The sequence below is a fragment of the Tyto alba genome, unplaced genomic scaffold (genome assembly GCF_018691265.1).
Source record: "Tyto alba isolate M040663 unplaced genomic scaffold, T.alba_DEE_v4.0 Super-Scaffold_18, whole genome shotgun sequence".
Taxonomy (NCBI): Eukaryota; Metazoa; Chordata; class Aves; order Strigiformes; family Tytonidae; genus Tyto; species Tyto alba.
In genome coordinates this window covers 10,800,323-10,939,003 of record NW_024881280.1, presented here as the reverse complement: position 1 = coordinate 10,939,003, position 138,681 = coordinate 10,800,323, and the positions used below count along the sequence as shown (strand labels likewise).

Below are 138,681 nucleotides of genomic sequence, written 5' to 3'. Positions count from 1 at the left end.
TGCTCCAGTGCATTAGGAAACAGACTTTAATTGCATAACCACATACTCTTTTTTTTCCTTCCCCAGGATCCCTGTCTTGCTCAGTATGTTGGAGTCACGATATGACTTGCTGATATACTGGGTTTGTTTTCTGTTAAGGAGAGCTGCCTGCAGAACGCTTGCTTTATATGTTTCAGGTATTGAAAGATGTCAAAGTACCAAGTGAAGGTTGCAGAAAGCGACAACATCAAATAGTTCAGGCAGAAGAATGCTGCTTTGGAGAACCGGACTCTCTTCTTGCCAGTGATATAGTAATTCATTGTATCAGTGAAGCTTTTTTCAACCTAACATTTCATAGCTGTCCAGTAATTTCAATTCCTCATTTGTTGGAGACTGACACCAGGGATTCGATTTATTGGTGTGCTGAGCCCTTGCTGCAAGTAAAGTTATGGCGGTCATGCTTTGTGTATTTTATAATTCCCTGCACTCTGAGAAGACAAGTTCTCTGAAATCTCTCTTGTTTTAAGCACCCAAAATAAGATTTTTGTAATCTCTGTGCCTCAAAGCTGTATCTCTAAAAGGGGGGTGTTAACAAGTCCCTTAAGCCTGAGTGGTATATTAAAATAAATGTAATAATCTCTGAAAAAATATGATGATGCTGGGGTGGTTAGTGTCACGAGGAAATTAATAATCCCCTCTTCAAAAAAGGATTTGCTTAACGTGCAAAAAATAAGCAAAAAAGATTGAACAGTGGAAGAAAACAAAGTACTGAACAGATGACCACTCTCCATCCTTAACACTGAATACAGAAGAAAGCTATGAGAACATGGCACTTGATAGTCTTTAATGATACAACTACATTAAAAATCAGAGCTAACATTCATTTTTCAATTTTCTCATTTCTGAGTGCTTGTCTCTGTTATGGAGGTAATATTCTGTGTAAAACACTTTTCCACTGGGTAATTCACATGTGTGCACACTGCAGATCCCTGTTCATTAGTTAGCTGCTACTTGTTAGCAGTTTCTACCTTTGCCAAACACATCTCTCTAGCGTTAGCCGCAGCAGAGTGTTTCCAAATATTATGATAGGTTGTCATTCTAAACCCAATATTTAAATATGCCTGTCATGAACAGTCCTCCTGGAGAGCAGAAATGCCAACAGAGGTAACAGCCACCCTTCTGGAGCATCTCTGACGCCCTGTCTCATTCTATTTTTGTGCAAATCATTTCTCTTCAGTTGCAAATGGAAACTCAACCTCCATTTCAATTATTCATGTTGTCCATCTTCCCTGCTGACTCTGCACCTCTCCTCAGCAAGTACATCTTCAGATGAGTGAGGGGCTGAAAAGCAGACTCTTGGATGGGAAATAATGGGGTGTGATGGCTTACAATAAACCTTCAGTTACATGGTGAGACTAGCTGAAGCACTGCTGGAAAGAATTCTTCATCTGGTAACATCTTCACCCTCTACTGCAGCATACAAGTCCAGGGCTTTTTCACTCGGCTTCTTCTCAAGGGAGAGTCCTAATGAGTACTGTGGTTCTGTCCTTGTTAGCAGGAGGTGTGGATTACAGATGGAGAGCTAATGAAAGCTATCAGGTAAAACGAGGAATTTATACACACTACTTTTAATGTCAAAGAAAGGCATCTTAAGCAGTGGATATTTATATATATAAAGTCCTTTTGTGTGTTTTAAAAATGCATAAAATACTTGGCTAGAAACTGGCACCTTTTCATGTCCTGGTGTTTGGACGTCATCTAGTGTCACCCTCCCCCCAGTGGAATTCTTTTTATGTATTTCTCTGATCAGAGCTAATGAGGAATCTCATCCTACTATGCCCTGCTCTGCTGAGCACTACACATCCATATACCAAAAGAGACTGCCCCTAATTTACAATATTCATTATCTCCAGTGGACGCAGAATTGGTAGCCCTGAGCACTCCAATCACATTATGGATACAGGGGGGACACTACCAAGGACTCCCTTTATAATCTCAAATAAACACAGCTAAATTGAGAGGACTACATCTACAAATGGAAGGAAAACCATCTCTGTGCACATCTCTAGCAGTCCACAGAGATAGAACAAATAAACTAGCTATATGCCATCAGGTGAAAAGTATTGTGCATATAGCCTCATCATTATACTCTGGGCAGTTTCCAAAACATATTCCAGGCTGCTGAACAAGGAGATCACCACAGCGCTTTGGATTCTGCCAACCTGCGTTTGACCTCGCAGATTAATAGTGAAAAGCTCCAAGTCCCATTTGGTGTTCTGGGCAAATCTAGTTCTGCAGAGAAGCACAAGGGACATTTAAATTCCTATGCTAATGCAAAATTGCTGGGCTTGAATTGGTTATGAAATGAGAAATTTGCTACTGGTTTTATAGTAAATAGGAACGGGGAAATGTTCTTTTAAATGCTTATCTTCTGCTTTGGGGAAAGACATCCAAAAATTAACAAACCAGTGATAGAAAATTATAAGCAATGAAAGGAAAATGCTGAAATCACAAAATTTTAAAGGGAGGGCAAGGGAAGGTTTGAGTGGGCTACTATGAGTTCATCCCCCTTATTTCATTTTAACATTTTTGCTGGTGAAGTTTCCTTCTTTCCACTCTGAAAACAACGACAATGTTACTAGTATCTTCAGATGGCACTACACATGCAGTGATTTACAGAATAGCTTCCAGTAGGCCTCAAAAGCCATCACTGAATCATGCTTTAGAAACCCATAAAATGGCCAAATTGCAAAATTCTGTTTTTTAAATCCTTAATCAGGCACTTTTGCTGACTACAAAATCTGCTAATTTCCCCTTTAGTTCAGTGCATCTGCCTGTACTTTTCCTTTTCCTGAGATGCTGTTTTCTGCACAGTTTTTATAAATACCGCTAATCACATGCATTGACTATAGAAAAAAATAGCCAGGCTTGTGTGCTCTTTTTTTCTCCTGGAAAAATGCCACAGGGAATATCTAACTAAAGTGGCTGCAGCGATGGCTGCAGCTGGTGCCCTCTTCGAAACTGGGTCCCTTCTCATTGCTCTCAGCTCTGGGCCTCAAAGAGTAGAGAAGCTGGGAAAAGGGGAGAAGAGTGGTGCTCCTGGCCTCCTCAGAGCATTTTAATACATCTCATAGTGCTTTGTTAGAGTCACCTGTTTGGAGGGATGGGGAAAAAAAGCTAAAACCTTGGTAACAGTCAAAGAGCTTCCTGAAAACAATTAATCTCCCAATAAACCCCAAAAGGCTATCTGTCAAGAAGTCAATAAAGATGAAATGTCAGGATGCCACATGGCTGCTAACAACTTCAGGAAGGGGAGCAAATGAGCTCCCAAGCAAAGCAGCACCAGCTATGCCACCTCGCGCGTGGTCACACATTAAAACCACACCGAAGCTCCGGGAGCTGGCTTTTGTGTTGCGGCAGGCACCTCTGACCTTAGCATCTCTGCTGCTGCACTGGCATCATCACTGCAAAACCCCACGACAGAGAAAGATGCAACAAATCCGGTCTGCAGGTGTTGGATCACCCAGAGGGGACTGGTGGGAGAAACAGAAGCTGCCCCGTGTCCCAAGAGCTGCGCGGGTCGGACACAGACCGATGTCCAAGAAGAGGCAGAAGATCGAGCTGTCGGGTAACCCCGGGGCACAGCCTCCATCCCGCATGGCTCTACTCATCTGTGTTTGTTTGCTGGACTGGGAGCCAACTGGTGTTTTATTTACACCCGGTTTCCAAAGGGCAGATCAGGGCTGTGGAGCAGAGCCCTGGCCCCGCTCGCTGCCGACGAGCAGGCGGTGAGTGACCCCTGACAGCCAAGGCTCGCCCGGGAGAAGGAAGGGGAGAAAAGCAAAGCAATTGCCTCCCCATGAATACTCTGTATTGCGCACTCCCAATAATCTAATAATCTCAATCCCCAGACAGCACTACAGAACTAGCATTTGTAGAATACCTTTTGGTAAGCCTTGAATGCCATCGTTTTACCGTGTTTTATAAACCCTATTATGGCTAAATTGTGAAGGCCTTGATTTTTGTGGCCTTCATGCTCAGTCAGGCACTTGGCTGATCTGAAAGAAGGTTTTAATAAAATAAAGAGTCTCTCCAGCCTGATGAACAAAATCAGGATTTGTTTTCCTCATTTATTGTATTTGCTATTAAAAAACAGGGCTTTGGTTTGGCAGTGAGCCCTGTGCTACCCAGTGGGAGGATGCAAAACGTGGACAGCCTGACCAGATCAGGAAGTGAAAAGAAATGCTTAATTTCAGTGTTTCAAGACTGGAGAGAGCTGCAAAATCCAGCAAGCAGCATTGGTGGCAGAACATGAATGAAACCCCTAAAAATCTCTGCTTGAACAACCCCAAGCCTTATAATGCTTAAAATAAAGGGGTTTATACCATTTCAGTAAATACTTTTCATATGTACTCTGTCCATTTAGTCACATAAGCTTTTTTTCCTGCATCTTCTGTCTACCTAAAACAGATTTCTTCACCTACTATGAAATCTTAGTGTGCTCTCTTCACCACTGTCTCAGGCACTTAATTGGCCAGGCAGGTCCTTGACTGGATCCCTTCTTCTCTGCTCTCCTTTCACATTATTTTCTACTGGTGTTGGCAGCTTGGCAACCCTAACACTTCTGCTTCCTTCCCATGAATATTACATGTTTCCTCCCAACAGGTCCTGACAAGAAAACATTCTGTCCATCCCAACTGTTATGTTCCTCCTTCATCTATGACTCCACACCATGCAATGTTGAAGGCAGACAAGCCACCCAAGCTTTGTCCCCAGGCTAGCTATCTCTGCATAGCCAGGGCTGCTCATCCCCTGGCCCAGAGAGAGAGAATGAACTAACACTAATGACTGAGCTAGCCTAAGGTGGGCAATTTTGCCCATTTGCCAGGCCTGTGAAAAATGAGCTATAGCAAAGTGTTCCTTCTCCGCCAGGTAATACTGAATTATCAAAGGTTATTTATGAGGTAATAGGACACTGTTTTGGGGAGAGGAAAGTTCCATTTTGGTAGAGGTGGCATGAATTTATGGGGCCTTTCAGCTCAACAGCCACACGGGGCTTCTTCCTGCTTAGTCTGCACAAGGTATTTTCAGAGAGGGGATTTACTCAATCACTGAAAATGAGTCTGAGAAGGTATGGGCTCCTCTTCCTTTACATTCAGAAGCTGTTGCAGAGATCATCACTATAGGCTTCACCTGGTTGCCCTATAGCCTCTAAGCTACAAGGTCCTGTCTGTGGTAGGAAACTACTAGTGAATCAGTGCTCAGTATGGGCTCTGGGAACTAATACAGGGGCATAAATCTGCTCAAATAGCTCTGGACTGAAATTTGCAGAGCAATCCCATTCTCAGAAGCATACATCCCTTCTCATGCAGGAGTAGCAAAATTCCTATCACAGGCTCCATTAAAAAATGATGGGTTTTCCTCCCCAAATACAGATTATCTCATCTTTGGCTGCAGTATGGTCCCAAAGAAGCAAGGTTCATCCTTTGGGTATCAGAACAGTATCAGCCCACCATGCTGGTGCTGCACTCTCCATCATCACAGACCAACATTAGTCTTGCTATGTTATTTCACAGAACTTAAAGAGGCTGTACTTGTGACCCTGCCCTCACAATGTACAGAGCTGGAAACAATCTAGCTTAGCAGAAGGACACTGTCCAGTACATTCTGCACATGAGAGAAAACTCCATCTGGGGATATTCTCTTAACCACATCAGCCAAGAGTAGTCCAGTAGTGAGTATTTTACACCAGACTTTGATGGGAAAAACTAGGTTAAATCAATTTAAGCTTACATCACAGAGATTCAGCATGTGCTCCAAATAAGTTGCAAACCTGCAGTGATATCAAAGCTTCTCCTGTTTAACCGAAAGCACCACAGCATCTCTCTGCTTTGCAGATCATACTGAAGCCAGCAGGTATGTGGCAACTTATGGAATGCACTGGGATAGTTGCACAACCAGCAAAGAACTAGTCAGGTTTTTCTATCAAGGCACTGGAGAGCGGAGCAAGGACACTTATGGAGTATCAAGCAAAAGATCTTACTTGATCATTCCTCCCTCTCCCAAGTGTTTTAAATATCCCCTTTGTTGAACAGGAAAAAAACAGAACAGGATGGCAGGAGATACACGAATAGAGCTGATCTACTGGAGTGAAGCCAAAACAGCAAAGCCAGGCATGTGTTTCTATAGTACTTAGCACAGTGGGGTTCCACTGGGACTCAGAAGCTATCACGATCCAGTGATAAATAATGATAATAGGAACATCAGGAGATTAATACAGACAAGCTATATGTCCTACAAATCTGTCAAAAATTAACATTTACCATCAGCAGTACAGCACATGACTGACCTTCATAGCTTGATTCAGTGCCATGAAGTGTAGACTGTTGTCTGAGGGAACAAAAGACAGGGCAGGGCAATGAGCACCCTCCATCAATTGGGTTGTTTCTCCAGGACAGGCTTCCCCAATATGGGACAAAGCAGCAGCAAAATGTTTCATTCACATATAGAGCATCGCACCTGTAAGATGTTGCATTTCTGCTCAGCAGAAAATGCCCTTATGTAGTCAGCCTGGGCTCCATACTGAACAAGGGCATCATGAGCCTTATCAAGCTATATGGTCTTGTTCACCCAGTCCCAAATTAGCCCTTGTTTAGTCTCTGCTGCTTTACCAAATCTCTCAATCATGTTATTTTTTTTTTTATCATTCCAAATTATAACAATATTTGGATTTAAGAAAGGTTGGGTTAAATGAGTTTCCTTGCCTTTGTAAATCCACTATCAGAGCTGTGGCAAAAGCAATATCCTTCAGGCTTAGGCTCCAGGTTGACTGGAGTATCTTTTCCATTCATATTATCTATCTATGCAACTCACTGCAGTTGTTCCTTCCTAAAAGGCAAAGGTGAGTGGAACATTTTATGGCTTATGACTTATTAGTGTTTGAGATGAAACCTTAGACTCCATTCTGGACAGAATAACCAATCATTTCAAACTATATCTCAGGTGAGTATCAAGGATACAGAAGCTGTAGCCTGAATTTTTGTATTGCTCATGGGTTTTCTATTTTCTCATTCACAGTGGCTTTTATGGCAGATCAAATGTCTCCTGTCTTTAAACATTTATAAAAGTTGACATGGAAAGATGAATTCATCACATATTTCTCTCTCTGTATAAGTCTCATTTGTTAAAATTCTTATGTCTACCTATGTATTATAATCATTATTTATCATGTTTATCAGTACATTTTACAATCTCTTTCAGTCTGTCTACAGGAAAAATAAAGACATATTAAATGTTGTAAATTCTTGGGTTTCACCACAAAGATCTCAGACCCTTCAGGTCTGAAGACTTTGACTTTCCCATTTGTGAATTCTATGTTTCTGAAGCCTGAGTGCCTTTCACTGCTGATGGAGTGGAAGAGACAATATACAGCATTTGTTTTCCAGATCATAACTATATCATCTCCCATAACAATTTTCAATGCAACAGCTTGTCTCAATGACATCCAGAATCTAGTTCTTTTTAGAAGCTGTGTTTCTCATTTCTGTAACCCTGAGACTTCAGTGCATCAAGCAGATAAACACTGGATTTATGAGTGCAAGGGTATGTCAGAATATTCCCTCTCAAAGAGAAGACAAAAATCATCAATGAAGCTACAAAGATGTTGCCACTTATTCAGTTTGCCTACAGAAATCAACCTTTTAATAAAATATTTGCTGTGATATAAAAGTGACCTTCTTGCTTTTAATCTATACAAGACTGTGTGTTATACAATGATCTGATTTGTAACTTGAGCATGACACTAAGTGATTATATAAATTCCTATATCCTTAATGCAGCTCAGATATCTCATTTGAGCACCCATCCTAATTTTCAAGCACTCTTAATGCACATAGAAAATATTTAGAAGCAAGTTTCTAAGTATTTTGTCCATGCCTGTCATTCCCTCACTCACTAGGAAAATGCTAAAAACACATCATACATTTATAAGGTGGCTTCATACACACACTGACATCAGCCCTAATCTCCAAACTCCTGTAAGGGATGCAGCTAAGAGGCTCCATCCCTGGATGTGATGGTGCAGGACATGTCAGAGGGACTGGGGCACTGGGAGAAGTGGGAGAGGCTCAGGGGAGAGAGATGGGGAGGTAATTCATCTGAGATGCACAAAGGTGTTGCTAAGAGTCGGACTTTAACCTCTGGCCCCTGTCACCTGTCCTGGATCACACTCCCAAAGGCTGATGCCCTAGTCTGCCACGGGGGTCAGCCTCTGAAGTCATCAGCTTTGAGAGATCTGTGCTGCTCATGAGTGTGTGGTCACCCTCTTTGCATTATCAGCTGATGGGTTTGTGGCAGTGTCTCCTGTTCTCATGGGTACCTATAGACAGAGGGCATCAACGAAAAACAATTTGAATAAACTGCGTGGCTTGCACAGAGCCCTTCACATTTGGTAATGCAAGATATGTATATGATGTACTGTAGGAAGAAGCCTTAAACACAAAGAAAAAAGAATAATCAATGAACTAAACCAAATACTAAATGGGTTAGCAAGTAAACAACATGAGGACAATTGCAACATGCCCCATTACTCCCAGTGGACTGGCCCAATTCCCACCATCCCCAAAGCTTCCCAATACAGAATGAGCAATCTTGCTAATAAGGTCAAACATAGCTTATTCTTCTAACTGCTCTGCATTTTTCAGTACCAGTATTTCTAAGCCTAGCACTTTGATGAGAACAGTCAAATAATTGTGCAACTCCATAAAGGAAGGCAACAGCCCAGTGAGAGATTTTTCTAGGCTGATCCTCGTGAGCAAACCATGCTTAATTGAAAACCAATGGACTCAAAATTAGATGAAATCTGGATACTGAAGTCAGTGGGTAGTTGATGGGGGATGCGATCAGAGAAGCAGAGAGGCATGGTCAATGAGTAATTTCATAAATTTCTATTAACACAGATATTTTAATTTTAGAGGAAAAGTGTCTATTTTCTTTCTGTACAGTCAGTGTAGATTTGGCTAATATAAATATGAGAATAATGAGGGCAAGAAAAGCCTGGTTACAGATGAATTCCTCATACACTGTACCCACCTGACCTCAGCATAAGAACATCATAGACAGCTGCAAAGTCTGGTATCTACTGTAGATCAGGCAGGTTTGCAGACAGGCTTTGAGAAAGTCTGTCCCATATGCCCATGTATTTCACTGGTACATGCACAGACTTCTGAATTTATGCAACAGGGATTTTGCAAGTCCACCTTTTGTAGAAGGGGTGTCTGATGGACTTTAGCTGGACCAGATCAAGCCTCTACAACTTTTTTTTCCTCTTTAGAAAATTAGTTTTGTCCTTAACCACCTTTCTTTACTGTGCCCATCTTATAAGTCTGGTTACACATTTGGGAATATACAGTATCTCCTTTTTTTATTTGTAGAGACCCACGCCTTTGGAATCTTGACTACAATCCACCTCTGGTATAATCTAGAAAACATTCAATGAATGTCACTTCACAGATTTGTCTGAAGAAAACAGTGAGTCAGGGCTCAGACAAATTCTGCTTGCTATTCCTGTCACAGGGATTACTAAAAAAAGGCTGGCCATTTTTAAAATTAATTTAGGATTAAATTGGCTTCTCCAGAGAACAGTTATCTGGATACCAAATGCAACCTGTAGAGCAATGACAGAAAAAAGGGTTTTGAACATTTTGGCTTTTTATGCCTTAACATGGATTTTTCACTGCCACCAACATTTAGCTTTGTTTCTTCACTCCTGCACTGCTGCGGTTTCTGTTTGTCCCTGCTCTAGAAACCCTAATTCGTACAGGTGTTCCAGCCACCAGCTCACCTTTCAAGAAGTTGCACCAGCTCCACCTACAAACATCCATTGCTTCTCACTGAAGTGCAAAGGTACTGTTTTTATTGTAGTGTTTTCCATTTTCTTCCTCATCCACAACAATCTTTTGGTTCATCTTTTCCTCTTTCCACTATGTCTCTGTTCTCTCATATTCTCACCACCTCTGATTTCAAAGCTCCCATTCAGCTCTTTCTCTGGAGTATCCATCTGATGCTCTCCAGACCACTGATTGTCCATTTTCATATCCCTGCTAAAAATATATTTTCCCCTTTCCCTAGCTAGTATTTAACTGCTCTCTGCCTTGAAACCACACAGTATTTTACAGAAACTTTGTATTGGAATAAAAAATTACTTCCAGCCTCCACATCCAACGTTAATCAGGACTATATCTCTGTTTCTAGTGAATAATGTATGTTGTATATACTAAACTTTTTAAATAAGACCTTATGAAGGAGGAAAGATCTTACTGATTTATCAAGACAGGAAGCTCATAGCTGCCATTCAAGTCAAAGGAATATCCAGCTTCAGATGCTCAGAGCAGCAATTTCCCATAGTTCTCTGACGAGATGTGCTTTATTTTTTAATGATTTTCATACTCTGATCCTCTAAGGCAAATGCAGGGTAGGGAAAGAGGATCATGAATATAGCTTGTGATGGCTCTCTTTTCGAGAAATTTGGAAACACTGTATTGAAATTACCTCTTTTTACCTGGTGTATTCTGATTAAATGTATTTCATATTGCCCTAACAGTCATGCAGAAAGTATTTCAAACTTTGTGTCATTTAACCTTATACCACCTGAGGGACACAACTTGTACAAGATACTTTCTCTGGGGCAAAACTGACCCATGTTACAGCTTGCCCGCATTTTATATGGCCTAATTTAGAAATACCCCAAATAGAGTTGCATGAGACTAATGCTGAAAATTATACTTTATAATGACAACTGTTAGTTTTAAGAACAAGTGTCTTTGGATTGTATTTCCATTGCTGCTGATTTAGCTAAGAAGACTCATTCCTGTGTATGTTAGTACACATACACATATACGTGTGCAGAACATGCATTTTCACATTCACCGAGGACATTTCATCAAAAGCCTTTATATCTTGCCTGTCAGTGATGTCTGAGAACCAAACCACCAGGCCAAGGAACATTTCACTGTTACACAAAATGCAGAAATTAATTAGGAAATCATAGAAAAGGCACAAGATGCCCAAGGCAAGAAGCAACAAGAAAAAAATCTCGAACCATTAGACAAAATTCAAATGCCAAAAGAGCAACCAGAATCTCCTCCACATGAGGAAGCTTTCCTTTCCTGAGCTGCCAGGACAGTCCTGCTCAGGGCTAAGAAATTACTGTAACAGCCGTGCACAGGCAAGTAGGGCCATAAAGACTGTTCTTTGGACTCTCCTCAGGGCAATCTTGTTAACATACGCTGTGCACAACAGCTTACAGGGAAAGAAATACCTTTTCGAAGAGGACAACAATACAACAGTGTGTTGCAGGAACCACTAAATAAATTTTCTGCAGTGAAATCCTCAGTGAGCTTCAATTAAATAGTAATAGTGCTAATCTCTATGTGTCCACACTTGGGACTTTACATTTGCAATATCACGTGGCCCCTCAAAATGAGTTTGAAAGCTTTCATAGATCAAGGTCCATTAGAATTTCTCTTCTCTTTGTGGGATGAAGCAATGATGCTTCCTCACTTAAGGTTCACTTAAGCTCCTGGTATGTGCAGAGCTATACGGCTACCACACCGTACTGGCCACCTTCCATCACTGCAGTGTCCTGGGAGATGAGGTCTGGCCTGGAAAGCTGCCTGGATGGGGAACAGAACCATTTTTGCAACAAAAGAAGAAAGCTGAGAACCTCACATGCAAACTGCAGGCCTGATGCTACCAGGATCACACACAGATGGTAAGCCTGTGACCATGCTGCCTGGGGCTTTGTGCTCACCAGACCTCACAAATTTGTTTCTAGCAAATCTGGGATTGCTTGTCCTCAGGAAAATCCCGCATGTTTCAGGATGATGAATGTTGGGGATACAGTAAGAAGCATTCCTCTTTCAGAGCTTTTCTCCCTTTTCTTGCTTTCCTGTGAGCAGATCACCCATACATGTGCTAAATGACCTTAAAGACCTCTGGTTTCCACTGCAGCTTTCACTCAAGTGGTTTCATTCAAGTACTTCTTTAGATACAAGAATCCCCGTGCTCAGAAACGGATCTGTCTCTAGGATGAAGTGAGCCATCTGCTTAACTGTGCACTGCAGCACCGTCAGCAGGCTAGGAGAGAGAGAAAAGCAAGCAAAATAACTATATCCAACTGGAAAAGCAAGTGCAAATGCATTTACACTGAAATTTGACCCAGGCCGTGCAGCTTACACTTCAAACTCAATAACAGCACAAGCGTATTAAAGGTCAGGAGCATAAAACACCTTCATCTCACCTCTCTTCCAAAGATAGCACAGCTAACTGAGCTGCAGGGCCTGCCAGTCTGCCGACAGAGTGGCTAAGTACTCTCTTAGGGGAGAGTAGCATTTACTGCATCATCAGCCACACCTCTTGAAATAGCCTGTTTCTCCTTGGAGGCCACTCATCTGTTCACCATCTATAACTTGTGGGGACTTTTGAGACCAGACAGGAAAACAGTAGAAACCTTCCCTTTGACATCAGCCCAGCCAGGTATGTCTAGCACAGCAAGAGCCTTCCCAGAAGCCAGAGTTTGGTACCCATCAGGAATGACAAAGCTGGTAGGCGTTGAATCTTCACCTTAGAAAAGGTTGCCTGATGACAGAAGACAATAAAAACGGATGCCATGTGTGAGACAATTCATGTAAGCCCTGGTTTTCAAAGACCTCGCCAAACTAGGAACTTTCTAGACAACTCTGCTTGTTGTGAGATCTTAACTCATTCACACGTCACTGGAACAGATATTAAAAAGGCAGCCGCTTCTCCAGCGGGTCTGCTTGCTCTGTAAAATTAGTGCTCACAGTTTTCCTCTTGCAGTTCAGCTGTAAGAAGGGTTGGGAATAGCTGTGCCTCGCACTCTCTGGCTGTCACACAAAGCAAGCAATTAGAAGCACAAGCGTCCCCATTTGCTCCCACGCTTCATTTTTAATCTCATAAACAGAGATTGAGCCACAAAACTGAGAGAGACACTTATTTTTTCAAGCTTAGGGGTGGTTAGATGCACATTTGATGTGTGTCTATATGTTACCATGGAAGAATTCAGCTGAATGACAGTGACAGCCATATGTGTGAGTTCAGCCCAGAGGTGCTGGTGTTAATTATGTAGGTAATGGGCAAGTAGTGATAAATATACACTTATCCTGGAGTGCAGTTGCCATCAGTGCTTGTTCCTGAAGGTGTAAGCACGACGTAAAGACTAGGTAGCAGTCCTAGTGTGGTCACATAAATTGAGCAGGCTTTACTGCTGGAGGTCACTCGATAGCATTTCTCCTCTGCGTGCCAGCAATTCAAGATTTATGGCAAGTCAGTGAATTTTAGGATTCTTTCAATGTTGTTGAGTAATTCAATTTCCAGTTACACTCTCATACTCTCTGTTTAGACTGAAATACAGGTAACTTACTCCACCGATCTGAACGGCAAGTATCACCTGGTCCACCTCTTGGAGTTAAGTGATCTTTACTAACCTTGAACAACTTGCCATTTACCTGGGCAGTAAGAGGATGCCGGACAGGAGCAGCCCCGCAGTAACTGCTTCTGTGCAGCCCCTTATTCCCCACCAATGCTGCACGATATGCAGTCTTTCGGCGTTGCAGTAATGCGTGTCTTCACCTTCACGAAGGGTCAGAGCAGGCACCCTGCCAGAGGTGGTGGAGCAGCCGATGCACAGCCACTCGAGCCCGCGCTGCGGTGGCGCAGTGCTACGCAGCTCTGCAGGGCTCCCTGGGGCGGTCGTAACCGGGAGGATGGAGCCAGGGTCTGCTTCCTCCCGGCCTCGGTGAAAGCATTGTTCTCAAGTCAGATCTAGGTCACTGCTAACTCAAAAACCTCACACCGTGCTCCTTCGCCTGGCATAGATGTGCCTTCAGAATTAGGACAGCCTTGGATGCTGGTAGATAAGATAGAGGGAAAATGAGGGCTGAAAGATAGAGGAGTGTCTACTTTGCAATTCTCAATATCCGTCTGATAAGCAAGATGCGGGTGGGGTTTTGTCCAAATACACTCTTTCCACACACAAGAGAGGAATCAACCTCACTGCTCTTCAGTCCAGCCTGAGTAAAGTGCAAGAGCTCTCCCAGAAGAGGGGGTCACTTGAGAGATTATAGCTGCAGCCTGCAGATGGGCTGTCAACACCTGATTTGAAGAATGTTTCTTTAAAAGCGTTTCTCTAACTTTGTTGACAGCACACCCTTCCAGTGCAACCAGCCTGCAAATCAGAATACTAATTTTTAATTAAAGTGCAAAAAGAAACACTGGGAATGATGATAAATGGTTTTGATTTGCACCCATCCTGGGTCCTTTAGCCACCATGGCTAAGCCTCTGATTTAGCAATTTGTTACCGTCTTTAAGAAAAAGAAAGAAAGAATCCAGTATGTTAAAAACAGAATTTGGAACAGTCATTTTAATTCTGAACAGCTCTTCTGGTTAACCATCTACCTCTTAATATTCTTTATCAGCAAACGTTCCTGTGACAAAGATGCTGCTCATATACATGCCCAAGGAATGACTAGTCACAGGGACACTCTTATTTGCCTGCAAATATTTCTGTTGACTGTTCTTCCTTGATTGTATACTATTCCTGGGAAATTCACTGTAGTCCTGATTAACCATTCTCAACCAGGCAATCAGCAGGCATCAAACAGCCCCGCAGGACCAACTGACCGATCACACAACCCAGAGCGAGGAAGAAAACACACGCACAATACTCTTTAAGTTAAGTGTGTTGCTTTTGATGAACACTTGTAAACAAAGGATCTCTTGTGCCAAAAGGAATTGCTGACTGCAAGAAATGATATGGAGAGATCAAAGGAATTTGTACCAAGTTTGCAACATTTTGTTGCATATGATTTTATTTCCTTTTCCTCTCTTCCTTGGATATAACTACGTAAGACAATCTCCCAAGCAAAGGATTTCAGAGGCTTCTCTGCTTTTGTTTTCCCAGGTCTTTCAGAAGCTCTGCCTCTTCTTTTCCCTGTACATGGACGAAAGTCTATGGTGCAGAGCCTTACATGCTTGGAAATAAATAATGGATGATTGACTAAGCTGGTGACAGACTGTAGCAGCAGGAGCTGTGTATGCTGGAAGTTCGCTGCAGCTTGGGAATTCTGCAGCTGAACGGAGGCAGTGAGGGATCTCCCGTTCACAAGGGCTTGACACCATTTTCCTCACAATCTGGTTTTGGCCCATTCAGAACGGGGTGAGGCTTGTGGTTCACCCCTACAAGTATTCATGAAGGACTTGATGAAACAATTCCCAGATGGCCAACAGTCCCATCAATGCCAGTGAATGCAAAGGAGAACTGGACTGAGGCCCTACAGGCTACGCTGCTTTCCAAATTGATATCTGGTTTTAAATGTATATAGACTTGAGTCCTCAGAGCGGCCCTTAAAGTTTCAATTTATAAAAATCTCACACAAAATCATAAATTCTGCAGCAAATTCACATCCAGCTAGAAGAATGGATCACCAGAGCCCAGGTGCCCAGCCTCCTTAGCTCTCCTCAGAAGCCTTTCCAGTTTCCTTACAGCACTGCCCTGAAATGGGAGAAATTTGTTTTACACCTACCTGTAAATTAATCATCTTATTAGGCAGACAGAAAAAATTGCAGCTAGAGGAAGGTCTGAAGATCTCACAGGTACATGGCCAGTATCTTTATCAATATTTACAGTTTCACCCAATAACACATCTCCCAACCACAAACAGGACCCCACAAAGGAAATTTTCTTCAGGTAAACTGTGAGTACATAATTATGATTTAGTGAGTCACACTTCCTAAAACACCCTACGAAGCATGTGACCACTGCATAATAATAATAATATTATTAATAATAATAAAAATAATAATAGAGCAATGCAAGTGTACGCTTTTGGAACGTGCTAAGGAAATCTCAGTGTGGAGGAGGAGAGATAGGCACACCCTGGCAGTTTTAGACACTCACAGTACCTAGGGGCATCCAGACAGACAGGCACACCCCATCTATTACAGAATGAGACAGATAAGCATGTTCTGCTTTTACGGAGAAAAAACCCCCCACCATTGGACAGAAGACAGGCATGACAGCTAATACTGACCATGACCTTAGCACCCCATATACAGATAACGACTGCAAACTAGCTTCATTTTATCTGAATGTATCCCTTATTTCATAGTCCAGTTTACCTATATAATATATAAACTTACTCTTTCTGATGCTTTCAGGTTCCTGTCAGGTTTTCAAGCTGGATATCTTGAAAGATGTTGACCATCTGCAAGGCTGTAGTGGGCCTCAGGCAGCTGAAATCTAGATCTGGACGTCATGTCATATGTTAAATGTGAGGTATCTCTCAAGTACAAATCTTGTCTGACTTGGATAGGCAATAGCTTCTCGTGTTCTCCCTCAAGCACCATGTTCCCCTTGAAAAAGAAACAAATAAAACTGGTTCCTTATAAGAATGGTCAATGTGGTGTCCCTATGACTGACGTTGTGATGTTTCCTAAATATTTTAGTGCAGCCAACACACTACTTAGCTACTCTCTAGGAGGAAGAAGCTGATGGACTAAATTGACCTTTGCCAGCCATCCTGCACAAATCTTACGGCAGCTTTAAATTCTCTGGCTGAGAGATCCAGCTCTCAGCTGAGGGATACTGTTTGGTACCAACAGAGTCTAAGATGGCCAACAACAGCAGTCGCTCAGACACTTCTGTTATCATCTATTTTGGGATCTACACAGTTGTGACATTCCTCTTCATATTCACCAGCAATCTGTCAGGAAGAGAGCTTGGGCATTTCTGGAAGAACTACAAGATGGAAGACTCATCTGGGCAACATTTGGGACTAAGCCACAGTTTGGTATGTTCGGTATAGTTCCTAATGAGAGGAGCAGCAAGATTTGTCAATATTTTGTGATCTTTTCTGACCGCATCTGCACCCATATTGGCAGCGACCACTGCCAGACTCTTCTGCAAGAAAACTCCAGTTTTGCATAGCTTGTTTCAGGCATCCATGGTTGTCCAGTAACCAAAGAAAGAAATCTCAGAGATTTCCTTAAGGCTAGTACGTGGAGGGGAGAGCAGGAAAAGTCACCTATGTCTCAGTGCCCCCTATACCACGTACGTCCATGGGCTCAGGCAAACTCTGAAAGAGGGCAGCAACACCAACTCCCAATGTCACTTTGCCATACCACCCTCCAAGAAACCAGTCCCTTCTTCGATTGCCTCTGCAGCTGCTCAGATCTGAGAAATTAAACCTCTGTAGCAATCTCCTTTCCCCTGGCAAAGTCAGTGTTCCAGCACAAGAGACGTACATTGTCCTTGTGAATTCTCCTGAATGACAATCAATAACAGAAAAAACAAAACCTCTGAAGTTATTTAAACTTACTTTGTGCAATATGACTTGCAGACATATTTGAAAATGACCCAGCAGGAATTTTCCTTCTTTAGGTTCCACACATCAGTTCCACTCCAGCTACTGTGATTAATACCCACCACCACCACACCCGCCCCCCATGATTTCCAGATTCTAGATCACGCATACTTTGAGCAAGATTTGTAACTTATCTTATTCTTGGCTTGAAGTACCTGAAAATGCTGAGCATGCATTTTCATAAACTAAGATTTCGTGAAGATGTGTCTGGTAGGGCACCTGGAAATCAAAGCACTTGAAATCGCGCCATCATTGCTGAATATCTTAGCTCTAATTTCTCTCATACAAGTATTTTCAAAAGTATACTTTTATCACAGGTATGATGTCATTTGCTTCTCCCTAAGGCTCTGGCTCTTGGAGTCAAGTGAGTAGATGTATGTCTGTACCATGCTGTGACCACAACCTCGGCAAGGTTCAGAAACCTAGCAGCAGCAGACTCACGTTACCAGTGCATAAAGCCCAACTTATTAGCCCTGCTAACAAGGAATTATCCAGGTACCGGTTCCTGACCTGCATTAATACCTTTACACGGCACTGCGCTGCACAGCTATCCCAGTTTGCCCAGCACTGCACCACCACATGCCATCGCTCTAGCCTGGATAGATCTCAAAGAGAAACTTAAGTCTCCATTTCAAAATGTCCTCCTGGTTGCAGAGGGAAGCTTGAACACATTGTACCACGGCTGCAGCTTTACCATGTAAAAGCTACATGGATAATGAAAATGAGCTTCCCAATATATTGTTGAGAAAAAAAAATCTCACTATATTTTCATCCATCCTCTCATTTTTAAGCATGAGGTACGACCTACAAAATACCTTGGCGCAACAATGCACCCAAAATACATCAAACTGCTCTAACACACAATGCAGACCCGGTGTTTGGCCTAACAAAGCAAAGTCTGGCGCCGAGAGCAATTCTTCTACTGTTTGTCCGCATGAGGAGAGCCACTCCCCACTGGTACCCCCAAACCAGGCAACGTTCCTGGCACCGGTGAGCATCGACCCATTTTCCAGCAGCACGTGGGGAAACCTGATTCAGGAAAATCAAAGTCCCCGAGCAGCCGGTGCCGGGGCAGCTGAAGGGGCTTTTGCTTTTGCTGCCCTGATGCAGAGGACACTGCAGGCTTGTTTGTTCGCCCGGCGCCACGGCGTACCCACACCACAGCACCTTGAGGGACCACGAGTGGGTGTAGGTGGTGGGTGGGCACTGGTGGGATCCGCGAGAGGCGAGGGGAAACTGGGGTGAGGAGGGGGTGGGATGCCCGGCCTGCGGGCAGGGACACAGAGCCCCAGGTGCCGGAGGGCACGGCACAGGGGGCCGGGGGGAGCCCCGCGGGGCAGCCCGGCTTGGGGAGCAGAGGGGTCGGGCACGCACTCGCCCCTTGCACTCCCACGCTTCAACCTCGCCCCCACCGCCCCACGCTGCGCGGCGCCGGGGGGGGGCGGGGGGGTCACGGCGGTGCGGGGCGTGGGTTGGCGGTGTCCGCGGGTGGGGGGGGGGAGGAGGAGGAGGAGGAGCGGCGGCCGCCGGAGGATGGGAGCGGGCGGCGGAGCCGGGTGAGCGGCGAGGGGGGGTGGGGGGGTGGCAAGGCCGGCAGCGGCGCGGCATCGCCCGCGTAGGGCGGCGCGGAAGGGCGGGCGGCGCCGCGGCCATGGAGAGGGCGAGCCCGGCGGCGGGGAAGCTGAACGCCGGCGGCCGCGGGGCGGGCGATGGGCACGGCCCGGCGGGGGGAGCCCAGCCGCGGGCGGCGGCGGCCGCCGCTTGCGGCGCGGAGCCGGGCGAGCTGATCGGGCGGGCGCTGGATTTCAAGAGCGAAGGGGCGCAGTGCTACAAGGACAAGAAATTCCGGGAGGCCATCGGCAAGTACCACCGCGCCTTGCTGGAGCTGAAGGCGCTGCTGCTGCTGCTGAGCCAGGAGCCGGCCGGGCAGCGCCCTCCCGCCGCCGCCGCCGCCGCCGCCGGGCTCAGCGAGGAGCAGCGGCAGGCGGTGGAGGCCATCGAGGTTGACTGCTACAACAGCCTGGCAGGTCAGTGGGGCGGCGGGGTCCCCCCGCCTCCGCCGCCGCGCACACACCTCCCTTCTTCCCCTCCGCGGAATAGCGCTGCCTCGCTCCTCGGCTCATTTCACACCCCACACCCCGCACCCCCCCCCCCCCCCCCCCTTCCGTTGTCTTCCATTTTTATTTCTGCTCTCCCGTTCGGCACGGCAGCGTTGCCGGTGCCCCGGGCAGCGCTGGGGAGGGGGCGCCGGGGACCCTCCCCGGGGCTGCCGCCGCCGCCGCCGCCCGGTAACCCCGGCGGCCTCTGCCCCCGCGAGACAGGCGACACGGCGGCGGCGCGTCCGTGGGATGCTCGGACCCGGCGAAACCGTGGCTCGCGAACCGGCCGAGCTCGCAGGCTGGGTTTTTCCCTCAGCCCGAGGTGTCCTTCAAGTCCCTTCGCCGCAGCTCCGGTTCTGGTGCCTGTAATTAACGGTATCGCAGAGGAGAGACTCCTTCCACCACGCTTGATGTAAGGAAGGGGAAGGGTTTGGAGGCTGCTGCAATAGCTCCAAATAGTACTAGATAGAAAAAGGATTTTTTTGGCCTCTTGGCAATGAAAGTTGAAAGCAGATACAGTCCTGGCTTTGCGCTGCCAGTCCCCGCTGTGGACAGTAGGCTTTTGACCATCACTCCCTTTGCTCCCTGCAATCTGTTTAGAAGTGCTGCAGGAAGATGGAGGGGAGGGCTGGGGGGGGGGGGGTTAACTACTTTGTAGTCTGATTCGGAAGTCCTTACAGAGACAGAACTCCTGTTGACTTCAAGGAGCTTTACTCAAGCAGGAACTGCGGGATCAGGGGTTATTTTTGGTCCCTAGCAGCACAGGGATTTTTTTCTTTCTAAGACTGAAAACATCTCTAAAACAAAAACTTGTGCCTAGGTATGTACAGGGAAGAAAGTGTTCATAACCTGGACAAGGTGCACAAAATGACAACAGCAATAAAGCTCTGCTGTTTTCCAGAAGGATGAAGGGTCACTCATTACCCTTTATATCCTTGGGGGGGAAAAGTGGCGAAAATCAGGACATTAGTGTGTCAGCTGTCACCATCACTTGGATTTGGGGTTTCTAGACAGAGTTGGTTAGCTTTCTTTCCTGTTGTCTAGTGCTAAAAAAGACACACAATAAAGCGAATAGTTTGAAACACCAAGCCAGCATCTTCTCTTGTCTTAAACCATGCCAATCTGTTACACTCAACATGCTTTTTGGGCTGTAATGGGGGCACAATTTAGCCCTCTTTCATCATATTTTCAAATACTCTCCCTTCAAAAGCCTGTTAAAATCGTATAGAGGGAGAGGCAGGTGAGATTCCAGAGCGATACCATAATTGCGTAGCTGTGATTGTGTGTCTCTCCAAATTTCTGTTCACAGGTTTATTAAAATCCATTGTATTTGGCAAGGATCGTTTAGATTGGCAGGGTTATACAAAGAGCCCAGAATACTATGAATAATATAGTTTGGCGAGTTCCTGGGCTCAGAAAAGTACTCGCAGGCAGTATCTCTGGTAGATAGAAATGAGACGTGGTAGGTAGAGGGTAGATATAGTGGGAGGGAGGGATGGGATTTGCTTCTGTGGCACTTTCTGCTGAGTATACAAGTTCCACTTGCTAGAATTGTGTCCGCTCCTGCTGACGGAGTTGTCCTTCGTAATGGTCATTGTCCAGCTCATTTACCATTTTGGGTTTGTGTGGGGAATTTTTTTCACAGTTGGTCGTGTCTAATCTTGTCAGCAGTGGCAATCGGACAGTGAGAGAAACGTGCTCCATCTTTAACCTAGATTTGAACAGATTTTTTCCTAAATTTAACCAGTGCGAACACAGGAGGAGATGAGTATAATTAACCCTGGAGTTGCAAGCAGTGCTTTTCCTGGGATAACCTCACAGCAGGTCAAGCTGTCATTTCGCACAGATGGTTGTCACATGTTTTCAGTAGATGGCACGCACAGAGCAGAGAACAGCATTTGTCTCGGAAATGCCTAGCTTTGTGTGTGTCTGCTGGGCTGTCTGCAAGCAATTTCAAATAAATGCCCTGCATGATGTTGGAGAGGGGACCATGCAGTTAACTGGAATTACAGTGTTGTTACTCCTAGCCCAGTCTCAGAGCTCCCATTCTAGGCAGGAGGATCTGTGACTTAGTGGGGGAAGGGGAAAGGGAAGGGGAAAGGGAAGGGGAAAGGGAAGGGGAAAGGGAAGGAACGGGGGGGAGTTTCCCCAGAACTGTCATAATAATTAGTATGCCTTTCTAATAGCAACTTCAGGAGGTGCAGCAGTGGGACTTTATTTTCTAAGTGTGGTGCAGCAGAAGCCACCAGGTTCTTTACACAGCAAGCTCTAGCAGAGGCACCCGTGCATACTGTTAAGAGTTGAAGTCAGTGTTGTTTGGCATGGGGAGGAGGGGAGATGGAGGGAGTTTTGCTTATGAGCACTGAAGGGGTTCCTAGAGCTGTTTTTTAAATAAATAAAACTGCATCACGCCGAGAGCATAACAGCAATAGATATTAGCTCTAGAGAAAGCGTTTTTTCACTTAGCTCTGATGTATACCCGATAGCATTAGCAGCTGTCATCAGACCATCCCTCTTATCAAGTTCTTTTAGCACCTCCGCTTACTCTCTAAGCTTAGCATTTAAGAAGCCCACCTTGCTTCTGCACTGTCATTTTTCATGTGGCCACCACACATCCACCTGTCAGAGCTGTTTTGCATCACAAATATAGATAAACACACACACAATTACTTGTTTAGATGCAGCATACCAGTCAGAGGAGAGCATCAACAACAGGTAGAGATGCACTCAGCCAAATAAGTAGGTGAGAAATATACACCCAAAGGGGATTTGGGGCAATCTCATGGGTGAAGGCTGGGGTGGGTTGTTTGGTTTTCATTTGTTTTGTTGTTGTTTTTTTTTTAATCTGACTTGATTACATGAGTAAGAACATGTGGGCAAACACTAAACTGTCGTCAGTGCCTGTGTTGCCTTGCAGAATGTAAATTTAGGCACAATCATGCACAAAAATTCTTGTTTAGCTCCACTGCTTTTGTAGAGCACTGTTCAAAGGGCAATTCTCACACCGTGAGGTGGGGTGGCCAGCTCTTGTATTTAATTAGATCCCCACAATATTTGGTGTGTTTTCTATGGTCCCCTGTTGTGGAACTGCGTGGCATCACCACAACCTGAACTATTTAGTCCATTTCAAAGGATTCCCAAATCTGTTTTTTAAATTATTGTGATTTTTTTTTTTTTTTTTTTAAATCAGCATAGGATTTTCACCACTTGCCATTGGCAGTGCTGCTGACATTTCTTTCACTAAGCTACTAGCTGGGTTTCAGTTTAAGCTCCAAGAGTTTTGCCTTAAAGGGACTCCCCCTCACATATGCAGAATCCAGTGCTGCCGTGTTCTTACACAGACCTGCCGATACCCCTTCATTTTACCACAAATCTCTCTGATAAATGTCACCAGAGGCAAGAGCAGCAGCATGGCCAAGGCTCCCAGAAATTGCTGGGGTAGGCAAAGAAAAAGCCTACCAGCAGCAGAGCGCCTTGCGGAATGAATGCGGGGCTGTAAGGCAAACAGGCCCTCCTTTATGACTCACTGACGGTCTCTGACCTTGAGGAAGTCACTTGACCCCTTTTTGCCTCTCTCAGCCCTACTGAAAAATAAAGAGCAGGGACCACAATCTCATCCTGATGGTGCACGCAGCTGAGTTTCCCCCAAGTCAGTAGTTTGTGTCTTCTGTTAAAAAAAAAGATGAATGTATGAAGATATGACTGTGGAAAAGCAAACTGGCCCAATAACCCTCAGGTCTTTGTTTCCTTTCCACTCCTACAACATCTTTGATATAGAAGAAGCTTAAACGCTTTATGTACTGCATGCAGGTAGGGATCGTTTACCTACTACAAATGCAATCATTACTCTCATTAAATGCAGTGATTATTTTATTTTAGGCGTTACTGCCTAAAAGTTTACAGGATCAAAAGGACTTATGTTTGCTCTGCATAGAGAAACAAGTCCTAGTTGTTCCAAAGCATCAAAATGCTAAGGATAAGCATAGTTTTAAGCTTTTCTGGTGAGGGAACATGGCAGTGCGATAAGCAAACCTTTGTTGATTTTCCTAAGCACACAGAAATGCTAGAGCTAATCCTGGCGGGAGAAACGGAACCAGGGAAAGAACTGGGGACAAGGAGTGGCACTGGGGGATCTGGGTTTCTAATCCTCCCTCTCTGCACTAACCAGTTGTATTATTTTCATCAGATCTTCCCATTCTTTGAACCTCAGTTTATCCATCTGTGTTTATGAACGCTTGGGAGTACTGCAAGGCTTTAATTACACGAATGTAAATTAAATGTAACATGTTTATATCCCCGTTCAGGTATGTTTAGTTTACTATAGGAGCCTTGGCAGGAGGGCACACGTACCTGCACAGAGTATTACAACACGTAGCCATCCAAGATACATCTCAACCTGGATAATGAGGTTTGGCCCCCTACACGATCAGAAACGTGCACTGGTACCATTCGTGACTATGCAAAGCTCATAGCAATAGTCCCACAAAAGATGGCACTTCCAGCGGCATAGGAACCTCCCAGCACCCTCAGGCTCTGAGCTGGGGTGTACTCCCAACTGTTACCAGTTGCACAGACTTTGGTGAGTGGTCCCGCTGAGAAATCCAAGTAAAAATACTTGTAATACTTAATCCAAGTAAAAATATAACTAAACATGAGAAAAGCTGGTAAAACTTGTCTCCACTGACCACCCACTAGGACTCCTCACAAGGAGTCTCTGCTAAAATCCCATCCCAGTATATAGCTGTTAACAAGTACAGACTCTACCAGGACACATGGTGCTGTGGGTGTTAAAGCAGCCTTGGATTGTTTCTTGATGTGAAGGGTTTTTTTTAATGTGCTGCATCAACAAGAAACACCCTCTGTAAGGATGCCATGCAGTGGGAAAGAGACAGCAGCAAACAGAGCCAGGTGTGGTCTGCACTTTCACAGATTGAGGGGGGAGTTTTCCAGTGCTCCTGGTTTAGATACCCCTACCCAGCCAGAGTGGGTTGAAATATCTTGTTTTACAGGCCTGACGTAATTACTGCTCCAGATAGGTGCAACTGCAGCAGAGAAGAAACACAGGTGACTATGTGTGGTTTTTTAGTGATAGACCCAAACCCTGACATGTATTTAAGAAAGAAGTGGGATTTGAAGTCATTGTTATTCATTATTCTTTAGAAATACCCAGTATTTACCTATTCCGTTTGATTTTGGAGAACAAAATTCTCCCTGTTCAGAGAGTTTCTTGTGTATTGAGAAGATGGGATGGAAATATATCCAGATGTCAGTGGGGTGGGAGGGAGGAAGAGGAAGGATGGCAAGCTGCCACCAAACTTGGTTTAAGTGGTACACGTCTGACAGCATCTCTCTTGCTGAAGCAGGAGACGCATTTTCCTCTGTATATGTCACTATTCTTCCCAAGCCTTTTCAAAACTTGAGGCTCTGGTGGGTTGGTTTTTTTTACAGCCACTTCTACCACATGTTTAATTCCCTTCACATGAGGAAAAGCCTGTCCCAGCTGATCTTGTCACCATTTGCCTGAAACAGTACCGAGAAGGTACAGATCCCCTGGCCAGACTGCCCAGAGGAGCTGCAGTCTTGGTGAGCTGAGATCCATCCAAGTCCAGCTACACTTTACTATGGGAGATGAAGCAGGAGATACCAAAAATAACAAAGCTTCTTCAAGAGCAGAGCAGTGCTTTATTTCTTTACCTAAAGAGTACTGGTTGTTCTCCACCTTGAGAACACCGGTATGTTTTTTGAAAGTTCAGTAGTAGCATATCCTGCCAGCTTTACTCCATCCTCTTCTGGAATGCTGTCCTAGAGTTTCTTCCAGCTAAAGTCCCACAATGAGTCACAGCCTCTTACACCTCCACAGGTTTCCATCAGTGCTGTGCTGAAGATGGCTCAGCTGAGTCGATAAAACCTATTGTCAAACTCAAAGCTGGTTCCCAGTCTATTGCTAAATGCACCCATGAGCTCCATGGTTAACTCCTTTTCTGAGTTGGGCCACCTCTGCATGGTTCAGCAGGTGGAGCATCCTTCTCTTCTTCCTCTGCACTTGGGCTCAGGCCCAGAAATTTCTAACCCAACTCCAGACCTGTTTCTCCAGCATTTCTCCTAAAACCACATATCCGTTCAGCAGCACAGCCCCAGTTCCTCAGTGTCCTCTGAGCAGTACAGTGGATGCTCCAAGAACTGAGGGACATCAGAAATTTTCACATTAGTATTTTAGGATGAGATCTAATGCACAGCTGATAAAGGAGCTGCTGTGAGGAAAGGGACAGTAGAAGTATAAATAAAAGGGGAGGTCTAAATGTTGCCAGGTCCCAGTTTCTCCTTGAAATTGTGCCATCTCACAGAAAATAACATACAAAAGACTATGAAACTGAGGAAATAAAATCTAAAAAGGGAGAAAATACATAATGAAGTTTTAAGAAGTTTACTCTCTATTTATTTTCTTCTTTTTTCTCTCACTTAATGGATAAGAAACTGATATAGAAGGAAGATAGTTGTTTATTAATCTTGTTATTGGCTTATTCAGGCAACCATACCCAGTGACTAATACTGAGGGTTAGAAATTATTTGAAAAAGAGTCAATATTAACTGTCATTAACTAGAAAGTTGTTACTAATGGCTGCTCAGGAATCTGCCTCCCTTTGTTCACTCCTGCACTGCATCTTGGATGGTAAACAGTAATCTTAGGACATTGATGGATGAATGCAGGTAAATCTTCTTGTGGTGGCATGGAGCATTACTGTTCTGTTCTCTTCAACAAAGGTGGTAGAGTCAGTGCAGTTTCTGGAAGCTTTGCTAGACTTGCTGAAGGTAACTTCAGCTGGGGCACAATCACTTGGGCGAGGCTGGGAGGTGGTAGCTGGACACCGTAGCTTGTCCTGTTACTAAAGGCTTGCCTAGGCAGCTGTGAATGGCAACCACTGAAGGTGGGGCTGGAGTAAACAAGTCCGTCTCAGTACAGCCATTCCGAGTTTAGCACACTGCTGGAAACAATATGAAGACAATTAATGGAAATGAATTAGGCACAGTCACGTTTTCTCTCTAAGATAACCCATGGCAGAAGCGACAGCTGGGAGCGACGATCCTTAGCTGTCAGCTCGACGTGCCAGAGCTCCTCTGTTACTGTCCATAGGCAATAGCTAATGTCATGATCTTTACTTCAAGATCCACGCCATTCTCCCCACTCTCCAAAATTCTTGACACACCAGTGCCTTGAGGCTCATAGGCTGGATAGCACCATCTGCTTCTCCTTGGCTTTGTCCTGTGTACCCAGTCCTCCCATCGTGTTTCTCAGCTCAGGAGTTGGGGCTGCTCATGCCCTCTGTGCCTTTACCCTTTGAATTCCTCTGCTAGCTCTTGCAGTTGCAATGCAGCTGTGTCAGACATTTTGACCTGCCAGACAGTTTTTTCCCTTCCTAGGCTTCTCTCATGTCTGTTCTGCCAGTGAGGTCCTCTCATCCCCCTTTGTTATCATACTCTGCCACACAGCACCTTGTTGCACCTGATTCCTTTGCACTGATTTTGCCTGTGGTATATTAGTGCAGGTTGGACCTTCTCTCCCTTCCTGGCTCTCCTCAAGGCCCATCTCTGCTGTGACACCTGCAGGAAGCCAGTCGGTTGGTGCTGGTTACCTATTTATATATAACAAGGAGGAGCACCTCTCTACAACATTGTGTACACGTGCAAGCATGTGACTATATTCTGTATCTTCACACCCTTTGTCTTTCACCTTGATAAAATCACCAACTCTTCTGATCAGGGTCATGCTTGTCCTGGGTAACCATGATTACAACTTCGCCCATCACAGCAGCACATACTCATCTTGAAAGCCTTAGGCTATGTAAGTCACCACCCCTGAACCATTCTGCAATGGCCTGCTAACAAGAATCAGGGGGAAAAAAGCAATCTCATGCTGTTTGTACCTCTAGCAGTTATGGATCTGTTTGCCAAAGAACCTGGAACCACCTGACAAGTCCTGTGTCCCAAGCTCCTGACATCTCAGTGCTGTTCACTCATACGTACCACCAACAAGACAGGAACTGCAACTCTGTACGTGTCCACAGGTGGAGAGAACAACCACCCCTACATTGCTGCACAAGCCTTTCAGGACGCAGGACACTACCGCATTTTTCCTTCTCCAATACATCCATGTTTGGCAGGTCAAATCTCTGCCCTACTAAAGCAAATACTTTTCTAGCCACTGCTCGGTATTCTCTTTCTGCCTTCAGTAGGAGCACTGCCCACTGCATTTACTTGCTGCCAGTTTAGGGGGCTGTCATGTAGATTGTTCTGCATCAATGGCAACGGCAACTACTTTCTTATCAGAGTGGCAGGCAGCAAAACTCTGCTAATCCAGCTGTCAATCTGGTTGCCGCCTGGGAGCTGCTGGGAAGGAGCAGCTGGGTCAGCCAGCAAAGAGCCACCAAACTAGTGTTCCTCAAATTTTGATTCCAAAGCTCTTGTGATGCCCTGATTACAACTGTCCATTTTCATGCCTCTAGTGTTACTCTGGCCTGGCCACATCAGGGACATCTAAACAGCTCATTTCCTTCTTGAGGAAACTCAAGTGAGGTATCTAGCTTGTTATCAGTCTCCTTATTCAGTAAAGCAGGATGGTTCCGGGCCTTCTTGGTAGAACGTAATCAGGCAGTGGTGGAAATTCACTACCAATCTGATGTGTCTGTAATGCTTAGCCTAACATGCAAAGACTGGTTTCAGATCAGTGTAGTTGGATGCTGCTTATCTTAGGTCTATTCCAACTTGAAAGACTTAACTCTTGACTCCAGGCAGCAGAGCTGTTTACTGCTACCTGAAGCAGATGGAGAGGAGAATACAAAGCAAGCAGTGGGGCATCCTTGCCATGCACATCCCCCAGTGCAGTGTATGGGAGAGGAAATTTACTTCTGGAAGCAAACTAAAAGCAGAGGAAGTGTCTGGGACTTGAAAATTTACGTCAGACCTTTAGTGCTTCATTTGGCTATTCCTGGGCTGATGTGACTAACAAACGTCTACCTCCAGTGTGCTGTGCTATCCCTACAGTCACCATCTAATGCACAAATTCACCCTGATACGAAAAAGCATCTTTGTAATATAAAGAATGATCTTTCAACCAACTGCAGGGAAGAAGCTGCAAGGATTCACATTCCTTAGCCCCACTCCTGCTCCCAGAGAGGGAGAGGGCAGAAAGATAATGTCTCACCCACACTTTCATAGAATAGATCCATGGAATGGCCATAGCCTCTACCAAACAGGACCTGCCTGGGGAAGTCATCACCCCACCCAGTTGGTCTTGCAGAAGCCAAACAGTGAGGGAAGGGGTCTGTTATGATGATCTGGAAAACCATCATAAGTCAGCCCTAGCCGTTGTTCTGCAGAGACACCTTTTTTCTTGTCTGGTGCTTCAAAAAGAATCAAATCAGAATCTCTGCCCTGTGCCTGTAGCAATGATTCTCTCATCAACCAGCATGGTACAAATTTAAGCCTCAACTCCTTTACTGACCATAATTTTAATACTAGCATAATTCAAATCCTAGATTGCTATCCTCTTAAATGCTTTGCAGTGATTAATTGCTTAAGACACAGTAGTGCATTTGTGTTGCAAGGAAACCAGAGCAGTATAAGATCCTCACCTATATTGGAAGTACAAAAAAAAAAAAGTATTAATTTTCCTTTATACATTCTTTAACTGCTGCGATGGAGCTCAAACTGAGGCAGCTCAGGAGCTTTGCTCATGGGGTGGGGGTGGTAAATTCAATTAATAGATTAATACAAAATAATTTTTAAAACCCAGGGCTGATTAACTTGGAGTACAGTGCCAGAAGGTATCATGGAGTTAAAGAACCTAATAAGGTTAGAAAAGAAGGCTTAGGCACATAACTAATCAGAACATTCACTGCTGTATTAGATAGGATAAAATCTGTAAAGCAAATATTACATTTTCATGCTTGAGAACCACTGCTAACTGGTTTGGATTTATGAATAAACTTCTCTTAGACTTTAATTTTCCTGTCCACAGCCATGTCACATAAATGACACAGTCATCCTGTGATCAGCTAGCATATTCACATCCTTTTCCTCTTTGGTTGTTTCCAGCTCACGAGCTCACAAATTCTAGCAAAAATTCTTAGTAGTCCCAAAGAGCACGGTCTTTAATTCTGTATCACCAACTTCCATCCCAAATAAACTTATTGCTGTGTACCAGGTCATGTAGTTCTTTTTATATCACATTGTGGTCCTCATCCCTTTTGACAATACCTTCCAATTTCACAGTCAGTAGGGCACTCCTACTTTTACATGGGGGTATTAACAAAACACTAAACAAGCTCAATTCTGAAATTAAGTCCTGAGGTATTCTACTAGTGATCAATATGCTTGTCAGCAGAACCCATTTCAGCCTCTGTAGCCACCACATAATTCTTATACTATATCTTCACCTTTCCTGTTGTAACCAGAAAGGCACAGTCAAGACAGAGAATTGGATTATTGGCCTGATTCTGTACAATGATCCCGGTGTTCCCGGTGCCTGAAAACAAGATCTCCTCTTGGGGTGGAAGTTACCCTCCATGTGCTCCAGATCAGACACCCACTCCTACCTTGTTCTTCCACTGCCAGCAACACTCTACACAGACATGGTTTATGAAGGGTTTGGGAACGATCCAAGATCTTTTCCTGAAGCACTTTGCAACAACTTATATTAAAGAGAAGACATCTTATTAGAGGATTGTCTTATGCTCCTGCACAGTTCAAACCCTGTTTTTTTCAAGTAAATAATATACTGAATCATTCCTCTGGTCTTTAGTTTATCTGTTTTCAATCTGATTTCCAAAGGAAATGAGTCATAAAGCACGTGTGTTTTCTGTGGTATGCCTGTCAGTCCCCCCTCGATAACTTTCAAACCTGTTGGCCAACTAGATATGATGGAGAGACAGAAGTCTTAATGATAGTAAGTTTATGTGGTATAAATGGAGGGCAGGGAAGAGTCAAGATCACTAGAGGCCCAACTACATAGAAGGGTGATGCTTAAGCTCACTTTGTGTTATCTGTCAAAGTTCAGCCAGGTAACACAGCCTGACACAGCCAGAGTTAGTTGGCTCTGTTGCTGAAAAAACGCTCTTGTCTAAGTTTTAGTGCATTTTTAAGGAAGATAAGGTTGAGAGCTTTGTTTTATACCTCTCTCTCTTCAGTTAGTTAGAAAACAGTTGACTTGGGCATCCTGTGCCTCTTTGATTCTGCCAGTTCTCCTCTCCATCCCTCCCACTGAGACCATAAAGGTTTCTCTCAGTTTCAAAACATCATTTAAATGGAAAGGCATTGGGCTACACTGGACCTGGATAAAGCACATGAATGGGTTATTATTTTGATGAAGGAAGTGTTCCTCCCCATTTGACTTTCCCATCTTGCTAGATGCGTTTTTTCAGCTAGGGAGAGTTCAAGGAAAAACCAAAAACATTTCAGTCCCTATCAATTATACATGGTATGAATACACAAGGAGGTGGCCCCAGAGACAGCCTGCTCGCCACCCCTTAGCAGCCTCTGCAATTGTCAGCTCTTCCACATGTCCTGGGAGGTGAACTGTGAGCCACCACAGGGCACAGCACACAGATGTCACGCAGCCACGTCACCCTGCCTTGCTTGTGGTACAGGATAAAGTGCTAGCTTTCATCCCAAATGGAACATGCTGCAGTAAGCCAGGCTTGAGGCAACTGTGGCATGCACAACTGTCAGTGACTTCACTGGAGAGCCTTCAAGCTGTTCCAGCTGCGTTTCACAGTACCGCTGTCAGTTGTTTGAACCACTATGAGCAAAGGATGCTTTACACTTTAGCAGAGAAGGCAGCTTGAAATCCGTCACTTCCTCCAAAGTGTTCCCCAACTTAGAGAAATTGCCTTCTCTCACATGGGTTTGGAGAAAAACACAAGCCACAAAAAAAACAAAACAAAACAAAACAAAAAAACCACAAACAAACAAAAAAAACAAAAACAAAAAACAACTAAAACCAAACCATCATTCCATTAAGACCTTAGTTTCACTGTTTAATATACTCTGGTAAGAATCACAAAATATTTGATAGCACTTGTTAGAGTTGGACTGCTGTTGAACTCCAGGCAATTACTAGATGGTTGTCACCATCTGATGTTGCTGATCTCCAATAAAATTCTATGTACTTTTCCCTTGTGAAAATGACTCAAGAGACCAGATTCCTCCAGTGGGTGTCAGTAGCAACAGGAGGCCAGAGGAGGAAAGGGTATGATGTAGAGAAGGTGCCACAGTGAGAGAGTAAAGCAACACAAGGTGAACAAAAGCAAACAGCAAGAAAGAGGCGGTGGAATAAACAGCAACTGGAACAGTAGATCTGAAGGCCAAACATATCTAAAGTCATATTGACTGGACTAAAGTACTAATTTTAAAAGATAAAGACAGGTTACAGATTACTAGATGAGTATAAAGTCAGAGGGGAAGAAACCTCCAGGGGATTTAACCTGGCAGATCAACAATAACAGCCTTGGCAAAAACAAACAGAAGGGACTTCCATCGCTTCTAACATGGCTGTAGGAGCAGCTAGTGTTTATGGATAATATAGACTCAAAATGATCTAGTAGTTAAAAGCTCTCTGAAGCTCTTGCTCTACCTGTGCTTTGCTAGGACTTTGCTCCTACCTCTCCTGGCTGGGAAAATCAAAGGCATGGAGATTAGCAGACGCAGTATGGAGATCATCTCCACCCTAAGGTCTTTATTTTGTTAGAAGAAAGATTTGCTGGTACACAGCTGGCGGCAGATTTTGACTTCAGAAAACAATTCTCATTTGCTTGACATCTAGTTTTTAACCACTTCTTTAATATTACCATAGCTAAGCATTTTCAGTAAGCCTCTGGTTTTGACCAGTAACTATAGGAACTATAGGTCAAAATACTCTTTCAAAACAGAATCTATGGGGATCACGTGAAAAGTTTGCTGAAATTCCTTGCTTCTCAAAGCTTGGCCCTTTGACGGAAAACTACAGTATTATATCACTGGATTTATGACAAAAAGGAAGAATAAATAACCACAAACTTGCCTTAAAGTAGCCTAAGAATAATTTTAAAATAATGAACACTTCTAAAGAACTGCACTCTTGATAATTGGAAAAGTCTGAAATATGGGAACATAAACACACAGCAAAGGCAGATATCATTCATGCCTGCTGTTACTTAAGTGCTCACATATTCACATGTCTGGCTAGGCTGTTGCTCTGTCATCCGCCAACAGGACCTTCTGATAGGAATTAGCACTGAATGGCAGCTGTCAAGGAAAACTGAGGACCATTCATGCTCTGAGTGTTACAGGACAATCAGTAACGGGACTGCAGAGCTGAACAGCAATTCAAGAGTCTTCTATCCATACCCATGCATGGTACAAGTGTACAAATAAGACATATCCCAGGCAATGTTTGCTTAAGCTGTTCTTAAACATTTGCAAAGCTAGGATCCTTCACAACTTCCCCAAGCAGTCTCTTTCAATGTTTCACTCTTCACTGCTAGAAAGTTCTTCCTAGCTGAAATGTAAGCCCTCTTCTTACTTCCCTTGTACAATAAGAACAGATTGTATCTTGATTATACCCTTCTTTGCATTACAGGTTGGGTTTGTTTGTTTTGTTTGGTTTTTTGTTTGTTTGGTTTTTTGTTTGTTTGTTTTTTAGTTTTTAAATATATGAACAGTGTTAGCCTGTCTTCCCTCACTGTCTTCTTTAATTCTTATATTCTGTCTTCTCTGGACCACTTGTTAGTGTCAGGGTCCTCCTGTGGATTACATCCACATTTTCTTTCAAGATTGGCATCCAGAATGAGACACCGTACTGTCACATGACTTGCAAACTGCTTCTTTTCATACATGCTGGTGTGCATTTTTCTTCATTAAGAGGATAGCCTTGTTGACTTTAGCTGGCGATCCACTTCACTCCCCAGATCCTTTTCAGGAGAACTGCTACCCAACCAACCGTTCCCCTGCTGTACTTACACAGTGGGGGTTTTCCTGCCTAACTGCAGGTCTTTTAACTTGCTCCTGTCAAATTGCATCCTATTTTTATCAGGACACCAGCAGTTTGTGGGGATCCTTTGGAATTCTGCTCCTGTCTTCCAGCCTACACTGGCTCCTCACATCATGATGTTAATCTGCAAATTGACTAGAGGCAGTCTGTCACTTAGGTCTTTATTGACAATACCGAATACCAGGGGCCTAGGACAGATCAGTGCAGCACCCTACTTCATATTGTCTTTCAATTTAACAGAGTTAAGTCTATTCATTCAGACCATGCTCCTTCAATTTGCTTAAGAAGATGTCACTAAAATTTGTAATTTGACTAGCGTAAAAGCCAAGATATGTAACATCTACTGTTTCTCCTTTATCTTCAAGATTGATAACCCTATGGCAAAATAAAGTTAAATTGATTTGCTCTGACAGCTCACATTAGCTGGTACTTATCTCCTTGTTACCAGCCCTGTGCACTCCAAGGGATGGCAATAGGCAGAGCCCTAGGGTGGGCTGCCAGCCAGAAAAAGCCTGACACACAGGCTCAGCAGTTCCTTTGAGAACTAGGTATCTCTTAATGTGCATAATGGTGGAAGCATCAGCATACTTCAGTCATTACTACTCTCTCTCTCTCTCCTAGAAAAGCTAATTGAAACAGTGAGGTCAGGATCTCTCTTCTGGAAGAGGTGTGAAGGACTTGGGAGCAACAGAGAACCGAAGGAGACCATTGGAAGGAAAGCATGGCCAAGAAGGAAGGATGGGGAGGAACAGTTCGTATCTGTCTACAAGTTGAGAGGCAGGCTGAGAAGAAGGGGAAGGCAGCTTGGAAGAGGTGGCTGTCTTGAGGCTCTCCAAACATTTGTAGATCCACACCTCATTTAGCATTAATCCCTCCCTATGGAGAGAGGCAACCTGTCATACAGTTTGAATTTTAATTTTCCACACATTTCCCTGCAAGCAGAAACATACGGGCATGTTTAGGCCTTTTTGGTACCTGGAGAGGAATAAATGAGAGCCACTGGCTGGAAACTTGTACGGTCATTCCGATATTCCCTTTTCATCCCATTAAGCTTGTCCAGGAACTAGGAGTCAGCTGATCAGATTATTGCCAGACATTATCAAGCTGTCTATAATTAGCTTTTTATTGGTGAGAAGCCAGAAAATCCTCTTTGTTTGCAAGCTTGGACTATAGAGAAAGAAGAGAAATATTTCATGGAAGAGATTGTTTGGAAACTGTAGACCCTAATTAGTGTCTCAGCCCAGTAGTGAAGGTCTTAATCAAATGTCTGAATAAAATCCTGAAGCAGTTACACCAAAGCATCAATCATATATTTTCTAGAGTAGAACCACAGCAAGAATATGCACCATGTTCCTGCAATGGAAACAGATTTTAAGCAAGCTGCTGGCTGCTGTGCTTAGGGCAAGATAATATCAGAAAGCAAAGTATTTGCAGAATTTAGTTGTGGTTATTTCTGGGAATGACAATGTCAGTTTTTGAAATACATGTTGAGTTTGTAGTGGTTGGAGTACCTAGCACTTACTAAGGAGTAATAATCCACATAGGCTGTTAAACTCGAGTTGCAGGGTCAAGAATAAGTACAGTAAAGAGGGAATGTCCACTTCAGGTTTAAGCAGTAATGGGTTTAGCTACTTCTCTGCTTTGCAACCAAACAAATCAATACAGGCTGTGGTTTTTTGTTGTTTGTTTTTTTTGTTTGTTTGGGGTTTTTTTGTTGTTGTTGTTTTTTTTTTCCCCTCCAGTCTAAGGGGTATAAAACAAAGGTTATTTGGATTCAGGCCCTTTTGCATGGGTATACAAGAGTGGTTCAGCCACATGACTTGCTATTAACTCTTGCATAGGACACCTGCTCCAGTCTCCAGGGTGTATTTGCAAGGGTTAGCTTTCAACATTGCAGGTTCATATCCCTTGGTGAGTATACCCAGGAGAGGAAAAGGTGATTCAGAGCAGGAATGCGGCTGTGGTTAAGTGATCTGCTAGAGGAGCTGCTACCATACACACTGAGGGAGACTAGTTTCCTCTGCTTGGGATTTCACAGCTATAAACGCTCCTCTTCATCCCCAGGCTGGCTGCACGGTGCCTCTATGTCCTTAGCACCTTGTCCCAAACCCTCCACTCCACTTCTCTCCCCAGACTTTGCCTCCTCAGTAGACCTCAACTCCCCACTCATACACCCCTTTCACCACCCCAACAGTTCTGGGCCTCAGTCCCCACACTCCACAGGGCTCTCAGCCCTGATCTCCTCCCCTTGCAAGCATCTGTGTCCCTGTCTTTCTGTCATAACCAAGACAGCCCCTCTCAGCTTGGTTTCCAGTTTCTGCTCTTCTTTCTTCCTGTGACCAGTGAGCCAATAAGAGAATTCTTTTGCCAAGTTTCCAAACCCCTGCTTTTTCCGAGATCAGATTGTGCCCAGGGTGGACTGAATATTCAGTGGATTTGGGTACCAAATTCTAAAGCATCTCTACAGAGTACTATACACAGTACTATACTGCTTTTATTTTCAGAAGGTTATCAGTTGGCCAGCTATAGATTACCCTAGGGGTAACAGAAGGCACCTGCTTGACATAAATGATATCTGCCAGATTTCAGTTTGCAAAGCCAAACCATGAGAGGGCATGAGACAAATTCAAAGAGACGATCACCAGAGATCTTTAACAAGGGAAAAATATGTTTCCCTAGCCTGTTTTTCAAAAATACCTGAACAGTCTTGGCTGACATTTTCCAAAAGGAGACATCAAAGGCAAACATCGCACATGGAATATTTTAGTCCAATACCTTACAAGACCAACAAAGTTATCAGCAGCTGACTCCAACAGTGGAAGGCACAAGGCACTCTTAAAAATAGGCAGTGCTACCAGCTTACCTAGGTGATAGCAAACTGCAGACAAGACAGGAGTTTGTGAAATATGAACTTGCAACCCAGGATATTCCTGTAGGGCAAGGGCATTTTCATCTCCCAGAACAACAGCAAGGGAATTCCTGTTATGACTAACACAGTGTGCTGAGCCCAAGGAACATGCCAGGGGGTAGGGATACACTAACATTGTTTGCACAGTAATTTGGCTCACTCTCTTAAGTGTTCTGTAACATGGATAGGTCTTAAGCCTTGCCTACAGTGGGAATTTAGCCACTGGTATAAACTGTGTCTGGAGGATTGTTCTGGCATGCAGATTTAGCCTTTGGTGAAAATTACCAGGTAGACAAGGCTCTTGATAATGTTGCTCAAAATCCCCATGTTAAAACCCGTACATCCTACTTCCAGACTTCGCTCCTCCAAAATTAGAAGCCTGTTTGGGCCAAACTGAGCTATTTGCATAACCTGCAGAGGTATTCACACAGAAGAGGTTTCTCTGGTAAGATGCTGACAGCACTTTCAGTTGAACTTCATTTTGAGGGCTCAGAGAACAGCTATAAAATTGAGGAAAGCTGAAAAACACAGCGTTTTTTAGTAAGAGTTGCTAGGCGTTTCTTTATGCACGCTGTTAAAGAGAAGATGGAGTGACTTGATCAGTCACAGAGTGCCAGTGCAACAAGAAAACACAAGCTTTTCAGGGTAGCAAAGGTGTGGCTAGTGATTGTATCAGTGGCTAGTAATTGCAACTAAGCAAAAAAAAAAAAAGCAGTATAAAAAAGTAGTAACATTTCTTAAACAATTAAAGTATTTAACCTTTTGGAGAAAAGGGCTGTCATGGATCCTTTCTCACTGGCACCTGTCAGACCTAGATATCTTCCTGAAAAACACTCTGGAATTCAAAATTAATTCAGGGTGCAATAAAGCAGAATCCAAACCCCTCAACTGCTGGGATTTTAGTTACAACCTCCCACCATTGCTAACCACAGCTACTGTTAAAGGTTACAGGTGTAGATGTATTTTGGCTCTACAGGTGCTTTAATCTTTGTTTTGCCTAACCTTGTGCTGAGCAGGGCCACACAAATTAACTCTAACGGTATGGTTATCTACTGGTACCAGATCTGTACTGCAGCGCATGACACTGGCTGGCATAGATTGAGTCCACAAATTAAAATTTAGAAATCTAGGCTTAACACTCCTTTTATGAAGAAAAACAGCCAAACTTCCCATTTTCTTGCTTAAACATCAACAGTCAGTTGGGAAGCGTGATGGATAGGGCTCCTCTATCAGAGCTAATAGCATTAACCTTCCCCCACTCCCCATGGCACATTTCAGCCAGTAGTTTCAATACGGCATATTTTACAGCAGACAGGGACTCTTCATCACCATGTGACACACATGGCTTTAAAAATTAGGAGTTACTTATTGCTTAAGCTGACACAATAAATCAGCTGCCAAATTGAGAATGATAGCTAAGTATGATGGATAGCCATCGCACACTGCAGGGAAGCAGGACACCCTACATTGAGCTGGAGAGATGTAGCCACCAGATGCTGTATTACAATGACAAGAAGGCATGCAAGGAATGAAACTATAGTTTGCATCTGCAAGTAAAGAGCATCCTTCTAATCACCAGAGAGCTACTAGAGATGGTGCTGTGCAGGATCAAGCCCATGCAGTTTCAAGAAAGCAGGAGGAGCTGGATAAAACTCTCGGTTTGGTCACTTTGCGGGAGCTCTACACCTCAGAAGGATTCACTGGAGGCCTATTATGAACCGAGAAGGAGGGTGATGAGGTGTTTGATGTGGTAAACAAACACTCCCAGACAGAGATGCACATGTCTGTTTAGGAAAACAACACGTTTTCAAAACAATTCTCCTCTGACTGAATTAGGTAGGAAGGACAAGGATTCCATGTCTCTTCCCTTTCTGAAAGCTGAATTACTAACAGCCTCAATATTTGCATTGAATCACAGTCCATTAAGATCATTTCAGTCCACCAAGAACTGAAAGCACGCACTTCTAAATATTTATAAGAGAGATACTCCCTGCAGGTTCATTTCCAACAGCCACTTCCAACGCTGGCTCTCCAAATGGCCAACTCTTCCAGCAGAACTGTTTCCTGCACATCCATCTGCTCGCTTTGTTCGGATAAACACGCGTCTTTCCCACTAGCCATGCGGTACTGACTTCCCTCTGCTGCGTGCATGGTTAGTGGGGATGCCCCGCAGGGTCTTTGCTGTGAGTGTGAGTCACAGAAAGAACCCAGCTGGGTATCTGGAAACCCATCTGAGTTTATGAATTAGCAGGATGTGGGAGACTTACTCTTTTCTTTAAACCAGTCCGTGAAGCAAGTCCAATACGGAATTACTGAGTTAATATACATGAATAGTCTGCCTGTCATTTCTCACAGAGTCATTTCTATGACTCTGACTGGAAATACCAAGTAGTAAATGAACAGTGTGACTGAAATCCACCCCCCCCAGTTGCTCTGAAAGGCAGTTTCACAGAACGTGAAAGGCTGGATCAGATTGGCAGTGTGCAAGAAAGCTACTGCCACTGCTGTACATGCTACTGGTCAGCATATAAACAAAGAAATCCTGTTTCCAGGGCTGTGAAGCCAGCAGTAAATTTGCACAGCCATCTTTTTAATAGCTTTGAAAAATAAAGGAAAACAAGGCACAGTCATTTCAAGCTCCATTAGAAACAAAGTGAGAAAAATCAGCACTTGACAAATAGAAAGGGGCAAATTCTGCATGAGGAAATGCTGCTAAGCTTTTAGAAACATATGTGTTTTTTAACTGGCAATCAAATAGCGAGTAAGCGGATGCCTTTGAAATGCCTATGCACTTTAATGGCAGGAGCTGTTAAAATATATTGAGAGTCTATCATTAAAGCAAATGGGACAAAGCTCTTCTTAGTAATTACTGCATCACTCAACCAAACGTACCAGCAGTGGGGCTAGTTCTGCAGTCCTTGCTCAACATATCTGTATCATCAGTTCCCTACTGGTAAAAGCCTGTTTATGATTGTTCCTAGTTAGCTATTTAAGCTTTAAAGGTGTACTAGGGTTAGGAATGTATTCTGTCCGTGTTAACTGATCATAGACTAGGACTAATTTAGGTTGGAAGGACTCTCTGGATGTCATCTAGCCAACCTCCTTCACATGAAATGTGAAGTGAGATACAGAGAGGGTGAAGGGGATCAAGAACTATATCCACTGTATCCTCTCAGCTGTGGGCTGCAGTTACCATGCAAAAAATGAAGTCTGGCTGTTCATTGGTGACACCTGAACTGTGATAACTTGGATTTCCAGGAGCAGGGAGTCCTCTCCTTTCCAGAGACATGCTGAGTAACACCACCTGCCATGGGAAATTTCTCTCCATGCCCTGGCACTTAACACTGCCAGCCTCTGAGCTGATCCTGCCTTCCTTCCCCAAATTGTGTCATTCCCAAAGTTGCCTTAGGTTGCAGCACCAGGCGGGCTTGTGGACAGCACAGCTTTCTTCATTTCCCTAAAGACTGTGACTGCACCCTGTCCTATTCTTGTCAGTGTTGCCCAAACCATTCTTAATGCCCAGTATGCCTAATGAAGTTAACTTGCCAGACTAGAGCACTACAGTAAGCCACGAAGAGGGCTGTAAAGCATGCCTCAAGGATCTCCCCCTTTCCTCTTTATTTCAGTCCTAGTCATGGGAAGCTCACTGCGAGGATTTTCAACAACTCCTTGACCTTTATGCAGCAATTGTCCTTCAGCACACAGAGTCCTCAGCGTGCTGTTTCTTCACAGTGCTTACCTTTTCCTTTAGGAAGTCAGCAGAACAGACCTCTTGGCATGAATTTGTGTTGCAATACAAGCAACACAGTGTAGCACACTTGCTCCCTGTACTACAACTCCAGGTGTCTCTGGTTTGCTAGCAGCACACCCCAACAGAGGAGAGCCCCTTCTTATTTCTGATAGCAAAACTCCATACAGGACCTTCTGGAAAAAAGGCAATTACATATTACTTGTAAACCTAACAGCTTTGGATTAAGCCAAATACAAAATTTGATCCAATTTAGCCCATTTTTGGCTTGTTAGATAACTGTTTGACTGCTTTTTTGTACTTTCCAGAGCTCCAGCCCTCAGTCTGAGAAGCCATTTGACCACAAATGAAGCCAGGGACCTGCCATGAGACCCCACAGCATTCCCGCTCTGGGGAGGGATGTAGGGATGTTTTTGTTCTCGCTCTCCACTCCCTGCCCCCCGACCCCACCTACACCCGCACCCTGGAGCAAACACAATCCCTTCACTTTTTGCAATGCCAAAAATAGATGTGTTGGTATTCAAATTGCGAACAATTGGGTTTGGCAAACAATCCGTATGACTGCACCCTTTCTGAATCATGGGGCTGAGTCATTTCCCTCACCTAAACTGCTCTTCCCCGGTGCAGATTGCAGGAGCAGGGAGAAATACATCACTAATATTCTTCCGTCTGTCTGTCTCCCCATCATCCCCATCCCCTGCAGCCTGCCTGCTCCAGGCCGAACTGGTGAATTACGAGCGAGTCAAGGAGTACTGCCTCAAAGTGCTTCAGAAAGAAGGCGAGAACTTCAAGGCGCTCTATCGATCGGGAGTGGCGTTTTACCACCTGGGTGACTTCAACAAGGCCCTCTACTACCTGAAAGAGGCAAGATCCCGCCAACCGACAGGTACGGGGGGCAGTGGGGATGTGGCTTTGCACTGAGAGCTTCTGCATTTCTTTTCACGAGACTTAAGTCTGTCCCTGGCTCCACTGCATTGATTTCCATAGGGATGAGCATGAGTCAGTGTGCCCTTAGCTGTATACCCCTTCAAGCACCCTCTCATAGTGTAGCGGGGTTGCAGTCCCCAAAGATTAACCACTGCCGAGGCTGCAGCACAACCTGGAAGATGACAGTATTGCTGGAATGCCATCTGTGTGGAGGGGATCCTGCCTCTCTTTCCCTCCCCAGTTTATTTTCAAAGAAGAAATCAGGATGAGGAAGAGTGTATCGTGACCAGTACATTTTCTGACTCTTTGAGAAGCAGCTTTTTCCCCTTAGCAAAGCCAGGAGACTATTTATAATTCTCAATAATCATGCTCTCCACCATCTCAGTAAAGGTTAAAAAAGTATTCTTTTTTGATCAAAGAGACAGATGTTTACTCACAAAGCATTCATCAGGATGTTTCACCTTTTGCTCTGAAATCAGCCACTTGCCTATTCAAGTATCTGTTATCCACGTGTTAAAACCCAACAATTCATTTTGGGACAGCAAAGAAATTATATATTCAAACAACTTGGCCTTGCCAGAGCAACCACCTTTATGCTAACCTACCCAACATCAGAGGGTGGGTAGAATGCATCTCCATGAGGCAGAGATGGTGCTTTTATATTTCAAATAGCAATAGGGAGGAAAGACCACACTATGCTTTAAACCATTTCTGTTAAAAAAAAAGGAATTTTGTAATGCTGAAAGTTAAATTAAAGGATCAAAAGAAAGCAAAACAGAAGCCATGTGCAAAGAAAACCCCACGGAGCAGCTCTTCCACCTGAACCTGAGAGGGAAGAGCAAAAACTGGTTATGAAACAGGAGTGAGCCTGGGGCCTGGCAGAGCACGGTGGAGCTGATGTTCAGTGAACTAGAGGAGGCCGGGGAGGCTGTCGGAGCTGGTTGTGCTTGATGTCCTACAGGCATTGGCCCTGCAGGGCTCCTGCGGTGGCTTTGCCCTGGAGGAGCACCAGGGAGGGTGTGCTTAGGTGTGTGCCAGGCTCCTTCCTCACCCACCTCCCGTAAGGGTGCTGGTCCCATCTGCTGCGCTTGGCCATGGGCTGTGGGCAGTCTGACTGCACAGCTGTGTGCCCCACACTCCTTGAGCAAATGTGCTTAAAAGCACAGTTGAGCCTATTTTGGTTTACAGTGTGCCCTTCTGCTTTCAGCCCTTGCCAGAACAAAGAAATGGAGACGGCTGTGCAAGAGAAAAATCGTCAGCGGAAAATAAGTTATCCTAACCTTGGAGTTCTGACTAAACTCAGATGTGAAAAAGTCTTCTTAGATGAGCCACTTTGCTTCCATTTTTTAAATATGTATTTCTTTGCTCCCCCACACCCCTCGTGATACTATTTATTTGGTATCCCTCATTGCTTCTTGAAATAAACACTAATTTATTCAGCAGCAACAGCTTCAAATACCACAGCTTGCTGCAAAAACATACCAGAAAGTGTCCCCAGAGGCCCTTAATGTATACAAAAAACAGTTCTGGCCTTCAGCTTTGCATCAGAGACTCTTCCCTGTTATTGTTAGACCATTCAAGGCCAGTGTTGAACTGTTTTATTTATGACTGTGGAAAACCTAAAGGGTATTCAGGGGGAAAGAAGTGAATACATACAGTAAGAAAGGATGTGGCTGTTAAAACACAGTAGTAGGAATCAAGTAACACTATCAAGAATTATTACGTGACCTGGAATAAGTCAGCGTCTCCACTTTCAGTGTCTCCACCTGCAAAATCTGATTTTTTTCCTTTATCTGATATTTCACTAGGCTCACTGGTAAAAGCACTTGGTTATTATTACAGTCATGTTCTGTGTGTTCTTGTTGTTCTAATAAGAAATGGTTTTGGTACAAATCACTGGCAGTTATTCTCTTTGGTGGGGGAGATTTTAAATAGTAAAGAGGAATTAGCTAGCAAAGGGGTCTACTGCTCTAAAGGGCTCTCAGCACAGCAAATCCCTTATGGCTATCTACTGTCTGTCGAGGGTGAAGGTTGGATTTGGCCTGATTTCTTATGCTACCTCCAAACAGAACTCACAAAAGCAGATGGAAATAACACAAGATAATCGTATAACCCTCCTTACTAAGGGAGAGGGAAGCCGCTGTTAAGTTGTGCAAAGCACACATGCAGCCCTCCGTGAACTCTGCGTCCCGAGGCTGGCACAGCACGGGCAGCCAAACGTACCCCGGACCTTCAGTCCTTGCTTAGCAATTTCCCACTGGTGGGGCCACACCATCGAGGTAGGTACTGACTGGGATTGAGCCCAGGCCATCAGCTGGCCTCAGAAGTCCTGGGAACAAAACCCAGGCCATGGTGTCTGCACAGCACCCTGGGCTCTGCAGCTACAGGGAGAAGCTGAAATGATCTTTATGATGGCAGGCAGACACTTTGCACAAGGACACAGCGATGATCCTAAGAGCCAGGAGGCATGTTCCCACTGCAGCTTTGCCAGAGTCTCTTTGTATGGGTCTGACCCCTCATCTGAGTTGTCCTTACCTGTGATTTCCACATCAGCTGAAGGGGATCACTTCTTCCTCACTGCGAGAGTCTTCTCTTCATTAACATTTACATGGAGCTTTGAAATACTTCTGCAGGCAGAACTAGTATGGTGCAATAGTGTTTGCTGGAGAAGGCTTGACAAAGACAGGGCTCCACTAATCTAAACAGAGTGCTGTTCTCATTATTAGTGGCCCTCAAAAGGGAAGCAAAACATGCCAAAACCTGCCCTGGAGATTTATAACTACCTTGCAAGGGGAGCATCTCCCGCCCTCCATCAGGCCACACCTTAGTTTGCCCCTGGCTTCCCAGGTGCGTGGGGCTGTGCCATCAGCAGCCAGCTACCTTCCCAGCAAGCCGAAGGGGGCTGGCAGCCCTTCACGGCCCAGGGGTGCACCGAAGCCCCTCGGCCAGGCAGCTGTGCTTCCCTAACATGCCCACGCAGTTACCTCCTGCCCCGGGACAGGCCTTCACAGCACCTTTACGCTGCTGGGTGTTTGTTAGCCACCTGCCTACCATGTGCACTGGGTTTATTTTAGGCCTAAAATTCAGGGCTACTGCCTCAACTGAATTTCTTCACGCCATCAGGCTGTGCAACTAAAACCAATTCTGTTTCTTAAGAAGCTGTTTTAAAATTTGCTGGCCTGGTAGGAAATGCTAATGCATGAACAGCCCAGGGTGCTGGTGCACCTTATCTAACACAAGCAACAGCAGAACTTGTTGGCTCATTAAGAATGACCCAAATGGGGCAAGTAACTTAATCACTGAATCCCACCCTCTGGACTGACTAGGATGATGCAGCTGAACCTGCAGAAGACCCAGCAGGGAGACCCACCTCCCCAGAGAGAGGCTGAGAAGTCACAACAGCATCCCCACAGCCCAGTGCTACCCCATGGCGTGTTTGAGGAGAGCTCTGTGTGAAGGGAAACCCACCCGGCACACCAGAGATGTCCCCTTCTCCTGTTTCAAGGTATCTTTGCACCCACAACTGCTTTGGTGGGTGCAAATCCCACACTTGCTAGTGTTCTTTGAAAGCTCAAGCACTTCTCATTTCCCTGGCTGGTGTGGAGCACATTGCTGTTTGGATGATGAGGAGACAAGATTGCCCTCTGACTGTGGACTGCAGTGCACTTCAGATTGGTTTCTGAGGATCTAATAACTTAAGTGGACTAAGTTGGCCCTTGTTGACTGAGTAAGTTTGTGAGCAAAGAACCATTTTTCAGTTGATACATAAGTGAAAGTGGCTATTTTTTTGCTTGCGTGTTTCTCATACCACATGGCTTTTGCCACTACGTGGGTGCCATGTGTATGTGAAGTCACCCTCACAATAGTAAATCAACATGATTTGAGAAAAGATTCACCATGACTGCAGAATCATGGGGTCTATCTGGAGACAGTCATTTAGATCAACCTGTGCTTCAGGATGAACAGAACCTCATTGCTGAGGCCAGGAGGTAAAACAAAACTCCTGTGTTCCATGTGCTATGCTGGTGCACTGAAATACTAGAAGGAAAAAGAGGGCTCGGCTTACCACCTGCATAGTGCTGGGATCTCTCTCCAGGGATGAATTGGTGGTTCTCTGCCCCTAGGAGCTTCATTAGGCAGGATGGACAAGGCAGTATGCAGCATAAAGCACATGACAAAAATGCAGACAGTGTCATGGTGGAAGGACTTACAAATGTGAAATTTAAGGCGAGCGAGGGTACAAAGAGAATGTGAAGGATTCTCTTCCCAATTCAAGTCATCATAGGAAAATGTGAGAAGAGTGAAACAGACTGTAAAATGAAAAGGCAGAGCATAACTGTACACAAATGCCTTTAGGGTCTTGCATGCAGGCACCAGGAGAAAGGAAGTCAATGGAGGTGGCGTTCCACAAGACCAGGCAAGGATGGCCTGCATAGTTTCAACTGTGCAAATTCAATTGTACTGACCAAGAGTAATCAGAGAGAAGGTTAAAAACTAGCTGAGGCAAGATGATGAGCAACAGGGATGGCGAGCACAAATCAGACCAGGTTCTCCAAAACCAAAGCTGCAGGGTTTGGTTCAGAGCCCCTTCCAACTGATGCTGTTCCTGCAGGCAGCACTGGAGCCATGTTGCTCCCCAGGTGAGGCACCAAGGATGAAGGTGCAGTGTGTCTGTCTTCCACAGGGAGTTGTAACCACCGTACATATATGTGTGTGCTCTTTCCCTGCAGATACCAATGTCATACGATATATCCAGCTGACAGAGATGAAGCTCAGCAGATGTTCCCAGAGAGAGAAAGAAGCCTTGTGAAAATGAAGCCACTTCAGCTGAAGTGCCCAAGGGGGAACATTTCCTTCCTAGAAGCTCATTTGGTGGATTTTCCTGTTTGCTCTGCCTCATCCTCACCTCCTCATCCATCCACTCTCCCTTGCTCTTCATTGAATCCCAAGTTTTGAAAAAAAAAAAAAAAAAAAAAAGAGACTTAGACGCTGGATATGGCTGCTTGCCAACCGTGGTAATACCCCTTCCCCGTGACAGGAGAGCACAACAGCTACAGCCAGCCTTGTTCCAAGACAGTGTCACACACCTGGAGTAGGCAATGCTGGCGGACCTCTCTGGTCCTGAGCTGACTGCTTATTGCCCATTAGGGAAGCAACCCCCAGAACAACAACTTCCTGACCAGGCAAGTTGGAGACAAACAGTTTCTGCTCTGAGTGATCACTAGAGCTTGGAAGAGCTAAGAAACCAAGAGAGCCGCTGGTCATTTCGCAGGGGATAGCAAATGCCTTTTTACCATCAGTTCCCTCTGCCTGCTTCTCCAGTGTGTGTTACCAGTCTCCAGTGAGAGCTCACATGCTCCCAGTCTAATGCCAGTGAAAACTGTTTCTAAACATCCTCTTAATGAAAGCACAGAGCACCCTACAACCCCCCCACCCCCGCCCCCACAGAGCTGTCCCGGTGCCAGAGGAGAAGGCTGTGGGCTACCACAGAACGCTGAACGGACTGTGAAAGCGTGGTGTACAGTGTGAGGGAAAAACTGTGAAATAATTCATTAAAGGCAAATAAAAATTATTAATAGGCAACAAGTCCAGGCATTGCTTTTCGAAGGGACCTCTTGGGTTCCCCGTGTCCAGACAACATCGTCTAGTGGGGGGCAGCATGGGGTTGGGAACAAGGGATGTCTCCATTCTTATCTTGGCTCTGCCAATGCCTTGCTGTGTGATCTTGGGCAAGTCAGCCTCTCTGTGCCTCCATTTCCCCATCTGTACACTGGGGATAATACTATTTCCCTACCTCGCAGGGGTGTTGTGAGGATGTATTAGTTAATGTTTGTAAGTAACAGTACAGTGATGTACAGTGCTAAGTATTATTAGTACATTGGATCGAGGTCTTGATTCTCCCACCTCGTGTTGGTGCTTCCTTTGTCCTGTTTTTTCTTTTGTAGGAGAACATGGTGTTGACAAACAGGGCAGGACCGACAGCTTTGGAGCTTATTTCAGCAGCCCATAGGGCCTGTTTAGACCTCCTCCAGCAGTCTGATCACTTCTAAGAGCTCAGGCTCCTTGGCTCAAGGGTCCTTTTCTCAAACGGCCAGTAATGGGATCAGTAAGTGCCACAAACACATTTCCAGGGTGACTGCCCCATCAGTGGCTCACAGGGACTGGATCCCAGTTGCAGGGATGTACGTGAGTGGTCTCATCCCATGGTGGTGAGTGTGAAGTGAGTGTACCCAGAGATATTTCACTTGTCCCTCAGCTGAAACATGGAAATTGAAACACAGAAAGCTGAACAGACAAAGTTCAACCAAGTTCTGTGTGCTTTGGTCCCAGCGGACATGGTGTCTGCAGACAGTTGGCTGTGGCATCCCACATTCAAGCTGTGGTATCTCACCACATTTTTCTCTAACCTAAATTTGAAAGACTTGATAGAAACATCAAGAGACAAGGCACATCTCTATCATTATCTCTGAAAAAACTGAAGTCATATTCTTTAGTCCAGAGACACATCCAAACCACATTATGGGTGGGGAAGATACCATCTTAAAGTGGCATATAAGCCTCTGAGATAAGGTGGACTTACATCAGTTGTGTGAAACTTATATTACCTGAGATGGAACCAGAAGTTCATGTTCCTCAGGTGAGTGGAGGAAAGCAGCTGCTTCCCTAAGTTGGGAACACACTCTGAAACTACTGTGAAGGAAAGGGCTGTGTCCTGGAAGCAGCACAGTCACCTTCAGATGACCCATGGTGCCACCTGTGGCCCACAGACACATCCATACCAGAAATAGCAAGCACCTCTGCTCACCACTACGCACATCTAAGCAATAAACAAGGCTACAGCTGCTGCTAGGACAACGACCGAGTTAAAAGACAGATGAGGGAAATTCTGTAGGTGATTGTTAACTAGACCAGAAAAAAAGGTTAGGCAGAGGTAGGTGTGTGTGGCTGCATGTAAGGTGTGCCTGGTACTATGTAAAACACAGAGCTAATGAGGTTCCAGTTCTGGGCTGCATGCAGTCCTCCATGTACTAAATAACTTGCATCACGCAGCAAATTCAAATAGAGATAACTCCACCCCTACTTCATATTGCTCATGACAGTTCATCCCACAGCTACACGTGTCTCTTCACTAGGATTGAAATCAGAATTCATCCTGCAGGCCATGCAGGAAGAGAGGACCCCACCTACACAGTCTCTGCCCCGGGAAAGTTCAGGCAAGTAGTGGCAGACTTGTTACTCACGACTTTAATGTAAGAGAAAGGGCACTTTCCAATCGCTGGAGATGTAGATCCATGGACTGTCACTTTGTCTGGAAACAATTTTAGCCCTTGTAATGTCTTCAGTGACGTACTGTCACTGCATCAGTCCCATGCATACATGAGTATAAAAAGGGCACAACAGACTCCAAAGTACAGTCTCCTCAGTTCTCAGCCTCTTTCCCTCCAGGAGCACTGCAAAGTGTTGAGGGAAGGAGGGAAGTTTGTGACTGCATATGAAAAGGATCTCAGAGAGCCTCCAGATGTTACACAACAACCTACTTTCTGCAGAAAATAGTTGTCCTTATGTACCTAAATGCTCAGAGTACCTGCAAGCAGTGCACACTCACACCAGGAGCTGGAAGAAGGAAGTCACCAAAGGCAAAACAGAGTCAGGGGCTGTTTTTCCAGCTGTGTAGCACCTTCATGTTTCCACAGTGACACGGAGCTTAAGAGAAACATGGACCAAACTCCAAACAGGGGAGTAAAGGAGAGAGGCAGCAGCAATGCCACCAAAGCCAACAGAGTTCCTGTGCACTGTGCTCTCCCCATAGTAGCCAGCTCTGCCTTGCAGTATCAAACATCCCAGTAGAGTTTGCAGTCTAGCTGAAAAGATGTGCAGATGCATCACCACTTCTACTGCATGTGTCAAGGGAGTTGGGAAGAACCTTGGAGACTTCCTAAAAGGCTTTATCTTCTGTAGAAAGAAAGAGAAGGCATATTTGACATCCAGCACATCAAGGGGCTCTTCAGCTCTAGAGGAGCAAGGCCCTAAAAGACCATGGGCAAGTTTATCTCCTGTCCACTGCTGAATTTTAGAATACCCAAGGGAGAAACTTGTGGTTTTGTCCAAGAACTGGAAACAGAAAAGTGGAATAAGGATTAGCTGTAAAGGGGAGATTCTAGTATCAAGTCCTCAAGAAAGAGGTCTACGCATACAACAAAACCCTCCAGAGTCCACGGTTAAATAGAGTTACACACCTTTTCCAGTGATTGGTCCTTAACAGTGAGATGTGGAGGTGTAGGCAGAGGGCACCCAATCCCACCCAAGTTGCCCTGCCATTGCTGTAGGTAGTTAGAAAGACAGAGAAGGACACTCTGTTGGAGGTGGTCATTTCCACTACAAGTTGATGGTACTTTTATGTGGAGCAATCAAATGGCAATGTGAGAATACACATCCTGGAGACCAGAACAAGCAAATAAGGCTTTAGCTTAGCCAGGTGGTATATGCGTATGCCCTCAACATGCGATATATGGGGGAATGAACACAGGCCCCTCCACATACTGAACAGGGCTAAAATGTCTCCAGTGCCATGGGAAGTGGGCCCATCCACCCATCACACGTGAAAACAGCAGGAACAAAATGGTGGACACCAGGCAGAGCAGTAGGACAGCAAGTGGGAACAGAGGCTGAAATGAGAGAGGGATGAGCTGATCATGGGATGCAAAATACAAGCCAAACCCAGGTTCATGAACAGAATGAGAATGGAAATAGAAAAAGACTGACCAAAGGCTTAGCCACATTATTTGCAGTTCATAACAAGACCCAGTTTTAATTGGCAGGATACACAGCAGGAAAAAAAGGCAGTAAGATTAGAGGTGATTTTCCAGCTGGAGAGGGGAAAAGAAGGAGGAGGCTTCCTTCCTCCAGCACAATCATTTTTGAAAGTGTGAGGAGAAGACAAACATATGCTGGCTACAGAAATTTTCCCAAATGTGTATTAACCGTTGCAGCTGGTAAAAGGGACCTGGGCAGGGTGGAGAAGTCTTTGTTTAAGACGAGGGTATGACTGGTTTCCAGAACTGACAGGAAGGCAAAGATCTGGCTATTCTTGCTTGCTAGTGAACCCAGGAGCCCGTAAGATGAGAGGATCTTAAGTGCAGAACAACCCCCTTAGCCATGCATCTCCATTTTGCCTTCCCTGAATTTCTCTGCAAGTTTCATCTATGTGAATGTTTTCCCCAAACTACAGCCCAGCAGGCCCAGGAGCGGCTGTGTTCTCATGGTGCTTCACATGAGATCTCCAGAAGTTTTGCCTGCATTATTTTCTTTGTGCTTAGTCCTTTGATGCTATCCTTTCTCTTTTCTTTTTCCAAGTGGCAAGAGAAGGGAAGGGGGAGGGTATGCACCAGGAAAAGGGGAAATAAAACCAAATTCATACAGGACTTGCTGACTACCCCTCTTCTATGCTCATTTATTCACCTTTCCTTCTGTACCCTGAAGCACACTGATGTTCCTCCCAAGTTTCTACTGCAAAACTCCTTGCTCTGCACAGTACTTTAGAGGCTTGGGCAGGGAGTTACTTAAAGAAGGAGGAACAGTGCTGGGCCATTGTGCCACCCAGATGCAGTGCTTGGGAGGGTGCAATAAATTATGCAGTTCCTTAATTCTATCTATGGGTTCGTATAACCAATTAGTAGGACTTTGTATCACTGCAGCTGGTATGAGGTGGCTTCCAGAGACTGTTCTGAGTTGATCTTAGGAGTTACCTCAGTTACTAAGTGCTGCAAGCTATACTACCACACTAACAACAGCCTTGACGCTGCCACAGTGAAGGTGATGAAAAGACAAGATACCATCCTGGCTCCCCTCACAGCTACAACTGAAGAAAGGAAAATTCATGGATACTAGATAAGAACATGAGAGGACACCTCTGGCAATATGTGACTGAGGTATTTAGCAGCCTCTGAAGTAGAAGGGGGTGTAAGTGGTCCCACAGATGTAGGGAGTGGGAAAAAACCCTCTCTTTTGCTTCGCAGAAACAGATGCTCCCTCTGTCACAGCAAGGGGCCAAGTCTAACTCTGTTCAGCCCAAAGAGCTGAGCCTACAGCAACTGTTTCCCGTAGAGGGTGGGGTGGTGAATGCGGAAATAAATAGCCTGTGTAGTGGCCAGGAAATGACCTTGTTACCCTACTTTCATGCTCACCCCTTATCCTATGGAAAGCATCTGTTGTATTACATGGACAGATAAGGGGGCATGTATGGCACCACTCAACCATGGCAGTGGCAAACGAAGCTGCTCTCCAAGAGAAGCTGACTTTACAGGCCCTACCCACAGCCTTTCTCTTTCCTTTATTGCCAGCCATATTTTATAAATAGCAAGAGCTCTGCAAAACTAACTTCCACAATTTTGTTTCCTTCCAGAGGGCTCCCCTTCACTCCAGTTTGCCTGCCAGGGAGTGTGAACCTGTGCCAGCTCATAGCTACCTCTGGCAACTCCCCATCACTGGTGAGGAAATAACCTATAACGTAGCCAGGTGGAACTGGCAAGGGCGTTAGGGAATACGAAGAATTTGGCTGGGGCTTTGGGGCCAACGCAGATCCTCATACAAGTACTGCCACCAGTTCTGCAGTGCTTGCACGTGCCCCGACTCCTGCTATACACGGTGCTCAGGAGAGCTCCCTTTTGCTCACCACAGCCTACAGATGCGATGGGAGATTAGCTCAGAGGAAGGTGGACTGTCTTCGTTATACTATTTTCTCCCCAGACCCAAGCTAACAGAAGCATATGAGCATATGTTCTCTCGTCTATTGTCAGACCTACAAATCAAAACTGTGACTAATCTGAAACTGTACATTTTATGTATTAGACCCCAGCTTACCTCAGTGCTGTAGAGGTTTGGTGTTGACTAGTGTGAAATACTGACATCCAAAATGCAAAATATGAGCACTGAAGATGACAGAAAAGCTTTCTGTAAAGAACTCTGCCAAGAAGGAAAAAAAAAATCACTGAAAGGAAAAAGACCTGGTTACTAATCACAGATTTAATATTAAATCATCCTGACCAGTGACTTTGTTTCCAGCATTTATGGAGACATTCCTCAGTCTATGCATGTGTGAGTGTGCATGGCAGGGGGGGGCGGGTGTGCATGAGGTGCCTGTGGGGTGCAGCCCTGAGGGCAGAAATGTACAAGACAGAGCTGGACCAGTCCTGGTCCTGCTGTCCAGTCCATCCCAGAGCAGAGCCTGATCTAGCTCAACCAGTCCTGACACATTTTTACTGACTACTTGACTCTCTTGAAATGAGAGCTGGGCAAATGTTTGGTTACTGATTACTGCTTTTAAGAGTTCCCAGTTCTGCAGGGTTTCATCTGGCCATGAATCTGCAGTGAACATAACTGCTTACACATGCTCCTCATAGAGGGAGAGAAGGGAGAAGATATCCAAAGGGAAGTGAGAGCTTCGTAAATGTGAAAACCAGCCTGAGTGAAAAGTCTCACAACAAATCAATCAAAGCAGATCCAATTCACAGCCTGGGATCCTGTCTGGGCGAGAAAGGAGAATGAGAGTATCTCAAAGGACAGTTCAGGTTAGAAAAGGAACAGAGGAGAAAGAGACACAGATACCCATAGCTGAAAGTCTGAAGGGCCTGGCAGGAGCTCTGACTCCAGGGCAGAGGAGGGGTTTGGGAATGAGAGACACAACAAGGAGTGAAACACAAGAGAAAGAGGAAACAGAGAAATAGAATATGGTAGAAAAATTAAAAGATGGAGCTGGTAGCAAGTCTTCCCATCCATGACACAAATAGGACTCATGCCAAGTAGGACTTGGGCATCAGGGTGACCAGACCCTACCATAGCTCTGACCCTGGAGATGGAGGGAGAAAGAGTGAGACCAATATCTTCCTGAGGACACAAGGAAGAGACCTCAGGCAGTGGCTGAATGCTGGACCTTCAAATGCTGATCCTTTTCTTTTGCCTTTGTGTTGCTTTCCATATGGTGAACCAAGGGTCAGATCAACTGCCTTGCCTTAATGTAGTTTTCAACACATGACAGCAGCATCAGGGCAGCAGGGACGGGGACAACAATGCATAGGGTCGTCACTTTAAGACTTGTATTAGCTAGAAATGGTAACCCACCTTCATTATGTGTTTTGGGGACAGAGTTATTTTGAGACCTGACACAAAGCAAATGAGAGCTTTTTTCCAAGGCTGATAAGGGAGTTTGATTTCCTTGATGACTTCAGATTACAGCCCTTCTGCCAAAATTGTCCATAAAGCAGGTTGCTCTTCCAGTTTGGTGTGGGGGAGCTTTTACCATCAATGCCTCTGCTTCAGCAGTGATTCAAACTCAGATTCAGTTGCACCTTGTTCCTCCTGCAGTAGCTCTTGTTCTAGACAGAAACTGTAGCTGAGCATGTGATACTACAATTAAAATGTATTTTTGTGGCCACTAGGGAAAAAAAAAAGTACGTATTCAGATCACCCAGAATGAAACAGATGGACTAAGTATTTCTAATTTTGCTTAGCAAAGACAGCTGGGGGGGATTTACAGTTAGAAACACAAGGACTTTAATTTTCTTAACCAACAATAGATGGTTTTCAGCCAGTCTCACTGCCAGTGTTATTCTCATTTCATGAGGGCAGCCCGAAGAAAGCAGCTTAGTATGGCCTGGAACAGCCTCAGGGGAAAGTCACGTGCTGGATGAACTGTGGTATCAGCTCCCTGAAAAGGGCTGGTGATAGAGCTGCAGACTTCCTCCACTTCACACAGCAACAGTGCTGGGTTACAGAAAATCTTTTGGCATCAGATAAAACCCAGCTGTTTTATATTACCTCCTACAAACTTCTGGTTAGAAAAATGGCCACATGCTAATGGCATATTCCTTCAGTCAGAGCTGGTCTGCTGCATCTTGCTGGGACTGAATTAGATCCAACCAACAGCTTGCTGAATTCAGTAGGCTACCTTTGAGGCTCGGCTGCCTGTTGGCAAGCTCTGAGCATTGACTCAGGGAGAGCACATAAGCCCATTCCCTGAAGTAAGCTTAGCAAGCCAAGACACAAGCCCTTTCACCGGGTCCTGGAGACGGCCTCTGCCTGAGCGAGATGTGGGGGCTGAGCCAGGATGCTCACCAAAAGCCAGGTCTCAGCATCGGCCGGGCAGAACAGATGTGTGACACACCAGAGTCACACAGATGTGTGAGGCCAGGCTCTCTCACCAGCTGCAGGGGTGGCTCCTGAAGCCAGGGCTGGCCTCTGACTGGCATATCCCCACTGCTAACAACTCTTGTGGCTTTTAACTCTCCCAGTCTTTGGTGCTGGGACTGCCCTGTCATCCTGAGGTAGAGGTAGGTCCCTGTTTCTAAAAGCCCTTTAAAACCTGAGTAGTAAGGACCCTAAACATCAACAGGCAGACAAAAAAATCCATGAGTTTTTTTGAGCTCTCATGATTCAGAGGGGCTCAGCTCATCACTTAATGTTTGTGGCAGACAATGCTGCCTGCTGATTTATCACACAGGCCTGGGCTTTCAGATAAGCACAGAAAAATAGTTACTTAGTCAGTGGCCCAGCAAAATGGAAGGGCTGAGCAAGAGAAAAGGCTGCCTTGAACATCACCAAACCAACAAATCACAGCAGCACCCTAAACTTAAGTGTTCACCTCAACCTGGCAAGCTCAAGCTGCTGTTCAGCTGACTTAAGGGTGTCAGTGTGGGAGATCTAATTGACTTCTGGAAAATTATTTCCATATGAGAGAAGAAGATGAAAAGCTATACACAGGAATAGGGTCTGAATCTGCAGATTACAGGTAACTGCAGTTTGACTCTCAGATCAGTGGCTAGGAATACAAAACTGTCAGTTATAGTTTACACAATATATAGTCCTATCATTTATAGCCTACACAGTCAGAATTCAAATCAACAGAAAAACGAGGAACCCCACAGTCTCATTAGTACGGGTTTCCCTTGTAAAATGGCTCAATTTTTCTTCTTCTAAGACACATGCAGTTGCTGAGAGACATCTCTCTTAGTTTCAGTGTTCTGGGACAGCCATTTCCCACTGTCCTGGTTTTGGATGGGATAGAGCTAATTTTCTTCCCAGTAGCTGGTACAGTGCTGTGTTGTGGCTTCAATATGAGAATAATGTTGATAACACACTGATGTTTTAGTTGTTGCTAAGTAGCACTTACCCTAAGTTAGGGATTTTTCAGTTTCCTGTGCTCTGCCAGTGAGCAGGTGGACAAGAAGCCGGGAAGGAGCATGGCCAGGAGATCTGACCCAAGCTAGCCACAGGGATATTCCATACCATAGAGTGTCATGCTCAGTGTAGATATGGTGGAGTTGGCTGGAGGGTGGATCACTGCTCAGGCATCGGTCAGCGGGTGGTGAGCAACTGCGTTGCACATCGCTTGTCTTTTCTTGGGGTCTCTTTTTTTTTTATTTATTATTTTTATATTCATTTTCATTACAATTATTATTACTATATTTTATTATTATTACTGTTGCTATTTTAGTTTAGTTATTAAACTGTTCTTATCTCAACCCATGAGAGTTTTTTTGTTTTGGTTTGGTTTGGTTTGGTTTGGTTTGGTTTTTTGTTTTTTCTGATTCTCCTCCCCATCCCACTGGGAGGAGGGAGCGAGCAGCTGCGTGGTGCTTAATTGCTGGCTGGGGTTAAACCACAACACCCACTCCACCTGTTACTAGTCTAGAGACTGATGTGGAGCTCCAGGGATCCCAGGTGTTTATATCTCTCTGATTCAATATTAGATGGACTCAATTAATGAAAGATGGATGTCTAATAAAGGATGGGATCTCTCCTTTTCACTCATCACCAGTATAAATACAGTTTCCCTCCAGGGACTTCACAGTTCTGTTCATGATGAGCAAGCCATGCCATGCCATGCCATGCCATGCCATGCCATGCCATGCCATGCCATGCCATAAATCTGAGGAAGTACCAACTCTGAAAATAGGCCTGGAAAAGATCCTCAAGAGAACATCTATATCACCCCATTGCCTTGAGGCAATTAGGTCAGATTGAGTTAAACTGCTTCTGTGAGGTGTTTATCTAACCTATTCTTAAAAGCCTCCTGTGACAGAATACCACTGCCTTCGTAGATGGAAAGCTAAGAGACTTTTTACTAAAGCTTAAACTAAGTATCATTTACAGTGCTTTAAAACAATTACTTCTTATTTCAGCTACAGTAGATATGACCAAAAAATTATTTTGCATCAATTCCTGATCTTTGTGAAAGGTTCTTCTCTAGGACTCTGATCTTTCATCTTCCATCAACATTTCTGCAACTCAGCAAGTTTTCTGGTTCCTTGCTTGTTCTCCTCACTCTCCTCTGGATTTCCTCCAGGTGGTTAACATCTTTATTAGATTGCAATGCTGAAAGCAGGACAGTTCTCCAGGTGTGGCCTTCCAGCGCCAGATAGAGCAGAAGCATTATTTCAGAAGTCCTATATACAATAGGCCTACTTACATATTCTTTGCACTACCAAGACATTATTGGCTCATGATCAAGTCTTGCCCCAGAATGCTTTGTCTCATCCCAGTTTTTCTTCTGCTCTGTTGGCATAAGGTCCTTTTGTATCTGTGCAGCCAACACACCTTACTGAGTTGCATCCTATTTGATAAATAAACAATTAGATTCCAGGAAATCAGACTTCACAATTTTTTTTCCACAGAAAGAACAGATCTGCATCTCTCTGCTTTTTAATAGATACACGTGTCCAAATTCCAAGACAAAGCAAAAGTAAGATTTGGCATAAAGTAACAGCTTTTGGGTGGAGGAAAATCAATATACCTGTTCCACTTTTGTAGTATTGTTAACAAGTTCTACAGCTGCAGAAGCTCTGCAGTGCTTTAGCAGCTAAGAAAAACACTACTTGACAGCTGAGAGTCACAGTCTGTTTGGAGCATCACTCACAGTTGTCTTTCATCAGGCAAAGCAACTCCTTCTGCTCTTTTAGATTACACTGCAGAGTCAGACACATTCAGATCATCCAAAACAAGTAGGATTAATCTTGCCTGAGAAAGATGGGGACACTGTTGTCCATCACAACCTGCAAGTTCTTTCCCCAGCATCCCCCAGTTAGACAGAAGATATGTGTTTCTTTCAAAACCACCTAAGCAGAGGTCACAGGCAGTGCAGCCCATAGATTTGAATTCCCAGCTCTCCGGGGTGTCTTGTTTTTTTAGCAGTTCATGCACCTGACCATAAGCAGAAAACCAGAAGATGATCAGCAGAAATTAAAATTAAGGATGAGAAATTAAAATTAAGGATGAGAGATTAAAAACAAAAAAATAGGAAAAATGTTAATCAATGTTTATCCAGATTCCAGTGAAGATTCTGGTTTGGATTCTCTTCTTCATAGAATTTCATCATATACTTACAGGTAGTGAGTAGCTCAGTGTCTTCCAGAAAGACATTCTGGATGCCTGACTTGCTCCCAGCAGGAGAAAAGGTGTGCAACAGAGGGCTTGGTTTGGTAGGCCATGGGATTTGAATGTACACATTCCAGGGTTTCCTTCTTTAACAAATACTGAAGAAACATGCCCCACGCAAGTTGCAAGCAGTGTGAGTTTCTGAAAACCTTGAAGTGTTGTTAGTAATCTCCTAACATCACTGAACATCTAATTCCAAGGCAAATCCAGCTTTGAATTGGATCTGATACTCTGTGGGTGACCTGTGGCAAGAGCAGAGTCAAATCCACAGCTGCTTGGTTGCATCAAACCAGGTTGTAGGATGCTGCTAGAACTCCCTACCCACTGTGGACTCCATGCCCAGGCTCATGTTAAAACGTGTTAGTTGCTGAGAACAGATCATTATTTGCAGGGCAGATAAACCCCTGACTCTCTAAGACTGTCTGTGATGGCATAAAGCCTGTGATGTGTGCTGCTATGTGAGATCTTCGGGCAAGCACAGGTTCCAGGTGTACCTCTGTAGTGCAGGTAAAATAGCCAGGCACAAACATGCAGCATCCACCTTCAATGAATAGTTTGTTGTACATACAAACTCAGCCTGTCCTTATAACCCAACTTGGTGGGGTTCAGCTTCGGACCAGAAAGGAAATAATCCAAACACTCACTATTGTTGATGGCAGCAGTGAGCTAAAGGCATCTAAAAAAATGTTAAGTATCCATGGGAATTTAGCCTGAGAAGGTGGGATGGATCCAGACAAATGCCAGCATCTCCCCAAGGCATTGAAGGAAATAATGCTGATTAAAGTAGCTGAGGATCTGGCACATGGCTACATTGCTGAGAAGTAGCTTAGAGGGGAAGAGAAGTTGTGTAGAGGATTAGAAGCTGGACTTCTCATTCTGCAGCTCTCTGTTTTATTTGTCCCATGTCATAATACTGGGCTGAGCCTCATTTCTCACTTCATTGAACTAGCCCCATCTTCTATCGCTGAATATGGAAGAATTCAGCAAATAATGTTTCCAGCACACTTTTGAATGGAATTTTTGAGCATAAAGCATTGTTGCTGCTGCTGTTAGAAACAAGAACATGGTCTGCTGCTGAATAATTCATCTGATGTGAAAAACAGCCAGCGAGTTGTTGAACAAAAATGCCGTACAATGAGACATAATTACCGAGTGGTTACAGGGAGCAGGATACAGATGGAGCTCTCAGGTTGGCTGGTGGTGACGTCAGGCCACGGACAAGCATGGATGTGTGTCAGGTTGCATACTTCATCTTCTGAGTTATTGTAACACTTTGCCTTTAACCTTTGAGATATCCAAGGACTACCTGATCTGGAGGGCCCATCTCTGGTGGAGAAAGCGGATTCGGGATCTCCAGCTGTTTTGGTACTTGACCTTTCTGGTAAGTTGATGGAAGCAGTAACTCATGCTGGCTGGGAGGTACTGTCCCATCACATCAATACTCTTGTTGTTGACAGAAGGAATGGGCAGAGCTGCTCATTCCCCACAAATGTGCAGTGTTGTGGACACCACAACTTTCTGTGACAGCTTTTAAAAATGGGAAGGAGACTCCCTACCTCAGAGAGCTGCTTGAAAAAAGATACCAGCACTCACAGAGCCCAGCCTGCGGTATGGGAGCTCTCAAGCCAAGTCTGTTCTTCATCAAATCACACAGGAAAACCTCCCTTTCCCTCTGCTCCAGCTTGGGAAGAAAACCCATTCCTGTCTCTAAGGCTACATCCTTTGCTCACACATGGTCAACCATTGGCTTGAAAATGGATACAAGACCCTAAAATCTGCTGCAAAACTGTATTGTCATTTATGTGCACAGAGCTGCGGTGCCTTGGTTCTTGTTCAGGGACTATGAAAGCTTTCAGCATCCCAGCGAAAAACAGGCACTAAAGCAGAAACGAAACCAGGAACTGAGACGTACTTCAGCTCACTTGTCATCAGAGTTAAACAAAAACCAGAACGTTCAGATACTACTGACAGATTCAAGCCTGGCTTAAGAAACTGAAAGACAAAAGTCCCTCTTACATCCCAGGTCTTGGGCTAATTCTGGCCTGTGAGCCATATTCAAGGGATGGGGATCCTGGAAGACATGAGTGGCTTGGAGCCAGGGAGAGGAAGTGGAACATGAGAAGAGGCTTTATCATGATTTTCTTTATAATAGCCAAAATACCCTTCTGTTCTTTCTCATATATCCTAGAGAGAGCTCAACTGAAGTGTGAAGAACTGTTTAATGGATTTAGTAATAGTATTGATCTTCTGTCATTTAAAAAGGGACTTGGAGCTTAATCAGATCTGTAGAAGTGTCTCATTATTTATTTTGCCAAAGGAAAGGATTAGATATCAGAGAAAAGAAAAGGCCCTTCAGCAGGCATGGGTTTGCTCTGCAGGATGAAAATCCATCCATTTACTCCTACCTGCATATGTATTGAAATAGGAAAGTATCCAAAGAACTCTCCACAAGATTCTGCATGGAGGAATGAACACAGCAGCAATAAACAGAGGTAGACTCAGCAATGCAGCAAACCGGCTCTCAGCTTTTCAACACCCTGATTTAACTCCATAGTCTGGTCACCTAAGCATTAACGGTAGAAATTGTATTGCTGATAGCAGTGAGAGACAGGTTGAACAAGACTTCACTTTCTGAGGTGCCTTCCTGTCACTGAGATACAAAGCAATGTTTACTTGCAGGCTGAACACATCTGACTGGGAAGCGACACTGAGAAAGAATAAACCAGAAATCCTCTGATGCCACTTTTTACAGTGGCTCATCACAACATTACCTGTAATATCCCCTCAGGAAACACTGTGATAATTTAATTTCCTTGACACTTGAAGCCATAACTCCCTGACCTGTCTTTCAGGGTGCCTGCAGATGAGACAGAGTGGTTTTATACCTGTGTTGTGGCACTACTGAAGCCATGCTGACATGGGGTAGAGGATGAAGAATTGACTACTCAACATGAGTTGGCTCTACCAGTGAGCAAAATATTTCAGGTTGAACATAAACAGTGACTTTGCAGTGAGAATTTTTTTGTTAACATCTCAGAAATTTTCAGTATATTCCAGGATAAGCACGCACACATATATATACACTTGCAGCATAACTACGATGAATAATCTGGTTTGATTCAGCTTGAAGGAGATACCTTAAACAGCTAATCCAATTCCGTGCAAACTCTACACCAGTTTCTACTGCTGAATCACACAAACAATAGAGGGAATTCCAGAACCTCTGTATTTTCCATCACTGGAAAGATTTCTCATTAGTTTTCTTTCATGTACTTATTTTTGGAGATTTTTTACTTAAAACACCTCACTATTTAATATAGGAAGCTTGCAGGTGGCTTGCTTTCTTGGATCAATATTGATCTACCTTGATCAGCATTGACACTGTACTTGTTCATCCCGATCCACACTTGCACTTAGTTGTGGGTTTGCCATTTCCCTGGCAGGTTTGCAGAGAAGATAATGGAATGCTATTTAGGACCTGGAGGCTTTGGTCATCCCCTGTCTCCCAAACATATGTGAGGAAAGGAAGGTGCACAAAAACAAATGACCAAGAAGGGGTTAATCCTTTCATTCCCTGACAGTAAGGAACCTTCTACCCGGGGCAGAGGACAGTTAGCAGGTGAGCTGGGTATCTGCTTGGAACAGCGTGGGCAGGCAATCCCAATGTGGCCTTCAAAGCATGGGAACATCGCTCGCTGAAGCAGAGACAACTTCAGCGTGGCAGGAAGAGCCACTGCCAAATTTTAAGAGGGCGAACGGGCAAGCTGGCAGTGACTGCCGGGGAGGCGGAGGGCGAGGAGGAAGGGACGGTGGGAGTGTAAATTCTCACTCCTTGTGTAACCGGTGGATTTCACCCGGCAGTCACTGACAGATGATAAATTTAGCAGAAAAGGAACACCATTTTTTTTTTACTGTTCCTATTAAGAAGGTGACAGCATTGGAAAGGCGCTATTTATTATTTACCTACACTGCAGTACGTTACATACTTCAGTCTGACATTAGAGTCCAGTATCTCAGAGATATTTTAAGAAGCCTGTAGCTTTGAAATTCTGATGTAGACCCAAAAAGCTTGCAGAGGCAGGAGTATCAATCAGCTACAAATACATTTTCTGATTACAGGAGCCCCAAGTGAAGTAGCTTTATCTAAAAAGAGAACTTTCCCCTTATGCTCAACCATCTATTTCATGCAATAATTGAACGTCTGTTGAAAAACTGTCTTGTCATCTGTTGCAATAAAAAGAATATGTTTGATTATAGCTTGGCTGTGCTTACTGAAATGCGGCAGCCCACAGCCTCGAGGGCAGAAAGCATGACAACTTCCTTCTGAGAGCAGCCCTCATTCATACAGAAATGTTTTGGTCCCCTTGCACATTTTGCCTACAGTGCCAGAGCCCTTCTCTTCCTGGGGCAAAAGTCTTCAAGCTCTCCTTCCATTGTTGGAGTACTTCCTACAGGGGTACCTTGGGCTTTCTGTCAGGTTTATAACCTCCTCCCCCGATTTCATGCTCTGTAGTATATATCCACAATCGATTACAAAAATAGACAGCATTTTTTACTTCCAGAGTTCATTCTGAACCCTACTGACTTATCAGGAGTGGGGGAGATGTGGTGAATTCATCTTAATTTATTTCATCCCTGCACTGCACTTTTTTAGCTGTAGGAGCACCCGCCATTTTATGAACGCAAACTACCGCACCATGATCCAGAAAACAGCTAAATGCTTTACTTCTATTTTTCCATTTGTCATCACATTTAATCTAAATCAAGACTTACAGCCTGAAAACAGATATTCCCTAGAAGTGTAAAAAAATCAGCAAACATAAACTGCCTTTTTTAGAATTGCATTCTATAATATGCAAGTGTTACTAGAAGTGCTAATATCATTAGGAGTGAGGAAAGAATTTTGTTTTGGTTTTAATTCATGATTCTGTGATGCTGAGAAGTGTACCAGAGTTGTTCTGGGTTGTTCTCTAGAGGCTGCTGCGACACCAGCTATAACTCCCTCTTGGAAACTATAAAGAATGGACGTGCTGTTCTGACCTGGGTGCACATGTCTCCCCCAGCACACACACACTTGGGTGCATGTGCAGGAAAGGACATAAATGCACAGGCACATACACACTTTACAAGTAAATTATATTTCCCTCAACCTTATCCCATCTGCAAAAGGAGATTGTTGAATCCTGGCCTCTGAAGTTCAGTGCATAGTTATTCCAGGCTTTCCTTGGCGATTTGCTCCCTTACTTAAACTGATTTTAATTCTGCATCAGACTTCCCTTCATGCAGAGTAAGTTCATCAATTTTTGTTTTGGCCTGGGGGACCCAATGACACCAATAGATCCCCAGTCTCTAGCATGGCTCCTGCTCTCCATCTCAGAGAATCACATCTCTCCTCAGCCATTTTTCATCAGCTCAGCTATTCCCATCCTGCCCTCAGTCTTACCCCTAGGCAACATGACTGGAGTCCCAAATCTTTTACATTTTGTTGTTCTTTGATAGAAAGAGGTTTACTGGAGTGATGCCCGGAATATCATCTGTGTTTGCTGAGCACATATAGCTAAGGAGAGGGCAAGGGCATAGGGAGAGAAGGACATGCCCAGAAAAATAGAGGAGCTTTTCCTCCCCTTGTCATTCAAGGTGAGATAATCCTCTCCTCACCTTTAATTTAAAGTTGTGTCAGGGTCTTGATTTGCCTCGCTCTTTCTTATCTATATAGGAGAGTATCTTATCTAGCATACCGACCAACTACCTGTTAGGGGAGGCCAAAAATTATTTTTCTCTCCTTGTCCCCCACTGGAGATAAAACAGCAAAAAATACTGGGTATGAGCAGGATGTATTCACCCCATAATGCCAATCAGAGGGGCATTAAATGTGATCAAGACCTAGAAATCAGCACCAAGTAGCTCTCAGAATACCTGGTACTTCATGAAGTGAAAGCCAACATGCAGAAGAGCATCGAAGACCAGCTTCCAGGGTAAGGGCAGTTCCAGGATATACTACATGCAAAGGCAAAAGCACATTTAGTTCCCTGGGCTCCCGTCCCATCAGTCGTTTCCCCATCAGTGGAGGACACATTAACTTACAATGACAGCTTGCAACTTTTGTCCATCTTTCCTGTATCATTCACCTCCTTTAGCTGCTCTGCTGGGTCCTAAGTGGTGTCAAGCAGACTGGGACTTTTCTTTCCCAGGTTTTGAGGAGAGCCCTTTCCCTTTCTACACCAAAAGGTATTTTGCTATTTTCTCTTTTATGATAGCATTCAACATTAATCCACAGGCAACTCAATTTCCAGCCTCAGATCCTGTTCTGAGGTTCTGCTTCTCAGCCAGCCTTTCCCTGCTCCTTTCATGTCTGTAAAGCTTATTCCTTTCCTTTGAATCAATACAGCTTTTTTTAGGGTGGCATATTTCATAGAAACCATATCCTCAAATGCCTCTGAATAGCTCCAGATCGTGGCCTGTATCTGGGACAAATTACTGCAAGCAGTAAATATTGTATGGAGTGAAAATGTTCAATCAGACTATATTTGTTTCATTAAACCTCATGTTATTGGTTCCTTAACTTTTCTGCAGCTCATAGATTTCCTACCTGCCTCTCCCCACAAATGCTGGTGTTACCCAGCTTTGTCCTTTATGCAGGTCTGATTACAGCTGCATGAAATCCTGAGGAAGGAAGATGCTCTCAATTAAAATATGCGACAAGCCTGTATTTGCAATAGGCATTTGAAATGCCCAGCTAGATAGCTCTCTACCTCCCACTATATCCAATCTCATTAGTTCCACCTAATTTAACTGAAATATTGCTTATTTAGAAGAGGTTCTAAGCATCAACCCTAGGATATCAGCACTGGTGTGTAACATACTACTGTAAGAAGTACCAGTACAGTACACTGAAGGACTAACACCTGCTCTGAAAAGGTCACTTTAAGCCCAGACTTCTCTAGTCTTCCCAGGTCAGTGACATCAGGCAAATAGCCAAACTGTAGTAGGAAGAGGATGAAAAGCATATAGGTGGCCTCCTGGAGGGCACTGAAAGGAAAAATGATGGTTCTTCCCCAGCAAAGCTTCAGATCTATATATATCCTCTTCCTATACATCCTACGGCAACCTCCCAGCCCCTGATTCCCTGTCACCACAAACACTGATGCAGAGGCACCAATACTGACTTTTCCAGAGGCATCTCCTGCATGCCGAGGATTGTCCCCCTGCCATGTGAGCAAAATAGAGGGAAAAATGGGAAGAAGACTCTCTGGCATTAAGATTGGGTTGTTTTTATATGACCACAGTGTGTGAGAACAAGGATTAAAACGTATTAGCACAGGCAGTGAAAACCAGAAGCACACACCCCACGTACTCTGATCCCAAAATAATTTAGGTCCCCTCAGGTCTCACTGATGTGAAGGACAGGTCGCTCGCCCTGCCCACCAGATTGCGTGGCAGACAACCACCATCTGCCACAGATATCCAGCACCCGGCTGCACCCCCGGGGCCGGCGGGCTCAGGAGGCCCGATGCACTTCTCTGCGGGGCTGGGACACCCCACCACCCCCACCACGGTGTGGGACGGTAAGCACTGCCCAGAGAGCATCGCCGGCGGCGTGCGGAAGGGGACCCAGGGCTGGCAGTACGTGGGCTCGGCACGCCGCTTCAGCGATGCCACGTGTAACGTACAGCTCTGCTGAGGGACACTGACACTCGCTGGATAGTTTATGCTTTGACCAAAAGAAAGAAAAGCTTTATCATTCTGCACTCACACACCTGTCAGTAACTTCCCCTTTCATTAGCTAAAGCCCACAATACTCAAAACATGTGACTGATCCTCTGGGTAGAATGCAATGTTTTCTTAGGAAACAATTATCAAAACCCCAAAATAGCCTCAACTTCTGTATGTCATTTTTCTTCTTAATGGGCCATTAAAAGGCTCGTTCTTGTGCTATGTTACTCAGTAGCTAGCTATAGCATTCATCACTTTCCTGGTAGTGCTGCTCTTACTGGAGCATTCTGCACTTACCTGTAGACCTCTAGAGATATCCAGCTGTTTTATTTTAATATCATTATCCTCGCTAAAAACCGAATGCAATTGTCTAAGAGAGCAAGCTAATGTATAACTCAAGTGAAAAACACTTGTAGAAAATCGAAGAAGAGCACTGCGGCCAGAGAAGGGAATTAAGAGGCAGGACTCTCAGGCTCTGCTTTCAGTTCTGCTTAGATCTTGCACCTTGGGAAAGACTTTTTAACCTCCTTTTGCCTCAGTTTCTGAACTGTAGAATGACCCATGGACGAGGCTTGTTTGGAATATTAGCACATTTGCAAAGATCCTGGATTTAAGATGCTAAGTGCACACACAAAAAGTTTGGTCTGCACTTCCTATGCCCCTCAATCACAACACTTTCATCCCAAAATGGCGATTCTACCCATTTCCTTCTCTCACCCTCCATCCTCAATTTTTTCTTCTTATGAGTTTTTCTTCCTTTTTGGTTATTTAAATTGCAGCCAGAGACATTTCTACTGGATGTTACGAAAGCAATTAGAACAGGAAAGATACCGATGTGATGATCATTTTCCCTATCACGTATTCAAAGGGAAGGAAAAGAGCACGTAGAAATGCCTGCCCCACAATCACTCTGTGTAGTTGCCAAGTGCTCCTGATCCTCAGGCCACACGGCTGGACAGGAGGTCATGGCAGCCCACTGCCATGGTGTCACGGCAGCCCACTGCCATGGTGTCACGGCAGCCCACTGCCATGGTGTCACGTCCTTACTGCCGGAGTCGCTGCGCTGCCATCCCTCAGCCTTCCAGCCTGCAGTGTATGCCGCTTACCTCTCGTCCTTCATCCGGCAGCTTGGCTTTGCCTCCACTGGCTCCCGCACCCGAGGCCGGGAGCGACGACACGCTGCACGGCCTTGCCAGGTCAGAGGCTCCATCCTCGTGCAGATGTGTGCGTGCAGCTCCCGGCCTTGGAGGAACCCAACTCATTTCAGCGATCTGCACTTATCTGGCTCCCTCCTTGAATCTAGAGAAAGTAGAAGTTGGTGGGTTTGAGACGTGTTACGGCTTTAACCACCTCAAAGATGTGGAAGGGTAGCCAAAACACAACTCACAGCTCACAGAGGTAATGCAGCCAGTGTACAGCTTACAGAAACCAGAAGGTCCAGGAAGACATTTTGGGGAGCTGAAAACACATAATTTGCACATAATTTTGCATTTGAATCACGATGCTCACTGCCAGACAAAATCAGCACAAGCCTTAGCCTGTGCCTGTGAAAAAACTGACAAAAGGCTGAGCCTTGATAAACAGAAGGAAAAAAAATCTGAAAAGCCATTACAGAATCAAAAACAGCTGCAAGAGCAAAGCAAAGCGAAGTTCTGTGATGGTCGTACACTCACCTTAGTTATTATTTTGTACCCAGTTACCAGCCTGTGATTGGCGACTATAAATACAGAAAGTCAGCTCAGCTGGAAATAAATGTGATCTACACCAATTAGTATCTCATCCGCTCAAAAATACAGAAAAAGGAACAGCTACATAAGCTGCAAGACTGAGTGCTACCAGATGAGGCTCTGGAAACACATCCAAAAAGGTCAGGTGGGAATTGGGAAACTGAATGGGTACACACGGAAGCAAGGGGAGGAAAAGAAGGTTATTTAGGGAGCACATGGGGAGCCCATCACTCCTGGAGTTAGCAACGGGACTTTGGGTTTCATGGTGCTCAGCCCCCAGACGGGGACGTGCTGCAATCCTTCCGTCTGACCGCTCACTCTTGAGTAAGGCTGCTTTGCAGGGAACACTTTCAGGTGCCACCGGGCTGTCAAAGCCAGTGTTTTGCAGCTCTTGAAGGCACTAGCTGCATGCTGGCGAGTCACCAAACGCCTGCTGTAAAATTCAAGCCCTCGGTGAAATGCAAGTTCCGCGCAAGTCACACGACGAGAGGGCAGCGAGGCGCAGGGGCTGAGCAAGCACCCGCTCCCTGCCAACCCGCAGCTCCCCACCCTGCCCGGGTCCCACAGGCCAGAGCCCAGCCAATTTCTCCCACAGATTTTTTTTTATAGCATCATCTCTTCTCTGTGGAGCCCTGCTCTGGTGCGGTTGAGGCTGCAGAACCCAGATGGGAGCTCTGGATGTTTTCCTTTGTATCCACAGAAGCCCTTTTATCTTTCAGCTGCCAAAGAGGCATGTGGATCCTGACAGGAAAACAATCAGCAAGTCTCTCTATCAGCCAGAGACATCAGGGACACAGGCATGTTTAAACCTCACTCCTGTTCCCAGCCCTTATCTGCCCGTATGCAGCTGTGTGACCCTTTGAAGAGCCCGAGCTGCTCCCTCACCCCGTGCTATGTCCAGGGTGAGGGTCCCTGCTGCGAGACCGCTGCCTGGCCTAACACCCTGGGAACAGCCCTGCCCCTCCGGCAACCATCTCAGATGGGTGTTGAATGGAAACCCCACACCCATGGGGCCCCTTGTGACTTGTCACCTGCTAGTGTGGTTCTTCCCCCTTCCCCTTCATCTGCACCGAACCAGCACCAAGTGAGCCACATCAAAGACTGCTTCCTGGATAATAATCATGCAAGAAACCCTTAATCTATTTTTAAACAAAGGCTGAGTACTCTGAAAGATGAGGGACTGGAGCAAGAAGTGTAACTGGAAACATCAAATGGGAAAGAAAATACACACATGTTCCCAGGGTCTTCCAACACGAGCTCCAGAAAGTTTATGCAAGATGAGCACTATGACATGCACATTCTCTGTCTGCTGCTGTTCAGAGCTGCTGCATAGTCCTGAAGATAAGGAGCTTTCAGCCCTGGGACAGAAGCCCTCAGCCTGTCTGGGCAGTGTCCTTCAGTTCTGCCTGGGTGTGAGGCAACTAGCAGTAAAAAGATCGTGTAATCTGCTGTAATTAAAACCCAGCACCACCATCACACCTACCAGCAAAGGGAAAGGTTTCAGACAAGATGTCCCCTGCCCCCACAGAGAAGCCTCTGTCCTCATAACCCTCCTGGAAGGAAGCAGGAGCCCTTTTCTTGCAGGTAGGAAAACTGCAGGTCACGCGTGTTAACAAAGGGTGACCAAGAAGCTGCCTGGCTGGGCTGGGAGCAGGGCTGTGCAATGCCCTGTCTGCAACGCCCAGATAAAACACCCTTCAGGTGTACAAGTCTGGAATGGGGTAGAGGTTTCTGTGTTGTGACTGATTAGGGGAACCAAAATCTATACACACAGAGCTACCCACTGCTTGGTGCCTAAAAATGGCTGCTGGCAATCCCCAGCCTGAAGCAAATTCAATCCAATGACCTGCCTGAGCAAGGCTTCTTTGTCATTAATGCCCATCCAATAAAAGAAACCACTTCATTTTTGGCCTGTCACTGACACAGCATAGCACTGAGATGCAGATGTGGTAAATTTTCTTGGGCATTAAAGTGCTGAAATGAGACAGTCATTGCAGCAAATTTTGTCCTTCAAGTTCTTAAGCAGGACACAGACCATCACAGCCTGAGTCATCCAGCCTCACAGCACCACAAACTTGCTGTCTATACCCCGGGTTGCCATTTTACAGTAAATCCACCTCCTTACCAGCCTGTCATGGCACAAAGCATTTAGAAAATAATATTTCTGCACTGGTAGGAACATCCCCTACGGTTTGAGGATGCAAACAGTTTCTTCCTGGCAATCCACAGTGCAGCTGCCAGAGGCTACCAATCTGAGCTGGTGCCTCAGTGTTATTTTAAGCACTGTTCCCAGCTGCTGCAGCACTGTGTTTGCCAAAACCCTTCCTTCTAGAAAGGAAGAAAACTAGCCAGGCCGTATGGTGACTTTCAGGGAGATCAAGTGTTGACTCCTTCCCGGGGTGTCGCAAGGATAAAATTAATCAACAATTTAGCACAGCCAGTGAAGAATCCTATACACCTTGTGTGTTCAAATCCACGTATTTTGCCTGTCCCTTTAATTCTAAATTTAATACACATCCCTCAAACTCTAGCCTGATGCCAGGATCTAGATGAGTGCCTTGTTCGATCCTATCATGGAACAAATATGTGGCAGAGTCACTGACCTGTATTAAAAGCCAAAGGTAGGGACCCACGTGTAAGCGAGGATGAATGAGGTCTTTGAGGGATAGGAGGCTGGTGTCAGACTGACAGAGAACAGAATACCAAGAAGAATTTGTGCACTTCTGATTCACCTGTGGCTAGGTAGCCAGCTCCCCCCCCCTCCCCGAGGCCCAGGTGTGGGCTTCAGAGTGATTTCCCAGCTTATGTTTTTCAGTTAACACTAGCAAACTGAAGCAGACCCACTGGCAAAGAAAATGGCTGTACGAGTTATAGGATTAGGTCTGTGGCACTTACCGACGGTTTGCATAATGCTTCAGTCACAAAAGAGAGCCTGATGGGGATGTTGCTGACCAGCATGCCTTGCTCTTGGCTGGTTTTGTTTAGAATATATACAGGCAACACCCTGATGCATGCCAAAACCTTTGGAGAAGAATAAGTTTACAAAGGATCTGCCACAAAGTTAAGACTGCCAGTCTGAGATGAGGCCCCACGTGGTAAGAACAGCATCAAAATGAGGAGGTTCAGACATGCCATACAGCCCTCAGGACAATCTTCTGTTGGATGGGACAAAACAGGAGCTGTACAGAGCTGGTCAGACCCTTGGATTTCCTTAGCCACATGGTCCCAAAGCTCTGATCTTATTCTAGAAAGCTCATGGGCAAGCTTGCCAACTGCTACCCAACCACTGCACAGTTTAGATGAGGAAATTAAAACCTTTTTTAACACCTTTAGTGGTTGCTCATACAGCACTTAACATTATTGGTGCTTAAAGGCTCTCATGGCAGCTTCTGTCTTAACCCTCCTTAGTCCCAAAAGCCCTGCTGTTCTGGAGAGATATCAGATAGCACTTACATCCCAAAGACTGTGTAGGTACAAGTCCAGAAAGGACTTGCATAAGCAGCAGGTTGTTACAGCAAATTTCTAGGCTCTCCATATACTTTCAGTTTTGCACTGTACAACATTTTTAAAAAAATCTATTCCATGTTTAGTTGGATGGGAAAGACTTTGTGATCAGGAGGTAGGCAACAGTTTTTGTGATGGCTGTTTAAGTTGAGGAACTGTGAAGACTAAAGTTGTTTCGATGCCATTTCAGAATTAAGAATAGATAATGTTGATTTCTCATCCATGTCTCTAGGCAGAAGCAGAGTGATGGACATTGCTTGAAATAGAACTGCTCGAAGGTATGTGTATAATCAGGGAGAAAAAAAGTGGCTGTCCTACCTTGCATATAATTTGTGAAGGGAAAAGTACTTCAGGCTAACCCAGGAGAGCTGACATGTGGCTGCAGGAAAAGTGTGGTCCTACTGTCAGAATTGCATGCAGGTGAGAAATCAGCTGGCAAACACAGCCACGACAGACTGCTCCAGAGAAAGCTATCTGAGTGCAGAAAAGGAGCTTGGATTATAAAGACAGAAAATCACACAGAGGAAGAGAAAACTGGCAGAGAATGATTTTTAATCTCAGCTCTTTGTACTGGATACACTATGCACTAAGGCTGCAGGAGCTGCTGCTTCCATCAGACTCGGCCAAAGCTGAGGTCTGAAACCCAGAGCAGTAGTGAAAGCTCCTGGGTCCTGGCCCTTCTCTGTCCCTCTAACTGCACCCAGTTACAGTGATGAACCACAGAACCAGAGAAACAGAAACCAAGACAATTATGAACTACAATGGACTTGTCATTGAACAGGTGTCTGCCCCCCTGACTACCCAATGGCTTTTTTTCCCTCTTCTACAGGTTTGGCTGCTTGGGCTCAAGGCCAGCTCAGAAAGAGCGAGCTGTGTGGCCTGGGACACTGCTGCTGGGACGAGAGCTGTGAGAAATCTCATCACAGCCTCCCCCCCTCACTAGGTAGCCACATTTTCTTGACGACAGTCCACCAGCAGCAATGGCAGAGACAGGCTCTCCAGAAAACCTTCACTTGCTGTGGGACTATATGGATGGTTTTACTAGATGACTAGAATAAAGTTTTTAAATTAATAAAGCTATACATGTATACCTGGAAGTTTTGCTCATGAGTTAGCAACATAACTGGTGCAATACCTCTGAAGGAGGGCATTTGTTTTTGCCTTGGCCATGTCTGAATTTAAAATCCTGTCAGTGCTGATCTGAGGTAGTCCCGAAACCACTCCAGAAATAACAAATGCAGAAGCGGCACATTACAGCTGCCTGAAAGGCTCTTCCTGCCCAGAGACACCACTGACATTTGCCTGGTTGGAAGAAGATGCAGTGAGATAATTGGGCCTAAAGAGACAAGGCTCGCACTCAGTTTGACAGAGACAGAGGCCTGAAGCTGCTGATGGGGCATCTCTTTGCTGCTGTACTTGCTTCTCGTCACTCTAGTCATTCACCCTGTTCTTTCTACCCTCAAAAGAGAGAAGTGTGAATTCTACCACTCTATTTCGCACCAGATAGGGTGTGAAAACCCTAGGTTTGGTCTTTCTTGCAAACCTCCCTTCTCTGGCTCCAAAATCACCCTGACCAGATCAGTATTTCAGGGTTGGCTTGCTTTTCTGCTCCAGAAGAGCGGGAAGTGGATTCTCCTCCACAGATGCTGCAACACATTAACATCAGAGCAGTTACCAGTCATCCATGAGGAGAGGGTGGCACAGCAAGAGGCACATACAGAGGCTTTAAGGTGAGGGAGGTAGAAGGCCTGTTTAGGAGAGCTCTGGGAATAGAAGCTTTGGAGAAGGTAGAAGATAGGAAATTTCAACTGAGTGAGTGAGGGTAGTCCTGGAGAAGGTCAGAGAAGCAGCATCTGTGAAGAGCAAGGGCTCTGTCTGAGGAAAAGGAGACTGTGCTGAACGTGGAGATCTTCAGGACAAGCACAACTGGAAGTTGGGACCCCAAGTTCTGTTTTGCTGGTGGAAGACAGCTGAATGATCAGGTATCAGCCAGGGTATTTCCTCTTCTATAGCAACTCTGTTGGTTTTAGCTTATTTCCTGTAGCATCCCAGCAAAGCTCTGACCCACATTATTCTCCTCAGGGCTGGTTCCTGTTCCACCCATCCCTTCCCATCTGCAGACAAGCAAGAAAAAAGAAATCTGCCTTTCGCCTCCTTCCTTCCCTCCGAATCAGAGACCTCTTCCTTTGCCCCAGCTTCTTCAGTCACAAATCATCACTATAAGCCCTTTCAAGAACAATTCTCCTTTAGAACACACACCAGTTTAGCAGATCCTCTTACCTCTGACTGGATCCTGCGAGATCTGGCGGTATCTGTAAATAAAACAACAGAAAGCCAGATACAACTGCAGGAAAATCACCAAAACGAAAAAAGCCAGACTGCTGCACAGAGAGTGAACTCTTTGTACAATGACCAGCTGTCTGACTACTGGCTCAGGGTCCCCTTGGAGAACATGATGGCATAAGACATTCCAGGTAACCTCCATTCATATTTTTTAAATTATTTTTTTGTGTTTTTTTTGAATATTCAAACTCATGTTTTATTATTAAAGTTAAGATGCTAGAGCATGATTTTGGGAGAAAGGATTAAATTTCAGAGCAAATTTTGCAGGCATGAAGTGTACAGGCTTTGGTTATATTTAGTAAAGTGATTATGGTTTTGTTCTACTTTATGCTAGAGTGCTATCAGTTGATCCTGCCTCTTTTCATTCCACTTGCATTTGTTCTTTGTTAAATTAATGAGGACTTAACAAAGTAAATCACATGTCAGTTAGTAAGATTTTAGATTAAGCAGTAAAGAGCCACAAAGCATGTTGAAGTCTACTTAAAAGCCCCAGAGCTTTGCTCATACTCAGTCAGAACTGTTTCCTCTTCCCCTGCCAGAGTGAACTGTAGCATCGTTTCCAAGCTTGAAGCTTAACCCAGATGTTTGTTGTTGCCATTTTCGCTCCATTTTTTCCAACATCTAGTCTGCTTGAGCCTGATACCAATATGCCTGCAAACTCTTCATGTTACAATTAATTAGGTTCTTGTTAAGCCTAGCTTTAGCAGGACAGCCTTTCCCTTTTCTTTCACGTAAGAACCGCCAAGCATGTCAAAATTCCACTGGAAACAGCAGGTTAATTTATCAGATGAGCTGCAGCTGCATAGTATAGGAAAGCCTGCCCTCTTTCCCCTTAATCTGCTTAGCCTTGCTTGGAAGGCTACTGAGAAGTTTCATCAAGGTATGCAATGGGCTTTCAGAGCACCACTTACATGCACTGTTCCAGCATGTGGCATTCAAGGAACATAATGCATCATGATTTCCTCACTTGAGTGTATTTACAGCTAAAGGCCTACATAAGATTTGTGCTGTAGAATTTGTTTGTGCAACTCTTGCCTACACAACCACAAAACAAAAACTAAAGTTACTCAGACTAAAGCATCTGCTGGTGCGTTCATTCTGCATCCATGATAACCCTGGCAACTTTCATTTAGGATCCTCCCTCTCTGCTAGAAGTGATTAGATTTCTCTGCTTAGAACACTGCTAGTTTTATTTTTATGTTCTGCCCCAGTGTTCGTGTTCCTGCAGTTTTCTGCAGAGGCTACATTTGCTGGCAGAAATTTATCTGCCATGATGCAACTAAATTTTTGTTCCTAATGAGGCCAGGTTGAGCATTATGGTAACGTTGTGGTTGTGACAGGTGAGTAAATTCAGCTAGAAAATCTGATTCTTTTAGGATAAAACATTACAGAAGGTAGAAATACTTGCTTTAGTTTGAGGCAACTGAGATTTGGGGAGAAGGGGAAAGACAGTTTGAAAGATAAAACACTGCAAGACACCTTTTGTTAAAACAAGTGAAAAGGCAATTAATTTTGCATGCTATTTTTCTAACTAAACTTAATTTACTGCCTGTCCACTCTCCTCCCAGCTTATCACAAAAAACATCATTACAGCAGTTTGAATGGAATATATGACTAAAGGTAGTCTACCTATGCATTGTTCAGTCTCTATATCTGCTGGAAGGTTGTAGAATTTTTTTTCATATATCCACATTAGAGAAAAACCTCTTTTCAAAAGAGATTACAAAATTTAAGTTCTTGTAGCGCGCAGTCCTTCACCATTGCAGCTACATTTCCTAAAGCAGAGAAATGTGAAGTGATGGCTTGGTGGCAGAGAAGAGCAAAGGCACAACTTAGGAATCAAACCCATGTTGCTCTGGCTTTTTCCAAGCTGCCTTTCATCCACGGCTGCTGTGAAGTGCCTTGTTCAAGCAACTGTGTCTCATTGAATGATGTGGCAGGGACAAAGGCACAGCATCAGAAGTGAATCTAAACCATCTGTTAAATGTCATCATGCACAAAACGTGTTACTGCAATAGCTTCAGATCCAGACGTTCAGATTCACATTCTGGTTGGGATACTAAATAAAGAGTAGAAAAATCTTAAGCTAACAGAACAGAAATATTAATCTTAATTAAAGTGATATGCAATTAATCGCCCTGGTCAAAGAAAAACCAAAAGGGGCTGAGCAGACACGTGTCTGCTGTCCAGGGTTTTGCAAAAACAGATTTCAAAACCCCTATGGAAGACCCAGGGCTGGAACAGCTGATCAGGACCAAGATACCTAGCAAAGAAAAATAAACTTCTCATGGCACCGGGGAAAAATTCTGAATTCCTCAGAGCAAGGCAATGCCACTGCTATTCTAGGTACCTGCTCAAAATTATCTGAAGCACAAAACCAAGAACTCAAGGCCTAAAGACAATGACTTTTATAACAGTTTTATTCAAGTCTGTGTGCTCTAGTGTTGAGACAAGGCCTAGATCAGCATTACACTGTAATACAATAATTTTAGCCATTGAACCAAGCCTGCTTGGCATCCTTGGTTTACAATTTACAGTACATCCAAAAAAAGAGCAAAGAGAAAAGAAATCCCAAAACGCCAACAACTTTCATTAGCTCTTTGCTTTGCTTAAATATTGTTCTATAACATAAAATAATTTAATACAAAAAAGAATTGTAATCCAAATACACATAATACATTGACACAGAACAGAGGAAAGATACAGTAGATTATGCACAAGAGTATTCAGTTGATGTGTTACCTACAGTGAAACAAACTGGACATTAATATAATTTAACTATTTAAGCCCAAGAGGGTCAGAGGCAACAAGTCCGGGTCACAAATAAAGCTTTTCAAAAAATAATGCAATCTTCTTTTCCTCTAAGCTTACTGCTGTACAGAAGTTAAAGGAAGGCTCCAACAAATCACTTAATTTGACAACATTTCATCACACAAACAAGAAGAACTTGGTGGCCTCCGTTATTTTACTCAACTCTGGGGTACGTTACCATTTGCTAATGTAACTGCTTTCATTGCAGGTTCTTCGGGCAAAACATACTTTCAGGTGTTACTTCCATAGCAACAGACTTTTGAACACCATGAACAGAAGAGAAGACAGAGGTCTCCAAAAACAGACTGAAATACTTAAGCTGTAAGATGAATTCCAGTCCCGCAGAGCTTGGAGTTCCTTATGAAGTACCCAACATCCTCCACAGTGATTTCAACACAAGCAGGAATTATCCCATATCTCAAAAGAACAGACATGGGGGCATGATCTTACACTAGAGTAATCTACTCACCTGGTTCTTCAGATTTACAACATTGTACCTAGGAAAGTCAGGTCACTGATTTTTGCATCTGGCTTTAAATAGAAGCAGGAGCAGATCCACAATTAATAAGGCAAAAGAAAGGAGTAGCTTATAAAAAGAGGGAGGAAATACATTCTCTGGCTGAGAAATTCTTGGACTTTCAAAGCCACAGAAGAGACATTGTTAAAAGCACAGGTATTTTCCCTGATTTTCCACCACTGTTGCCCTGCCCACTCCATATAAGCCTCTCAACTTCAGTCAGGCAAAATATCTCAGATATTTCCAGCTTGTCCTGAATTTATGACAAAGAAATCACATATACCAGCACAAAGTACTGTGCCAAAGGCCGACAAACAAGAACCTTAGAAACTCTAGTAACAGTGGTGGATGTTGATCACTGCTGAATTTGTCAGGTCTGTCCACCAGCCTGGAGGGATGCATTTTTAAAATGAGAAAAAACACCTGAGAAAAGGCCTCAGGTTAAACTGACACTTGCACATACAACCTCCATGCACTGCTTACTGCCCCTTTGCAGCTAGCAATCTGCTAATGAAGAAATCGTTGCTCTTTCTTCCTGGATCAGAAAACATACCCAAAGCTCACCCTGTTTATGGTAAGACTTAGCAAATGGGCATGGCATGTGCAGTCATGGAAAGGCCACAAGAGTCAGTAATCAAACCAGCATTTACCCAGAGGCTTGTGAAGGAACAAACTCTTTCTTCAGGTAAACTGACTCTTTCCTCTGACAATCAAAGTACAGAGCCTGGTCCTTCACCATTTCTTTCTACAGGACAATCCCCCAATTTAAAGAGCTTTGCTGAATTGGGGTCTTGGGCATTCTGACACACAGATACATTCCAGTGACTTCAGTGATGTTTAAGTATGTGACGAAGAGCTTCCTTGAATTGAGGCCTCTTCCCTTTTAAATTGAAAGTTAATTACCCTAAATACGAGCCTTTACTACTAGATGTTCTTGGCTTTATGTAGTTTTCCATTATTAATGCCAAATATGAGAGGCACTACTGCCTACTGAATTAAAGTGGATCTAGGTATATTCTCCACTTCGGATTTAGCCATCCCCCAAAGAGACCTATGTTGCAGAAGAATGGAGTTTACTCTCTGCAGAGAACACTGGCCACTCAACCATTCAACTGGCAAACACCTGTATGCTTTCTTTTTTATTTCCCAACTCCCCCACCCCCACCCCCTTTTTTTTTTTTTTTTTTTACTGTGGCTTTATTCTTTAGTGTCTAGGACTTCTGGATGTTACAGTTGTCAAGATAACCTTGACAACAGAGCAATGGCAGAACTGATACAGTAACATGTGCTTGAGATGCAGTGTGAAAAGTCAGCTCAGAGGCATTAGCTGCCCTATTCAGGTATAAATGCTAACCCTGTTGACATTGTAAGAGCTGCTCACTAAAGCATGCAAGACAGAAGAACAATCCTACTGTGAGTATCTGGGCAATCAGTTGAGGGTGACAACTCATTTTGCAACACTGACTGGGCCTGGGAGAAAACGCATTACCCAAGCTGAGAAGTGGCCACATCCACAAATTCCAGAAGAACCCAAGGCAGAAGCTCAGTTCTCCTCCAGATGTAGTTAAACTGAAGCAGCTCAGTGTGCAACTGAGCTATGCCAAACAGTAATCAGAACCAGGTTTGTTCAGAAATTCAGTGAGGAGAAACCAAGTACAAGGATTCCCAAAGAACTTGTCCATGTATATACTGAAAACTTCTGTTAGCAGCATTCTTACCAATGAAGCTTGGAAAAAACACCAGCATGTCTTCCTGCTCCATTATAACCTCTGCTGCTAAGAGAAAGAGACACAAAAGCAACAGGATGTGGCTAGAACAATGTTTCTTCTTTCTCAGACCTGTATGTCTCTCCAAGACAAGGAGGTTAGCTTTGTCTGACCTCAACATCTGCTCTTGTGAAAATGCTAAATTGGAACAATCAAGGTAGAACAGGGAGACATTGTCAATCACTCTGAAATAGCATATATAAAATGCATTATTCTGGTCTTACTTTGGGGTTTCAGTCAACATATTTTGAACACAATGTAGGTTCTCACTAACTATCCTGGAAGATAAAATTTGAGATCCTAGAAAAGTATTTCTGAATAATGAAGGGCCTTCCCTGTGGGGCCCCCTCCCCCATGATTATTTTTCAAATAATTTATTTGAAGCAAATAAAACTTTAACATTCCTCCTGCAGATTTGTTCTAAGCCCCCTTTTGCTAGCTGTTCATCCATCTGACCCATCACTACAGACCAAACAGTAGCCCATTTCAAACTGATCTTATAAATCCGCTACACTAAACACTAAAAATGTGTCATGGTTTCTTAATATTAGCTATATTGGGCTGTCTGCACATTATTAGCATTCAGATATCATATAGACTATATTAGGATCTGATATGTTAGGGAAACAATCTGCAAATACATAGATACATAGAAACAATCTGGATTATGTGTAGGTCCACTTCAAAAGCACCCGAGATTATTTTTTAAAAAAATATCAAAACTACTTTCAAAAAACAGAACTTCACTTTTAAAAGCAATAGTGATCAAAATGAAATCACCACCTTTTGGTCTGTGGACAATCAGCTCTCCTACAGGTTGGAAACTGCCAAGAAAAATGCCCTGCCTTGTCATTTATTGTTTATTTCGGAGACATACATAGTAAACGCAAATACAATCTTAAACTGAATTGCTGGTTTTATTTTTCCATCAGGAATTTGCATGTTAAAGAGCCAAATACAAGTGTTTGCCTCTGTCCTCCCATCATTCTAGCCTCAACTGCCTACCTAGAACAATTCTTACCAAAACTTACTCTTTCTTCCCATTCCATCTCTACAAGTGAGGTAGCTCAGGGTAAAATGAAAACAACCAGAAAGTAAGTAAATACACATTCCTCAGATTCTTCTTTAGGACTCAACTTATCTGCAATGCCAAGAGACTACCAGGCAGCTGGTGTCCCTCTGTCCTCTGACTGCTTATTACATTAAGAAGGATAATTTTACTTCTTATTCGCTATTTCCTGCCAACCCCTGCTTTCACTTCTCCCAGCTGTGTCTTATGCTTCTAGTTTGGAAACATTTTAGGTCAAAGCACACCTAAAACATGTACTTATTTCTGTCTTAGGCCCCCAAATACCACTGTAACAATAATTGATAACCAATAAAGATGGGATAGGGGCAGAATTCTAATCAATAGATAAGGAGAACCAGTGGTAGCACACTTCTTTCCACAGGTGTGTACACACATCAGGAAATGGAAGGACATGAAATGTTTACTGTGCTGGTATATTTGACCCGGTGTGTGATGAACACGACAGTGCTGAAAGCTACAACCAGGAGTTCCCTCCAAAAAACAATGTCAGGCCCTAGCAAGGAGGCATGCGAGATAGAAGGCACCTAGGAATACAGGATGCACCTAACACACATGTATGTATTTCACAGGTTTAAGAAAAAACAGAACAAAACAAAACCTAAACAGTCCAAGAAGCTATTCTCAGTTGGAAAATTATGTTCCTGGTCATTTACTACCAAAATAAAAAAGATTCTTCACTCATGTACAGAAGGAAATAAAATGTGTTTCTTTCATACAAACATTGATGAAATGCTGAAGACTCTCCAGTTGCAAGAAAAGGGAGATCCTTGTTAGAGAGGAACAATAGTAATTCTGGTAGCTGCATCAGACCCACCACCCAGTCACCAGTGGCAAATTACCTTTTAATCAAGCACACACACCTCTTAGCCTGGAAAAGACTATTTTTAGCATGCAAAAATAAAGCTGATGTAGGTCATTTCAGAAGCTGTAATCATCTTCAACCAATGGCAAAGCTGCTTAAAAAATATGAGCATGAGAAAAAACAAAAGCAAATGTACATTTTAACTGCAGCACGTGACTTTATACTAGCACATTCAATAGAGGGAGCAGCGGAATAAGCCATAAATGCATTTCCATACTGCCTTGAGAAACTGGAATTAGGGATGAGGAAACAATAAACATAAGTTCTTCTTAAGACTCCTTTGTTTGTTAACGACAAAAAAAGGAAAAATGTAAACCACAAACTGGATTGGAAATAGAGAAAAAAAGGAGATAAAGATTTGGTTAAAGATCATTTCTGTCCAGCTAGCTACAGTATCCCCGGCTGTGCAAACCACCATATTCTAAGCTTACACTAAGAAACTTAACAGAAAAATAAAGGAATGCATTCTTGCCTGAAGATATCTTAATTATATGTTCAACCAAAGGTTTATTAAGTCTAAAAGTTATCCTCTGTCACAGCATAAGTATGTTTTGGTTCTCTTTGCACATGCTGTATTTATTGCTTGTTTGCTAATACATTTTAACACATGCCTACCCCTTACTGTTAATGTCCAGTTTTACCTAAATGTAGCCTTGAGTGAGTTATAAATATGGAAGCTAAGAAACTGTTCTGCAGCAACAGGATAAGGATCAGAAATGTTCCTCTCCAAATACAGGTGTCCTTATTTTGTACTGAAAAAAGTGAAGCCAAAAGGAGGACCTGTATCACTGTGCAAGGTATAAGCCTCCTTATTTCCCAGAGTTGGTAAGAGTTCTTGAGAATACTTCCAAAACACATAGAAAAGGTTAGAAAGCAACTAGCACATCTCCCAAGAAGAAAGGTTTCAAAAACCCCAAAGAAACAAACCCATTAATATTAGCTTAAAATTATTGACAAAAGTAACAGGTTATAACTGATTTTTGGGATACAGTATTAGGTTTGGTTCCATACATCTAATGGGACTCCAGCTCCCATATTCATCCCACAGAGATGAATTAAGTTTGAAATAAAAGTTAAGCTCCAGATAGAAAGGTGACTCAAGATGGGAGGTTTCCTGTCATTTTCTACTTAACAGAACACTCCAGATGGCAAAGACCTTTCTTTATTTGACCATTACTGCCTCACCTTCGACAGAATGAGAGGTATCCGGTTTCATGACAAATCGAAGTAACATCTCTATGCAGTATTGTCCATAAAGTCTTAAGACAACAGCATGCTATGAAGAGGAAGGCAACTACTCCCATTCCTAGAGGTACAGAAAAATACTTCATCACAAAAGCTTGCCAAACCAGAACACGTATGTCCGCATCAGTAATGAAAAATTCACTTTGAAAATACTGATTTTGTTAGAAAAACATTACAAAAAGAGTATTTTCACTGAGGTTCCCTGCCCCATACTGAATATCAACCCCTTGCAACAATAATTTGAAGGAAACAAAATACCTATAAAAAGTTACATTTGCACCTCTGGAAAGGATTGAAATGAGGTAAGACCTACTTGCTGGCAAAAGAGAGCACTGTGCAGTCCATAGGAAGCAACAATATTAGAAAAAAAGAATCACTAACTATTACCACTTTAGTTTTGACACAAAAGCTTTCTTCTCTCTACCTGTCCCACATAATTTCTGTGAAACCAATAGAAATGTATCAAGAAATTTACCATTTTTTTCACTGGTTGCTCTGTCTGTGCTTTCCCCCCAGTTTTACAGGAAAAAAGAAACAGGTTAACACACTTTGAAGGGCTGGCAAACTTTCTTCTATTTCCAAAATTAGCACGAGTTACATTAGTGATACATAATGCCAGCTAACTATTTTAAAAAACCCCACAACATATACATGTTTCCTGACCAGCAAAATTTCTCTCTGCAACAATCTTACTACTATTACTATCAGTTAAAAAATTTGTCACTTCCTCTTTGTGAGCCCTGCAATTATGCTAACATATTTCACCCAATTCTTTTCTCATCACTTTTTCAGACTGCTCGGTGATTTTGTGCTCTCATGTTATCTTCTTCTCATTTTCTCAGGGGAAAAAAAAAAAAAAGTGCAACTTATTTGGATATTTAGGAAGTGATACATTTATTAGAATTTTTTTATAGCAAGATTTTCACCATCTTCTTCAAGAACACTGCTAGAAAGGTATGTTAATCAACAATATTCTGAAACTTTTGTCTCCCTGACAAATAGGAATAGTAGTAACAAGTAGAAAGATTTGTGAGCTGATGGTCTTATATCTTCTCAGTATCTAGTGGACTACAGTGAAACAATCCTTTGCGGATTTGGAGCACCTCAGCTTCCACAGCTGAGAAGGAAAAATCCCAGCAGATTAAGTACAGAGAGAAATCAAGCCAGATGGGATAGACCCATACAGGGAGAGGTTGAGCTAGCTTAAACACGCACGTGGCCTCTGGGCCTCAAGACACCAGCTGCAATAGCTTTTGGGGTGCATAAGATGAAACACACAACAATTCTTTGCCTTGAGGCTCCCTCTGCCCATCAGAGAATACCCCACCACTCGCTAAAGGCAGTAGCTTTGTTTCTACAACAGACACCTCTTGCCCAATACCTCAGGTTAGACACAGGGCTCCCAACTGGAAGACAGTTATGGGTTGATGCACAAATACTATCTTATTTTATTATTTCATATGCTAGAGTCAGTGAAGATAACTGCATCCAAGGAGTGTTCAAAAAAGAAACAAACACCAAACATTATGCTTCTACCTAGTCTTTCTGGCAGCTTTATAATAGAGAACATCTAGGTTGGAAACCCTAATCCGGATCCTTGACTCCTTGTCATCTATCCTACCCAGTTCCTTTGATATAGCAATGTCCATTTTGCTCTTTGGAGCAAAATACTTCTAACAGGTCAGCTACATACCAGTTCCACCAAGGGAAAGAGGGGGAAGGGTTTCTGATACTCCATCCTCAACTTTTCTAAGCAAGAGTGGTGGCAGAACAACTTGGTTTTACAGCTGTCTTGCCTGCTGGGCGCTTGACAGAAACCTTATGGTTCACTTGGTGAAAGCAATTGGCCAAGTATCAGAAAGTTCAGTGGGCTGAGTTAAACCAATGTGACCTAGAAAGGTAACCTCCCATTCCATGCAAGTAAGTGGACTTTAAAGATTTCTGTTCGAATGGAACTATTCCCGGTGATGTCTGTGTAGAGCAGATGATGCTTCCTATGACATCTATAATGATATTTATTGGCATTACATTTCAGAACAGTTGATCCAGTTCTGCTTCAGACTTTTTAAAATGGTAAGGAGACTATGAAAAATAGATAGTTTTAATCTCCTGCTTTTTAGTCCCTCTGACTGGGCTCTCCTTGAGTTTGTTTCAATAGCACAACTGAAATTAACCACTTGTTTGGGTGGGTTCTGCCTTTTTTTTCAGTCCCTGGATCACAAACAGTTTTCAGAAATGGGAAGCAAAAGCATGTATGTTTTAAAAAAAATCAATAATGCTAAAGGTCTGCATTAACAGAAGTGTCAGAAACATAAGTTTTCTTTTTTAAAGTATCTCAGCACCACCATCAGAATACCTTGCCTACACAGTCAACAGTCTATCCAGCTTCAGCAGCTAGTGTAGCACCATTAAGGATAGCTATGGAGTATTCAAAGTAATTCTGCCATTAAACGCCTTTCATGGAATGTGATAAACAAGAAATGTGTGACCTTTCTACACAAAAACATAATGTAATTGCTTGGAAAAAAGGGTGCACTTGACTAATGGCAACATGCTGGTTTTAGCCCTCAAACAGAATTAGAAAAAACCTTAAGTACAGTACTTCCCCCCACGTGCTGGTTTTTAACATCAGGTTATAAACATCCAAACACACAGGTTCTGTGTGCTGACAGCTGTGAGAAAGTATTCGGCTACACTGCCTTCTCAACAGGACTGGACTGCCCTAAGAGGTTGAGCACTGCATTGGCAGTACTGTCAAATCAGTTATTTGTAACCAAATGGTCAGTAGATCAGCAAAATGAGCACAGATCTGTACAAAAAGAGTGAACAGAGATGCTGTACCCTGCAAAAAAGCAGACTACGCTATTACACTCATATAAAGGCCACATCCCTTAGTTATAATGCCAAAACTGGGGAAGAGAAGCTCTTATTAAAGCCAATAAAATATACCTGCAGAAGCGCAAAGTCTCTGCACAGCAAACCGTGAGCATAGGCACACCCTATTTGTGTGACTTCCTCCTTCAAGACAGGGGTCTGTTCTCGCTCCAGAGTTAGGAGTTTTTACATATTTGAACAAGAATGAAGTTTTACATGTCTACAGTGCCTTTTACTCAAAGATCTCAAAGAACGTTACACCTATTAGATATGTCCCAACCCCTCCCCCTGTGAGGTAGGTATTATTCCTGTTATTTACAGATGGGGAAATTCAGGCACAGAGGTTACATTATTCACCCAAGGTCACACAGTGAGTCAGTGACAAAATAAAACAGAATCTGTAAGTTCTGATTCCTGTTTGCACAATCCAACTACTAACAAGCCTCAGTTTCAAAATAGCCTTAAGCAACTATCAGTGTGCATGAGAACAGTCTTGGGTTTTAAGGGCCACTCCTAAAAAGTGTAAGAAAGGAGGAAAAACAGGAAGTGGGGGGGGAAGAGTGAGGAAACACATAACTTCTGCAAGCCAACACAGCTTTAAAGAAAGAATTCCTGCTAATTCCCTTCCCAAAGCTGAGGCAGCTTGACTATGAGCCTGGGATACAGTGGGTGGGAAAAGGAGGCTGATGGAACCAAAGCTTGAAACAAAAAAAAACAAGCTAGAGTAAACAGCCATAAGCCTTCATCTGTTTGAAAGAACAGGGTCATAGAAAAATAGGGCTGAGAGGGACCTCAAGAGATCACTGAAGTCCATCCAACCTGCCTTGAAGCCAGGATCAACTACACCTACTCATTCCCAAAAGTCCAGTTAGTCTGTTCTCAAAGACCTCCATCAGTGGAGATGCCATGCCCTTCCTCTGCAATCTGTTCCACCTTGCACTATCACATGAGCAAAAGAGGACAAGCGAGTCTAAGATAGCTACTTCTGCTCCTTCAGTGGGGGGTACCATGATTCCCAGGCCTATCTAATGATCTGAATACATTTCACAGAAGATAGTCTCCAGATATTTACTTGTTTCTGTCCTGGATTCCTTGGGAAAACATCAAACACTGGTGTCTGCTGTAGTATAATATCTGAGCTGTGAAAATACTGATTAATACCAGGATAGATACCAGTCTATTTACTGCAAGTGCCAAATCCTACAAGGTCAGTAACAAAGACTTTGATATGATAATTTTAGCTCATTGCAGATTCAAACTGCAATTTGAGGGCAGGGAAGACTACAGAAAACCCCACAGCAAAAGTCAGCAGCTCAGTTGCCAAGTTTCATCAAGCTGCAGACAAAAATCAGGCAGTCGAACACCACATCTTCAGCAGAGGCAGCACCTCTGTAGCATCCCTCCATCTCATCTGTCTTCAAAGTGCATTCTCAGTGCAAAAAGTAGGATTGAATTTAGAGGGGCTCACTATCCCCAGTGGATTTCATACTAAGACCAGAATTCTTGCTTGAGTTCATATGCTGCAGCTTTATGTGTGTTAAGTTCACTTCTGCATAGCGGAATGGTGCTGTCCTGACTCTGCCCCTCAGCATCTATGTCCAACAGTGTCCGCTCCTCTACGGGAACACCCACCTGGAAAGGAAGCAGTGCAGGCAGTCCAGGTCTCTCTTCTACAGTGCTGCTGCTACTAGCAAAACAAGAGTCCAGATTGCTTGGAGTATCAGTACTTGAACTGTTGGCAGAAGATTCACCCTTGGCATTGCTGGGCGACACAAACCACCAGGGATCAAGCCGCTGCCGACTGGCTGCAGGACGTGGCCGGGGCAGGAACTCCAATGTCTTGGGTCTTTCCAGTGTGGGGTCCTGCTGTGCATTCCATCGTCTTGGGGTTGGAGGAAAAACAAGGTTGGGGTCTGGCAGGCGAGGGACCTCATTGGGATCTCTACTTGGACTAGGTGTTTTTAATACACCTATCCAAAACAGAGGATGTAAGAGAAGAGGGAAACATGTTAGATGTCACTGCTAAATGGTTCCAACAGATCTTAGTTTATTTTATGTACACTGTGAAAATATTTTCAAAGCAGAAAGCCTCCACTCAGAATCTACAAACTCTGTATCTTCAAGATTACACCAATCTGAAGTGAATAACTGGCTTCTTTATCCCTACACTGTTCTCAACACATTGCAAGACAGCTGTTTCACTGACCAAGCACAAGCAGCAAGTTTTGCTCATTCTCTCATTTGCTTTCTTCAATTTTCGGACTGGAGAGCATGGATTTGAGCTCCTACCAGAGGTAAGGACTCTCCAAGTCCTTTGAAGAGCACATTACCCCTTAACAGCTTGAATGGACTGGGAAGACACTTGCACAGAAGGATGCGAGACACCTGTTTGCAGCGAGCAGGGCCGACTCCTGGAAGAGCCATTTAACACCACCTACTGCGGATGCTTCCTGGTTTGTTTTCATTAGGGATGGAGGACCGTGTTTGCTGTTTGGTTGATTTTTTTTTTTTGGTTGGTTGGTTGGTTTTTATAAACACAACATAACTTTTAAATTTTCATGAATGTCATTTTAATGAGTGTTCTCAGCTGCATTAACCCACATTTTACCGCAGACTGCCATTCAACAGACAACCTCGCATTTTGTTTTACCACTAGGAAAAGCCTAATTAAATTAGATTTTGATTTATTATTCTAGTCCTTTTTTTTCCCCCTCTGAATTACTAGGGCAAGAAAGCAGAAAAGCATTTTTCAAGTTATCAAGTCACAGCCACTCCTAAAGACTGCAACACTACACATCCAGAAGATCCCTCTTGCTTGCAAAGGAATAAAAGCAACAGTGCCACAGCCCCAAACTGCTTTAGAGATCCAGTTTTCACTGCCTTAAGGATCATAATTTACTTTGAAATGTAGCAGCTATACAAACAAGGGTATAAAAGCAATGGAAAGGAGACGGCATCCCAAGGAACTGCTAAAATATGTGCAACATTTGTATTCTAGTACCATCTTCATCTAAGAAATAATACTGCGCTCTGCCTCACAGCACAAGGGAGCAGAGAGAGTTCCTTAGCTCAGAGATGCTGGAACAGAGACCATTACTGCATTATTCTGTTAATTATTTGTATAAAGATAGCATCCATAAGCTCTTCTTGTGGGCTGGCCATCACAATGGACGCTGTATAAGCAACATCTGTACTTCCTAATGAGTAATTACATTGTTTGGCTCTTTATTCTGAAGAGGAAAAGGAAGATGGCTGAAAACCTACCTGCTCCCAGTGCTCCAGTTAAACAGCTACTGGAAGGGCATCCACTGGTTGGGCACCCATTGACAACTAGTCCGCTCCCTTTGATGGCCCCATCAGATGGTGTGCGCCTGTGCCCACTTTGCTGGGTGTGGGAAGAGACCGTCACGTGTGTGGGAGTCAGGGACTGGTTGGGGTCTTGTTTGAACCTCTCAATCTGGACATTGACTAGTGGGTTGGTAATGGCTGGCAAGGGAGCCTTGACTGTCACTGGGCTGACAGGCATTTCATACACCACAATCTCGTCACTGTCTGAGCGCAGCAGAGACCGGGTGGAATTACATTCGGAAATGGAAGACAGGGAAAGAAGGGTGAGGGATGTGGATGGCTCGCCTAGCAACAACATAGGATCATCTTTCTTGAAGATCTTTCTGGAAGGTGGACTAGTGCTCCTGCGTGGGCGTCCAGCTCGCTGGAAAATGCTGTCGCGCTTCTTTTTCTCTTCCTTGGGTGCCTCTGGCTCCTCCTCAATCAGCAGTTGACACTTCCCTGCTTCTAACAGATCAAAGCCCAGGCCTGCAGCAGCCAGCACTGCTCCACAGCCAAGCAATGCAATCTCACACCGCTTGTGGTGGGAGCCGCTACGTTTGAGGCTGTTGGTGGGTGTCAGCTGCGGCGTACTCGTAGCAGAGTTCACAGGGGTGGACTCCTCGTTGGCATCACTAGAAGGGCCATCCCAGTCTTCATTCTTCTGAAATGGGATGCAGAGGTATGACTGATTGTGCCCAGGTGAAGGGTGCACTTTGCCCTCTCCGTTAAGACATTCACTGTCTTCATCATCTGGAAAGCAAATTAAAACAGACTTTGCATGGATCTAACATTTCCACTGGCAAATTTCACTGTCTTAGAAATATACATAAAACCAGCTTCTCCTCAGAAGATGCAACTGTCCATATCGCAAGCATCGTTCACCAACTGCCAAATACTCACAGGCTATTGTCTCCAAAGCAGATAGGCTGAGACAAGTAACTGGAAACACTATCGAAGTGGAAGAAATTAGCGACACATTAGTCTAGTTGGGATCAATTGCAAAACAGCATTTCAGAAGCAATCTATACCTCAGACACTTCTAGAGTAAATTTATATATTTGAGAATGAGGAGCAAAAGGTAGGAAAATTACAAGGATCTCCTTGCAAGGGAAGGTGTAACCATGCTGCACATCAAAATATCATTAGCAGGAAAAGAGCCAAGAGGTAGCAAGGGGCTAAAGGGGAATTAAGAGAAGCTTGTTAGCTTGACAAGTAAGAAGCACAAGCATAGAGGTGAACAAAAAGGAAATCCAGACGGAGAGAGTAGGATTTTTTTGCCACAAAGAATAAAAGAAAAATGGATACCACAAAAATGAAAACATTGCTGTAAGGCACTAGGTGAAGGTCCGGAAAGGAGAGGTTCATTCAAATGTGAATGGAAGAGGAGAAGAGAATATAAAGTCCAGGGAATTCCTTTACCCATCTCTGCTAAGCTGGTGAATCCCGGAAAAGCAGGTGCAGTTCTCTGGATCTTTCCAAGGTTCGGTGCACTGGATGACCACTGTTTGTATCCTTCTACCAGAGCTTTCAGACTGAAACAGTAGAAAGATGGGACAAAATGTACCATGCTCACAAACAATTTTAATTCCCCACTTCTATATTCTCTATTGCTCTACCCAGGGTATGCATGTATCTCTCTTAGTTACATAGATTTGAAGCCTTCCCATAGCAAGACATTTTGCAACATCCTTACAGCACCTTAAATACAAAAGAAATCAAAAAGTCCCACCCTCATTTGTTACACCATGGCAAGCAAGAGACCTCTGCTGCTAACCGACAGCTGTGCATCCAGAATAACAGAGTGCGCCACTATAAAAATTAGGTGAAACATTTTCATTTTAAACTAAGGCAAATCCACCATGCCAGGTAAAAAAAATAAAGTGCTCAGCAGGAGGAAAGGAAAAGTATCTCAAAAAATATTTCCATGTGAAATACAGACAAACAATGAAAGGCAAAGATCATTCACTGGAACAATAATATGCTAAAGTAATTGCAACAATAAAGTCATGCCTCTGTATTATAAACCCCAATATTTGTCCTCTAAAAAACACACTGCATTTAGGTACAGACAGTTAAAAACATAAGTTCTAGATTATGGAACAATAGGTAACTAAAATAATAAATCATGTAATTGTTTCTCTTACTGACAGACAAAAAAACCACCAAATCCCACAAAAACAAACAAGTGAAAAACCCCAAACCAAATCCCTACTTTCATGTCACCTGCATTTAAAGGTATGTCACTAGGCACCTGAGCTTATCAGTAGTCCCTGTTCACAGGTATTCATTACCACCATTCTATTTGTTCCCTGCAGCACTTCCATGACATCCGAAAGCTTTAGTAAGCAGCACAGCTTTCTGACATACCAATACTCAGCAAAGTTTTATTGTTCATTTATCAGTATAGTCTGAACTGCGAGATTTCTGGTGTCTTTCTCCAAACTCCAACATGAAACACACCCTAGTGCTGGTGAAAAGCTAACATACTCTTAAGATAGACAGAAATTGAATGAAAGAAGTTAAAAGATCTGTGGATGCTCTGAATGATCTCATCTGGACACAGAACAGCATCGACTTGTTATTCAAAGAACAGAAAACTTCGGAGACGAGACCTTCTCCAACTAACTTGCATTGTTCTTTGATATGACACATAATTCATTACAATTGTTCCCTTACAGAGAAATGATATAAGCATATAGAAATCATCTCTCGATTCTTATTTTCCACCAAAATCACTCTGCATTTCTAAGATGGCTTCCACTGCAGGATTTCAGTTTTATTATATCGGGGTTTTTTGCCTTGTTATGTATTTTTCCTCTACTCTCAACATAACTGAGATGCCCTACTTGTCACCAAACTATATTGCTATAGCAAGGTTACAAGATCTAAACTTGATTCAGCACACGTTCAGTTGGTTGATGACTGTGCTCTAGGCATTACACAAAGTATCCTGTGGGGTTCTCAACTGTCTTGAAGTCAATCATTTTCCCCCCATTAACGATCCTGGCACATGCAGTACCCTGCTATGAACTTGAATCCAGATACCACGGTGCAGAATCCTACTTGTCAAGACAGGCAACCACATGGTTTTACAACACGGATGCAATTCAATGTGTGGATTTGTTCTGATTTACTCCCTCCATGCTATACTCAGCTACATAACACAACCCACCAAATAATCTATGTTATATCTAAATTATCCACATGTACAACATGCGCAGTTAGGATAAATACTATAAATAGAGCAGTATGTTAAGGGAAAGCTGGTCAGTAAAAACAAACCATGTTAGCAGTGTGATCACCTCCAAAAGTAAATATGAAAGCTCTTACAATATGGGTAGACAACTATTGAGGAAGAGATTTCCATGGAGCTGGGAAAACACACACTCTGTTCTCTATATGTAGAGATAGCAACGTCTTAAGTGATAGGCAGCAGTAATCTTCAGTTTAGCCTTCACTTTACACAATTGCCTAAAGGGTCTTGGGAATTGCCTGTTATTGTACAGCAGGACACACCAACTTAGTTTGCTTCTTTATGACTTCCCAGAGCAAGCTTCCCTTGCAAAAAACAGATTTGCTGTTACTGACAAAGCACAGCTCAATCTGAACAGAAAGATAAATAGCTACCAGAATAATTTCAAGGCCTGCTACATTTGCCTCAAGGTTATAAAATCGTCATCCTTCCCTTTTATTTTTCGTTCCTGTCTCTCTCCCCCCCAAATTATAAGCAGAACCCGAAGACCTGTGCAAAGGATAGCTGCACATCCTCTTAACTAGAGTAATGTGCATTTGAAGACAAATCAAGACATGCTGATTTAGAGTACATTCCTACTACAGCAGTATTATCTGTTACTACTACACAGAAAGAGCAACTGGAATGATTTGAAAGGACTAGCAGCAAGCTATTTCAGTCATCATCATGACAATTCAGGAACCTAAAGACTTTTTACCTGTAATCTATTTAGACTACATAACAGGAAGGTTATTACTCCATTATATTATGGTTGAGTTACTTCTCTGTTGCCTTTTTCTATTAGGAAGTTAGAAGCACCTCTCTCTAGGAGTCAGGTAACAAGGCTCATCTGCTCAGCAAATTGTAAAAAACTTCCCTACAACTGTAAGATAGCACCTCTGGTGTCTTAATACCATTCTGTAAACACCATGTTAAGGCATTAATACAATACTGTCATGAACAAGAAGTGTCTGTCCCCAGGCTCACCCCTATTTAGCTTGCAAGGAGGACTATGACTACCCTACATCCAGTGTCACTTTCCATAAAATCAGTAACACCACCAGTGCGAAAACTTAAAACAGGGTAAAGTCCACCCATGCCATAGTAACAGTCTGAGACTAATCAACGATAATGACAAATAAGACTTCACCACATATCCTTGAAAACATACCATAAGATGACAACTAAACTGTCACACCACTAGTCCCTACATAAAGCTTCATCTAGTCTCCGAAATTCAGCACAGCAACCTTCTGCTGCTGTGCATATTCCTCATGTTCAAATATAAATGCAGAAGGGTGAATAATCACTGTATAATCTTTTCATGACTTCCTTTACTTGACATTAATTATAGGTCAGTTTAGTTACACTAGAGAATTTCACTGCAATTCCCACAATGTAATCCTTGCATAAACTTGGAATTACCTCCCGTGGAGAACACGTGGAAAGTGGTAGAAGATTCATGTTCCCCTGATCAGAGTTGCATAAGCAGCTGGAATAGCAGCACTGCTGCTACGAGAATAGTGTCATGGAGAAGACGTGAACTGGTCTTTTCTATGACAAATTCAGCTCTTCATTTTATCCCAATTTTTATCCCACTACCCTCTAAAATTATAATTTAAAAATATTAAAAATAGCAAGCACTATCTTTTAAGTCACTAACATTTATTGCAACTCTGCTCCCTTTAAATTCAAGTCTGCAGTCTGGCATGATCTCGGCAAGAAGCAGTAGTTCACTGTATGTTAACCATACTGCCTACCCTCTCAGCAACACTATCATGTTTTAGATGCTCTGCAAAATGCCGTAGTGGCATAGAGTCTCCCCAGAAAAGGCGACGAATACTATAGCACATGTAATTTGTAGAGAGAACAGGATAGTTTTGAGAGCAGCCATGGTTAGCAAGCAACTCCTTTCCAGCTGTCTGTGCCCAAAAGAAATTTGGTACTTCAGACCGTACAGTAATGAACAGAAAAATGAAGAGCTTTATTCCCCAAATTCTAAGCCTATGATTTCAAGGTGGACGTGTTTTTCTACCAGTTTCATTTATCTTCTGACCTTGTATATGATTAATGATTGTAAAGTGTGACATCTGTTTTAATTCTGTACAATGCTATACTTCATATATAGAATAGTTGAAGCATATGCAGCAGCTGAAGAAGCTTCCTCCGCATTGCCCTGTTAACATATCAAGAGTACCTTTGAGGGAGAACATATATTAACATCATTAGAACACTTAAATCCAGACCCTCTTGCAGAGGACTGAAATACTGATGCATTATGTCAACGTCTATTTTCCAGGAATTTCACACCTGAGCAGAGAATACTAAAGACCGGTTGTTTTCCCTCCTAAAAAAAAGATGGTGAATCAAACTATGAATTTAGCAGGGGAAAAAGCTTCAAACTCCCCTAAAAATCACAAGGCATTCAAACCTCTTAGAAGATCAAAATACTCCTATGTTTAAAGCAGCATTTTGGCAATGATCCATTAGAATCCTAGTATAAATAATTCACACACACCCCCCCCAAAAAAAAATACAACACAGAACAAGAATCTCTAGAAATAGAGATACAACCTGTATCTCTGCAAAAATCACTTTCAGGATGTACTCAAGCTACGTGTCCTTTCCAAAAGCCTGAAGATATTTACCTGGCTTTACCAGAGACTTTTTAAATAAAAGCCTTTCAGACAAGAAAAAGCATAGATAAGAATTTTAAAAGTAGTTTTAGATAGGATATAACACTACAGAAAGTTGAGCCTGAAAATAAAGAAAAGCTACTAGAGAAACAGTTTTACAGAGCAAAGAAGTTCTACTACTTACAAATACACATGAGAAGGTACTAACAGACAGTGAAAGCATCAGTCAGTGCTGGACCTCTAGGAAGGGACTGAATGCAATGCAGTTTTGTAGACTGTTCTGATTCTTTAACATCTCTGGTACAGGAAATAAGTTTAGAAGCAGAAGTGTTTGCAAGAGGATAGGCAAATCTCCTGTGAGCCAGCTCATAACCAGCTTGAGAACCTGGAAACCACTCTGGTTCCAGGCCTCCTCTTACCCATCTTCTCCTGCACCTAGCTCCTTGTGACAAAGTGAGCTTGGTCCCCAGGTGCGTCCCTTTTTCTTCTGGCCTCTCTTCTCTTCTTCCTCGCCTTCCTCCTTTGGAAGGACTGAGCTTCGTCCCCATGTTTTGCTGCTTTCAGCAGGAGTCACTTAACAAGTGGTAAGAATAGAGGAAAATGAAAAAAAGAAAAAACAGATACACAAATTAAAGAATTGGTTCCACAGCCGCAGAAAGAATAAAACATAGGCTAGACAGGAATAGTAATCAAACCACCCATGCAGACTTCTTTCCTATAATTCTGACCATTTATCAACAACTGATCTAACCATCAGATCCCTTCAAAATTAGTACAGATAGGCTTTACAGATTTGTTCCATCACTGGTTTCTCTTTTAGATCCACCAGTTTGGTACCAGACACACAAGTGTCATGATATCCAATACAAACACTACACATTAATTAACAGTCCTTTCATACTTCTAATATATGCTTGCCTGACTAATTCTGCTTTATTACAGGAATGCTATTTTCATGACAAGTGCCCTTGTTTTAATTTCCCTCCAACAGTAACCTAATTCATTTCAATCATGTCTCACAGAGCTATTCTGCAAATCGGTATTTTTAAAAGTTAACCTGTACACATAAGAAATGTATTTTTTATACAGTCAAGCACCAGTATTTCAAGTAACTTGGTTAAGTAAGGCTTGGACTCCAAAGAAGGTGATACTGTCCCCCATCACCAACACACTCCAATTTTCTCTCTACATGCATATATCCAGGGCACAAGGCAAACATTTTAGGAACTTTTTTTTTCTTTTTCTTTTTCTTTTTTTTTTTTTTTTCCAAGTCCTGCCCTAGATATGGAATCTTTGCATCTTACCACGCTGACAGACTGCACATTTCCCAAATTCAATACTACACTGAGCTCCTTACACTGTATGGCCCTGAGTCTGGGAATAATGGTAGGACTTGCAGGAGGGCTGGCGCAGCTACTGATCAAACTTTTCCTTTTATCCATCGTTGGAGAAGCCTGCACAGTGAATTTATGCTGGAAATCTGTTTACCAAAAGAAAAAAAAAAAATCAAAACAAAAGTAGAAAGACAGAGTTAAAAGTCTGGGGTTTTTTAATATAAGAAAAAAGAAATAATCATTTATGGTAACTTTCAAAGAGCAGAATTTACAGGATCTATGTAGAAATTAAGTTTTACAGGTAATTGCTAATCCCTCTGTCATACAAGCAGTTTCTTCAGCACAAAGACATGCACTCATACTCATGAAGATATATCTTCTTAGTGTATGATAGATACACATACATCCCCCATGTGTTGACTGACATTATGCCAAAGTATATCCCTGTATAAATTCCTTTAACCTTATATCTCAGTTTCTTAAGCTAAGCAAAACCACCAGCAATAGATGCTTACAGACCTAAAGAAAAGGATAGTTAACATGCACATTTTATCATCATTGCTCTTCTGAACAGCCAATCTTTCTCAGAAAACAAAGGCTATAGTGTAAGCTGTCATCCTGGAGGCAATTATGAGCCTTGGGTGACTTACAAAACCCACGCTTTCATTCTTTTACAGATTTGAACCTCCATATGATAAGGAATCCCTATTTCTGAAAATCACTATCTCCACTCTTAAGTGTGACTTCCCTCACACCTCACCAATCTTAACATTTCTTCCAGAAAGGTGGTATTAGAGGTTACTTGTCTAATATGAGTTCACATATAAATTAGCAATTTAGGGCTGTAGTCTCACAGCTATCAATAGATTATTGGTAATTTCTAGATTCCTGCGCCAAGAAATCCAGTAATTATGGTTTCTGTTGCAGCATTATGTAAAATATTCCCAGTGCAAGAATTTCCATAATTTTTTACATACATCCTTTATTAAACTGATCACTTTGAATAATTACATGTTAAACTGCAACACCAACATTTTTACTGTGAACTCTACACAGCCATTGACTATCAAATGTAACATCTCAAACTTACTTCTGGCCTTCATACTTGGAACTTTGGGGACTGCTAGCCACAAGAGAATTAAATTGAGTTCTTTGATCCCAAAGAGGCATGTTTTTCCCAAAATACATCCAATACTTTCTAATGCATAAGTATCAGTAGAAAGGAGCTACCAAATCTACAGGTTCACCTGTTCTTCCCATTCCAGCTGACACAGCCTAACATGTCACCAACCTGAAGGCAGGCTGATATGATTGCCATCTTTTAACTTCAGCCGGTTCCTCTTGAACTTCCCCATGCGTTTCTTCACCCGAGGCTTCTCTTGACACAGCTGGTGGATGATGATGTTGAGCTCCCTTTCCAGGATATCAATCTCACGTTCTGCCAACTCCTGTTCCCGCCTTCGTAGCAACTCCTCATGGTTCTTCTGTTCAACAGCAGCACGAGTCAGCTCTTCTTCCCATGTGCGCAGCTCCTGCAGGGAGTTAAGGAAGGAGTAATGAAAATCTATCGTATGACCTGGGGGTTAAGGCTAACGTGACCTATTCTGAAGGTAGAGCAGCAATGACTTGTGCTCACAGCACTGCTAGTGCCACTGTTTAAAGGCTCAGCTGAAAGCCGAAAACCTAAAACAATCCTCAAGAGCTTCTATGCTTGCCACTCAAGGCCCTTCATATCAGCATTAAAATTTGGACATGAGCACTTGTGAGGGCCACACCTGGAATCCTGTATCCAGTTCTGGGCTCTTCAGTACGAGAAAGACACAGACATACTGGAATGAGTCCAACAAAGGGCCATGAAGATGATTAAAGAGACCGCAACATCTCTCCTATGAGGAAGGGCTGAGAGAGATGGGGCTCTTTATCCTAGAGAAGGATTGGGTGGGCGGAAGGGGAATCTTATCAGGGTGTATAAAAACCTGAAGGAAGGGTGCAAAGAGGATGGAGCCAGGCTCTTTTCAGTGATGCCCAGTGACAGGGCTGGAGGCGATGGGCACACACTGGAACACAGGAGATTCCCTCTGAGCACTTTTGTACTGTGAGCATTACTGAGCACCGGCACAGGGTGCCCAGGGAGGTTGTGGAGTCTCCCACCTTGGAGATACACAAAAGCCGTCCTGACACGGTCCTGGGCAACCAGCTCTGGGTGGCCCTGCTGGAGCAGGGGGCTTGGCCCAGGTGACCTCCAGAGGTCCCTCCAACTTAAACCATTCTGCTTCTATGAAAAAGGACTGAATCCTAAATTCAGTGTCATAAGAAAATATGCTGGATATCTGACATGAACACGTTTACAAGAGCCATTGGAGAGCACCGTGTATATGGGAACCCATTTTGGAAGATTTATTCATAACACTGAAAAGAATCAATCCTTGCTTTTCCATTCAGTAAGTACTTATGTTAACTTCAGTAGTGACTTAAGCAGTTTAAAAATAACCTTGCCATCTAATACATCATAAAATAGCAAAAACCACAGCTCTAACAAAAATGAATGAAGAGAACATCATCAGGAGGTCATTCCCATCATTTTTCACCAAGCATGGCTGCTCCTTAGGCATAAAGATGAATAAGGCAAACTTTTCAATCCTTCCCTTGTTGACAAAATGAATCAACTGAAATTGTCCTTGAGATCTCAAAATGTCTTCTCATTCCTCTCACCACAAGGACAAAAGAATTCAGCACTCAGAATAATTATCTCCAGCTGGGTAATCCCACTGCAGAAGGTGAAAACTGAATAAACCAGGTTAAACTTCAGATGTATTATCATATAGATTTTCGTTTACATTTTAATTTTTTTTTTTTTAATAATATCCTTACCACCTGTCCCATCACACCATGGAGCTTTGGTACATTTTACTCATGAGGCAAATAGAATATAAAACTCTCTTTCCCCGTTGCTACAGAGGAATACAGTACTCAAAACCTGACGGCAGTCTAGCTACTACTGTTTGGTCTTCTGTTTGTCTGTTGAAGCTTCTGGTTTTCAAACACACACAGTTATGACACGAGACAACAGCAGCAGGGAAATGCCTATTAGCTATTTTATTTTTCCCAAAAGTTACTGTAATATTTAAACAGATATGTTCTAAGTATTGTTGTAGGATTTCTCTTCCCCAACGTAAGGTCTCCTTTTCTTTCTCTCTGCCCCCCTAAATTCAATTTCTGAGCCCAAATCAAGTTGGCTGCTTATTAGGAGTTTATTTTTAGGCAAGAGACAGTGAAGTTTGAAAAATATTATTATTTTAGTGATTTCACTGCAGTATTTCATATCAACAACTGTAAAGACAGTCTATATAAGGACCTTAACATAGATGCAGCAAGCTGTGCTTTCTGCAAGTATGCTTGAAGAAAACTTCAGCTTTTTCACTTCTACTATTTGAGGCAGATGGTCATGATTCCTTTTATTCCTGATAGAATTTTTGTCTCCTGCTGTTTACCCAGAAGGACTTCATTTATAACAGTTACTGGACCATTCTCCTGGTAGCATTCGTGTTTATTATAGTCCATCCATTTCAGCTCTGCTCAAAACCTGGAAAACACAAACCTGACAGAACCAAAGCTGTAATGTTTGCTAGAGCACATATGCTGAAACTACCCCTCCTACTTTTACTGTTAACATTTATCATTGGGCTTCTCAATAAAGATGCTAATAGTGAAATAGTCATCAGATGCATTAAACAATGAAGACAACTCATTATAGCAGTTTGCACAGCGTACAATGGAAGATCATTACAATATCAGAAAGAGTAGCAGCTCAGAATGCAGATACTTATTTTACTCTTGATTCTTCCCTTCTGTGCATCATAACCTGATTCAGGACTTACTACAAGATTCAGTAAAGTACATTCAAAATTAACTCTGGGATGCACTAAACAATGATCCCTGTTTGAATTATGAAATGGGAAAATTATAATCCAGAGAGCATAGGCATGGAGTGTTTTTCTCTATTTACCTTTTCTTTGGCTCTGAGCTGATCGAACATCTCTTGGATCTCTTGTTTCCAGTCTTCTTGCAGGGAGTGGAAGGAATCTTTGGGCATTTCAAAGAAACCAGACTCTTCTATGGCGGTGAGATGGTCTAGGATACTGGTAAAGGAAGGTCGTGAGTGCGGGTCAGGGTTCCAACAATCTACAATAGGACAAAGACAAGCAACCGTTAAGCATCTCTTAGTATGGAGGTTTGAGAGGATGAGTAGTACTTCACTGATCCCCAGTGGCTAAGAGTGGCATGCACACTTACACCACCGTTCCCATTTCTCACTTGCTTTTGACTGTTGTCTGATCATAAGTCAAGTATGGAATTAACACTTTCACGCTTATGCAATATCCAACATCACTTAAGATCTTGAACTACCTGGTCTCTAGGTTCTATTGCAATAACACGACAAGTAAAATAGGAGTTTACTTACTTTATAGAAAGTTACATTTTCAAGCATATATTTAAAAATCATAACTAATTTCACTAAATATTTTGCTTTAAGTCGTATGTCCTCACAGCATGGAGATACTATGCAAGTCTCTTGCAAACAGTTCTGTTACCACACTTATACTGCAGAGTTAACAGCCGTACTGCAGAAAGATAGCTATCAGAGTTCTTTTTAATGCCAAACTCCAATACTAAGCTGAGTCATTATGAATCTCTTCCACAGAACTGAAAATGTCTCATGCAAAGCAGACTGGGCATAACTTGAGGGATAGGAGATTCAAGTAAATTATTACATCAAATAGCGCATTTAGAGTTTTCTTATTTTTAAGGGTTCCATTTTATTAATTGAGAGAAAATTGTTTGATCAGGCTTCTTCCTTTTGCTTTTAAGGGAAACCACAGATACACAATTTTTTTCGTTTACAATCTAATGCAATGACTTACGCAACTGCAGCCCTCTAAAAATGCAGAATTTAAGGTACCCATCTTACCAGACGAGGCAACTCAACTAGCAAGAGTACAAAAGGTACTGCTTTTACAGTGATGGGAATTGAACATTGAAAAAGAGAAACAGAAATAGAAAATGGTATGAAGTAACATCTCAAGCTACAAAATCATTAAGAACATGTTTTTAAAAATCCACTGAGTCAAAATGTTTGATTTAACAACATTTCTGAATAGGAAATTCTTACTCATTCAGTCCTCCTTTTCACTTCATCCTTATTTCTACTCCTGCGGAAAACATCGCTTTCTCATTCTATATTGTTTTGTACTGCCACTTATGCAGTTTATTGTCCAACAATCCTCTTTAGAACTGCTAAATTCCCACATGCCAAAATGTGAGAAGACCCAAACAGAAAAACCTAGCATTCAAGTGTATTTCTAGGGAACACAGCTTTTGTGCATGAATGGAAGAAACTAACACACAGATCTTTCTGATTATGCTCATACTATTACTGTTCTAAATGGTCACTGGATTCAAGACACATGTTACTGCAGCACGAGGCAAGAGTTACAAAAACGTTCTAAAGTTTCCTAGTCCTTACAGTTGGAAAAAAGGAAACATTCCTAAAAAATGCTGGTGATGTCCTAAAAGACAATTCATCAGTTTTGTGGATTGAAATACACCAAGGAGGAACTTTAATTAAAAATAAATAACACTTCACAAAAAACCTGTGCAACTGCTGAAGCTTGGTTTTGCAGGTCTTGTCTTTGATTTTAGTGTTGCTGAGATTCTGCATCTGGGAGCTTTGGTTTCAAAGCTGCTGGTATCAACGTGATGGTATTTAAGCATCTGCTCAGGTTCCAGGAAGCATAAACCGGAACACATTTGCGTTCATGGATTTCAAATTGCTTATCAAAATAGAGAACTGAGGATGTTAAAGAGTGCTCTGGAGGTTCCCTGCTGCTGACCAATTAGTAGCAATGGGTGATACAGCTGGACTGTCAGGGCCATAATCCCTGCCTCTTTACCCCAGGTTTTAAGCATGGCAAAGTAAACATGACCCAAAGTAAAACAAAACGCTGCTGCCAGCCAAATGCGTGAATGAATGAACAGGATAACTATGCAGGTGCCCCGTGGCTTTTATTTTCCCAGGCCTAGATCTGCCATTATTTGCACTAATGAGGACAGTTGTAACATACAAATCTTTTCTGTGAAGAGGGAAAGTTCAGCTTTGTTGTCTCAGTGAAGACCACCGGGGCAGTAATTCAAAGGTACAAGCAGCATTAGGGGAATAAGAGTTCATCCGAGATGGAAAACAGCCTGTTTGATGGAAAACAGTTTTGGTGAAGGGGCAGAAAGTAATTGTTTCCTTGCTCCCTTCTTCGCCCTGCACATGGTGAAGCCAAGCATTCCAAAGCCATGTGGGTGCTCACCCCTGTGCTGCTGAGTTCAAGCACAGGCCATATGCCTCTATCTGACTTTCCCAACAGAGGGCATTCTGCTTTAACCCCAGCAGCAGACACATCACTTTATAAAAAAGTCCAGGGTCCTTGCTTTAGGGAATCATGACAAAATAAACCTCCTTGGCACAACTCTGAGCTGGTAGTTCCAGTAACTCTTTCAGATTAAGTTTCTTGCTTTACATTGCTTCCAAGCTACTATACCTGCAATTCTGTTGTTTACTATCCAGTAGAATACACTTTTTTCACACAACAGTAAATGAAATTTTCTACTTTAACTTAACTGAAGCTCATAACCTACAGAAAAGACCAGGGAAATGCAGAAGTATTCTAAAAGCAGGAAAATCCATCACAAATTTTCTTGCATTAATCAAACTCCTTTCTTGGAGCTAAAAACACCCCCAGAGGCCAGAGAGTATCAGTTCTATGTTCAGACTCAATTCTTTGCTCACTAAGACTATAAAACATGTTTGTTTTCTCTTCACCTCAGTTTTTCTTTCTGCTAGGTAGGTATAAAAATGTTTATTACATATAAACACTTGAAAATCCTGGGGAAGAGGGGCACTGAAAAAAGCACAGAAAGTGATACTGTGGGAGGAAGGGAAGGAAGAAGGGAAGAAAGAATAACTGAAGTTCAGAAGATAAATAAACAACTGCAATAACCATTCAGAGCAGGTCACATAGGTACACCCCAAAAGCTACCTCACAGAATCCTTTTTAATAACTACAGCAGCTCTGATGACGAACTCCTGTATTTCTTTCACCTACCTATATATAGCCCACCTTGGGCATGAACACACACAAAGCAGAAAATCACATCATTCTGACTGAAAATTTGAGTTGTTTTCAAATGCTGAAGCCACATTTAAAGCCTCTCCCTGAAATGTTAGTAGGATAAAGTTTCATTCCAAATCAATCTGACGCTGCCTAGCAAGACATTCAAGCTATGAATTTCAAAACAAGTTGAAGACTTCAAGCTAGACCAAAATATGTGAAGTTTTTGGTGTTGGTGAGTCTTCACTCCTAGAAAACAAGCTAGATTGTGACAAAAATAGCCCTCATTTTCCTGTAAGGCCAGTTGATAAAAAATGGCAGAGAAATTTCTTTCGCATACTATTCTTATAATAGAATAACTGTCATAGCAAACTAACAGCCAAGCCTAGCTCCCATAATGACTTGCACCACTGAATAAAGCCATTTGAGAAATCTGTGCTCTTAGGTACCAAAACCAACACAAGGCATCAATGCTCAACAGCACTCTAGAAACAGCACAAACCATACTCACACACCACAGCTGACTTACCTTCCATGAGTTTGGCAAAAGGCTCTGGACACGTGGAAGGGATTGGAAGGGCAAGTTTATTCATGGCAACACCATATGCTACTGCAAGACCATCAATTCCTCGGAATGGTACTTCTCCTGTTAGCAGTTCCCAAAGCAGCACACCGTAACTACCAGGAAGAAAACAGAAAAGAGGATAGTTGTTTAACGCATTCTTTGTTAAGCAAGAAGAAACTACCTGAACCTGTCAGGGTGAGTCTGGTACACTGAAGAAACTGCAGTTTTTTGGACAAGCTCATCATGGCTGCCAAGCTGGTGAAGTGCCATATTTTACCTGCTTCTGTTAATAAAACTGAAATAAGATGCCATTTTCACCTTTTAGGCAAAAATAATTTTCTCTCTGGAATCTGCAAACAATCCAAGAAACATTAACATTAACCTTCAAACTGATTTAGCAAGTTTCAAACCAGAACCCAGTGAAACTCTCAAAAATGCGATGGAGGGTTGTTTGGTGGGTTGTGATATTTAAAAATAAGTGAAAAATACTTTTTCAGAATTAAATTGTTCTTAAAATGTTATATGAAATATTAACTTTGAAGTTATAGTTTCAGGACTGTTCTCCCCCAGGTTTACGACAAAAAACATTTCCTCAGAATATCTGCTCTACTTCTAGGAAACCTGAATAAGAGACAGCTTCTTCATACTTAGTGAGCTAACAGTTTTTTCTTCCGCTGATCTGTTTTTGATGTCTTCTGAACCCATTTACCGTCCACTATGTTCTGTGGTAGCAAACTCCACAAATTTAATGGTGCATTGCCAAAAAATATTTCCATGTGTTTGTTTTGAGCTTGTCACTTGGTAATTTCATTTGCTTCCCTGTAGTTCTTTCAATACAAGGAAGAGTGAACATATATTCCCTACTAGCTCCTTCCATGCCATTCATCATTTTGTAGGCTCCCACTATACCCTGCCTAAATCATCTTTTCAGTCCCCAAAATCCTAAACTAGCTAAACCCTAATCTAGTTACTCTCTTGAACGGAAGCTATTTCATATTTTTCATTAACCTTGTCAGCTTCTGCACCATGTCATTCAAGTTAAACTTTTATGTTGGAATGACCAAAATCACATAGCTTTAAAGATATGGAGAGGCACAGTATTTCCTCTTTTCTTCTTTATTTCTTTCTTATTAAATTTTAATTTGCCACTTGCCTTTCTGACTCCTTACAAAATGAGCTAGATGACCCACAGTAACTCCAATACCTTTTAACTGATTCATAACAATAAAATTTAGAGCCCATCATTGTACATGTGAAATTCTCCCATGGGTACTACTTTGTATTTATTACCATTCCATCTTTTTTATCGTTCAGTATAGTAAAACTTTTCCTCAGCTCTCTGCAGTAGATTAATTTTTCTTATCCTGAATAACTTGGTATCATCAACAAATGTTACCTAACCATTTATTGCTTTTTTCAAGTCACTCCCCACCAAGAAAAGCAATTTATTCCTTTAAAAATTAAGAATTGACTAAGTGATAGGAAACAGACTTGCCCTCTTTTTCCATATCAATTTACTTTTTTTAAATGCTTTTGACATAAGATTTTTTGAAAGCTTTTATAAATCCAAATATGGTATAAACAATCTTACCATTTGTCCACATACTCAGTAACTCCTTCAAGAATTTTCATTTTTTCACAAGGTATTATTTCCTTCTACAAAAGCTGACACTTCCCCAGATATACTCATATGTCCACCAGTTGCTGCTCTTTAGTGCTCATTCTACCACTTAGTAGAACTGAAAATCAGACTTGCTGATCCTTAGGAAGCTCTTTTAAGACCTGCCATCATGTTTGCTGCCTTCCATGTCTTGGGTATTAAGGCAGCTTTAAGCAACAGGTTACATAGCACAGCTATTAACTCAGTTGGCTCTCTCATGCTCCTGTAGAAATTTTGGGTGTCACTGTAAATCCCAGAAATTTGTAACTGTTCACCTTACCAGTCAGTTTTAACACCTCTTCAGTATGAGCTGTCCACCAGCTCGGCTCCCTTAAAGAGAATTTTCAGCCCCTCTCTGCCCCGTTCTAGCACACGCAAGTCACTAAGCTTTTCCTGCAATAGCCTTTTCTTTGCACTCTTACATCTTGGTCACCTCTGGGCCATGTATTCTCCTGCAGGGTTCTCGCCTGTGCTGCATCTGAAAGCAATTTATTTGTTTTTATGCTTTTCAAAAGATTCTCCTCAAAACTCTTTTAATCCTCTTGATTGCTTTACATTCAACTTCCCAGCACTTAAACTCATGCCTAATTTTCCTCATTTGGATACAGGTTCAAATTTTTGAAGGATTTCTTCCAGCAGTTTCTTCAACATCCACTTTTTCATTCACTCCTATGCATTCACTGAGCTGCAACATAGTGTCCTTAAAAGATATCCGTGTTGCGCATTTCCCCTTTTGCTGTTTTTACACTAAATTCCCCAATGTTATCATTAACCTCCTTGAGATTAAACACTACTGTAATGGACTAATTTTTCTTCATTACTCTTGCAAAGATACTGAACCCAAGTATACATATATTTTGACCATGGTCATATCGTACAACTTTGAAGGCCTCCTAAGAACACCTGAAGACCAAATGGAAATCTGCTTCTCCTCCTAAAAGCTCCCAGAATAGCTGCTCCATGAAACAGTAATTTTTAAGGCTAAAAGATTAATCTCTTCTTGTTTCAAAGCAAAAATTGCTCTATCCATCTGGGAGTAATCAAAATTTTCGTTATTACAACCTGTGCTCTTGCAAACTCCCTCTGACCCCACCAAGTCTTTAACATTCATTGTAACTGTTGACACCTTAGTTGGACAGCCTTAATACTACTTTTCCTATTCAGATATGCAATTTCAGTCACTAGAGGTTCCACCACCTTTGCTGCTAACAGAGCTAGCTTACTTTATTAAGCAAAGTATCATATTTTTTCACCTAATGTGTTTTTCCTATGTAATCCAGACTGTTGATATAGTGATAATTATAATTGATTATTTCTTTCCATCAAGGTTCTCAATTTCTTACTGTCTCAAGAGCTACATTTGAAAAAACAAACATGAGTTTAAGGATTTCCCGTTTTCTTTTTGGACTCCTAGGGTTCATAAGACACTCAAATAAAATTAATACTGGACTGAATATATATTTGGCCTGTCTGAATCGGATTGATTGTTCATGTTACTCTTCAGTTTGGATGCGAGTCTTGGTATCAAAAGTTAGAAAAAAAACACCAAGTTGTTATTACTCTACCACTAGTACTGGATAAAGCATGTATTAGGTATTTCTCTTAATGGAATGGTTAGGAAAGCACTACTGATGTGCTCAAAGCATTTCTTCTACAGAATAATTTCTAAAATACAAAGGAACAGACAGATTGGTGTTTCTCCTAACGTGACATTAGAAGTATATATTGCAGGAAAGATGGCTTTGATTCTGACAAAAATGAATGCCACCTCTTCCTCATGTACTTACAGCTCATTGCTGAGAATACTGCTTCCACAGAACTAGGGAAACACTGCTTTGTGGCATCTGAACAACCACCATCCCAAGTGATTAGACAGTAAGAATGATGCTGAACAGAGCGTTGTCCATTAACTCTCAAGATTTATACAAAAAAGGCATCAGAAGAAAGAATCAAGGGCCCCTCCTCATTCTCAACAGGGAGAAAGAAAAACTGTTCAAGCTCATTTATTTTTCCAGCATCCAGTAGTAATTTTTGGACTTTAATTACAAAATGAACCATGTGATACAGACCCTGGGTCTAAGTCAACTGACACTTGTATTAATAATTCATCATCTCCCAGTGATTCAGTAATCCCTTACACCATTTAACATCAGGTTCAATCCCACACACTAGATTTTCAGGGAGGCTGGAGGTCTGCAGGATTTCACATGTGATTTTGACACCACTCTTGTAAGTCTGTGAACTTAGGGGGGGGAAAAAAAAAAAAAACCACAACCAAAAAACACAGTATTTCTTCTCACTGTTACTGGAACTATCAGCCCAACAAGGAGATCCCAGCAACAGAAACTAAAATATTACTTTTGTTAAGGAAAAAAACCTTCATTACATTTTAATGGCTATTCACAGTTAGCTTTTTGGATGTTATCAGACTGGTAGTTCCAGAGATGACATTTCCCACTTATTTCACAGCAGTCAGTTGCACACACTTCTCCCACATGAGCTTCTACCAATAATGCTAGTCAACACTTATCTGCCAGGTACTGAAGTCTTGCCAGTGCTTCATTACACACAGATGACTACAGAAGTCTGCAAGCAGTCATTTGTGTATGGAACTGCTTGCCAACACTTGATTCAAATTAAATATTCTAATGACTGAAGTTCCTACACCCACCACTGAATGCCTGAAACATCCTGATCTGCTAATCTGATGGGTTTAGGTAGTCCTGGTATTCCATTCCTAATCAGGAATTTAATTTTCATTTATTTCACTGGTCTCATTGTAGATACATCTTAAAAGCATCTAAATTGAGGAACACAGGGAACTCAAATAAAGGTTGTATGCTGGCTTTATATTCCATATACCAATCCCAATCTTATTGACAATATGATTGTCTTTTAAGCAGCGAAGTCAAAAATGAAGTGTGCAGCAAACAAGAAATACACTTAAGCAGTTAAAATTATAGGAAAATGTGAATTATATGCCTATTAACATTAGCTTGCTGTACAGAACTGCATAAGCTACAATATCTGTTCTTCAACTTCACCCCTGTAAATCCAAAGCAAATACCCAACTCTCCTCTCAAACACATAAATAGATCAAGAATGGACATATTTAAATAAAACCATAGCTTCTTTGTCCTCTGTGCAATTTAAGCACAAGGTTGATACTGCGTATCTAAAAGTTGTGGATGCAGGACAGCAAAATTCATAGCAACAAATTTTCACTAGCAAGATGTGCTAAGTACTGTTATTACCAACAAGCTTCACAGTGGCCCAGACTCTGGTGATAGACACCAGTGTGTGGGAGCATTCCTCACCCTTCTAAGTTCTTTGTCAACCCTCCTTTAGAGTGGCACAACGAAAAAAAAAAAATTGAATTTTTTTAAATGGACGTTGATAGATGTTTTGAAAGGAACTGCATGAAGCAGTTACTTATGATGAGGTAAAACTGAGTCAGGAAATTTCAGTCCTGGCAGGCATCTTCTTCAGCATCTTCTTTACCTGTTTGTGCAGTGAGAACACAAGCAGAACAAGACTCTTGTTAAAAGGCTGGGCAACAATTCAGCCAGCAGTATTAATCCAATAAATTTTAAAGAGTAAGTGTTGAAATAAAAGGGTTTGTGAGTGTTTGAAACAGAGACAGCCAATTTTGTTGATGCTGCACAGACTAACTGGACAGTTGTCAGGCAAAAAACTCCCTCAACTCCAGGGATTAACCAAGAGGTTGAAGTGGACAAGAGGAGGAGCAAGTCTGACAGGATAAAAAAGTTCATCCTGTTAAGAATTTGAAGTTGCATCCTTGGGTGGGGACAGGATTTATTACCCAGCCATGACTGCTTTTGTAAAATTCAGTGTTTACAATCATTGACACATGAGTATGACCACATTGGCAAATCCTTGTCCCCTGCATACATCACTCAAACACCATGTTCTTTTCAGCTTCTTGTGAACTATCTTAACTATGACTCAAGGTTTTGACCACCAGAGAGAGAAGGCTTATTCAGACAGTATAACAGCTCTCTTAATGGTGACGACCTTCTGTTTAAGGAAGAGCACTGAAAGGAACCAAATCTGCTTTTGAGGAAAGACTGTTAACTATAAAAAGAGAAAGTGTTGAAGGTATCTTAAAAATAGAAATACAGTATTCTGAAAAACTATCAAGTAATTTATTTACAATCCTTAAGTCCTGAAGTGATTCACAGTCCTTAAGTCAATGACCAAACTGGTATTTTTGCACAGGTATTGAGGCACCTGAGCAACCTTCACGAAAATCACCAACTGAGCTATTAAGTTTTATATTTGTTTAAATGAGGTCATACTGGTACAGAACATCTATGGACCTGTTCACAGGATAAAGTTACAATCACAGAGAAATTGCTTCCCCCAGGTTACTCTTAAAGGCCATTCATGGCACTGTTTCAGAGAAGAGCAAATTGAGGTTTGAGCTTGACAACCTGCATACAAGCCATACTGTCATCATGGGCACAGAAAAGGTGCACAGCCTTGAGGTTTTCATTTCTGCCAGACGTCACTCAGAATAAAAGCCTGGGTCTTGCTCATTTCATCTCAGATTAACTACAGAAGCTACCACATTTAATTACAGAGTCAGAATTTTATCCACAGTATTAGTGTGCAAAATACAAGTTCACAGACTTATCACAAAGCAATACATTATCTATTCAGCAAAACTGGATAAGGAAAATTAAAATCCCCACACCAAATCTCTGCCATAAGAGCCAGACAAATCTGCCAGCTGGGATTCCTAACTGATTTCACAACATGCACATGCTTCTGTGGGAATGTTACTGGCCAGCAACAGAATCTTACTGTACTAAAGACAAAGTCAACCTGACATTTCAGTAACTCTTTCCTCACAGGAAAAACAAAATTCCATCTACTTCATCTGTTTTCAGATGTTCGGTACTAACTCTATGTCACACAATATCCAGAAAAGTCACTGTCCTAGAGCTATTTACTGAATTCTGGATTTACCAATTCACTAAACAGTCATATTACAACTCGATTTCTGGAAGTCTATGGGCTGACCCTTACACTCATCCCCACCTAAGTAGCTCCTACTCTCAGAAATCCCAGTGCATGAATGGAAAAGACAATATATACATGCAAATTACTACTTATGGGTTACATATTCAGATGGATCTACATAACAGAATTACTAGTTTATGTGAAAGACTAGAAGGGTAGAAAGAATTCATAACATTATTATGAAAGTGGAAAACATTGTATTCAAGCTGAAACTGCATGGGGAATTCCACTAGGTACAGTGTGCTTGTGTACATATCCATCAGTGACAGATTACCACCAAAACACAAAGTGATCTCACTGTTGGTAAAAAAGTAGCAATTTTAAGTACTTCACAGACTGTTTTATGGCCTTTGACTATGTTAGGCAATAGCCAAATAAGCACAAAAATTTGTTTCAGATAAAGCAGAGGGAATTGGGACTATGAATCCTAGGATAATCTGAATGTAAATTTACAGAACGACAAAAATTTAGAGGCATGCAGGAGCTGGTCCACCACTTCCTACAATAAAAAAAAAAGTTTACCATTAATACAAAGTAGTCTGAGTGCCTGAGAGATGGAAAGCTAGTGGATAAAGTTTCCTTAAGACCTGAATTTTAATGTTTGGTTCACCGTTACTCATTTTTAAACATAAGAGGTTTCCTGGCAGGTCTAGTTACTCTTTAGTATCCCAATCACTCAATGCCAAATCAATACCTCCACACATCGCTGCCTTTGGAGAACATGGAGGAGCGGATGACCTCAGGAGCCATCCAGGCATATGTCCCAGCTGCGCTCATTTTGGTAGTTTTATGCCATTCCCTGGCCAAGCCGAAATCCGTGATCTTCAATATCTTGTTGCTCAGATCTCCATTTTCCACCTTTTCGAGTATCAGTACTGGAGAAAAGGGAGGGGGAGGGAATAAAAGGTATGCAGAGTAAAGCTAGTATTTATGAAAAAAAAATACTCCTGGAGATCTCTCATATTTCAAGGTTCTCTCTGACTTTAGTTATTCAAACACAGCACACTCCATTAAAAGTTATTTCAGGCTGATCCCTTCATCTGACAAGTGAACAGCTGTCTAGTAAATGACTTCAATTTTAACCAAAGTACCAAGCCCTAGAGAACAAACAGATAATAACTTAATTACTTAATATAGTGCCTAGTGTCATTCTCTATAATAATTGTTTGCTAAAAGGAAGTGAACCACTGTAACTTCTAGAAATCCAGATAAGGGGAAAAAATTCCTAATTAATCTTCTCTCAGCAAGCCAGTAATAGCATCTTTTTCCTGAAATGCTTCGAGGATTTTTTTTTTTTTTTTTTTAAATCCAGATACACACAGGCTGGGTATACCCTTCATGTACATGTATTAGGAATGGAAGCTCAATGTATGGAGTTTTGTTTTTTTTTTTAAGTCACAATTAAAAAAAAATTGATGATCAGTAATAACATGTCCAATTCAAGACTTCACATACACCACCATGTTATAGGTTCCTTCCCCCATCATTATGAAACTGTTGGTTTTAGTTAAGCTGCCAAAGTTTTTATCATGTTTCAGTGGCAAAGGAGTCTATACCCAAGAACTTTTAAAAAGTCCTTGAGGCAGAACTCAAGATCATTTTGGTATAAAGGCACATATTATTCTCTACCCATAAAGCTGTACTGCCACACCATTGTGAAATGAGTGTAAACCAAAGGCCAGAAGTATCCATGTTCTGATTTAGCAGCACCTCATTATCCCTTTATCTTAATGTGACCACACAAGTTGCATCAGCAATGTAACATCAAGCAGTGTAATATACAGGCCACTAAATTTCCATAACTAACGTAGCCATAAGCCTGTGAAATGATTTTCAACCACTTTGTAAAGGGCCACAAAGAAAAAAATATCTGTATCACAATTAGTCCAATGACTTCGCAGCAAAAGGCATCAAGTCACTAATACACCATCATTATTCAGCTACTGTTTTTCATGTCATTACAGGTCCTCAGAAAACAAGAGGGGTTTTTTTCCCCCTTTCTACGTATGTATATGAATGAAAAAAAAAAAAACAAACACAAAAAACAAAACTAATAGCAAAACCTATAAAAGGCAAAAAGTACTGCAAAAATTACAATATGTATAAAAAAATCATCCTCCGGACCATTGTTAGCAGTCCATGAAAAGACTCAAGTATCAGCCTCAGGCTAACACAGTTCTTTTGGGAAAACAAGTAAAAAGAGCCTTTACATTTATTCCCATGCCTCCCTCCAATACTCAAAATGGGATTTCCCATGAAATAAAACCCAAAAGTGTTATTTGAACCCTTCTGCACCGTAAGAAATACACATATAAATGTTAAAATACTGCATTTACTTTTATTGAAGTTAAAACCAAACTGTTCCCTGAAGAGAGACAAAAAAAATAATCAGCTACACTTTCTACAAGGCTTCAGAATTCACAAAATACTATTTCATTGAAGATTTTTGTGGGCCAACTCAAGTTGTAAATAAACTAGACTTAAGTTTAAGCTCTTGGTTCTTGCTTCTTTTGCAAAATTTCTTTCTAACATTACTGAATGCTCCATTTTCCTAATTGCAGAGGAAGGATTTTAGGGTCTAGATTTACTATTCTCTTCATTTGGGCAGAAGCATATGTATTTTTAGAGCCACACTTCAGTGTAGAACAGAACCACCACAAGAAACAAAGGTACAGAAGAGGCTTCCTTTGTGTACCCTGGTAAGGCTACCTTTTTTCCTTCTTTCTAGCAGATGAAGAACTGCTAAGAGAAATTGCTAACACGTCACTCATTGACTGCAAGAGTGAAAAGCTTTCTAGAACATATGTACTAAGTTTCTTCTTCTAGCATGTACCCACTCTGCCTAAAGAACTGGCAGAAAAATAAAATCTAATTTTAAGTTTAAATGCAGTAATATACAGAGAAGTTGTAAAGGTAAAGTAAAATTCTGAAATGAGAAAGCGTGGGTTTGGGTTTTTGTTTTTTTTTGTTTGGTTTTTTTTTTTGTTGTTGTTGTTTGTTTTTGTTTTTTTTTTTTGCTTCCCTCCATAAGCACAGCAAGCAACAAACGAATTTGTTATTCACAAGGTAGGTCATATTCTATCTCAGTGAGCTCAACATCAGGACAGAGAGCCAGATATCACAGTTGGGTTGCACATACCTTCCTGGCAAGAGGTTATTTAAATATACTAAATATATTAACCTTGATTTATATTAGGTTCTAACAAAATAATTAGTACTTACACAGATCTTTTGTATCCATGAACTTGTTCTTCTGTCAGATGTAGGCTAAGTAAGATAAATTACCATGACAAAAGACCACAGAAAAGGACAATGAAAGAACTGAATTTATTGCAAGTCCTTAATTCCTTAGTTACATCTTTGCCTCCCCTCCCATTTCCTTGTAATAAATGCTTGGGATAATAATCCTACAACCCAGAATTGTAAAAATTAATTTTAAGAATCATATCTCTCTCCAGCATGTTTCAGTTCTCCTTACCTCGGTCAGTATCAACAAGCTCACCTGTAACAGCCAGGAGTCTCCCTAACCCATCTGTCAGATTTTCAAACCAAAAACCTTGACTGTCCCTCTTGTGCTTGCTTGGATTTCAATGAATAATCTTATAAATAGGTGAAATATGAATTCCTTTCAGTTTTCTCCTTAAAAATCTCTTAGGGAGAACAGAAGTCAGGTTGCTAGGACACTGCAAATGCATTTTACCCATGCTAATCAATATGGTCTCATTTACTTGTGAGCTTTATCTACAACCAGTTATTGCCTCTTGTTTAATACTATTAGGTCAAGTTCTCTTCTGCAAGTACTGCTCCTTCTGCACTTGTATTCATCTACTACAACACAAAACACAAATAAGCATCATACTTCCTACACTTACAGAGTTAACATATCTTTCCATTTTTGAGTAATTTTCACCACTCAGGACAGAGCTAACAGTGGCAAGATGATCAGCCTAACAAAAAAAAAGAAAAAAATATAATTCAGACACAAACATAGAGCACCTACACCAAAAATACAGCTTATCTACCAAGACAGTCAATCTTCTCATTCTTTGTAAAAAAAGGCAGAAAATTTAAAATATTTCCTATTCCCAGGCTTAGAAAGAGAAATTGTTTGGCAGCAAAGACACTGGGCCTAATTGTCTCAGGCAACCAGGGAAGAAAGAGCCAAATCAGCAGGAGCACGCAGAGTATGTGTCAGCTTGTTTGTGGTGGATCACCGTTTCCCGTTCCAGCATGGCCCATGCAAGAAATCTCTTCCTGGGTACATGCGCAGAGCCAGCCAAGTTGTAGATTAAAGTATGCTATGGACTACTGCCCGGAACAACTCAAAACCATCTTCTTCCTCTGTCACACAGGCTAAAAGCTAATCTTAAGTAGCATGGGTAGGAACCAACTGGCAGTGTGCAAAAGGGAGCGGTGAAGCGAAGTAGGTATTACAAGTACATTCAGACAGCTTTGAGATCCAGCTGCTCAGCCAAACAACTTAATATAGCAAATCACCAATACCATGTTCTTTGCATTCTACAAGTACAAAGCAAAGCATGGTGCCTTAAATTACCATTAAAAATTGTTAGCAACTTTAAGTGAAGGGTATATAATGAACATCTGTGCTTACAGAAGATATAATCCAGAAATGCTCACATACATTTTCATATATTCCTGAAAGACTTGCAACTTGTCCTCTGGAAGACTGCATTTGACAATGAGAAATTAATTACAGCTCAGACAAATTCTTCCCAGCAAGACAGCTCTTCCATATCTCAAGGTATCCCAGCTGAGACAACAAGAAAGGAATATGATCCAAATAGGCCTTTGTATCTCCTAACAAGACCTTCCCTGCCTCAGTCAGTCATCCAGATACAGGTACATACGATTTAGATGTGTAATTTCAACAACTAAAAATTTATTAAGAAATTTATTACCACGAGGACTCTCAAGAATAATTACTGGTAATGATTCAACTGCTTAATTTCTTGAGAACCAGGCAGACTGCAAGTGCTGAAAGACAACAGTCAATAGAGACATGTTAGGTCTGAGCTTACAGAGCTATAAAGGTAGAAATTAAACACTGGGCCTCCTCTTATCCAGGTTATGGTGAAGACCAGTCTTTTTAATTTGAAATTAAAGTGTCCATATTCCTCCATATTCTTTGAGAACATCTTTGGTGCCTTACAAGAATTATCAAGAACATTTTCATATCACACTCTTGTGAGACAGTTTCCTGAAATACAGAGAAAGTAGGCAGCACCATAATAAACAAAGGGGTGGGTTAGGCAACCAAAAGCAATAAGCCAACATTTACTGGTTTGATGATGAGACCGACTAACTAGCAGAACAGGGTAAGTCAGAATTCAAAAGTCATTTGACAAGACTCAGTCTGGTGCAGTCCTTAGTTATACTGTCCGACGTTACAGCAAGGAATCGAGCAACTGTGTATTGCTAGAGATGAGAAAACTTGTCATCATTATATTTTTGATGCTTTTTAACACAGGTTTGCATCTAGGCAATGCTTTGGCTTCTGCTCAGGACAAAACAAATTGCAGTCGTGAAAAGGAAAGGCAGGACTGCATAGCTTGCTTTCATCACTAACTTTACAGCATTTGCAGTCATCTCTGAGTAGTTTAGAGCTATAGGTGGTGACTGGTAGCCTACTTGCCAAAGATTTAGGATCCTGTACACTTAGGACTGATACTTCATGGACAATAACCATCAGGCTCACAGTACTAACTGCAGCACCCAGGCCTGTAGGACCATCCCAGCTACTAAGCAGCCTTTCTTTAATTTGTTTTTGTTGCCATGAGTGAACTCAGCAATCAAGATCCATATTATCAGAGAATCATCCTCAGTCATCAAGTCCTGGCATTTACCTTTTCAGAATCACAGTAACGTGGAAGAGTATAATTTCTACAAGAACAAGTCCAGTTGCTTAAGATACAGTTTGATTTAGTTGTTTTGACTACTGAAGCAATAGTTAAGAGGCCAGAGTGAAAGCAGACTGATAAAGTTTACAAAGAGCATCTTCAGTACATTTTGCAGATACTGAATGCTGGCCATTAACCAGATCTTTCATCAGGTCTAATACTCCTCAGTTAGTAGGCAACACCAAATGCCGAAACAGAAATAGCATTAAAGACTTCCCTGATACACCTGGAGTTTCTCATTCCAGTCTCAACTTGCACAAAGAGTGATTGTGAGTTAACTCAGCCAATGCTGGTACCATTTAAATATGGTTTCTTAGTAAGCAAGGCAGAAAGAATTGATGTACCCCAAAATCCTCTTATCCTTGTTTGTGATTTGAGCTAGCAGCTTTTCTAGCAGTTGAAAGTGGTGGAAATCAACTTCTTGAGGTCAGGTGAAGCCAGCTGACCCTCACCAGTTTAAGTATCATTCTGTGTGTGTAATTAATAGCTATCAGGCTTTTGACAGAATCCAACATTAGTCTTACTAAAAGTAATCAAGTCTTTAGAGGTCACAGATTCCAGTGATAACAGATCCCAAAGAGGATGATTCTCAATTTCATGAGTCACAGTTGTATACCAGTGACATCAAGAAGAATGAGGGTTTTTTTCTAGAGCCAGGTCCAACTCAAGATGATTTTGCTGTTTAAACAAAGATTTGTACTGAAAATAGACCTCACAGAAACAGACACACTGAAGTATGACTGACACAACGGTATCTGACAAAGTCAGCTCTTCCTCCTGCTCGACCCCTTTCCACATTATTATGCTTTACTAGAAAGACAAAAACATCTGCCTTAGTATTCAAAGCAAGACAAAAAGCAACTCGATTAAGATTTCCAAGATATCATCATATCCTTCAGCCTTCATGCAGCTGCTACTACTGGATCTTCAGTTCTGTCTTGTCATCACAAGTCATTACAGAGATGCCTGCTCTGTGGGGCACTAGACAGTGCAGTATTATTTAATAAAAGCACATAATTAAGGCTGCTGTTGGTCTAATGAGACATTTCAGGATGGTTCCAAAGGTGGAGCTTCATGTTACAACATTGAACTTTCACTAGTAACTCATGAACTTGCACTAGCATGTTTAGGATTGGGACTATATGTATCTAGGGCTATATTATGCCCTTCAGAAGGAAAAAAATCTCTGCAGTGAAAACACTGAAACCTGCAGCTTTACGATTTTGTTACTGCAAACATCCTGTACTAGTACCCAAAACCACTCCTTAGTTCCAAGCAGACAGAACAGAAGATCAAATGAAGTCCAACAGAATACAGACTGGAGTTAAAAAAATTTAACAGATTAAATACTAGCCAGGTTTCAATTCCATAATAAACTATAAGATAAAATTACACATGGGATGCCTTGGAGGCAGGTGACGATAAACATTTCTACAGAGATTAAATTCTGTCTTGCATGCACAAAGTATATGCATACCTACCACAGCTTCACATGTTCAAAGGTGAATTTCTTCCCCTTCCCCATCCTCCATTCTTATGGATCATTACAGTGAAAGCTGGCTTGGATGAAACAAACTCACAGCATCTCAGAAGGCAGTCTTCCTAGGCTCTGAACGTAGTCAGAAAAGACAAAGCCTCTCCAGAAGGAGATTTCAAGCATAAGTCTAATCCACATGCTCTGAGTTACTCTCCACAGAAGCCTCTCTTGACTAGAGGCACATTTGTGCTAAGTGCCCAAACTCAGACCACATTAATCTCTGTGGTCTGGTTTAAATAAGTAAATTCAAAGACATTCCCCGACACACCTGATGTTTGAGAGCCATCTGGTAAAAACCAATTTACTCATAGTTGCAAGATTATCTCTGTGTTCTGAAATTTTTTTAAATGAAGTTTTCAGAAATATATTGTTCTATTTGTAGGACAGCTAATGTAAGTCCAACTGGTACCACTGTGAAATCAGTCTTAAATAAAACTGTCCATTGGCCCACAAAGGCAGCTGGAGGTGACAATTCATTGCATCTTGCACCACTCACCTTAATGATCACTAAATCAATTGAAATCATCAGTGAACATCTGTCCAACACACAAAGCCCTACTGCAAGAAGGACCTCGTTTGCAGATACTGAACAGCTGTATTTTCATTATTCATGCATCTACCAGAAAGATGTGAGATCAGATATATAAATATACCACGACAAGGTAAAGATAGGGCTATAAAGCTGTATATCCTTTGATCTACTTGTATTCACATAAACTCTAAGAGGGCTGGGTAAACCACATCTAATACATCAGTATCACTCCTGCTTCTTAGCCATTGCACTAAGAAGTTTAAAACTGCTGAACAAATTTTATTTTGGGAATATTCTCAACTTTATTATCATGTTCCAATGCAAATAACTGCAGTGTTGATATATTTTTCATTCTGCTTAATCCAATTTATTTCTAATACAACTTGTTTTTAACTCTTTTCAATTATGCTAGAAACATTAATTGGTCTGGATCTCTTTCCTTCTGCCAGAATATACACATTTCCATCCCTTTCCTTTAATTTTCTCCTTCTCAAACCCATCTACTCTTCTCCCAAACACACTCCTCTACCCTACAAACAGGTAAACCATCTGCACTGAATCTTTCAGTCTGATCACTAAAACAAACATGATAAAGCTTTACTTAGGTTTTAAGTTGGTCACTTCATAAAGCCTCAGTAATATACCTCCTATTTTCTATCCAGCACTATACTACCTTCAGTATGCATGAAAAGATAATTTAAAGAGGTAAAGTACTTTCACAGAAAGTTTTCACAATATAAATCAAGAAAAATATATTTTGCAACAAAATTAACAGCTGCTGTTTTAACCCTCTGTTCTGTATTACACCAGCAGAGCCAAAAACTTGTTATTATAATCTCTCAAACACAAACTTTCCCTGGAAGGCAGTAACACTGTCAGATTTTTTGCCTGTTTCATTTAGGAGGGTTATTTTAGTTTTCAGCTACACTTTTGGATAGTTAGGATAGCATTCTTAATCTCCGCCAGGCCAAAGTAGTGGCTAAGAGAAAGCAGAGAAAAACGAACACTTCAGCCCATGCTGACACAGTTGCTAATAACATCAAAGAATAGTAGGAAGTGGCTCCTCATTTCAACTCACTGTCAAAATTAAGTGACAAGGCAGCAAAATACAGTCATATAGTTGCCTTTTTCTGGTTTCTCAGCCTAGAGAAAGGATTAGCTTTCTCTGTGTAGTGTAGTGTTGAACTCCTTTGCTTTGCTTGTGCTAAAAGCTGACTCATCACTTCAGAAGCAGAACAACATTCAGGGAGGAACTACTACAGTGTGACCACCCACAGCAAAAATAGCCCATTTTTACATATGAAGGTAGAGGAAAGGGGCTGCTGTCTACTGCACACAATAGTATGAATAGCCAGGTATATGAAAGTTTCCTGGCTGTACTGGCTTCAGCTTCTTCAACTACTGTGCTGTTGTATTCCCAATTTATTTAGCGCACAGCACACCAAGAAACTAAAAAACTTTTTATAGTGAATTATTAGACTGATAATGACAGAATACCAAGGAAAGCAGGATTACCTTGCAATACCACCACAATAGTTAACCACCAAACTGCCCATTGTGCCTATATTTCATGACAACAGCTATATCTGCAACACCATGCTCCCTTTCCCAGTCCAGAGTGTATGTGTATTAAGAAACACAACAGAAACTGCAAAAAAATCCAAGACAGTCTCCTGTATGGTCCAGCTTACAGTTCACGCCGAGTCATTTACCTTTGCATGATGCTACTCAGTAAGCCTGGCACACAGGAACAGAAATCTATTAGCTAATGAACATTAAGCCTGATGGAAGTGGTTACAATTATTAAGTGAAGGGAGAAATAAAAAAGAACTAAGAGAAGCATTGAGTACTGAGAGCATACACGAAGAAATACAGAAAGCAGCAGGCAGGAAGACAAGGATCCCTACCGTAGGGTAAAAAAGCTGGATTTGTTGTCTGTGGTAAACCAGGATGTCTCTCTGAATTGATGGATGATTGCTGGCTTCACATGTAACTTCCATACAACCTCTCCCCAACTGAGACAATACATCCAGTATTTTAGTGCCAGAATACCTGCCATTCTTTTCCTTAAATACTACAGTTCTAGGCAGACCATGAAACAACAGGGCTACCAGCTAGCAAAAACGCAACATTAACTCATGTGTTCTATTGTTATATTTGAAGTTTTATCAAGTCTTCACAGAGATGCCTATCATTAACAGTGTTTCTAGCATGCTAGGGTGGACAGTGGTGCTATGGAACAGGTCGGGAGAACAATCTGAAGAAAGTACCAGAAGCTTGTTTGCCACAAGTGTAAGAAAATCTGATTATGATGGTACTTCAAGTTAGCCTGATCTTAAAGGGAGCTCCCAGACCTTGAGACAGAGGCAGCGGTGGAGGTCCCAGGTGAGGCCCTGACTGCCAGCTACCAGCCAGACACAGCAACTTGATGATGTAGAGTTGAGAAGGCCTGAAAAACTCAAAGGTAGTGGAAATATCTGAATACCTGTAACTGTCAGTACACTTCAGTAGTTCTGTTTCAGTCTGCACCAACATTAGCACTGCTGTGAGTTGAATGCTTTGCCATCCAGGACTCCAGGAATGAGGAAAGCAGTCATATCAAGACATGAAGAAAAACTCCAGCCTGCCGGCACATCACACTCACACCCATTCCCAAGAGCCCCTACTCAGTTTGTATTGTACTCTGTCTGCTCAGAGCCACACGAGCTGGTTACACAGTCCAAGACCTAGATGGCAACAACAGCGATGGGTGGGTGACAGTGACAAGTGGAAAGGCTATAAATAGGATAAATGTGATGTTTGTTATTTCACTTGGTGTAGAAACATTTCATTCTAATATTTAAATCATTAAGTGGTCATCCAACTATCTGCACAGACTTGATCAAGTTTCCTACTAAGTCTCCCATATTCTTATCTGAACTCTCAACTAGATTTCTCCTTTAGTCCCAATGCTTCACCGTATCTATTCTTATTTTGTTAGATTGAAAATAAGTGAGAAGACCACTACTTAAGACCTCAAAGGATGAAAAATGGCAAAGGAACTCAAACTCACATGGTATGACACTATCTAGCTTATCTTTTCTTTCCCAGAATAACACCACACATTTTTGCTGCAGCTGAGTGTTTTTGCAGATCTCTCCAGAGCAACTCAACCACCTACAGATGAAACAGCCTAGTACCACATTTGTTTTCCCATAGGCATTTGCTCACCTGTTACTGCAAAAAATCACTGTTTTCAACAGCAGTAAAGTCAACAGGCAGCTACGAAGAGAGGAACTAATGCTTACCCTGCCATAGCCGGAGTGTGAAAGACCACTGCTGCAACTGAGCACTCATTGCGGGTGAAAATATCGGACACATTTCATTTCTTCCTCCATCCTGCAAACATAACAGCTTACTGTGGCTTCACTTACCAAAACACAAAGTGGCAAAATTTTGTCAGATAGTGGATAGGCATCAGCCCATCCACTTCCTCCATTTAGATAATTCAAGTACTGTAAGGAGATTCATCAGATACAGAGTCCATCACATCCCAGGTGCAAGAGCTTTACAGAAAGAAAAGAACAGAGTAAAACCTTTATGGAAACCAATGCTTTTTCAATCTGAGACCCTTAAATGCAAAACATGAGCAGAGTTTGCAGTTCTAAAAGCTGCAAGTCTTTTCACAGTAGGATTTACAAGCAATCCAGACTCGTATGAGGAGGTGCTATAGGACCATTAAACTTCTCCCTGCCAGCAATATAGCAGAAATCTCAAGTGCAAAAGTTGAAGGAAACATAATATTTCCATTTCCAAACAATTCCAAATTTATCAAAAAAGTTGCTTTACACAAGTTTCAGAAGTCTGCTAAAGGCTTACTGAAGCTGAAGGTGTGCCAGAGAGGAAAGAAGTCTGATTAATATCACAGGATCCAGACTCTCCCACCCACCCATGGCAGAACATGTCCAAAACTGAGCCAATCTGTTACAGAAAACCCTGTCTTGAACAAAGAATCTCCTCACTCAACCCCGTATGTTTTATAAGGGTTTGTTTTTCAGACCACAGAATAAAGTTATCAAGATAGGACGGCTCTGAAGGCACTTTCTGAGAACTTCTACTCCTAGCCAGAAGGTCCATGAACACTGAAATATATCAATACTACACTTTAATTTCTTCCCTGACACACAGCCCCTGGAATTGCACAACTGGAACAGCCAATTTCAGTTTACAGTATTTTTTTGTACTCATCTCCCCACAATTGAAGTATAATCTTTGCTTTGTCCAAATCCCTTTGACTGCCTTCTAGATCTATTACCAGCCCAAACACTTTCAACTACTAGAAGACTATGAAATTAGTGCAAATGTGGGTTTATTTTTTTAAGCTGAGACTAATTCAGAAGAATGCGATATGCATCTTTGTCTCTTGCATGGGCCAATTACTACTTTTTATACTTTCTTTTATCTGAAAAATGACTAAAAACTCCCACTGTACGCTGAAGAAACACAATACATTTTGAAATCTTCAGGTTTCTTATTTAGAAGGTACTACAGTAATAGCATATATTAGCCATAGACCTATAGTTTTTGAATAGTCCTTATTTGAAGGAGAAGAGTATCCACAGATCAAACAAAAATGTTCTTGCATAAAAGATGGCTTCACTAAACTTACTATGATTGCACAAATCCCATTTTCCCCTCCCATGAATAAGCAAAACTTCCCAAGATACATTTCAGCTCACATGGTGGTGATGGGAAATAATGGATATTAGATAAAATGATAGCCTTAATATTGCTGCATGCTGCTGCACTGTCTGAGAGCTGTCAGAGAGCCAGAAGCTAGCTAGTAAGTCTGCAGTTTGCCTAACAAGTCAAAAAAGCCTTATTGCAAAGGGGACAAGGGACTGAGCTTGCCAGGTATTCCTTTTTTTTTTAATTATTAAATCCTACTGGCAGTACACTGGCATACTGCCTTGAGGACAGAACTAAGCTTTTGGGAAAGGATTTCAAAAACTTGCTCCAAAATGAGACCTTGTATCATAGCGGTTTGCCAAAATCTAATTTACAATTTTAGTTTTACCTTCCGTCATCAGCTTGCACAGCTTTGCTTCACAAGTATCCAGATAACGAGCAATCTGCTCTTGATCCTGCATTCAAAGTACTTAAAGTGATTAACAGATCTGCACATGGACTGAGCCCCGGCCTTCCGCATGCAGCCTTTACCTACCTTCTGTTGGGTACTCTGCCGTTCATTTCAGTAGGACTGCATCTTTATTCTAATATTTGTTTGTGGTGCAGAAGGCTAAGTGTTGCATAAGATCCTGTAGAGCACAGAATTTAAGACTCATTCAAAATTTCACATCTTAGAAGGAAAAACAAAGAATACAAATACTGTCTCTAGTAATTATCAATTATTTTCTTTATTTTATTACTAATCATCCAGCAACGACACATTTAAAAAAAAACATTTATGCCTTGGAAGCAAAAGCTTTTTAATTATTGGGTACGCGTGAGGGTTCAGCAAATCCATAAAGCTGGCTGACTGTCCTCTTCTATCAACCCAGAGGAGGTGACGGATGTGACAGCACAGCAGTTCTTGGATTTTAAGCCATGCAGTACAGTAACTCTAAAGAGCTAATGCATAACGGGGGAGGGGATAGGAAAGGCCTCCAGAGCCATGATATATTTAGAATCGATCCTTTCACCTAGCCAAGATGAAAAACATCTTATCGCTTTAGTGACCTGGTACAAAACACTGAAAGCTCCTGGAGAACACTCAGGTGAGTTTCCTGGAAAAATGGAGCCCTTCAGCTCTGGTTTCAGAATAAATCCCACCATACTGCTTACACTGGAACAACCACCTAGCTCAGGCGTGGATTACTGTGCTCTTTATAATCAGTTAAATGCTCCAAGGAAAAAAAAATAATTACATCTGTACCCAACACAGTGCTTTGCCAAATTATATCAGTTTGAAAGCTTGCAAAAAAAAAATCAAGGACTGTATTAGGCAACAACAAAAAAAGAAGAGGGAAGAGTAGAATCACATGAACGACATTCATTAATTGTCGCTCAAGAGACTGAAAAGAGATTTAATAATAATGCTGGTTCAGTGGAAGCCATTTTCAGGCAAACAGAAACATGAAACATGATGAAAAATGTAGCACGGGACTGTTTTGCTTTGGCTTTAATTAAGACATCTCTATGAAACAGTCAATAACATCAAGTACTATTCATTCCTGGAACAGGCTAGTACACCACAATCTAGAAGGCAAGACAAAAACTTCACAGGCAATAGCACAAACCACACCAGAAGCTGGGGGTTTTTTTGGTGGTTTGTCTGTGGGTTGGTTTTTTTCTTAAATCAGATTTAATTTAAAAAGCCTTAAGCAAGGGGGGTATATTTACATCAGAACAAATGTTAAAAGCCTCAGAGATGCACAATCAACACCAAGCTACAGCTGACAACAGTGAAATTCATACTTGCTTGAATACTGCAGTTTTACTTTAAGGTAAGCAGAACAAATTGCCAGCTGCTAAGAGGGTAGTCCTGCATTGTTGCACATCAGAGTCTATGCAAGATAACAGCTCATGCAGTAAAGCTATGAGAAAGCTGTTCAATTTTTAATGTGTTAGTTTTCTGACCCAGCTTACCCTGTAATCAAAGAGTAGAAGTGATTACATAGTACCCTGATGAAGCATTAGGAATATCTCCAAGTTACCAGATCACCATAATCATATCAAAGCCAGGTACTATGTGACTGATTACATCAAAGAAAAAAATAAATCAATAAATCCAAGAACAAGATTGACAACACTTCAACAAGCAGAATTAGGCATACTGAATTCTATCAATCAGTTATGGGATTTTTCTTATTTTCAGGATCCTTGGACAGTGCAAAGTCAAAAAGAACAAAAGACATTTCTCTCTAACATCTTTTCCTAGGTCCCTATTCAAATAGGAGAAACAATAGGAAATCCTATAATACTTTTGTGGCAGGTGGACCACATGACCTGGTTCACATATATCCCACTGCCCTTACACATACCATCTTCACAGCAATTATCCATACTAGCACTTCTTTATAGTACCCCAAGAACCCCCCAGGAATCCCCAGTTGAAGCACCACAGTTGTTACAATAAGCAAAGTCTTAGTAGCAGAAATATTTGCCTGTTACCAGTAAATGGAGCTACTGGCTCACTATCATTTGCTACACATCTAAACAGTAAGTCTATAAATCAGCAAGGTTGAAGCCATGCTCACATTTTAAATTAAGGTTTCCAGTTCTAATACAAACAGCAAATCTTTACATTTCTCAACAGCCAAAGCAAATTCCAGAAGCCTGTTTGATGAAGCATCAGAGGAAGATGTTGTACAGCTAAGTAGGAGCTTGGCTTGTAGCTCCAACAATGATCCAGGACTTTAATACGGCATTCAAAGCACATACAGGATTTCACAGATTATTTGGAATCTATATGTGCATTAGATCGAGTTTGGTGTTTTGGCAGGTATTTTTGTTTTTAATAAAAAATGGTGTTTTAATAAATGCTTTTAGAAAGCAGAGTGGTAGGGCTGTGTGTGGTAGTGACACAAACGGCTGATAGGAGGGCTGTCTATCCTCTGGCTACTTCCTTCTGAAGAGAACCCTAAACGATGCTGCACCATGCTGCCGTTACCACCCTAACAACTCTTCTGCAGGCTGGGACCCAAAGGTTTACTATTATGTGGGTCCTGTTCTCCCAGATCTTAAAAAACACCGATAAAACATGATTATAAACCCTAACACACTGTAATAGTTTCTCCTCTTAGTGCAGGAGGTTCTGTTACTATTTCTGTTTCATATTTGGAAAAAGTTCAGGCCTGAGGAAGGCTGAATTTGCCTTTCCATTAGCAACTGGACAATTAAAAAGCAATTATGAGATATGCCAGTCAACTTTGGCAACATCTCAGAAATCGAAGTCACACCTATCTAACTTAAACTATCCCAGAATAGAGAAAGTAGACATGTACCAAAAAGCACCTACTTAAAAACACGTGCTATATCCTATACTCTTTGCAACAGCTTGAGGCTTTCCTTGCCTTGTCATAAGGGAATATGCGCCACCTTCAAAAATGGAGTATTACTTAAAAATAAGGAATCATTTTGGGTGATGAATAATCAGTTCGAAGAGCAAGACTGCTTAACTTCTGATGCTTCAAGAGCGAGTTTGTTTGCTTCGGATATGCTGAAATTCTGAAAGGAACTGTTTAACAAGGAAAGCAAAAGTGAAGCTGCTGACAGAAATCTCTCAAAATTAAAATTAAGTTTATTGACATGGGAGCAACATTAAAGAAAAAGTAGATGTGAAAGTTATTCTAGGAAATTATTGGGAATGCCACAACAAGGCTGTTCTCAGTCTTGACTTACTACTGCGAAATTTCAGAAAAATACAGATTTATGCTAACTCTGTCACAGCTGGTCAGACAGCAAATTTATGGGAGCAGCACAGAGACGCCCATGTTCACCTCCTGCACGATGGTGCTCAGGTCCGCTCGTATCTGTTCTATGGTTCCATATGCCCAGTTTGGAGAAAGTGATTAGCATCGGAACTTTTTTTCTTAGGAACAGAAAGAACCCTGTAGAAAAATATATGCAGTGGGGCACAGATATGAAAAGGGTATCAGCTAGGTTTTTAAAAGAAACAGACACAATGTCAAGTCTTAAAAAATGAGAGGAACTCTTTCCCTCTTCACATTCTTGTCCACAAAGATATGGGATTTCATTTGTGAAATTACCTTTTTGCTACTTGGTGTGGACAGGAGAATACCAAAGTGTTCTTGTGGACACCAAGCTTATTCCATTAAGTCCTTCTATTTTTTACTTGCAATTAATAGTGAAGACATCAATTAATATTCAAGTCAAATCATTTACAGGAGATGTATTTTCACTTTGGAACTCTCAGAAATGTACTGAAACATACTGAAAATAAAACTGCAACATAAAAGCATCTGTCAAATTTCTCAGAGAGGAAAGTAGTTGCACTAATTTAGACAAGCTAAAGAAAACAAACAAACAAACAAATCAACCCAAAGTAAACTGTCACCCTACTTCTGTGAATTCCTCCTGTCTCAACAGCTTGAAAATTAGCATTACTTTCAGGTATAATTGACAACTTCTGAACTAATAACACATGAAATTAAAGTATTTTTTTCATTTTGTTCAAGAAAAAGTTGTAGTATTACTCGCATGAATGGCATTGTCATATTACCACATGCAAAAAATTATAGTTACTTGGAATTTTTTAACCACAATACAAGTGACCAGGCTATCAGCACAAAAAATGATACTCTGGGGCGACAGAGAAACAAGCAGTGTAACCAGAACTGGGGAGTTATGCACCATTAGCAATATCATATAGCATGTCCATAGAATCAGATAATTGCTTAAGGGCAGAGCCTGAAAAGTCATCTTTAATCACCCTCTTAGGACTATATTCAGGCTGTTTGAAAGGATTGACTTCTACTACACACACTTTTTGTTCCTTTGTTTGTTTTGGTTTAAGAAGACACTTACTGCATTTTGCTCTCTGAACTGAACCAGAGACCATCTGCATAAAACTAATCTCCCAGCTGTTGTGTGTCATGCTGCCCTCCTCCATCTCACATTTTTATCACTTTACTCTTACTGGGTAAGGGACCACCTAACTAAGACCAGATCAATTCACCCAGTATAAAGTGTTCAAATGCCATTGAAATAGTTTCACTATACTTTACATGAAGCATTACTCACACATTTAATTGCACTGACAAAGGAAATCCATTCTGATAGAAGGTACAACATTGGAGAGTTAGTCAGCAAATTACAGAAGTACCAGAAGCAGCAATAACAGTGCAGACTTCCAAACTGCTCTGCCAACACACTTTAAGCAGACCCTGGAAGAGCTCTTCTCTCCGACACCGACAGACAGAGGAAGAGGTTTACATTCAGTACTTTTCCTTCTCTAAGACCCACAGAAGAGTGTCAATTATGAATTGATTAGGATGTGAATACTGCAACAAAGAATGAGATAATTAATCACATGTTATAAAGACTGATATGTAACATTCAAGTCCTGTTGTCCTTGGGTTGGATTTGAACTAGTTGCAAGGAATCCCTGCTTCTAAATTCTGTCTGTACTTTACAAAAAAAGAGGAAGGAATATTGTTAATTCTAGGGATAACTGTTCACAGACCATGTGGAAAGCAGTTCTGTTAGCTTCTTTATGAACAGAAAAAGGCTTAAACAACTGCATAAAATAAATAAGCAAAGCTACAGCAGAGTTTGGAATTTTTTAGAAAGCTAGAGCTTGGAATCTCAGGGTATCACAAGCTTTGCTTAGTGGTCCAAAAAGTGGGAGAGGTGAACACCTTCCGAGAACTAGAAGAGAATAACTACTAACTTGAATGAATCAGAATTGTTGGGGTTTATTTTGAGCTCTGTCCTTACCTCTTTCTTTGGCCTTGGCCATGTCACTTTGCTGTTAATCTTCTGTGCCACTTTGTGGAACACAAACATAGTGACTTTTGTAAAGCACTTTGCTAACTGGCATGAACACCCTCAGCAAAATCTTTCAGTGTAGTGCAAATAACAAACGTATTTTGCTGAGCCAGTCAAAAAAAAGAGCAAATATGCTTTTGCTAGTTCTCTGCAGCATTAGTTAACTGGCATTATTCCTATAGCAATGCTGGCATATCTGACATTGCCAGACAAATAGAAACAAACAGGTCCAGCTTCATTATTTACAATACTTCACTAAAACCAGCCAGACTGCCCTTTTTGATCCTAAGTATTATATGCCAAGCCCCTTCCTCTGGCCAGAAAAGTGACTCAAATCACAAGTAAGAGAAAGGGAAGCTAAGAGCTGTGCTAAACTCAGTGATGCTGACTTCAGTGGGCACTCCTAGTTGCTTTTTTTCTATAACTCAGCATTTAGATTATTTAGAAGCCTTCATATTGGGAGAGGCCTACTACCAATTCTGTGACATACGCTCAGTGGAGTAGCAACATGCAGGTGAAAAGGAAAGGTTAGCAATATCAACAGATTAAGAGAAGCCAGAGAGGATTGTGTCAGATTAATTTTCACATGGAATAAACTGAATCTCTCGAATCAAATGTCAAAAAAAGAGGAATACTAATCGCCTCACACAGCAGAACAAAATAGCATTTCTGGGTTATCTTCTTTCTCTTGTGTAGTTATACGACTAACACATGAGTTGGTAATGTCACTGGAACACTCGTCTACCAGACTCACTGCCAAGTGAACTGACACTCAGCAGAAGAATTTCAGGGTCTCTAAAAATAAATCACAGGTGTGTAATTTGTTCTGTAACTATCTTACATACTCCTTTCCTGATAGCATCCCCAAAGCAATGAAATAGGCAGCCCTCATAACCTCAGAAGATTTACAATGAAAGTCTGCCTCAAATGAACACGGTACTTAAAATATACAGGGCACTTTTCCTACACTCTAAATGTATTACCATTAAACCTGAAGTTATGACAATGAAATGGAAAAAAAAAAAATTAAGAGAAATGATGGAACAGAAAAAACGTCCACCTTTATGGTTAAAAGAAGGAAGACAGACAATTGGTTTGGAGAGTGCTTTTTGACGAGGAAAATCTCAACAGAGGCCTCCTGGAATCTTCTTAATCCTCTGAAGTTCAGCCCCTGTACAACAAGAAGTTACCTCCCAAAGCAATCAAAACTTTATGTTCTTTACTGTGCCATCAGAAATGTTGATAACTATTCCGAGCATTGGTTTTGTAACTACTACTTGAGTCCAAAAAGCTGCAATAGTTTAGATTAAAATGTTGTGGTTTTTTTTCAAACCCATGTACATATATAATGAGGTAACATCTCAGACTTGTATCAAGGTGCCCACTTGACTTATTTTACTGTTCAAAATGCAACATGACCTTCTGAAAAGGTTCATCATGAAGTATTGTCCTCATGCATTCTGTACCTTCCTAAAAATGGGCAGACATCTGAAAGCAAGGCATACTTTGATTTTCTTCTATTCTAGTAGAAAATTTTATTTTAAATAAGGCAACTCTGTTCTTTCTCACACTCCCATCTTGTTCCTTAACTCCCAGACTAACTCAGCCTGCAGCTTCAGATGGCTAGTGCAGGTCCCAGCTGGTGCCTGAAGGCAAGATGAGATGTATGAGAATCACTGTCTATTACTAGATGTAGGCAATATCAATCAGCAGATCGATACAGCTGATGCTCCTATGACAGCTCCACAGTACTTGTAGATGTTCAGTACATGAAAGAAACGTGTTTGCAAGAATCTTTTTCAAGTTCTTGCAAGCAGAAGCTGTTCCTTCTCCAGAGACACATTACTGCCTATGAGTTGGTAGGTGGCAACTTGTGCAAAGAAAACACTACAAGCTTGTAATTCTACAGTCAAAGCTAACAACATAACCTGTTCTCTATTATCCACAGTAATAGAGAAAAGTACATCAGAAAAACACAGAAAGCACAATAAATCAGGATTCAGTAACATACATAGTCCACTAATCTTTACAAAACTTACAAAAAGCATTCCATAGAAAACAGAGCAGAGAAATATCCAAGATGCTTGTTACATATAATGGAAAAGGGATTTCAGCAGTGAATTGACAGTGTGTTTAGGAAAGACATGACTTGGGCAGTTCCAAGTTGTTTATCCTACAGATAACCACGAGTTAAGTCTGCCTGCATGTAGAGGTAATATACACTTTTTTGGGGAATAAAAAACAAACCAAACCAACACAAGACCAATAGTCCCTTTCCCCCACAAAAACGCTTCACCATTGTCATAATCTAGTATTTATGACATTTGCTTTATAGATACGCTCAGAAAAGAACATATATCTTCAAATGTTTAGAATATTATACATTTTTTTAAAATTTCTCTTCCACCACACAGCACAGAATGAGGATTTATATTGCCAAACTAAGGTAAACAGCTGTTTAGCTATGAAGTTTCAGCCAATACCTGAGGTTACTAATTCATCTTATTTGAAAACAGAATTACAAATCAATGATTCTTCCTTAAAATATCTGAAGCCCTTCCCTCCAGTACCAGCTCTTACATTTATCTGGTTTCCCATATGTAATACTGCTTTCTGCAGACTTATCTAGGCAAGAATTTTCCTATACCCATCATTTCTGTACTAGATCTGATGGTACCCTTGGTCAAGACCACCACGTAAATTCTCTACCTCTCCTCTCCAAACATGGGATGTCTTTGAATCCTCCCACAGGCATTCCCGCTCATTATTCCTCTTCCTTTACTATCGCTTCCTCCCAAATGAAGAAAATTCTAGTAATACACACAGTGAAACCCTCAACTTCTCACTGATGATTTACAGTGCAGCACAATTATGTACTGCTGATTCACTCTGACAAGAGGCATTTACTCTTGCTGCTGATAGTACAGAGGTTTCCTAGCATCCACATCTGTGTGGTTGGTGACACTGTGCACTGGTGTCTCTCTAGTTGAGCTGGTTCTCTGGTTGATAGGTTTCCCTTTTCAACTAGAAGTCTCTAGTCTGAATAAAACCATGAAACACCAGTCTTCTATCATAGAACTAACTTTCATTCTAGACCTCAAAAAGTTTCAGATAGCATTAAGCAATAGAGCCTTAATAACCTGTTAGCAAAATAAACAAGTAAATATTTTCTTAGGTAAGGAGTAAAGGTGCAATACTTAAAGGCAACTATTTCTTATTCACAGAGGCAGCAAGTCATCCATTAACCAAGCCAATCAATCCTTCGTTTTACAGCATTTATCAGTATGCCCATATATACTGCCAGCTGTAAGGGACACGTTTAGATATTAGGAAATTTTTATAGACATTAAGATTGCCTTACTCTAACAAAAAGGGAAACTTAAATTGTATAAGAATAGTATTATAGAAGCTAATTTGAAAGTTCTCATAGTTCCTATTTTCAAACTCACTAACAAGAGTTAATAATACTTTTTTAATTTGTACTTCACAACAAACTATGCAAGCTCACTGACACAAGAGATGAGGCCAAAAAATGTAGGAAGATTTTGCAAGGCCTAGAATTTTACAGCACCGTAATGGTTAATGCTAGCTCTAGTGAATCTATTTAAGATACTAAAATTTTCATGTCAGACCTCTTTGCTAGATGTTACTGCCCTCAAAGCAAAAGAGAACATTTGCCTGCATCCAGCCACCCAGTTCATAGCACTCTAATTCAGGCTATAAATGAAAATGAGTTCATACTAACACACCTACCTAAACCACTGCAGCCAACATGCAGGTACGCGTTTGCTCTTGCCATCTAGGCCTAGACAAGCAGAAAGAAAGGCTAAACAGTTGCATGCAGGCATCAGGAAAGGAGATGATGATCTTTAAACCACTGAAGCAGTTTGCTCCCACACTCATAAATAAAGTTCTATGCATGCATTTGACTTCAAGGCAATTTTAAGTTCAGGAAAATAGACACACTACAAAAACAACACCCAAGTGGCAGACAGCAACGCTATTAGTATTACAGAGTTGCTAGCTATTCACCATGATTTCCAGAAATGTAACTACCAAAGTTCAGTCCTCATGCTCTAATGGGTCAGCTGCAGCCCACGTAAAGCACCACAAACATCAGATGAAGTCCTGGGTGTGCAAGGGCACCCACTGGGACATTTCATTTACCCGAGTTAATGTTTCTGTCAACACCAGCTCTATGAGAGATGGAGAAGATCCAATTCAGCTGGGATGGGTTAAACCTCCCGTAAGGAAAACAGGCTTGCATCTCATCTATACAGCAAAATCTAGCAAGTAAAATGAAAGCCTAAGAGCATTTATCTTTTCAAAGGAGCACTTATCCTTCCAAAAAGGTAGAAGGAGAATACACATTTTAAGTTCTGCAAGACTTTCCAACCTACAGGAGTCTGCTGAAATGCCAATAAAACTGAGACACTATGTGTGTATATATATATATGAACTACTAGAGAAGCATGCTCTGTTTACAATTGCTTTTGCATCCAATCTTTAAAGTTACTTTTACAAAGTGAAAGCATCTACATGTTCCCTGTGGTCTGTAGCACAATAAACCCCTCTGGGATTGAATTAGAGGATACAGTGGTTCACAAGAAAGTATCGCTAAGGTAACAGTATTCCCCTCTTTTCTTTGTACGATTTCTTTCCAAAACTGTATCCCAGCACCCTGTCTGTTCACTGTGTAGCACTTACTGTTGCTGGACTTCAGGTCACGGTGAATTATGGGAACAATTGCTTCCTCGTGCAGGTAGTTCATTCCCCTTGCAATCTGTACTGCCCAGTTCACTAGTATGTCAGGAGGTATCCTTTTACCAGACAACACTCTATTTAGCGATCCTCCACGGGCAAACTCCATGATCAAGCAAAGATTAGGTTCCTTCAAACACACACCCCTGAGGGCAATGATGTTGGGGTGCTTTAACATTGCAAAGAGCTTGGCCTCTTGGCGGACATTCTCAATGGTCTGGCTGATGTCCTCATCAGGGTCATAGCGAGCTGCCTTGACAGCAACCTCATCTCCTATCCATACAGCTCGATACACTTTTCCGAAGCCCCCTATGCCAATGATCTCCTCCAGAACAAGCTCTGAGAAGTCGATCTCCAGGACTAGGGAAAGAGGAAAAAAAAGATGTAAATGTTTAGCAACTACACAGCCGGTACATCAACTGAAGGTCCATGTTGCCCAACAACACCCTTGCCCCTTGGAGGAAGGACCATATTTCACTCCAAAACAATACAAATGAAAGCAATCGTCCCTTCTGACAATCTTTCTTTGCCAAATAGTGTGGGGTAAAACAGATCTTGCAGTATCATAAAACCTGTATGAAGTACTCACTGTGAACGGTGATGAATTTGAAGTAATGGTGGTGAATGACACACTTAAAATAGCCTCCTCTTAACACACTTAAACCCTTATAACACTGACACTCCCTTAAGGCTAAACCTTCATTTCCTGCCCTCAATGACAGTACAAGATTCCAAAAAAGAAAACCCACAGGCTAATCTTCATTGACTTCACTATACAGTATTGCACATGACATAACTAAAATTCAACACAAAACACATCTGCTTCTGCATTTGTCCCTTATTTGAATGTCTCTTATTCAACTGCCACTACCAATCTTCTAGTCCTTCCCAAATCACGCTTATTCTTCCACACCTCTACAAGCTTTGCAGATTCGTTCACCCCAAGAGATCTGTTAACCAATTCTGACACTACTGATGATAGTGTGACAAACAGATGGATAAGATCACATACTGAATATGCAGAGCTAGCAATAAGAAAAACGCTTTTTGATTAATGCATACTGCATTTTTATTACAGAAACTATATAAAATAACAGAATCACCATTTTCCATTCCCCCACACTCAGTTATACTATACAGTAGCTGGTGGCTATCTGGCATTGTATAGTAAAATATATGGATGTAGATGTCTTAATTCAGCATATAAATTGCATCTGGAGCAAAAGCCGTGAGAAAAATGTATCCTGTACAATTGCACACTAAACACAGTTCATGCTCACAGATGGCCAAAAGAACCCATCCAATACTGACTAACATAGAACAGAAAACCCATGTGCTGACACGGCTGAATTTACAGCAGTGGTAGGCCACTGGTGAGATACACCGTTGATGTTATGCCTGATATTTTGGTGGTTACCAATTACAGCCAGATGAATTTTTAAAAGTTTTAGGGGACAAATACCGTAATGCAAGAATTTAAGCAGAAAGTCACCGAGACTTTTAATACTTTTCTGCATGCGAAACACCAAATCTGACATGGTTCCCCTGCTTTGTCTAGTAGAAAGGAAGTTAAGTCTGTAATGGACTTAACTGATGTAGCTATTAATTCCGAGTACTGTATTAAATTATTGTTTTTTGTAGTTACTGATTGTATACAAAGGTCTCCACTGTTGTTGAAAGAAATTACGTAGCCATACAAGGCAAGGTAACGGGTTAGATCCCACTTAAGTAAAATACTTGACTCATTCCCATCAAATGTCTTTCCTAAATACAAGCCTATAGTACAAGACCTTTGTGACAAAATTGCATGGAGTTGATATGAACTGTTGACCATAGCTACAGACTTTTTTTTTTTCTTTTGACTGAGCTCCATCTTCCCTGAACATGATTTTTAAAAGTCCAGCTTAACTTTAAGTTGGTCAAACCTATGAACTAGGAGTTGACTGCATATACGGATTATATCATCAGTCATCCTATGCAGTACAGCCAATAGATCTGAATCCTCAGCTAATGTAGTAAGTATGCCTGTGCTCTTTTTACCAGTGTTCCATGAACAAAAGATTAATGGAAAGCAAGATAGGAAAGTCTTCCAAAACGAGGAAAGGCTCTTTCCAGTCTAGGACACAAAAATAATTTATTTGTCTGTAACTGAGTACTTGCTTTGAGTAATGCTCTGAACTTCAAGGATTTACATAACAAAGAAGGTTTCACTGCTACAGTAGCAGCCCTGGTGTTCAAATGCTCGAGCTACAGATTATCAGAAAAGATGGAGTAGATTCTAACCAGAAACAATGAAATTTTAGAACAAAACTGTAGTGAAAATAACTCCAGATATGAGACTACCCAGTCATTGAGAATGCACAAGAGCTACTCTGGTATTTCTCACTGATGAAAGAGCCAAAGAAATCAGGTGCTGAGTCCTACCACCTTCAGTCAGTAGGATGCTCACTTAAAGCCGCTCCTAGAGCCAAGGTCAATTAAAAGACTGAAAACGAAACAACCCGTAAGGCACAAAGCAAGACCGGCAGCATTCCCGTGTTATTCCCAACCGGCCTTTTCCTCGGGCACCTCGGGGGCATTGAGGGAGACGCTGAGTGAGCGCTGCCCGCCGGGCCGCAGCTGCCGGGGCCGGGGCGGCGCCGGTGGTGCTGAAGGGACAGCTCCCGCGGCGCCCGCCCGGCCCCGCCCCGGCCCCGCCCCCGGCCCCCGGCGGGACAGGGAAGGAGGGCGGCAGGGAGAAGAACGGGGCGGGCAAAGGAGAAGCGAAGACACGGAAGGCAAAACTTTCTGGATGCTGTCACCCATTTCCCTTCAGGGAAAAAAAACAAAACAAAAAAAAAAAAAAAAAAAAAAAACAAAGCAACAACAACAACAAAAAAACCACACACACAAACCCCCCCAAAAAAAAACACAAAACCAAACAAAAACCAGAAAGACAAACAAAAAAAAACCAAACCCAGGTGGATGCATAAATGAACTGGGAGGTAAAACTGGGAGATTCATGCTTCCAGCCGGGATTTAATGTGTTATGCTGCAAGCCATTCTGTAAAGAAAGTTTTCTTTTATTTGCAAGTATGACCTTAGTTTTACTTTGCAAATGTATGTTTCCTTAATGCAGACTGGCCAGCTCACCCTCATGGGTAACTTTATTAGAAAAAACAAAAAACCTCATCTTTAGAAAAGTTTTGTTTGTTTTTAAAAAGGTATTTTGTGCTGAATCAGCTTGTTCATTTTCACAGACTTAGCTATACAACTACCTTAGTGCACAAAATGCTTATTTTTCTTCACCTTTCTAAGCACACTAACCCCTTTTCTAAACTCCTGTTTAATTTGGCAGACATGCTGTACTGGACTGTAAGGGCAACAGGAATGTTTAATATGCATTTTTTGCCTTAGAATTGAAGAACTGAAGTGTAACAAGTCCTCTGGGGACCAATAAGGAATTACAGAGCCTGTACACCATGAACCAGTAGCCATGTTGACAACTGCAAAGTAGTTGCTATTTAATCAGCATTTATGATACCACACGATTAAGATGTTTAATTTCATCCGTAGTGTGTAAGAGCCCATAGCGCAGATGAGGGTCCTTCAAGCCAGCCCACTGCTGAAAGCCTCAAAAAGCTGCTTTTACCATCAATGGTACCCCCCACTGAGGTAAGATTCAAGCATGCCACGGGGATGGCTGCAAGACAGCATGCAATTACTAGCTCTACTACTACAACTCTCAGTGGAAGCAGAACTTCTAGGACTTGTGCTCCAAAACCATCATCAAACACGAAGATAAACTTTAGGAAAGCAACTAAAAATAGCTTTTGTGCAGAGGTGCACATCTGGAACAACGCCTCGTGTTACTCCCGCAGAAATTCCATACCTCATAGTCCAATAAGTTAGCAGCAGACTATTATTCGAACTAGCTACCAAACTAACATCACCAGCTCTAAAAGTGGGTATCATTCCTTGCAAACGGATTTCTAACAATAAACTTGAAAATCCAATTCACCAGCAATCGACTCTACCACCTGTCCAAATTGCATTGCTTCTTTTAAAAAAAAAAAAAAAATAAAAGAAACATACCCCTTCAGCATATTAAAAACTTAGTGGAGGGCAACAAATCCTACTCTGTCATGAGCATATGGTTGATGACTTGAGAGAACAGAAGTAGCGTAGTCCTGTTGTGGCACTAGAAGGGTAAGACAAGGATAAAGAGGGAAGGTGCATCTCCACAAAATGGGAATACGGCAGGAGACTCCACAGTTACAAAGCCTGCACTTGAACAGACAAAACGGGAAGAGACCTGAGACCTCAAGAAGTTATGTAGAAATGGTTCTCCCAACTATCTCAAAGGCAAAAACTAATAAGCGCTCACGGTATTTTCTGCACGTGGGGAAAAAAATAAAATTCTATACTGTTACAGCATGAAAAAAAACACCCCCACTGCTCCACCTAGTCCCTTCACAATCCCAAGGGCAATGTTATGAATTACTGAGTTTTTATCTAAATGCTTTCAAGCAGAACACAGAATAAGAAACAAGCTATTAGTTGTATTCCTTGGAGATACGTCCTAGATAGGACAAAACATCTTTTTACTCTTTTTACTCCTTTTACTTTCCAGAAAAGCCTACTAGTCTTGAGATTTTTCTCTGCCCCTCCAAAAAAAGCTTTATTCTTGCCTGAATTGTCAATAGCAAGAGATAAACAGGATCTAGAAACAGTCATTCCACAGTTTCTCTTTCTGCAATTGCATGTAGTGGCTAAAAAAAAAAAAAGTAGAGATGAAATGGCCCTATTCTCTAGCTCCAACAAAGGATTCAAAACTGCACTAAAGTTCACAGAAACAAACCAATCCCTTCGTGCCTTCGGCATCACAACCTAGCCAAGCAACCTTCAGGTAGGCCCAGGTATCCAAACTTGGACAAAACTCATTCACAGATATTTTCAAACAGAATTCATAAAAAGACCAAGGGCTAAGGAGAAACATGGCAACACGAGTCAACTTAGGAATTTTTAAGTCAGAAATAATAAGCTTTTGGTTAGGATAAAAGAATATGTTGAAGTATTAGCAGTGGATCAATACTGCAGAAAGCAACTGCTTCTTAACCAGCAACCTCTCCTTAAGGCTACTCTCAAGGGGAGAGTCAGAGCCCCCGGTGACTCCACCGCTGCCCGGCCACTAAGCCTCAGCCGTTTGGTGAAAATTTATCAGCCCCTGGAACCACGGGGCTTTCCAACAGGAAAAACTGCTCCCGGCGCCAGTGAAACGCGAACACGCCAAGCTGGCTTCGGCCTGGAAGGCGGAGAGGCACCGGCGCGGCAGGGACGCGGCTGCGGGTGGGGAAGGGAACGGGTGGGGGGGGGGGGGGGGGGGGGGCGCGCAGGGCCGGGGCAGCCCCGGGCAGGGCGTGAGGGGCCGAGCCGCCGCTGCCCTCCGCTCCCCCGCCACGGGGCCATCGCGGGGAACACCCGCCCCTGCCCCCTCCGCCGCGGCCTCCCCGCACCGGGCCTTCCCCCGCCGCGCCGGGCCGGCGGAAGGGCCGCACCCCCCCGCCCCCCTCTCCCCGCCTCCAGGCTCACAGGAGGGGCAGGACCGGGCCTCGGCCCCTCGCCCCCCCGGTTCCCTCCCGCCGTGTGGCGGCGAGGGACCGCGCCGAGACCCCCGCGCCAGGCCCGGGCCGCCCTTACGCTGTATGGCGGGGGGCGGCGGGTAGCGGGCCCGCAGCTCCGGGCCGCCCCCCTGCACGCCGCTGCTCACGTAGTTGCTGGGGAAGATGCCGACGCGCTGGTCGATCTTGCCCGTCCACCAGCCCTCGTCGCCGGACACGTGCGAGTCCCGGGACAGCACCTGCACCACGTCCCCCGGCCGCAGGCTCAGCTCGTCCTCGCCGCACGCCTCGTACTCGAAGACGGCGGTCCAGAGCGGCGCGCCGCCCGGCGGCTCCCCGCCGCCCGCGCCCTCCTGGCTGAGCTCTGTGAGGGGCTCCATGGCGAGGCTGCTCCATAGGGGGAGGCGCCCGCGGCAGCCGGGCGCTGCGGGGGACGGCGGGGCCGGTACCGCCGCCTATTGTTCATGCGGCCCGGCGCCTGCCGGCAGCAGGTGCCGCCGCCGGGGGGGGGGGGGGGGGGGTGCCCGGCGCGGGGCCGCCTCAGCGCAGCGCGGGAAGAGGCGCGGGCAGGCAGCGCGTGCCGCCGAGCCGCCGCCGCATCCCCCCCCGCCTCCTCCTCGCCCGCCTCCGCCTGCCGCCGCGGCCGCGCATCCCGGAGCCACCTGACTCTCTGGCAGCTTCGGCGGCGGGAGGGGGGGGGAACGGGGCGGGGGGGAAGGCTCCGCCTCCTCGCCGCCATTGGCCGCTGCTACCGCCCGTCAACGGCGCCCCGCACCTGATTGAGGGCCCCCGCCGCCTCGACCACGCCCCCCTCCCCCCGCCCGCGGCGTCTCGCACCCTCGCACTCACCGGTGTGTGTCCCGCCCCGCGCACACA

The 138,681-nt window shown here is 42.5% G+C and overlaps 2 protein-coding genes across 5 annotated transcripts; one reads left to right on the top strand and one right to left on the bottom strand.

The window, feature by feature from the left end:
• The first annotated feature begins 19,032 nt into the window (after positions 1–19,032).
• On the top strand, positions 19,033–46,709 carry TTC9 (tetratricopeptide repeat domain 9). Of its 2 annotated transcripts, none has more exons than XM_042791238.1 (3): positions 19,033–19,448; positions 40,903–41,085; positions 42,334–43,211. In XM_042791238.1, the coding sequence occupies exons 1-3, from the start codon at positions 19,073–19,075 to the stop codon at positions 42,393–42,395; spliced, it is 621 nt and encodes a 206-aa protein (XP_042647172.1). In that variant the 5' UTR covers positions 19,033–19,072; the 3' UTR covers positions 42,396–43,211. The 2 variants fall into 2 exon arrangements, with proteins under 2 accessions (XP_042647172.1, XP_032840622.2); XM_032984731.2 differs by lacking the exon at positions 42,334–43,211 and adding an exon at positions 45,857–46,709 and having other exon boundaries at positions 19,036–19,448.
• A 28,534-nt stretch (positions 46,710–75,243) lies between these two features.
• Positions 75,244–138,463, bottom strand: MAP3K9 (mitogen-activated protein kinase kinase kinase 9). Of its 3 annotated transcripts, XM_042790825.1 has the most exons (12): positions 137,885–138,463; positions 132,152–132,565; positions 109,661–109,841; positions 102,225–102,373; positions 98,545–98,720; positions 95,830–96,070; positions 94,562–94,684; positions 93,624–93,777; positions 88,756–88,868; positions 87,271–88,086; positions 85,639–85,976; positions 75,244–81,193 (listed from the first exon to the last, which is right to left on the bottom strand). In XM_042790825.1, exons 1-12 carry the CDS (start codon positions 138,183–138,185, stop codon positions 81,182–81,184), a joined length of 3,018 nt encoding a protein of 1,005 aa, XP_042646759.1. In that variant the 5' UTR covers positions 138,186–138,463; the 3' UTR covers positions 75,244–81,181. The 3 variants fall into 3 exon arrangements, with proteins under 3 accessions (XP_042646759.1, XP_042646758.1, XP_032840599.1); XM_042790824.1 differs by having other exon boundaries at positions 75,244–85,976; XM_032984708.2 differs by lacking the exons at positions 132,152–132,565; positions 137,885–138,463 and adding an exon at positions 116,366–116,454 and having other exon boundaries at positions 75,244–85,976.
• Positions 138,464–138,681: the final 218 nt, after the last annotated feature.

Excerpts from the sequence above, each read along its gene's own strand:
- MAP3K9 (XM_042790824.1), bottom strand. The coding sequence starts at position 138,185 with ATGGAGCCCCTCACAGAGCTCAGCCAGGAGGGCGCGGGCGGCGGGGAG. Across the intron at positions 102,374-109,660 it reads AAAGGCAGCGATGTGTGGAG|TTACGGTGTGCTGCTTTGGG; the intron begins GTATTGATTTGG and ends TCTTCCTGGTAG. Across the intron at positions 85,977-87,270 it reads AACTGGAGCACTGGGAGCAG|GTGTATTAAAAACACCTAGT; the intron begins GTAGGTTTTCAG and ends TGTTTTGGATAG.
- TTC9 (XM_032984731.2), top strand. The coding sequence starts at position 19,073 with ATGGAGAGGGCGAGCCCGGCGGCGGGGAAGCTGAACGCCGGCGGCCGC. Across the intron at positions 19,449-40,902 it reads CTGCTACAACAGCCTGGCAG|CCTGCCTGCTCCAGGCCGAA; the intron begins GTCAGTGGGGCG and ends CATCCCCTGCAG. Across the intron at positions 41,086-45,856 it reads AAGATCCCGCCAACCGACAG|ATACCAATGTCATACGATAT; the intron begins GTACGGGGGGCA and ends CTTTCCCTGCAG.